The 144,179-nt window shown below is 35.1% G+C and overlaps 1 long non-coding RNA gene across 1 annotated transcript; it reads right to left on the bottom strand.

The window, feature by feature from the left end:
- Positions 1–38,798: 38,798 nt before the first annotated feature.
- Positions 38,799–92,885, bottom strand: LOC131170435 (uncharacterized). Its single transcript, XR_009141184.1, has 3 exons — positions 92,810–92,885; positions 46,212–46,275; positions 38,799–38,987 (listed from the first exon to the last, which is right to left on the bottom strand). It is a non-coding gene; the product is annotated as an uncharacterized LOC131170435 (long non-coding RNA).
- Positions 92,886–144,179: the final 51,294 nt, after the last annotated feature.

The following is a 144,179-nucleotide window of genomic DNA, read 5'->3' as shown; positions in this document are numbered from 1 at the left end:
GAAGAAGAAAGGGAATTCTGGTTTTTCTCTCATTTTTCAGCCCATTTGTCTCTTTTAAATATATTTATGCCATGTGTCAACATTGGGTTGGGTGAAGGCACACTAATGACATCATGTGATGTCATAAATTCCCATTTAATTCATTTTTTTTCTTTTCTTTTCTACTCATTTTCAATTCAATTTTTAGTAATATTTATTCACATTTATGTCATAATAATTATTTACTTAACTGGACAAGTCGGCCAAAAATCACCTCTGAAGGCGAAATGACCAAAATGCCCTCCGTTGGCTTAACGGGCCAAAATTGTTTGTACCGATTGAAAAATTTTTCTAAGTATTTTCTTGGCATTCTAATGCCATAAGTACCTCAATATCCCTTCTCTGGAGTCCCAAAAATTATTTTATAATTTTTCTCCCGGGTCAAGGGCTCCTAGTTGCGAGAACCGCAACTTCTCACTAGGTTACCCATCGCTAGGGCACCAGCTCATTTAACTTGGTTGTATTTTATTTTTAAAATTTTTCCTAAATTTTTCTTATTAATATTTGAGTTAATTTTGGTTCCTCACTTTATTTTAAATATTTTTCCGGATGTTTTAGCTTTCCGGACCGATACTGGTCACCGGAACAGTAGAATGTACGGAGTTGCTACAGGGAGGGTGTTACAAGCACTAAGGGATGTTTAAACTTATTAAGGGACATGTGTATGTCCACTAAATGATTCATTTTCTGGTTCATCTTCTTCATGCCAAATTGAGATCCCAAAGAAACCTCCATTGCTGTCCCACATTCAAGCTTCATTCTCCCATGATTCAAGCCATTTTTCCACTTGATTCCTTCACTAAAGTTGTTCTACACAACTTGGGCAGTAGATGGCGGCAAGAAGATCAAGTTTTGGTGAGGTTTTGAAGAGTTTCAAAAGTGGTAGGTATGTGTTTTTTATTATTGTTTCATTAAACTTTGAAGGGATGTTATGGGTAGTTGAATTGTGGAAGGATTTTTGAAGTTTGATGAGTTAAGGGAGAGGTATATTTTTGGCAGCCATGGAACTGTAATCAGAGCAGTTTATCTTTGCATGTAAATGGTAGATTAAAGTGTTGATGTAAGTATTTATGTGTGTAGGAATAAATTAGATAATGTATACTAGATGTATGTGATAGTACACTTGGTTTTGGAAGCTTGTAAACTAATGGAAGGAAATGTACAATTCAGCAAGCTTGAAGTGTTGACCAAAATATGTTATTTCATGGTTTGGTTTATGGAATTATATTATTGAATTATAGTGTTTGTTATGGCAGCTTGTATATGTTTATAAAGGTTTGAGTTTGGACATGTAAATGAGCTTGTCATGTGGTTAAATAGTTTGTAATTTGGACTTGGTAAATTATGTACTATAATGTGCATATTGAGTGTGATTAAAAGTTGCCAAAATGACCAACAATGTGAAGTAAAATGTGTTTATGTTATGGTACAAAACATAATTGGCATGGATGTGTAACCTGGTAAGTGTTAAATGTGTAATTAATGAGTGATGAACAATGTACAATTGGGTAGTGTAGGTTTTGGCTTAGAACCTTAAGTGTGTGACTCCAATTGGTATAAGACTAATTGGAGGTGAAACTAGGCACAAAATGTGCTAACTATCATGAAGGAAGCTTACCAAAATTTTGCTTGGAAGGTGACTTGAAAAGTGACCAAATCCGGATTAGTACATTTAAAACTTGAAAATTGACCATTTGGGCAGTAGTGGATATTTTGGCCATAACTCAATCAAAACAGGTCCAATTGACCTGAAATTTTTACCATGAATAGTTAAGACATATATCTACAATTCTTATGAAGACACCAAAGCCCAGAAATGGCCAGAACCAAGCCAAATAGCTTGCACAATTTCGGGTCTAAAAACTGGCCGAACCAAAAGTGACCTAAAAATGACCTAAAGTGACCATTTTGATACATTCTGTCTAGCATTGGTAGATTGACCATAACTTGGTCTACATAACTCAGAATGACCTAAAAATTTTCCCCGCGTGCAATAAGACATAGACCTACAAGTTTGTAGTTTTGACCAAAACCCGAAAACTGAGGGAACTAGGTCATCCGGCTAGGTCAAATTGGTATACCGGAATCCGACAAATTACAATAAAATGCAATATACATGGAAATGAATTTGGTAACATGTACCAATACTAAAAGGCTACAAATGTGACATATTGGTGACATTAGAATCTAATTCACCTAGAATGCATCGAGGGTCAACATCTTAGGTTGACTAAGGAAATAAGAGTATTTAATAAATTAATTATTAAGCATTATCGTTAGAGACAGTTTAAATGAGTACTAACATACTTCAAATTGTGTGTTTCAGTTAGCAAAGACTCAGGAAAGGGGAAAGAAACACTGAGTCAGAGCTAAGAGACAATTATCAGAGGTTTGTGCACAACTAGTTTTTAATTGATTTTGTTCTGAATATTTCATATGATTAAATGACATATTTTTCTTATTTATTATGTTTAACAAGCATTGGATTTAATTCAATGATTATTGAAATTGTTATAGTATATATGAATTTAGCTTTGTGAAATGGTATTTCTACAAGCATTAAGCATTGTTGTGAATTGAATAAATTATGTTTTGGAAAAATGTGATAGAACATGTTTTGAATTGAGATGGGCAATTTGCATGGAAAAATGCAAATTTATGATTTGAATTGTGATGAGCATAAAAATTATTGGGTATTGAAATTGACTTTGAATTGAATTGTATTGTGATTTATGCTCACTAAAAGGATTGTAATATTGTTTTATATCTCACTATAGATGCTTGACTAGGTTATTACCCATCTCTCTCATTTGTTGAGAAGACAATGGAGTTAGTTGTGTTTTGATTATCATGGTACGTGCAAAGGCTTAGATTCTCCTTTTATTAGAGGTTAGATCTAAGTTTTTTATGTTATGGCCCTTTCAGAAGATTCATTATTATGATGTGTACTTTGCACGATGATTCGACCTCCCTGACCATAGGGAGTTAGAATTCGATTCGACCTCCCTGACTATAGGGAGTTAGAATCACCCCGAAGATGGCCCTTGCGGATTATTTTTGCATAGTTAATGAGATACATAATGGTTTTTGAGATACAGAATAGTTTTTGAGATACATAATAGTTTTTGAGATATAGAATGGTTTTTGAGATACAAAATGATTTTTGAATAGTAAAGAATTGTGAGTTCAATTATGATTTATGTATAATTGAATTTATTGGAATTAATCTTTATTTCTAATAAATTGTTGGAATTACCTTAAATGGTTAGTTATGATTTGATAAATTGAACTTCGTGATCAAAGTCATTTTATACAAATGATTCATATTATTGGCAATGAATATTTTGAGTTTTGGAATTTGATGAATATCCAGATTTTAAAATTATTTGCTGTAATTTTTGTTAAGGTATATTATACTATGTTTTAAATTATAGTTGTGCACCACTGAGTTCACCACTCAGTGATAGCTTTGTATGCTGTCACAGGTGAAAAGAGCATAGAGCAATTGAGTAAGCTTCTTTGAAGAGACATTCAGATAAGCTCCAGGTATACCCATGTAAACAGGTTTTGATGTAAGCATGTAATAATATGTATGTAAATTATTTGAGCAGTTGTATAAAAACTCTTGTAAAATATTTTGGTATGTAATTAAATGTAAAATATTGTAAATGTAAATTTGAGATTTCATTTACCTGAATAGTTTTGTAATATTAATTTTTGAGTCTTATAATCAATGAAATGTTTCTTTTATGATGAAGTTGGTTTGAAAATGAAATGATTGATTATTGAGATTGAATTGTGAGAAGAAATGAAGTTTATTTGAGTTGTATTTGAGAAAACATATTGGGAGTGTTTTCTTTTTCAGGTTTGAAGAACTGTTTTCTCAAAATACAGACGGTACTCTACCAAAATTTTTATAGAAATTACTAATAATTCAAATGTGTTAGCTGTTTCACTTCAGTTCAAGAAACAAATTTTAACACCTATAAATAGTGCTCACCACTGTAAAAAGAAGTAAGAAAAGTTTTAAAATCCCTTGTAGTGTATTTAATGGGTTATCAGAAGACGAAGTTGGTAATTCATTAGGTATACTACGGGATCATGTTACGCCTTACAGAGGGGTAGGGTGTGACACATTACCTATCAACAGAATATTATCCACATATAAGACAAGGAAAGTGATAGCACTATCACTAACCTTCTTATATACACATGGCTCATCCTAATTTTATCAAAAACCAAAGGACTTAATGGCTTCATGACAATGAATGTTCCAACTCCTCGAAGTATGTTTTAACCCATAAATGGATCACTTTAGCTTGTGCACTTTGGAACCATCTTGATTTTCAAAACCCCTAGGTTGTTCCATGAAAATGTTTTCTTCAATGTATCCATTGAGAAATACTGTTTTGACATCCATCTACCAAATCTCATAATCATAGTATGTAGCAATTACTAATAGAATCCTAATTGATTTAAGCATGGTAACAGGCAAGAAAGTCTCCTCATAGTCGATTCCTTGCCTTTGGCAAAACCCTTTCGCTGCTAGCCTTGCTTTATTAGTCTCTACCTTTCCCTCAGAACCAATTTTCTTCTTGAAAACCCATTTGTTCCCTATAGGTACAATACCTTCAGGTGGGTCAACAAGATCCCAAACTTGATTCTTATACATGGAATCAATCTCAGATCTCATAGCATCAATCATTTGAAGAGTCTATATCTGATATAGCTTCTTCATAGGTAAGTGGGCCATCTCCATGATCTACTTCTTCATGAGTAGACAACCCTTATTCTTCTTCATGAAGAAAACCATATCTCACTGGTGGGTGAGATACCCTGGTTGATCTACGAGGAACAGCTATAGATGTTTCATCAATAGGTGTATGTTGACTAGATGGATCTATATCCATTTGATCTATTGGTTGGTCAGAATTCTCTAATTCTAACTCTATTTACCTTCCTTTGCCTCCTTCTCATACAAACTGTTGTTCAAGAATTATGGCATCTTTACTTACCATAACCTTTTGTGATGTGGGCAAATAAAAATAATATCCAAAACTCTCTTTTGGATATCTAACAAATCAACCTTTTTCTGATCTAGTTTCCAATTTAACAGTGTTAGCTTTTTGATATAAGCTGGACAACCCCAAATCTTAACATGCTTAATACTTGGTTTTCTTCCATGCCATATCTCATAAGGTATGGAAGATACTGATTTTGATGGAATCCTATTCAGAATATGCAAAGCTGATTCTAATGCAAATCCCCAAAAGGAGATTGACATATTAACATAGCTCATCATACTACGTACCATATCTAATAGGGTACGATTTCTCCTTTTAGATACACCATTCAGCTGTGGTGTTCTTGGAGGAGTCTGCTAGGAAACAATGCCATGCTCTTTCAAGTATTCATCAAATTCAGTACTCAAGTATTCACCTTGTAACACCCCTATGTTTGGTAGTGCGTTCTACTATTTCGGTGACCAGTGTTGTCCGGACAACTATGATGCCTAAAACTACATTTAAAAGTAGTGAGGAGACATAAAGTAATGAAATACAAGAAAGGAAAATACAAGAAAAACAAAGGAAAAATAATAGCAATGAAATGAAACTAAGTTAAATGAGCCAACACCGCAGCGATGGGTGACCGCATCGGAAAGTTACGGCGCAGGCAATAGCTAACCCTAGGACTGCAGAGAACCATCAGAATTTAGTTTTGAGACATAATTAAAGACTTATTGAGTATAAATGTCATTATAAATATAAAATAAAAAATTAATTAATTAGTATAAAGAAAAACGAGAAATCGAGAAAACAACAAAACTTGATGTTACCGAAAAATTGGGAATGCAACCCGAATAGGGGCATTGTGCTCATTTGACATCCTGAGTTACCTTTTGACCTAAATGTCCATTAAAAATAAATGATATTACACTTTGAAAATGTCATGAAAAATTAAAATGGTGGCACATAATCTAAATAGTAAAAGATATGAGAAAAATGTGGGAAATGAGAAACTTTGGATTAAACAAATCATAAACTCAACTTACTGCTCCACTAACATCACCTAAGTGGACTTGTAATCAGCCTTTGGACAGAAAATTCTGTCATCTTCAACCTTGGGACATCCAGCCGAAATCAACATTGAGAGAAAACTCCATAGTCGTCCATGGTGAGAGCTTCAAGTAAGCATGTTCTAGCCACTTTTTCCACTAGGTTCCTTCATTAACTTTACTCCTCACCTTGAAAGGAAGAGTTTGATAGAAATTTTAAGAAGTTTAATGAGGTTTTGATCAAGCTTCAAAAGTGGTAAGTGAGTGTTTTCAATTCTTGTTTCATTAAAAGTGTAACCAAGGTTTTGGGTAGTTGATTTATGGAAGAATTTTTTATGTTTGATGATTGAATGGTGATACACCATTTCGGCAGCCATGGAAATTCTGTATATTTAGCTTTTTTTCACTTGTAAATGATTGTTTAAGATGTTAATGTAAATGTTTATGTGTATAGGAATGATTTAGACAATGTATACTAAGTGTATGTGTGATAGTGCACTTGGTTTTGGAAGCTTGGAAGCTATTTGAGGGAGATATGCAAATCGGCAACTTTAAAGTGTAGTTTAAAATGTGTTGTTTCATGGTTTGGTTTATTGAATTATGTGGTTATTGATGACGGCATGTATATGTGTATAATGGTTTGGAATTGAGTATGTAAATGGGGTATGTTCATGTGGTTAAATGGTATAAATGGACTTTGGAAAATTTTGTGTTTAGTGTGCATATTGAGAATGGTTACAAGCTGTCCAAAATGACCAAAATGTGTTTGTTAAATGTATTAATGGTAAGGTACAAACTAGAATTGGCATGAAGGAAGTAATTTGGTGAGTGTTGAATATGTAATTGGTAAGTAATGAGAAGTATGTAGTAGGGCAATGTATGTTTTGGCTTAGAACCTTAAGTTTGTGATTCCAATTGGTATGAGACCAATTGGAGGTGAAACTAGACACAAAAAGTGCCAACTTTCATGAAGCAAGCTTACCTAAATTCTGCCTAGAAGGTGGCTTGAAAAATGACCAAATCCATATTAGTGACTTGAAAGCCTGAAAATTTACCATTTGGGCAGTAGTTAGTTTTTTGACCATAACATACTCAAAACAGGTCCAATTAACCTAAAATTTTTACTATGAATAGTTTAGACATAGATCTACAATTCTTATGAAGACAACAAAGCCCAGAAATGGCTAGAACCAAGCCAAATAGCTTGCACAAATTCAAGTACCAAAACTAGCCGAACCAAAAGTCACCTAAAAATGACCTAAGCCTACCATTTTGGTGCATTCTGTCCAGCATTGGTAAATTGATCATAACTTGGTCTAAACAACTCAGAATGACCTGAAATTTTGCCCCGCGTGCAATAAGACATAGACCTACAAGTTTGTAGTTTGGACCGAAACTTGAAAACCAAGGAAACTAGGTCATCCTAGTAGGTCAAATTAGTATACCGAAATCCGGCAAATTGCAATAAAATGCAACATGCTTGAAAGTGAATTTGGTAACATGTACCAACACTAAAAGGCTATAAAATGTAACATATTGGTAACATTAAAACTTATTACCCTAGAGTGCATTAAAGGTCGATATTAAAGGCTGACTACTAAAGATAATAGAATTAAATAAATTAATTATTAAATCCTATTGTTAGAGACAATTTAAATGAGTACTGAAACACTTCAAATTATGTGTTTCAGTTACCAAAGACTTAGAGAAGGGGAAGGAAACACTGAGTCAGGGCCAAGAGATATTTATCAGAGGTTTGTGCACAATAGTTATTTCTTTCGAATTTTTCAATTGAAATAAATTATGACTATTTGTACGTTATTGTTTTGAATTGTGAAAATTTGTTTGAATGGATATTTGATGGATACTTATTGCTTGAAAAACATTGCAAATGGTTTGAAACCAAAGCTATCATGTATATTGATTGAATTCCTCGCTAGCTTGTCTAGTGGGACGAATTGACTTTGAATGCCCTCTCTGGCTGAAGTGTTGAGGTGTGTACCTATTGAGGACGAATAGAATGAGTATTCATATTATTGCTAGCTAGCTATGTTATTCCTCATTAGCCATCGACTTTTGGGACGAATTGGACTTTGAAAAATGATTAAGCTGTGTGTGTGATTTATTGATATTTATTGTGATATTGTGAAATGGAGTTTAAATTCTTTATGACATTCACTGTCTTTGAATTTAACTATGGTTTTAAGTATCTACTATTTATATGACTTATGATTTATGATTTAAAGTTGTATTTTGTTAATGTTGCGCACCACTGAGACAATGGCTCAGCGATAGCTTTTCATTGCTGTCGTAGGTAGACAGACTGATAGGGCAGCAGACTAGGCTATTAGTGCTACATTGAAAGTTCATCAGGTATATTGAGTATAACATATTTTACATTTTGTATTGTAATGTATGTTCACTGTATGTATATATTATTCTTGGTTTTAAGCAGTTGTAAATTAAAATTATACATTAAAATTGTACATTAAAGCTGTAAACTAAATTTGTAAATTATTTTGGCTTGTAAATATTGTGACATATTTCTTTTATCTCAGCTTTTGAAAACACTGGAAAATTATTGTGGATTTGAGTTGGCAAATATTGAGAAACTTATTGTGTTGATTGGATATTGGACTTTGGGGATTGAACAAAATATTGGAAGTATTTTTTACAGGTTTTTGAAGAAATGTTTTATTCATAATACAGATAGCACTCTGCCAAAATTTTTACAAAAATTATTAATTCTTCAAATGTGTTATCTAGTTTCACTTCAGTTAAGAAAATTTTTAAAACCTATAAATAGTGCTCACCACTATTAAAAGAAGTAAGAAAAGGTTTAAAATCCCTTGTAATGTATTTAATGGGTTATCAGTAGGCGAAGTTTGGTAATTCATTAGGTATACTACGGGATCATGTTATGCCTTACAGACGGGTAGGGTGTGACACACCACCACGATCTGATCAAAGAGCTTTAATACTTTTTCTTGTTTGATTTTCTACTTCAGATTTAAATTCTCTGAACTTTTCAAAATATTCTTGTATTTCATCAAATACAAATACCCAAACCTTGATTTATCATCAGTACAGGTAATAAAATAATGAAAACTGCCTCTAGCCATTTCATTAAATGGACCACATACATCATTATGTATTAGCTCCAAAATATTTTTTTCTTTTAGCCCTTATCCAACAAAGGGTGATCTGGTCATTTTGCCTTAAAGGCAATATTCACAAGTTGGAGTAGGGTCAGAGCCCAATGAGGATAAAATCCCCATTTTCTCCAGTTTTGCAATCCTATCTGCTGCAACATGGCCTAATCTTAAGTACCAAATATATTTTGAACTTGAGTTGATTTTCTTCATAGCATTGCATTCTTTTAGATTGCTATACTCTGGGCATTTCCTATTCCTGTGCCCATCCTTCTGGCAGTGAAAACACTTTCCTTTGCCTCCATTAGGTTTGGTCTTCCCTTTCTGTTTAGCTATCTTCTTGGAAGGACTAGGAATTTGAGGTTTCTTTTCCTTATTTCCCTTTTTCTTATTGGACTTTCCAGCAGAAGAAAATGCAATCAAAGCTACCTTTTTTCCTTTGTTACTCGGCATATTTTTTTGGGCAATAACCAGCATGTTGAGTAAACTAGCCAAGGTGCATTCCTGTTTAGTCATATGGAAATTTGTCACAAATTCCCAAATGACTCAAGAAGGGATTGAAGGATCAAATCTGTTTGTAGTTGAAAATCCATGTTAAAGTCAAGATGTTCCAACTGCTCAATCAGCCGAATCATCTTGTGGACATGATCCCCAATATTCTGTCCCTCAGACATCCTCATGCAGAATAGCTGTCTAGATATCTCATACCTAGCATTCCTACTGTGCTCACCATACAACTCTTGTAGGTGAAGAAGGATGTCACTCGCACTCTGCATGTTCTCGTGCTGCTTCTGTAACTCATTACTCATAGAAGCAAGCATGTAACACTTAGCTCTCATATAATACTCCTTCCACTTGTGCAAAGTTTTATGTTCCTCTTGAGTGGCCTCTGGAGGTAAGGGACCAGGAACATTTGAGTCTAGAACATATTCTATATATTCAAGGTTCATGACAAGTTTCAAATTTCTTAGCCAATCAGAGAGATTAGGTCCTGTCAACCTATTGCGATCAAGTATGCTTGTAAGGATATTGGACGGTGGTGGTTGTGGTGTGCTCATTATTATTAAAAAATTAACTACAAAAAATGATCAAATTAATTGGTAAATTTATCATGTATTTAACTAAAATGATTATGGTCTTTTAATCAAATTAGTTCTCCCACTAACTTAGCGAATCCTACACTTCCAATGTAGAAAACAGAAATCTTAGTTGGATGGATTTCTAGTGGGTGATTGAATTCTTATAATCTTATTGATCATCCTCAAGTACATCCATTATTGGAATTACAATAAACTATAAGTCAGTAACTCCTTGCCCATCACATCTCATGTGAGGTTCAATCCTTTACCTAGCCCTTAATGCTCAAAATCTCAGGTACATCCATTATTGACTTATCTTGCGTTAGTTAAGTTAATCTCATTGAGCCAGTAAACATGCAAATAATTTTAATGTCCTCAGGTACATCCAATATTGGCCACCAAACCATTTACATATTTACAACATCTCATGCTTAACAATTCTTCTTAAGAAAATATATTAAATTAATAGCATCATATGCAACTATTTAAAATTTCTTAAAATAATTGCCTCAATGGAGGGCCTATGTTATAATTACTTTAATTATACCATTTCCAACTTAATTATTTCTTTGGAAGATTTTGTGGTCGGCTTAATTACTATTATGGTTTCACTTTGCACACTATCCAATTAGCATGCATATATCGTATACTTGCATACATTCCCATACATCTCATGCATACATGGATAAATAATAAATATGGTATGATCATGGACTTTCTAAGGGATTCAATTTTGAGCCACCAAGAATTGAATCAGGGCATTCCTAAGTGCATTTCATTCATTCATATTACAAGAGTTGTTGAAGGAGTATATAATCAACACTTGATCTTAAATTTCTCCCACTGGTCCCCACTAGTGCTCCTGACCTCCTTGTTCTTCTTGCAATCCAATTACATAGTAATCCTTGGCATACCAAGGCGAATTTACAAGAACCAAATAAATGAAATTACAACCCAAAAAATATTACAACCTTAATAATACATGCCATCAAAATAAATTAAAATAAATTAATTACTTTACAACCCAAAGAAACATAAAAGAAATAAATCTAATCACATTGGTCTTTTATTGTCTATGATCATCCATCATGCATATCACTATTTAATAATTAAATAAAACATACATACTTAAATTAAATTGAATATCTCATTTTCAACTTAAAAATCCCTATTTGAATATGATTCAAACAAATTTAAAAATTCAAATTTGAATCACATTCAAATAAATTTAAAAATTCAGTTTTGAATCACATTCAAACAAATTTAAAAATTTATATTTGAATCACATTCAAACAAATTTAAAAATTCATATTTGAATCACATTCAAACAAATTTAAAAATTCATATTTGAATCTGATTCAACCAAATTTAAAAATTCAGATTTGAATCTCATTCAAACAAATGAATTAAAATTTAATTGTGTGATTAAAACTCATAATTAAACATTATAATTAGTCATGGGCCTAATTATGGGCTTTATAATATACAACAATTGCAAAACTTGGCCCATAACCATGCACACAAACATCAAACACTTACATGGGGTGTTCATCTTCTTCATGGCGCAACCTTGGTGAGCACCCACACACTTGCCGCCACATTGATGAATGCAACCATCTTTGAATCAATAATCTCATGATCAAATTACACAATTAAATCATATATTTAACAATCTAAATGGCAAATATAGTGGCTCTGATACCATTTGAAGGAGCGGAAGCATGAAAAACAAAAGTTTAGATCACTGAATTCAAAATTTTTCTTCTAGGTCTCATGCATCATACAAGATTTGTTATTTATCTATTTGATTTCAATGTTAAACAGTATATTAAAACACTTTTAATTTGTTTTTGGATCTATATTTTCCATTTAAGATTTTAGAATTAACAGATTAATTCATTAGAACCCTATATTAAATCAAGAACAAGTGCACTAACTTTTTGATGCACTGTAGTTGTATTTGGTACCTTTGGGATGCACGTAGGACACTAGATGTTATCCCTCTAACTTTTCCACACCAAGATCACCAATGGCAACCCCTTGAACATCTTCTCAAGCCTTTCCAAACAATTAGAAATTAAGGTTTTGCCTTTAGAGATGTTATAGATGTATACAGGACACTAGAAATATTCTAGCAATTTTAATTCAAGAGAATGTTGGCAATTCTCTTTGAATTGATGAGAGATGAAGAAGAAGAGAGGGGAGAGTTTCAAAGGTGGCGGCACCAAAAAGAGAATAGCAGCTTGCATTTTGTTCTTTCATCCTTTCCCTTATATAGTTAGGTCATCACTTAAAACCCTTGCCACATGTCATCTTTTGATTGGCTCTTAGTTTAATTGACCCAATCACATTATGGCAAGTGTCAAACTTAGATTTAATCTTAACTTTGATCATCTTACATGATTAAAAGACAAATGGCAAGCTTATGTATAGTGCCATGTGTCACCATCTCATGGTGCAACATGTCATCCTGTGAAATGACCAAAATACCCTTGTATCTTAATTTTGAGTTCTCAACCCAAAATAATTATTTCTCTACTTCTAATCAATTTATATCAAATATGAATTAATTAATTAATCTCTATTAATTAATTTCTCATAATTAAATTCATATTTAAACACTTTAACTATAAATTTAACTTATAAGATACATCCAATAACATAGATTTGGTTTCAAGCCATTATAAGGACTTTGCAATCTAATTGCAAACCAAACCTATTTAATTAATTAATTAAACTCTTTAATTAATTAATTAAATCCCATTTAACTTGGTGATTACTTGTGTATATGTGTGACTCACTAGGTTCATCACTAATTGGCAATGAGATATGATATCAACTCTTAATATCATCAGAACTCTTTCTTATCATAAATAATTTCTCTAAATCATTTTATGTACCTTATAGACCATGGTTAACGCCTAGCATAGCATGCTATAGCCACCCAACTAGTAATAAGGTTTACCTTAAATGAACCTATAATCATATGTTACCATGCACTAGAATCTCTCTATTATAAAATCCCAATTCGAGCTGGAGTCATGGTTTATGTCAAACCCCATTTGCTATGAATATTATGTTCTCTTTTAATTTCAGTTCTTGATAAAAAGATTTTCTCATCAGAAACTCTTTTCTGATTAAATCTATCAATCTTGGCTAGGAACTTGAAACATCAAGAACAATTAAATGAACATAGGATTTTATCCCTATTTACTTAGGGTAACAGATTCCATCTTGATCAACACCTATCTTCATATATAACTGGTAGGAGCCAAGACATGCCCATATACCCATACACAGTACAAGAATGAAAGCAATATCAAACTCAAACCACCTACATACAAGATAACTGTGTTATCTCATGTCTAAAGATTACATGCACTGATATGATTTATGACAATGCATTGACAAGAGTAAACTCCACGTGCTTGTCATAAGTGTTACTAGTTCGACCTGCTTATCATGTATAAGTGTCTATCATGTTTGTTATATGGCATGAGACTCACTAGTCTATCTTATATATATCTCATATAAATAACTTGGGAACAAACATGATTACAATCTTTATGGATAAGTCATGTCCTTATTATGAAGTATCCTCAATTGTGAACCAATTTATGATACTTTGTGCTAGAAATACTGTCACTCATATTCTTAACAACTTAAAAATATAATTTCTAACAAAATATCAATGGACCGTTTCTATTACACATAAATATATTATGTAAACGGAAAAGTGAAATTGCCTTTTTATTAATAAAACATGTATAATATACATACTAAATGATATGCTATAGGGCATACTACTAACAAAGATTACATCTATAATAAGGTTAAAGTGTGAAATCTTAATTCTATAATTATTTCAAAATAGGTTATTCCCTTTTAAGTTCATTACCCTTTTTATTCCCAGTATTCAAAATAGATAAATTTCACTCTCCATTTTATTCGATAGTCTAGATAGCCGATATCACTGTGTAGTCTAGTACTTACTAGTTAAATTCCTTGTGGGATGATACTGCACTCACTACTTTATTACTTGTTCTCGATCCGTGCACTTGCGAGGTTGAGAAAGCAACAAACAATTATGTGAACTTCCCTCTCTGGCTTGCCAGTTGAGGTTGAGATCAGATGAGTACTCATATTACTAGCTAGCCTTTGTCCCCTAGTAGTAATAGCTATTGGGGTGAGATAGCTTTGTTGTGGTGTGTACAACGCGGTATTGATTGTGAAAGTTTGTGTCATGGCCTAAACTGTCTGATTGTTGGCAACACTAATGATTTGTGAATGTTTTGATAAATATGTTTTTAAAAACAAATGATTGGTTGATGATTGGAAAATTTATATTGATTTCATGATTCATAGAAATTTGAATCTCTCAAATACTTTGGTATGATTTTTGATAAATTTTCTTTTATATTGAGTTTCAAAATTTATAGTTGTGCACAATTGAGTATTGTTACTCAGCGAGAGCTATTCCTATGCTATAGCAGGTAAAGGAAAGAGAAAGTAGTTGAGTGAGTGTACTAGAAGTTGGATTCCATTGACACGAGAGTATATTTTAGGTATACCCTTGTAAATTATATTTTGATGTAAATTATGGCTATATGTATGTAAGAATAGTTGAGCAGCTATACAAAAAGCATTGTAATATTATTTTTGTGACTTTAAACAAACCTAAATTTGTAATATTTTATTCTTTGGTTGTGAATGAGAAATTTTATTTAATGAAATGTTGGTTTGATGATTTATTTACTTGATGAAAGTTATGATCAATATATTTATTACTACAGGTTTTTCATAGGTTTAAATTTTGAATTATTGAACTTTCAGCCGACACCAGTCCAGTTTTTCGCAAAATTTTCTTTAAAAAAAATGCTTATCTTTCCTTGATTAATTTTCATAGCATTTTCTTAAACCTTCTTATGGATTTGAATTCGTTTAAAACCCTTGTAGTATGTTTAATGGATTATCGGTAGATGAAGTTCAGTAATTCATTAGGTATAGTATGGGATCATGTCATATCTAATGGAAGGATAAGGTGTGACAATGAAGGAGGTGATGAGACTAGTCAGAGGCCTACCAACACCTCCATCTCCATAAAATTGTGGGTTTTAAATTTTATATTAGACTTTAGTATGCTTTATTTTACAGATATAAATTTTATATTTAATTTTATATATTTAGTAATTATTTTTATTTTTGGATTTTATTATTATTATTATTATTAGTTTTCAAATTAATTATAAAATATTTTAAAATTTAAAATTTTAAAAAATATATATATAAAAAATAATAGGTAATTAATTAAACAAAAAACATACCGATCAAAATATTTTATGTGTATTAATTTTCAAATTATATGTAATTTTAAAAAATAATGTACAAAATTTAGCTATTATCCTTTGTGTAGATAAATAAATTTTAAATAATTGAAAATATTACCAACTAATATGTTTAGTTGGTAATATTTTCTGAAATTATAAAACAATTGGTAAGTTACCGACTAAACAAATTATAGTAGACAATATTAAATATTTAGTAAGGAATTACTGACTGAATTTAAGTTAGTAAAAATTGTAGGTAACACCCTTTTCTTGCCGACTACATTTTTCATATTATTGACTATATAATTCGTAGGTAATTACCGACTAACTTTCGGTCAGTAAAGAGTAGCCAATTACTAAGGTTTGCCGACAAAGGTACCGACTAAATTTTGCGTATTACTGGCTATATAGTTAGTAGGTAATTACAGACTAATGTCTAGTTGGTAAATAGTAGTTAAAATCCATTCTACCATAAAGTTTGGTAACAAAATTACAGACTAAAATTTGCATATTGCTAACGGTATCTTTAGTAGATAATTACCGACTAACGTCTAATTGGTAAATAGTAGCTAACTTTTATTCTACTATGAAGTTTTACGACAAAATTACTGAGTAAACTTTTCATATTACTAACTATAGTTATAGTAGGTAATTGACAACTAAATATCTGTGAGCAAAAAGTAGCTAACTCCCTTCCTACACAAAGGTTTGGCAACAAAATTATAGACTATCATTTGCATATTACCGTCTATGTGTTCAGTAGGCAATTACTGACTAAATTGCTGTAGGCAAAAGTAGCTAACTTCCTTCCTGCCTTAAGGTTTAGTGACAAAATTGCTGACTAACTTTGCATATTACCAACTATATTTTAGTAGATAATTACTGATAAAAAATTAATTGGTAATTAATAGTGACAATAAATTACTGGTTAACTCATAGTTAGTCGGTAACTAAAATTACATACTAGATATCATTATATTTAGTTGGTAAATTTGGTAGCTATATTTTTAATTTCTTGTAGTGAACTCATCACTAAAAGAATTTGACTATTTACTTTAACAGAGAAAGAAACATATAACTTGTATTTCATATCCACTCTTTAAATGTCTAAACTCAAATTGAAGAATTTTACATAAAACAATCAATTAAAGACTCCTATAAAGCAATTTAATTTGGCATGCAATGTAATACCCCTATATTAAATAGCCTATGCATTCGACTGGTCCAGTAACTGGTGTTTGTCCGGATAGCTAGGATATCTGGAACAGTTTGCTTCAATAGCACATTTTTCTTTTCAATCAAAATTTTCAATACAAACAAAGTCACAATTTAATTTTCACAATTCATACAATACAAGTTGCAAAAGAAAATTCAAAGAAAGTTTATATTTTGTGCACAAACCTCTTATGAGTCACCTCTTAGCCTTGACTCACTTTCTCTTTGTTCTTCCCAGTGTCTTTTTCTACTGAAACACACAATTCAAAGTGTTTCAGTACTTGGTTAAATGATTTTGAATAAGAAATTCTAACAATTTAATTTCTATTGGTTAATATTTTTTTTTTCATTAGTCAACCTACAATGTTGACTTTTCATACACACTAGGTGACTTGGTTTTAATGTCACCAATATGTCATATTTTACATTCCTCAAATGTTGGTATATATATTGCCAATTTCATTTCAAAGCGTATTGTATTTTATTGAAAATTTTCAGATTTGGTATACTACCTTGATCTAGCTAATTGACCTATTTTCCTTTATTTCTGGGTCCTGGTCAAAAGAGCAATATTGTAGGTTTATGTCTTATTGAAATTTTGGCACTAACTTCATGTCATTTGGGGTTTTCTGGACTAAGTTATGCTCATTTTACTAATGCTTGACAGATTGTTTTCTTATTGCAAGTTTTAGGTCATTTTTAGGTCAATTCAATTCTGGCAGATTTGGTACCATAGCTTGGGCAAGAAAATTGACTTGGTTCTGGTCATTTTTGAGCTTTGGTGTCTTCATAAAAGTTGTAGCTCTATGTCAAGCTTTCCATTGATATAAATTTTAGGTCACTTAGACTTGTTTTGAGAGAGTTATAGTTATTTTAGTGACTACTGTTCATATGGTAAAAAATCTGGGTTACACATTACCAATTTTAGATTAGGTCAATTTTAAGGTCAGTTTCTAGATAGAATTTTGGCAACATTTCTGCATAAAATTTGGCCTATTTTATGTCTAGTTTTTCCTCCAATTGGCCTCATACCAATTGGAGTCATAATTTTTCACTTATAGCTCAATTTAACTACTGCCATCAACACACACAACCTGCATATAAAAAATGCACTGCCAATTGGCAATTCTCCTCCTCCCAAAACTATAATTTTGCATTCATTACACTTCTATACCATTCATCACAACTCAATTATGTCAATTTGGGTAGAATACATAAGTACTCAATGTACATTATACAACCCTAATTCACAATGCTTAATTCAACATACACATACACATTAAATCACTTAATTTATTATATACAATTCCAACCATTACTGTCACACCCTACCCCTCTATAAGGCATAATATGATCCCGTAGTATACCTAATAAATTACCAACTTTGTCTACTGATAACCCATTAAATGCACTACAAGGGATTTTAAAACTTTTCTTACTTCTTTTTATAGTGGTGAGCACTATTTACAGGTGTTAAAAACATTTTTTGAATTGAAGTGAAACAACTAACACATTTGAATTATTAGTAATTTCTATAAAAAATTTGGCAGAATGCCATCTGTATTTTGAATAAAATAGTTCTTCAAAACCCTATAAAAAGCACTTCAAATATATTTCTCAATCCCAAACTCCAACATTCAATCAATACAATATGTTTCTCAACTCAAATCCACAACAATTTTTCGGTATTTTCAAAGGCTGAGATAAAAGAAATATAGTACAAATTTTACAAGCCAAAATAATTCAAAATTTATTTTACAACTTCAATGTACAATTTGATTTTACAACTGCTCAAAACCAAGAACACTATATACGTACAGTGAACATACATTACAATACAAAATACAAAATATGGTATACTCAATATACCCGATGATCTCTCAGTGTAGTACTAGCTGATTTAGTCACCATCTGTCACCACCCGCAATAAAGAATGAAAAGCTATCACTGAGCCATTGTCTAAGTGGTGCACAACATTAACCAAATACAACTTTAAATCACAAATCATAAGTCATATACATAATGGATACTTAAAACTATAGTTAAATCCAAAGACAATGAATATCAACAAGAATTTAAACTCCATTTCACAATATCACAATGAATATCAATATATCACAATGAATATCAATAAATCACACACACAGCTTAATCATGTTCCAAAGTTCAATTCATCCCAAAAGCCGATGGCTAGTGAGGAATTCAATTCATCCCAAAAGCCGATGGCTAGTGAGGAATAACATAGCTAGCTAGCAATAATATGAGTACTCATTCTATCCGTCCTCAACAGGCACACACCTCAACACTTCAGCCAGAGAGGGAATTCAATTCATCCCACTAGACAAGCTAGCGAGGAATTCAATCAATATACATGATAGCTATGGTTTCAAACCATTTACAATGCTTTTCAATCAATAAGTATCCATCAAATATCATTTAAACAAATTTTCACAATTTAAAACAATGGTTTACAAATAGTCATAATTTATTTTAATTGAAAATTCAAAAGAAATAACTGTTGTGCACAAACCTCTGATAACTGTCTCTTGGCCCTAACTCAGAGTTTCCTTCCCCTTCCCTGAGTCTTTGCTAACTGAAACACACAATTTGAAGTGTTTCAGTACTCATTTAAACCGTCTCTAACAATAAGCTTTATATTTAATTTATTGAATTCTATTATTTCCTTAGTCAACCTAAGATGTTGACCCTCGATGCACTCTAGGTGAATTAGGTTTTAATGTTACCAATGTGTCATATTTAATAGCCTTTTAGTGTTGGTACATGTTATCCAATTCATTTTCATGTATAGCGCATTTTATTGCAATTTGTCGGATTCTGGTATACTAATTTGACCTCACCGGATGACCTGGTTCCCTCGGTTTTCATGTAACACCCTCCCAGTAACCACTCCGTACATTCTACTATTTCGGTGACCGGTATCGGTCCGGACAGTTAGAATGTCCGAAAAAATATTTAAACTAAAGTCAGGAACCATAATTAACTCAAATATTAATAAGAAAAATTTAGTAAAAATTTTAGAAATAAAATACAACCAAGTTAAACGAGCCGGTGCCCAAGCGATGGGTAACCGGAGGGAAGTTGCGGTTCTCGCAACGAGGAGCCCTAGACCCGGAGAAAAAATTATAAAATAATTTTTGGGACTCCAGAGAAGGGTAATTGAGGTTCCCATGGCATTAGAATGCCAAGAAAATACCTAGAAAAAATTTTCAATCGGTACAGACGATTTTGACCCGTTAAGCCAAACGGAGGGCATTTTGGTCATTTCGCCTTCCGAGGTGATTTTTGGCCGACTTGTCCAGTTGAGTAAATAATTAATATAACATTAAATATGAATAAACATTACTAGAAATGAAATTTGAAATGAGTAGTGAAAGAAAAGAAAAGAAAATGCAAAATAATGCAAAAATGACATCATATGAGGTCACTCACTTACTCACCAACCAATCAAAATTAAGCTATCAATTGACTAACAAATAAAAAGACAAAATGAAGACCAAAATAAGAAAGAAAGTGCAGCAGCCACCCTCCCCAAGAGACCGGCCGAAATTCACCTCCATAGCCACCTCCATTCAAGTTTTTTTTTTTTCAAGCTTTAGATCTCCATCATTCCACCATATTTCCCTAACCCCTCTTCATTAAAACTTTACCCCACACCTTAAACAAGCTCTTGGCAGCCAACAAGAGGAAGGAAATTGGAGTTTAGGGCTTTGGAAATTCTGCCCAAACAAGGTTAGTGCATATATACATCTAAAGCTTTTTAAATTCTATGTTAGAGACTTGGAATAAGTAGGAATTTGTAACTAAAATGAATGAAATCTATGTCTATCTATGCCCTAAGTTTTGGCAGCCCTATTGAATAAAAAGGAATGAGTGTTTTGATGGACTTAAAGTGGACTAGAGATCAAGATTAAACCATGTATGCATGTGATTATGGAATGAGATAGTTAATTAAAGCATGTTGTAAAAATTCATATGGAAATTAGGGTTTGGAAAGGTGAAAGTGTGACTTGGCTTAGGAAATTGTTAGGGCACATTGTAATGGTCAATTAGTGACCATTTTAGATGTGTTGACCATAAATGGGACAGAAAAATGAGATTGCAAAGTGAGGATTGCAGGCTGCCTAGGACAAGACATAGGACTGAAAATTCAGTCCCTTTGCACTGCCATAACTTGGGCAGTGGTAGTCCAATTGGTGTTTGGAAAATTAGACATGAAACTAGGCTTATAATGGCACATTTTTGCTGAAGAAACCATGCCCAAAAGACCAAAGCAAAAGGGTCAAAACTCAGCCACAATCCGGATGCCTCAGACCGATTCTGCAGAATTTGCCAAATGAACAGTAACTGTTCATTTGGCCATAACTCACTGCAGATTTGGTCAATTGGCCTGAAATTTTTACAGCAACAAGTTAAGACATAGACAAAAAATTTCATGAAGGAACCTACCCCAAATTATGGCCAGAACCCATTCAACCAAGTGACTCAAGTTACTGTTCATGCACTGTAGATATGGTAAATTTCTGCAGAATGCATATCCGGACAGCTTGGGTTTTTGAGCCATATCTAGAGCTACAAAACTCCAAATGGAGTGATTCAAAAAAGGAAATTCAACTAGACAAAATAAGGAACAACTTTCATGTTTTACATTTCCTCAAATTCTAACAGTAACAGTGTCCAATGGAACAGTGAAGTTGACTCACCAAAATTGAAAAATTTGTTTGTGTTGAGTTACACTTTGGAATGGCAAAAACACTTAATGCCAACAAGTTTTAAACACCAAATGTGGTATGTTGGGAGTGCCAAAGTTGATGTACACATTTTTATTCTAAAAGTCAACATTTTTGTTGACCAATGATGAATAGTGACACCAAAAAAGTTGAAATTCACAAATTGACAACTTTAAGAGTTTCAAATGCCCTAGTGTACCTAACAAGATTGGTTTGGATAGTTTAGCATCCCAATAGGGTTCAGTTAGCAGTACTGCACATGGCAAAAATGCCATTTTGTGATTTCATGGCTTTTGGCCATTCTGACTTTGCATTGAGACTTGGCCTTGTGCCTGATATTATTTACAGCTTGTTAGCTGTTCTGTTGCACACCGGGAGATGCATATGTGACCGATGGTGTGACGGCCCGAGGTACTAGGTACCCAGTGCCAGTTTACCCATTATCCAGTCCAGTCGTCTAGTGTAGGTTACTTGGGGCAACCAAATGAATAAAAGTGAACAACGTTAATGAAACAATGAATATATCAATACCAAACAAAGAAAAGCATACACATTCTCTACACATTTATTTTCTTGCTATTTTCTTTTATTATATTATTGCACCACTAAGCATTATTGCTTAGCGCGTTGCTTTTGCCACGCGTAGGTATTGGAGATCCCGATCGCGAGCCCAGTAGACTACAGACTGGGTGAGTCCATCCGGCAGTTCTGCTCAGTGTCTGTGTCACCTCGTCACCTGCAGTGCATTGGTAGGACACTATATGTCATTTTGTCATTTTGTAATTAAATTTTTATTTCTCATGTGTATTTGGGATTTATGTAATGTATTTTGAGCTTATTGTAAATAATAAAGATTTATGGTCATGTATGGTATTAATTTGAGTATTTAATGGTTGTTTATATATGAGAACCCTGAGAAAGGGATGTTTTGAGAAATGAAAAGGTTGTTGAGACCTGAAATTGACAAATTATTGAGATATTGATATTGAGTTTGGTGTTGATATTGGAGTTTGAGACAATGGAATAAAAATATTGGAAGTGTTTTTAACAGGTTCCGAAGAACGGTTTTCTCCATTTTTAGCCGGTACTCCACCGGATTTTCTTAAAAATTTTCGGAACCTTAAATGAATGATACTTTTGATAAATGGTTTAAATAAATTGTATTTCATAAATTATATGCAAAAGCATTGTCTAAATTAATTGAGGAATATTAGAGTGTGCCGGTACACCAGGTGGCATTACTTACTTGGGTATACTGTACACGGGTAAGGGGTGTCACATTTAGTGGTATCAGAGCACGGTTTAGGCGTTTCTGGGCCTAGATTGAGTCCATACCATGCATTGCATTTGTAAGAGTCGAGGTGACACTAACGCAGATCTGTTTATCTTTCTTATTTTGAATAGGATATGGACCCTTCATCTCAGAGAGCCATTGAGGAGGAAGTGGAGAGTCATGCTCCACCTGCAGCAGTTGAGACTGGGGCCATGAGAGAATCTGCTCCACCAGCTCAAGCAGAGCCTGCTCAGCCTCCACAGGCCATGTTCCAACAAATGGCCGACTTCTTCAGACAAATGGCCGGGGTAATGCCAGCACCACCACCACCACCAGCTCCACAGCAGAAATCACACCTGGAAAGGCTAAGGAAGTTTGGAGCTGTGGACTTCTATGGCAAGAGAGAAGATGACTCTGTTGCAGCCGAGAATTGGTTGAACAGAACGGGCAGAGTCTTAAAACAACTCCACTGCACCCCAGAGCAGAACTTATAAGCTACTATATCCTTGTTACAAGACGATGCCTACGGATGGTGGGACACTGTGTCCAGTGAAGTGCAGCCAAGTCAGTAATTGGGACTTCTTCCTCTCGAGTTCAAGAAGAAATATGTGGGTACTGTATACCGGAAGAGAGAAGAAGGGAATTCATTAACCCGAGGCAGAGAGCTTGTCGTGGTCGAGTATGAGAAGGAGTTTGTCTGGTTAAGCCGCTATGGAAGGGAAATAGTCCCTAACGGCCGAAAGGTGCAAGAGATTTGAAGAGGGACTGAATGACAATATCAAGATACACTCACCGCCTTTGGGAATCACAGAATTTAGCAAGCTAGTGGAAGCCGCAATAAGGGTTGAAAAAGTGAGAATCAATGAGCGCACTGTATGGGAGAGACAAGAAGAGGGGACCAGTCGCCTAGTTCCACCCCGGATTTGGGAAGAAGTTTAAGGGTCCTCCCGCATGCAGTTCGGTCACCCACAGGTCGTGGTCGGGCCTCGTGGGCCCAGCCACGATTCACCCCTAGGAGAGGTCACCCACACCATCTGGGCAGCTCTCCAGTGGATGGGGTTCAGGGACCACCCAAAGATTTTCTGCGTGTCCACACCGCCGAAATGGCATAAGGGGGAGTGTTGAGAGTGACTGGTGCTCGCTTGAGGTGTGGGTCAACAGAGCATCGCTAAGGAATTGTCCACACGTAACTATTACATACCGCTCCAACACAAGCGTAAAGACTCGCTCCCGCACTACAGAGGTAGAAAATCTAGCAGATCGACCGCTGGGACCATCACAGAGGCCTACATCCGAGCCAGAGAGGCGGATAATGCACCACCCGCCGTAAATTATGCCTTGAGAGCTCAGAGGAGCAAGATGCCCTGACATCATCAGGTACGTTCTCCTCTACACTACTCCTGTGCATGCATTGGTGGATCCAGGATCCACTCACTCATACATTTGCATCAATCTACCCGTAAAGGGGATATTGGTAGGGAAAGTGACCAAGACATTCGGTCACTAATCCATTGGGCCACGCAGTAGTGGTGAACAAGGTATACAAAGGTTGCCCGTCAAGGATTCAAGGGTATGAATTCTTGGCACTTGATTGAGTTGCCTTTCCATGAGTTTGACGTGATTTTGGGAATGGATGGTTGTCACGTCATCGTGCAATAGTTGATTGCAAATTGAAGAGAATTTCTTTGAAAACCCCGAGGGTAATGAGATCACGATTGTGGGGAAAGGATGATTTCTTGTCCAATGTCATCTCAACCACGATTGCAAGAAGAATGATGAGAAAAGTGTGAAGCCTACCTAGCACATGTGGTGGATACTAGGCGAGCTAAGCCAAACTTGAGTGACATACCCACGGTGAGAGACTTCCCAAGTATTTCTGAAGAGTTGCCTGGTTTGCCACGAGAAGGAAGTCGAATTTGCTATTGATACACTGCCGGGTAAAGCACCCATTTCCATTGGTCCTTATAGGATGGCACCCTCTGAATTGAGGAGTTGAAAACTTCGGTTGCAAGAGTTGCTTGATAAGGGGTTTATACGCCCAATGTGTCACCATGGGGAGCTCCAGGTCTGTTTGTAAAGAAGAAGGATGGGACTTTGAGGCTATGTATTGATTCTGCGGTTGAATAAAGTGATCGTGAAGAACAAGTATCCGTTGCCTAGAATTGATGATCTGTTTGATCGGTTGAAGGGAAGCAGGAGTATTTTCTAAGATTGATCTCGGATCGAGGTATCATCACCGAGGGTGAAAGATGTAGATGTGCCCAAGATCGCATTCAGGACCGGTATGGGCATTATGAGTTTCGTGATGCCCTTTGGCCTAACAAATGCACCAATGCATTCATGGACCTTATGAACCGTATCTTTCATCCACACTTAGATCGGTTCGTAGTGGTCTTTATTGATGATATTTTGGTGTATTCCAAGACCAGTGAAGAACATGATGAGCATTTGAGGATTGTTCTGCAAACTCTGAGAGAAAAGAAGCTGTATGCTAAGTTGTCCAAGTGTGACTTTTGGTTGAATGAGATTGCATTCCTTGGACACATAGTGTCAGCTGATGGGATTAGGGTGGATCCCAAGAAAATAGAAGCAGTGATGGAATGGAAGCCTCCCAGAAATACAACTGAGGTCAGAAGTTTCTTAGGGCTAGCTGGGTATTCTGAGATTTGTGAAGGATTTTCCTAATAGCTGCTCCAATGACCAAGTTGTTACACAAGAATGTCAGATTTGACTGGAATGACAAGTGTCAGACCAGTTTTGAGAAATTGAAGGCTATGTTGACAGAGGCACCAGTGTTAACACAGCCAGTGTCAGGAAAGGACTTCGTGGTCTACAATGATGCCTCACATAATGGGTTAGGGTGTGTATTGATGCAAGAGGGAAAGGTGGTCGCCTATGCTTCCAGGCAGCTAAGGCCACATGAACAGAACTACCCTACCCATGATCTAGAGCTTGTAGCAATTATCTTCGCACTGAAGATATGGAGTCATTACTTGTATGGGGAAAAGTGCTACATTTACACAGACCACAAAAGCCTGAAATACTTGCCAACCCAGAAGGAGCTCAACCTTAGACAGAGGCGATGGATTGAGTTCCTAAAGGATTATGATTGTGTAATTGACTACCATCCTGGGAAGGCAAATGTAGTTGCGGATGCTTTGAGCAGAAAATCCATGACAGCTTTGAGATCATTGAATACCCGTCTAACTTTGATTCGAGATGGAGCTATCTTGGCTGAGTTGCAAGTGAGGCCAAACCTGCTACAGCAGATTTTAGATGGGCAGAAGGTAGATGAGAAGTTAATGGCTATTATGAGCAAGGTCTCAGAGGGAAAAGCAACTGATTATGTGATGAAAGCAGATGGGTATCTGTATTACAAAGGAAGACTTTGTGTACCAGATGATGGGGAATTGAAAGCTAGTATTCTAAAAGAGGCACACACTAGTGTATATGCTATGCACCCAGGAAGTACAAAGATGTATCATGACCTGAAGCTTCAATATTGGTGTCCTGGTATGAAGAAGGACATAGCTGACTATGTGACTAAATGCTTGACATGTCAGCAAGTCAAGGCAGAACATCAAGTTCCATCAGGTTTGCTACAGCCTATACGCATACCTGAATGGAAATGGGATCGGGTCACCATGGATTTTGTAAGTGGTCTACCTCTCACCCGGAAGAAACATGATGCAGCATGGGTGATAGTTGATAGATTGACAAAGTCAGCACACTTTCTGCCAGTTAGGACTGACTACTTACTAGAGAGATTAGCAGAATTGTATATCAGTGAGATAGTTAGACTGCATGGAATTCCTCTTTCCATCATATCTGATCGAGACCCAAGGTTTACATCGAGATTTTGGAAGAAGTTGCATGAATCCTTGGGTACATAACTCCATTTCAGCACAGCTTTCCATCCTCAGACGGATGGGCAATCTGAAAGAGTAATCCAGGTAAACAATTGAAACCAATGAAATTGATACAGATATTGAATTGAAATGATAACAATAACGTGAAATACTTGTCAGGTCCTTGAGGATATCTTTGAGGAGTTGTGTCATTGAGTTTGAGGAAGTCTGGGATAGATACCTCCCATCGCGAATTTGCATACAACAATAGCTACCAAGCTAGTATTCAAATGGCCCCGTATGAAGCAATTGTATGGGAGAAAATGTAGAACTCCGGTGTGCTAGACTGAATTGGCGAAGACAAGCGGTAGGGCTGGACACTGTGAAACAGTGAGGAGAAGGTGAAATCAATCAAAGCCAACTTAAAGATTGCCTCGCATGCATGTAAATATTATGCCGACCTGAAGAGAAAAGAAATAGAATATGTGGTTGGCGACAAAGTGTTCCTCAAGGTGTCACCATGGAAGAAAGTGTTGAGGTTTGGAAGAAAAGGTAAGTTGAGCCCTAGGTTCATTGGCCCCGATGAAGTCATTGAACGTGTGGGTCCAGTGGCCTATAGGCTAGCTTTACCACCAGAGCTGGACAAGATCCATAATGTGTTCCACGTGTCCATGCTCAGAAGATACCGCTCAGATCCTTCACATGTCATCTCCAGAGAAGAAATTGAAATACAGCCGGATTTGACATACGAAGAAGAACCTCTACGGATAATGGCTCGGGAAGTGAGAGAGTTGAGAAACAAGCAAATTCCATTGGTGAAAGTGCTTTGGAGGCACCACAACACCGAGGAGGCAACTTGGGAAAGTGAAGAGTCGATGAGGCAACAGTTCCCTCAACTGTTTGCATCAGGTAAATTTCGAGGACGAAATTTAAATTAGAGGGGAAGAGTTGTAACACCCTCCCGGTAAACACTCCGTACATTCTACTATTCCGGTGACCGGTGTCGGTCCGGACAGTTAGAATGTCCGGAAAAATATTTAAACTAAAGTCAGGAACCATAATTAACTCAAATATTAATAAGAAAAATTTAGTAAAAATTTTAGAAATAAAATACAACCAAGTTAAGCAGTAGGTGCCCAAGCGATGGGTAGCAGGAGGGAAGTTGCGGTTCTGAACGAGGAGCCCTAGACAGGGAAAAATTATAAAATAATTTTTGGGACTCCAGAGAAGGGTAATTGAGGTTCCCATGGCATTAGAATGCCAAGAAAATACCTAGAAAAATTTTTCAATCGGTACAGACGATTTTGACCCGTTAAGCTAAACGGAGGGCATTTTGGTCATTTCGCCTTCCGAGGTGATTTTTGGCCGACTTGTCCAGTTGAGTAAATAATTAATATAACATTAAATATGAATAAACATTACTAGAAATGAAATTTGAAATGAGTAGTGAAAGAAAAGAAAAGAAAATGCAAAATAATGCAAAAATGACATCATATGAGGTCACTCACTTACTCACCAACCAATCAAAATTAAGCTATCAATTGACTAACAAATAAAAAGACAAAATGAAGACCAAAATAAGAAAGAAAGTGCAGCAGCCACCCTCCCCAAGAGACCAGCCGAAATTCACCTCCATAGCCACCTCCATTCAAGTTTTTTTTTTCAAGCTTTAGATCTCCATCATTCCACCATATTTCCCTAACCCCTCTTCATTAAAACTTTACCCCACACCTTAAACAAGCTCTTGGCAGCCAACAAGAGGAAGGAAATTAGAGTTTAGGGCTTTGGAAATTCTGCCCAAACAAGGTTAGTGCATATATACATCTAAAGCTTTTTAAATTCTATGTTAGAGACTTGGAATAAGTAGGAATTTGTAACTAAAATGAATGAAATCTATGTCTATCTATGCCCTAAGTTTCGGCAGCCCTATTGAATAAAAAGGAATGAGTTTTTTGATGGACTTAAAGTGGACTAGAGATCAAGATTAAACCATGTATGCATGTGATTATGGAATGAGATAGTTAATTAAAGCATGTTGTAAAAATTCATATGGAAATTAGGGTTTGGAAAGGTGAAAGTGTGACTTGGCTTAGGAAATTGTTAGGGCACATTGTAATGGTCAATTAGTGACCATTTTAGATGTGTTGACCATAAATGGGACAGAAAAATGAGATTGCAAAGTGAGGATTGCAGGCTGCCTAGGACAGCAGCATAGGGACTGAAAATTCAGTCCCTTTGCACTGCCATAACTTGGGCAGTGGTAGTCCAATTGGTGTTTGGAAAATTAGACATGAAACTAGGCTTATAATGGCACATTTTTGCTGAAGAAACCATGCCCAAAAGACCAAAGCAAAAGGGTCAAAACTCAGCCACAATCCGGATGCCCTGCACTGAATTCTGCAGAATTTGCCAAATGAACAGTAACTGTTCATTTGGCAATAACTCACTGTAGATTTGGTCAATTGGCCTGAAATTTTTACAGCAACAAGTTAAGACATAGAAAAACAACTTTCATGAAGGAACCTACCCCAAATTATGGCCAGAACCCATTCAACCAAGTGACTCAAGTTACTGTTCATGCACTGTAGATATGGTAAATTTCTGCAGAATGCATATCCGGATAGCTTGGGTTTTTGAGCCATATCTGGAGCTACAAAACTCCAAATGGAGTGATTCAAAAAAGGAAATTCAACTAGACAAAATAAGGAACAACTTTCATGTTTTACATTTCCTCAAATTCTAACAGTAACAGTGTCCAATGGAACAGTGAAGTTGACTCACCAAAATTGAAAAATCTGTTTGTGTTGAGTTACACTTTGGAATGGCAAAAACACTTAATGCCAACAAGTTTTAAACACCAAATGTGGTATGTTGGGAGTGCCAAAGTTGATGTACACATTTTTATTCTAAAAGTCAATATTTTTGTTGACGAATGATGAATAGTGACCCCAAAAAAGTTGAAATTCACAAATTGACAACTTTAAGAGTTTCAAATGCCCTAGTATACCAAACAAGATTGGTTTGGATAGTTTGGCATGCCAATAGGGTTCAGTTAGCAGTACTGCACATGGCAAAAATGCCATTCTGTGATTTCATGGCTTTTGGCCATTCTGACTTTGCATTGAGACTTGGCCTTGTGCCTGATTTTATTTACAGCTTGTTAGCTGTTCTGTTGCACACCGGGAGATGCATATGTGACCGATGGTGTGATGGCCCGAGGTACTAGGTACCCAGTGCCAGTTTACCCGTTATCCAGTCCAGTCGTCTAGTGTAGGTTACTTGGGGCAACCAAATGAATAAAAGTGAACAACGTTAATGAAACAATGAATATATCAATACCAAACAAAGAAAAGCATACACATTCTCTACACATTTATTTTCTTGCTATTTTCTTTTACTATATTATTGCACCACTACGCATTATTGCTTAGCGCGTTGCTTTTGCCACGCGTAGGTACTGGAGATCCCGATCGCGAGCCCAGTAGACCACAGGTAGGTGAGTCCATCCGCGATTCTGCTTTCGATTCTGCGTGTCACCTCGTCACCTGCAGTGCATTGGTAGGACACTAGATATCATTTTGTCATTTTGTAATTAAATTTTTATTTCTCATGTGTATTTGGGATTTATGTAATGTATTTTGAGCTTATTGTAAATAATAAAGATTTATGGTCATGTATGGTATTAATTTGAGTATTTAATGGTTGTTTATATATGAGAACCCTGAGAAAGGGATGTTTTGAGAAATGAAAAGGTTGTTGAGACCTGAAATTGACAAATTATTGAGATATTGATATTGAGTTTGGTGTTGATATTGGAGTTTGAGACGATGGAATAAAAATATTGGAAGTGTTTTTAACAGGTTCCGAAGAACGGTTTTCTCCATTTTTAGCCGGTACTCCGCCGGATTTTCTTAAAAATTTTCAGAACCTTAAATGAATGATACTTTTGATAAATGGTTTAAATAAATTGTATTTCATAAATTATATGCAAAAGCATTGTCTAAATTAATTGAGGAATATTAGAGTGTGCCGGTACACCAGGTGGCATTACTTACTCGGGTATACTGTACACGGGTAAGGGGTGTCACATTTCAGGTTTTGGTCAAAACTACAAACTTGTAGGTCTATGTCTTATTGCATGCGGAGAAAATTTCAGGTCATTCTGAGTCATGTAGACCAAGTTATGGTCAATTTACCAATGCTGGATAGAATGCACCAAAATGGTAGGTTTAGGTCATTTTTAGGTCACTTTTGGTTCGGCCAGTTTTTGGACCTGAACTTGTGCAAGCTATTTGGCTTCGTTCTGGCCATTTCTGGGCTTTGGTGTCTTCATAAGAATTGTAGATATATGTCTCAACTATTCATGGTAAAAATTTCAGGTCAATTGGACCTGTTTTGAGTGAGTTATGGCCAAAACATCAAATGCTAGCCAAATGGTCAATTTTCAGGTTTTCAAAGCACTAATCCGGATTTGGTCATTTTTAAAGTCACCTTCCAAGCAGAATTTTGGTAAGCTTCCTTCATGAAAGTTGGCACATTTTGTGCCTAGTTTCACCTCCAATTGGTCTCATACAAATTGGAGCCACACACTTAAGTTTCTAAGCTAAAACACACACTACCTTATTATATATTATTCACCCTTTACCAATTACACATCCTATACCTATCAAGTGAACTCTTCCATGCTATTTCTGTTTTGTACCTTACCATAAACACATTTAGCAACTCATTTTTGGTCATTTTGGCAGCTTACAACCATTCTCAATATGCACATTATAGTACAGAATTTTCCAAGTCCAAATTATAAACAATTTAACCACATGACATAGCTCATTTACATGTCCATATTCAAGCCTCTATACACATATACATGCTGCCATAACAAGCCCCATAATTCAACAATATAATTCCATAAACTAAACCATGAAACAAAACATTTTGGTCTACAATTCAAAGTTATCGATTGTACTTCTTCAATTAACTTCCAAGCTTCCAAAATCAAGTGTACTATCACATACATCTAGTATACATTATCCAATTTATTCCTACACACATAAACACTTACATCAACACTTTAATCTACCATTTACATGCAAGGATAAACTGCTCTTATTGAAGTTCCATGGCTGCTAAAAATGTACCTCTCCCTTAACTCATCAAACTTCAAAAATCCTTTTACAATTCAACTACCCATAACATCCATTCAAGGTTTAATGAAACAATAATAAAAAATACATACTTACCACTTTTGAAACTCTTCAAAACGTCACTAAAACTTGATTTTCTTGCTGCCTATCTACTGCCCAAGTTGTGTAGAACAACTTTAGTGAAGGAAGGTGTAAGGAAATTGGCTTGGAGATGAAGGATTGAAGCTTGCATGGAGCTTGTGAAGTGCGGCCATGGAGGTTTTCCTTCGAAAGCTGTAACATCCCCCTTGTAGCAACTCTGTACATTCTACTGTTCTGGTGACCAGTGTCGGTCCGAACAGCTAGAACGTCAGGAAAAATATTTAAACTAAATTGAGGAACCATCATTAACTCAAATATTAATAAGAAAAATTTAAGAAATATTTTTGAAATAAAATACAACGAAGTTAAATGAGCCGGTGCCCTAGCGATGGGTAACCCAGTGAGAAGTTGCGGTTCTCGCAACTAGGAGCCCTAGACCTGGGGGAAAAATTATAAAATAATTATTGGGACTCCAGAGAATGGTTATTGAGGTTCTTATGGCATTAGAATGCCAAGGAAATGCTTAGAAAAAATTTTCAATCGGTACAAACAATTTTGGCTCGTTAAGCCAAACGGAGGGCATTTTGGTCATTTCGTCTTCAGAGATGATTTTTGGCAAACTTGTCCAGTTAAATAAATAATTTATATAACATAAAATATGACTAAATGTTGCTAAAAAATTAATTAAAATTAATTAGACAAGAAATGGAGAAGAAATGAAAGAAAATAGCATTATGACATCATTGACACATGGCATCAACTTATTTTAAAGAGACAAAATGGGCTAAAAATGAAATAAAAAATCAGATTTCTCTTCCTCATCTCTTCCTTGCCGTGAACCTCCACCATAGTTACCCATTTCCAAGTTTTTCAAAGCTTGATTTTCCCTAGCTTCCACACCACAAAACCCTAACCTAGCAACACAAAAAGGTGTTCTTATACCTTGGAGATTCTTTTGGGAGCAAAAAGAAAAGGAAAGAAAGAAATCTAGTAAGTGGAGAAACTTCACTCCCTAAAGGTTAGTGACCTAACCTTAATTTTTACTTTGAATAAATGTTTAAGGACTTGAATGAGTGTAAATTACAAAGGAAATTTGTTAAATACCACTTGTATGCCATCCCTTATTTTCGGTAGCCATGGTTAGGGTTTGATTGTGATGAGTTTAATGAAGTTAAAAGGTTATTATGGCTACCCTTAATGTGCATCTCATAAGTGAATTGATAAATGCAATGATAATGCATGATTTTGTAATGTCGAGTTAGGGTTTGGGGTGGAAAAATGAGACTTTGACCATGTGATGATGGAAGTAGGTTTTAATGGTCAATTAATGACCATTTGGTATTATTTGAATAAAAAATGAAGTGCATTATGTAGTGGGATTGGAGCTTGGTGTGGCTGCCCTTGGTGACCTGCAGAATTGGACATGAGTCTAGCAGGTTTGGGCAGCAATAACTGGAATTGTAGAGGTTCAATTGGTACAAGGCCAATTGGACATGAAACTAGACACATAATGGCACAACTTTGGTGAAGAAACTATGCCCAAAAAACCAAACTAAGTTGACCAAAAGTTTTCTCTAATCCGGGTGACCTGCAGTCTGCTTGGGCAAAATGACCAAATGAATAGTATTTGGTTATTTGGCCATAACTCAGTGTAGAATGGTCCAATTGACCTGAAATTTTACCATCAATAAGGTGAGATATAGACCAACAATTGTCATGAAGAAACCTAACCCATATTATGACTAGAACATATTCAAAGAGTGAGTTTCAATCACTGTTTCTAACACTGTAGATTTGGTCAGTCTGGAAATTCTGGACAAATTTTTAATCCGGCCAATTGTGGTTTTTGGGCCATAACTTGAGCTACAAAACTCCAAATGGAGTGATTCAAAAAAGGAAATGCAACTAGACAAATTAAGGAACAACTTTCATGTTGATCAGTTTACAAAATTCTAGCTTCAAAAATGACTAATGGAACAGTAAAATACAAAGCATGAAAACTGAAAATTTTGTCTAATTAACATTAAGTTTAGAAATGGTATTGGCAACCAATACCAACAAGTTTAAAATGCAAAATGTGGTATGTTGAGAGTATTAGAACCAATGTACGTATTGCCTATGCAAAAGTTAATATTTTTGTTGACTAATGAATGAAATAGCAACACTACAACTTGAATTTCAAAAATTGTGAAACTTAAAAGTGTAATATGTCCTAGTATACCTAACAAGATTGGTTTGGATAGCTTGGCATGCCAATAGGGTTATGTTAGCAGTACTGCATATGGCTTCATGCCATTCTGTGTTTTATGGCTTCCCATGTCATTCTGTGAAATAATATCCTTTGGCTATGTTATTTGAGTTGTTATACTCGGGTTGTAACCCTGGTGATTATTACAGCTTATTAGCTATTCTGTTGCACACCGGGAGACACAATGTGACCGATGGTGTGATGGTTCGTGATACTTAGTACCTAGTGCTAGTTTACCCGTTTATCCAGTCCAGTCGACTAGTATGGGTTATTCGAGCAATAATAATAAACCTTACCAAATTTTAATCTAATAATACTGCTATAAATATCAGAAATCAAGTCTACCCGAAAATATAAACATACATTCTACATACTTATTTTTAATTAATATATTTTATTTTATATTGTCACCACTATGCAGAATTGCTTAGCGCGTCGCTTTTGCCAGGTACTGGTACTGGAGACCTAGCTGGGGAGCCCTGCAGACATCAGACAGGGTGAGCCTTCAGAGCTGCATCTGGGGTCCAGAGTCACCTCACATCTGCAGTGCACATGGTAGGACATTAGGACTGTGGGGTAGCATTTTGTATTTAGTATTTTGTATTAGTTGGATTGTCACTATAAACTCTTGAAATTATGTAATAATGTAAATATATGAAATTTCATGTTATTGAAATTTTCTGTATAATGTATGTTGATAAATAAAATGTTGAGAAATATTTCTGAATATGCTTTAAGTGGTGATATGAACAGAAATATTTTGAGAATAGTATTGAGATTTTGAGATTAATTTGAAATGTGTGTAATGGAGTTTCGATTTGGGAAATTACATTGGAAGTGTTTTTAAATAGGTTCAGAAGAACTGTTTTTCCAATTTACAGCCGGCACTCTGTCGAATTTTCTATAAAATTTGCTGAAGAAAAATTCAGATTTATCAAAAATTAAAAATAAATGAATAAAAAGGGATAAATTGTGATTGAAACATGAATTGGTGCTCCGGCACACTGAGTGGCATATCTTGCTCGGCTACACTATAGACGGGTAAGGGGTGTCACATTTAGTGGTATTAGAGCATCAGTTTAGGCGTTTCTGGGCCTAGATAGAGTGCATACCATTGCATTGCATTTGTAAGTGTTGAGGTGACACTGATGCAGATCTGCTTGTTTTCTTATTTTGAATAGGTTATGGATCTTGCTTCGCAAAGAGCAGTTGATGAAGAGGTGGAGAGTCGTGCTCCACCAAGAGCTAAATCTGAGGGTAGGGGAGAATCTGCTCCACCAGCAGCTGAGGCACCTGCCCAAGCTCAGTTTGCTCTATTCCAGCAAATGATTGAATTCTACCGGCAAATGATGGGGGCAATTCCACCACCACAACCACAGCCACAACCTCCACCAGCACCACAGAAGTCCCATCTAGAGAAATTGAGGAAGCATGGGGCTGTAGACTTCTTTGGGAAGTGGGAGGATGATCCCATGACTGTAGAAAACTGGTTGGATAGAACCATCAGAGTGCTGAAACAGCTAAACTGCACCCCCGAGCAGAACCTAGTGGGTGCTGTGTCCCTACTTCAGGATGATGCATATCAGTGGTGGGACACAGTAACCAGTGAGGTGCAACCTGAACGGATCACTTGGGAATTCTTCCTCACAGAGTTTAGGAATAAATATGTGAGCAAAGTGTATTTAGAAGAGCGAAGAAGAGAATTTATCAGTCTGAGACAGAGGCAATTGTCAGTGGTGGAATATGAGCGTGAGTTTATCAGACTGAGTCGATATGGGAGGGAGATAGTCCCTATAGAGGCAGATAGGTGCAAAAGGTTTGAAGAAGGGCTTAATGACAACATCAAAGTCATTATCACAGCGTTGGAGATCACGAATTTTGCTAAACTAGTAGATGCTGCATCAAAAGTGGAAAGAGTCCGAATAAATGAACAAAATAGAAGGGAAAGACAACAGAAGAGGGGTCTGGGTCAGTCCTGTACATTTTTTGCTCCCAGTAAGAAGAGTAAGGGTCCTCCTACTCAGAGTTCAGGACCACCACAGGGTCAGGGTCAGTCTCAGGGGCCCAGACCACAGTTCACACCTAGGAGAGGCCAGTCCACACCATCAGTGGGCAGCTCTCCAGGGACAGTGTTTAGGGGACCAGCCCCAGCATCTTCTGCCTGTCAGTACTGCCAGAAGTGGCATAAGGGGGAATGTTGGCGAATCACCGATGCATGCTTATGGTGTGGATCTACAGAACACCATATCAAGAATTGTCCAAAGAGGACTACTACAGTTGCTCCAACACAAATTGACAGACCTGCTCCAGCACAATAAAGGGGTAGGAAGCTCGATAAACCTGAGGCAGCTGGTCCATCACTGAGGCCTGCATCTGAGTCAGCTGAGAGGCCAGACACTAGAATACCAGCTAGGGCCTATGCCATCAGAGCTCAGGAGGAGCAAGATGCTCTGGATGTTATCAAGGGTACGTTTTCCCTCTACAACACTTCTGTGCATGCATTGGTGGATCTAGGATCCACTCATTCTTACATTTGCATCAAACTACCCATTGAGAGGGGAGTTCCAATAGAGAAGAGTGATCAAGACATTCTGGTTACAAATCCACTGGGCTACAGTGTGGTAGTGAATAAAGTATATAAAGGTTGCCCATTGAGGATTCAGGGATAAGAATTCTCGGCAGACCTAATTGAGTTGCCCTTCCATGAGTTTGATGTGATTTTGGGAATGGATTGGTTGTCACGTCATCAGGCAATAGTTGATTACAAATTGAAGAGGATTTCTCTATTAACTTCTGAGGGTAATGAGATCACTGTTGTGGGTGAAAGGACAGATTTCCTGTCCAATGTTATCTCAGCCACAGTTGTAAGAAGATTGATGAGAAAAGGCTGTGAAGCTTACCTAGCACACGTGGTTGATACTAGGCAAGCTAAGCCAAACCTGTGTGATAAACCCACAGTAAGAGACTTCCCAAATCTATTTCCTAAAGAATTGCCTAGTTTATCACCAGAAAGGGAAGTCGAGTTTGCTATTGAGGTAATGTCGGGTACAGCACCCATTTCTATTGCTCCTTATAGGATGGCACCCATTGAACTGAGGGAGTTGAAAATTCAATTGCAAGAGTTGCTTGATAAGGGGTTCATACGCCCTAGTGTGTCATCATGGGGAGCTTCAGTGCTGTTTGTTAAGAAGAAGGATGGAACCTTGAGATTGTGTATTGATTACCAGCAGTTGAACAAGGTAACTGTGAAGAATAAATATCCGTTGCCTAGAATTGATGATCTGTTTGATCAGTTGAAGGGAGCCAGTGTATTTTCAAAAATTGATCTCAGATCAGGGTATCATCAGTTGAGGGTAAAGGATGCAGATGTGTCAAAAACTATATTCAGAACCCGGTATGGGCACTATGAATTTTTAGTGATGCCGTTTGGGTTAACAAATGCACCAGCAGCATTTATGGACCTTATGAACCGTATCTTCCATCCATATCTAGATCGGTTTATAGTGGTCTTTATTGATGATATTCTGGTGTATTCCAAGACCAGAGAAGAACATGATGAACATTTGAGGATTGTTCTGCAAACCCTGAGAGAAAAGAAGCTGTATGCTAAACTGTTCAAGTGTGACTTCTGGATGAGTGAAATCTCTTTCCTTGGACACATAGTATCAGCAGAGGGGATTAGAGTGGATCCCAAAAAGATAGAAGTAGTGATGGAATGGAATCCTCCTAGAAATACAACTGAGGTCAGAAGTTTCTAAGGGCTAGCTGGGTATTATAGAAAATTTGTGAAGGGGTTTTCTCTTATAGCTGCTCTATTGACCAAGTTGTTACACAAGAATGTGAAATTTGGCTGGAATGACAAGTGCCAAGCCAGTTTTGAGAGGCTAAAGGCTATGTTGATAGAAGCACCAGTGTTAACATAGCAAGTGTCGGGAAATGACTTTGTGGTCTACAGTGATGCCTCGCATAATGGGCTAGGGTGTGTATTGATGCAAGAGGGGAAAGTGGTCGCTTATGCTTCCAGGCAGTTAAGGCCACATGAACAGAACTACCCTACTCATGACTTGGAGTTAGCAACAATTATCTTCGCATTGAAGATATGGAGGCATTATTTATATGGTGAAAAATACTATATCTATACAAACCATAAGAGTTTAAAATATTTGCCAAGCCAGAAGGTGTCACACCCTACCCCTCTGTAAGGCATAACATGATCCCGTAGTATACCTAATGAATTACCAACTCCGTCTACTGATAATCCATTAAATACACTACAAGGGATTTTAAAAACTTTTCTTACTTCTTTTACAGTGGTGAGCACTATTTACAGGTGTGAAAGACTTTGGTGAACTGAAGTGAAACAACTAACTCATTTGATTTATTTGGAATATCTGCAAAAATTTTGGCAAGGTGCCATTTGTATTTTGGACAAAACAGTTCTTCAGAAAACCTGTAAAAAGCACTTCAATATATTTTCAAATCTCAACTCCAACATTTTTATCAACACAACACATTTCTCAAGTCAAATCTACAGTGATTTTCAAAGACTAAGATACAAAGATATAACACAATTTTTACAAGCCAAATAACTCATAATTATTTTACAACTTTACTGTACAACTTAAATTTACAACTGCTCAAAACCAAGAACAAAATATACATACAGTGAATATACATTACAGTACAAAATGCCACATGTGGTATACTCACTATACCCAAAAATCTCTCGCTGGCGATACTAGCAGCCTAGCCTGCTGCCCTGTCTGTCTCTCTACCTGCGACAGCAATAAAAAGCTATCGCTGAGACAATGTCTCAGTGGTGCACAACATTTACCAAATACAAATTTTAAATCACAATTCATAAATCATATCAATAGTGGATACTTAAAACCATAGTTAAATTCAAGACAATAAATGTCAACAAGAATTTAAACTCCATTTGTTAATATCACAATAATTTTCAATAAGTCAGATCATGGTTGAATTCAATAGATAGTATATGTCAATAAGAGTTTAAATCAATTTCACAATCTCACAATACATAATAACACAATTCGATCAAATAACTGAAGAATACAGTGTTGCCAATCTATAACACAATTTAGGCCATGACACAAATTTTCCATATATGCCGTGTTGTACACCACGACAAGACATGCTCACCCCAATAATCGAAATCAATGAGGGAGGAAGCTAGCTATATAATGAGAACTCATCCATACTCACCTCAGACTGGGAAGTCAAAGAGGGAGGAACATAATCATACTCACCCCAGACTAATAAGTCAAAGAGGGAGGAATAATCACACTCACCCCATTAATGGAGGAGGAACATATTATCAGTGTCATGCCAATTGTGAGTCAAAACAATTCCAAACATTTTATTCAAATGATCCGTAATAATCCAATAAATTTCCAAAGTTATAATTTCATTCACAAAATGGCAACACAATTCGTAATTCACTTCAATTTCCACAAAAACCATTTCTGATGCTTTTCAATCAATAAGTATCCATCAAATACCATTCAAACAATTTTTCACAGTTTCAAACCATTCATAATGTTTTTCAATCAATAAGTGTCCACCAAACACATTTTCACAATTTAAAACAATGATATGCAAATAGTCAATATTTATTTCCATTGAAAATAATTCAAAAGAAACAGTTGTTGTGCACAAACCTCTGATTACTGTACACATGATATGGAATCAGTGTTTCCTTCCCTTTTCCTGAGTCTTTGGTGGCGAAACACAATTTGAAGTGTTTGATTACTAATTTAAACTGTCTCTATCGATGGTGTTTGGTAAATAATGCACTGAACTCAATTATTCACTTAATCACCTAATATACCGACCCTCATTGCGTTTTAGGTAAATTAGGTTTTAGTGTCGTTAATATGTCACATTTGATAGGGTTTTAGGTTTGGTATGTTTTACCAAAGTCATTTCCTTGCTTAGTGCATTTTAATGCAAATTCTTTGGATCGGAACCTGGTTTGACCTAACCGGACGATCTAGTTCCCTCGGTTTTCGGGTCTCGGTCGAAACTACAAACTTGTAGATCTAGGTCTTATTGCACGCGGTGCAAAATTTCAGGTCAATCCGAGTTAAGTAGACCAAGTTATGGTCATTACACTATTGCTGGTCAAGTGGTACCATTTTAGGTCATTTTTTTGGTCAATTTGGTCAACTTTGGTTCGGCCAGTTTTTGGACCCGAACTTGTGCAAGCTTTTTGACTTGCTTCTGGTCATTTCTGGGTTTTGGTGTCTTCATAAGACTTGTAGGTATGGGTCTTAACTATTCATGGTTAAAATTTCAGGTCAATTGGACCTGTTTTGAGTGAGTTATGGCCTAAATACTCACTGCTGCCCAAATGGTCAGTTTTTTGGTCTCAATTGTACCTAATCCGAATTGGTCATTTTTCACATCAACTTGCAAGCAGAATTTTGGTATGGTTTCTCAATGAAAGTTGGCACATTTTGTGCCTAGTTTCACCTCAAATTGGTCTCATACCAATTGAGGTTACACATTTCAGGTTATGGGCTAAAATGTACACTGCCCTCAATATGCATTTCACACCCCACTTCAAACACACATATACCTTGCAATTTGGTTCACTTCCCTACCAATCTGTTTTGGTACATTAACCACAGTATAATCTACTTTACATTAACATTATTTTGGGCAGATTACCATTACCCTCAACACACCAAATATAATTCACATTTACAATATCTCAATACCATTACATACACACCTAAACACCACTAAATCTCACATACACTTTACACAATAATTTCATACACATATCCTTCATTCCTTAATGCCACAATTCTGCCAACACTCCCATGAATATACACATTTATTCAAGTGTCCCCAAGGCTGCCCAAATTTGTCCTTCAACATCAAAGTGCTGTCCAAGTTACCAATTCCCATCCAAGTGCATAAATCACCATATAAACATGAAATAATTCACTAGGTTATTAATTTACCATGATCAACATTATTTCTCATCAATTATATGCATAATAAATCATCAAATGTGTGACCCCATGGCTGTCCAAAAATGGCTATCTCAATAACTATTTAAACTTCAAAATTTCCTTCACAAAACCAACACCCATAACATGCACACAAAACTTAACAAAGCTATCTTCAAAATTATGAACTTACCTTATGCTTGGAGTTTGTTAAACCTTGCTTAAACTTCTCAAATTTAGTATCAAACTCTTCCTTGTGATGAGTAGAAAAAGTTTCATGAAGTAACTTAAGAGATTGGAGTTGAAAATGGAGAGTTAAGAGAGCTTGCATGAGAAATGGCCATGGTTTTTCCTCTCACCTTCATTCACGGCAATGTTGAGATCACTTTGAGGAAGATGAAGTTCAGCTGATTTAGTGGAGTTACAGCTGCCCTATTATATGTTTATCTTATGCATTAGTGGTCCACTCACAATTTTAATCATATTTTAAGCTAAACTTTCATTTAATCCCACATTAAACCCTTGATTTTAGCTATTTACTTTAGGTACCACCAAATTAATTTTTTATTTTATTTTCTAAGTGTAATATTATTTATTTTTAATGGACATTTAGGTCAAAAGACACTTCGGGATGTCAAATGACTATAATGCCCCTGTTAGATTCACGTTCGATTTTTAGTATTCTGGGTTTTATGCATTTTCGATTTCTAACTTTTCTTTGTACTAATTATTTAATTTTTCTTTGATCTTTCTAATGATATTTATTCTTCAACAAGGGTCTATTTAAGTCCTAAAAATGTTTTCCGGGGTTCCCATGATCCGAGGCTAGTCAACGGTCCACGCCGTGACTTCCGGTCTGATCACCATCGCTAGGTTTCGGCTCGCTTAACTTGATCACATTTCTTTGCTATTATTTTTCCTTTGTTTTTCTTGTATTTTCTTTTCTTGTATTTCATTATTTTATGTCTCCTCCCTCATGTCAAAGTGTAGTTCTAGGCATCCTAGCTGTCCGGACAACACAGGTCACCGAGCGATGAGAACGCACTACCGAACTTAGGGTGTTACAATTCTCCCCCCCTTAAATAAATTTCGTCCACGAAATTTTACCCAGTAGTCATCTTACAATAGTCATACGTTTATTTTCTCCTTTCTATATGATCGTAAGACTTTTAACAATCTAATGCAATGTTTACTTTGTTTGGATAACACCAATCTCCTCTTACTATTATGTTGTCTAATATTTCAGCTCACGTTCCTTCTTGAATGACCCTTGAGGTCATATTAGAATCATTCATCAGGCATTGGTCCTCTGACCATTCTAGTCCATAGTCTTCCTCACATTCGAATATTTCTTTGTTACATATGAATCAACTGCTCAAGTCTCTACTTCCATAACTCTTTTTATCTCAATGTTCTATAACTTACTTCCTTTTATCTGAACTATAACCTTCGATATTTTAACTTTTGAGTTTTAGATCCTAAGTAGGATTTTCAAACTTATTTCTAACAATTAAATTACGTCACGGCATAACTATGCCAAAGCAGATCGTTGGCAACTATTCTCATCTAGGTGTACTATCGGTTAGTACGTAGCTCTACACAATAATCTCAAGTTAGTCTTGTGTCTGCGACTTACGATATAAACATCAAGAACATTGCATAGTTACTACGATACATCCCAATAGATCAAACTTTGTTATCTTTTATTCTTTTTGAATTCACTGATATTCGAATCTTATTCTGATTACAATATCCATTAGCAATTTCTAACAGTAACCTCCTTACCCTCATCTAGAGCAATTCCATTACTGCATCTTACTTTTACGTCCTCTTGCCTTACATTAAGTAGGCTCGCCAATTGGCTTTATAATTTATGGTGTGTTAGAAAATACTTTTCGCCGATAAACTCTTTCAAAACTAATTTCACTTATTATCACAATCCTTATCTTAAGGGCTAATCACTAATGCGTCAAAATTTATTCCTCTGTAAACGAATAACAACAGAACATATAGTTCTAACACTAATGTAAAAATATGAAAATTCAAGGTCAAACAATACATATATATATCTCAGTTGCTAATTGAGAAAGTACCAGCAATGATGTCAAAAGTCTCAGTCTCTTTTCTGTCGTATAGCGTATACTCTCGTTGAAGCATCACCCTGTTTTTGATGATTCACGATGAGTCGACTTCTAGGTGTACTACCCTACCTCTAACTTTGCCTCTACTAACTGATGGTGAACTCTTTGGGGTAGAAACTTGGGTTGATCCCTTTGGTGTAGTAAATGATCCAGAACGACCTGGATTTACACAATCCTTAGCAAAATGACCAGTCTCTCCACAATTAAAGCATGCTCCTACGGCTCTATAACATACCCCACTATGTGGTTTACCACAAGTTTCACAAAGTCGATCTGACAGCGCATTTCTGGGTTTCTGTTGAGTTGGCTGATCGGATCGAGGTGGTTTCTGTCCAAAAGATCTATCTCTCTGGGACTTCTTACTATCTCTGTCATATCCCCAAAGTTTTCCTCTTTCCGGTGGGACCACTAGAACTCTATTCTGCTGACTTTCCCTCTTTTTCTGCCTTCTCTGATTTCTTTTTCTCAAGAGCCGCTTCAGATTCAATTCTTTCTAATTCTAGTGCTTGAGAAATAAGTTCAGAGAAGTTGTTATGTTTGAATCCGACCACTTGTAATTTGATACTAGGCTTCAAGCCGGTTTCAAACCTCTTACATCTCTCCCTGCTGGTAGAAAGTAGACTTACTGCATAATGGCTTAGGCGGGAGAATTCCCTTTCATACTCGACCGATGCCCCCTTTGTTTGGACTTAGGAATTCTTGCGACACGGTCTACATAAGCATCAGGGACATATTTTTGCCTGAATTCCCTAAGGAAGTCATTCCATGTTAGCACTGTAGGTTCTACCAGACTGTGGGGAATGGTTTTCCACCAATCATAAGCATCCCCCTGTAGCAAAGATACTGAGTACTCAAATCTAAGCTCCTCTGTGCAATGCAGTTTCTTGAATACCCTATCCATCCTCTCTAACCATTGTTCTGCCTCTAGAGGATCTACTGTCCCCTTGAACTCTGTAGCCCCATACTTCATCAATTTGTCATATTGTCTAGCAGAAGACTGTGGTTGTACCACCGGTGTGCATTGGGACTTGAGTAGGCACATTACCATCCATTTGTTGGAACATTGCAGCCGTCTCTTGGCGAGCGAAGCTGCGATGCTGCGGTGGTGCTCTTGAACCACCGACATTATGTAGGCATGGGGCATCTCCTTGCACCTCGGCCTCAATAGATTGATCGTGAGCGATCACCCTCTTCCATAGTCAATGAGAGGATTTTAGATCTCTAAACCAATAACACAAGGAGATTTCCTCCCGTTAGTGCATATTTATAATGTAATGTCTTGTATGTATCAAACAATGATATTGGCGGTTATGCTTGTGAAGAAAGAATATTCAAATGACAGGTGAAAACAGAATTTAAAAACTTTGCTCTGATACCACTAAAACATGTCACACCCTACCCCTCTGTAAGGCATAACATGATCCCGTAGTATACCTAATGAATTACCAACTCCGTCTCGATAATCCATTAAATACACTACAAGGGATTTTAAAAACTTTTCTTACTTCTTTTACGATGGTGAGCACTATTTACAGTGTGAAAGACTTTGGTGGTCAAGTGAAACAACTAACTCATTTGATTTATTTGGAATATCTGCAAAAATTTTGGCAAGGTGCCATTTGTATTTTGGACAAAGCAGTTCTTGAGAAAACTGTAAAAAGCACTTCAATATATTTTCAAATCTCAACTCCAACATTTTTATCAACACAACACATTTCTCAAGTCAAATCTCTGATGATTTTCAAAGACTAAGATACAAAGATATAACACAATTTTACAAGCCAAATAACTCATAATTATTTTACAACTTTCTTGTACAACTTAAATTTACAACTGCTCAAAACCAAGAACAAAATATACATACAGTGAATATACATTCTGATTACAAAATGCCACATGTGGTATACTCACTATACCCAAAATCTCTCATTGGCGATACTAGCGACCTAACTGCTTGCCTGCATCTGTCTCTACTGCGGCGACAATAAAAGCTATCATTTGAGACAATGTCTCGATGGTGCACAACATTTACCAAATACAAATTTTAAATCACAATTCATAAATCATATCAATAGTGGATACTTAAAACCATAGTTAAATTCAAGACAATAAATGTCAACAAGAATTTAAACTCCATTTGTTAATATCACAATAATTTTCAATAAGTCAGATCATGGTTGAATTCAATAGATAGTATATGTCAATAAGAGTTTAAATCAATTTCACAATCTCACAATACATAATAACACAATTCGATCAAATAATCAAGAATACGATGTTGCCAATCTATAACACAATTTAGGCCATGACACAAATTTTCCATATATGCCGTGTTGTACACCACGACAAGACATGCTCACCCCAATAATCGAAATCAATGAGGGAGGAAGCTAGCTATATAATGAGAACTCATCCATACTCACCTCAGACTGGGAAGTCAAAGAGGGAGGAACATAATCATACTCACCCCAGACTAATAAGTCAAAGAGGGAGGAATAATCACACTCACCCCATTAATGGAGGAGGAACATATTATCAGTGTCATGCCAATTGTGAGTCAAAACAATTCCAAACATTTTATTCAAATGATCCGTAATAATCCAATAAATTTCCAAAGTTATAATTTCATTCACAAAATGGCAACACAATTCGTAATTCACTTCAATTTCCACAAAAACCATTTACAGTGCTTTTCAATCAATAAGTATCCATCAAATACCATTCAAACAATTTTTCACAGTTTCAAACCATTCATAATGTTTTTCAATCAATAAGTGTCCACCAAACACATTTCCACAATTTAAAACAATGATATGCAAATAGTCAATATTTATTTCCATTGAAAATAATTCAAAAGAAACAGTTGTTGTGCACAAACCTCTGATGACTGTCCCCCTGATCTGGACTCAGTGTTTCCTTCCCTTTTCCTGAGTCTTTGGTAACTGAGAAACACAATTTGAAGTGTTTCAGTACTAATTTAAACTGTCTCTATCGATGGTGTTTGGTAAATAATGCACTGAACTCAATTATTCACTTAATCACCTAATATATCGACCCTCGTTGCGTTTTAGGTAAATTAGGTTTTAGTGTCGTTAATATGTCACATTTGATAGGGTTTTAGGTTTGGTATGTTTTACCAAAGTCATTTCCTTGCTTAGTGCATTTTAATGCAAATTGCTGGATTCCGGAACACTGGTTTGACCTGACCGGACGATCTAGTTCCCTCGGTTTTCGGGTCTCGGTCGAAACTACAAACTTGTAGATCTAGGTCTTATTGCACGCGGTGCAAAATTTCAGGTCAATCCGAGTTAAGTAGACCAAGTTATGGTCATTACACTATTGCTGGTCAAGTGGTACCATTTTAGGTCATTTTTTTGGTCAATTTGGTCAACTTTGGTTCGGCCAGTTTTTGGACCCGAACTTGTGCAAGCTTTTTGACTTGCTTCTGGTCATTTCTGGGTTTTGGTGTCTTCATAAGACTTGTAGGTATGGGTCTTAACTATTCATGGTTAAAATTGCAGGTCAATTGGACCTGTTTTGAGTGAGTTATGGCCTAAATACTCACTGCTGCCCAAATGGTCAGTTTTTAGGTCTCAAGTGTACCTAATCCGAATTGGTCATTTTTCACATCAACTTGCAAGCAGAATTTTGGTATGGTTTCTCAATGAAAGTTGGCACATTTTGTGCCTAGTTTCACCTCAAATTGGTCTCATACCAATTGAGGTTACACATTTCAGGTTATGGGCTAAAATGTACACTGCCCTCAATATGCATTTCACACCCCACTTCAAACACACATATACCTTGCAATTTGGTTCACTTCCCTACCAATCTGTTTTGGTACATTAACCACAGTATAATCTACTTTACATTAACATTATTTTGGGCAGATTACCATTACCCTCAACACACCAAATATAATTCACATTTACAATATCTCAATACCATTACATACACACCTAAACACCACTAAATCTCACATACACTTTACACAATAATTTCATACACATATCCTTCATTCCTTAATGCCACAATTCTGCCAACACTCCCATGAATATACACATTTATTCAAGTGTCCCCAAGGCTGCCCAAATTTGTCCTTCAACATCAAAGTGCTGTCCAAGTTACCAATTCCCATCCAAGTGCATAAATCACCATATAAACATGAAATAATTCACTAGGTTATTAATTTACCATGATCAACATTATTTCTCATCAATTATATGCATAATAAATCATCAAATGTGTGACCCCATGGCTGTCCAAAAATGGCTATCTCAATAACTATTTAAACTTCAAAATTTCCTTCACAAAACCAACACCCATAACATGCACACAAAACTTAACAAAGCTATCTTCAAAATTATGAACTTACCTTATGCTTGGAGTTTGTTAAACCTTGCTTAAACTTCTCAAATTTAGTATCAAACTCTTCCTTGTGATGAGTAGAAAAAGTTTCATGAAGTAACTTAAGAGATTGGAGTTGAAAATGGAGAGTTAAGAGAGCTTGCATGAGAAATGGCCATGGTTTTTCCTCTCACCTTCATTCACGGCAATGTTGAGATCACTTTGAGGAAGATGAAGTTCAGCTGATTTAGTGGAGTTACAGCTGCCCTATTATATGTTTATCTTATGCATTAGTGGTCCACTCACAATTTTAATCATATTTTAAGCTAAACTTTCATTTAATCCCACATTAAACCCTTGATTTTAGCTATTTACTTTAGGTACCACCAAATTAATTTTTTATTTTATTTTCTAAGTGTAATATTATTTATTTTTAATGGACATTTAGGTCAAAAGACAGTTCGACGTCAAATGACCATAATGCCCCTGTTCGGATTCGTTCGATTTTTAGGTATTCTGGGTTTTATGCATTTTTCGATTTCTAACTTTTCTTTGTACTAATTATTTAATTTTTCTTTGATCTTTCTAATGATATTTATTCTTCAACAAGGGTCTATTTAAGACCTAAAAATGTTTTCCAGGGTTCCCATGATCCAGGAGCTAGTCAACGGTCCACGCCGTGACTTCAGTCTGATCACCATCGCTAGGTTTCCCGGCTCGCTTAACTTGATCACATTTCTTTGCTATTATTTTTCCTTTGTTTTTCTTGTATTTTCTTTTCTTGTATTTCATTATTTTATGTCTCCTCCCTCATGTCAAAGTGTAGTTCTAGGCATCCTAGCTGTCCGGACAACACTGGTCACCGGAGCAGTAGAACGCACTACCGAACTTAGGGGTGTTACAGAAGGAGCTCAATCTTAGACAGAAACGATGGATTGAGTTCCTCAAGGACTATGATTGTGTGATAGATTATCATCCTAGGAAGGCAAATGTAGTTGCTGATGCTTTGAGTAGAAAGTCCATCACTGCTTTAAGATCACTAAATGCCTGTCTGTCCTTGGCTCAAGATGGAGCTATTTTGGCTGAGTTGCAAGTGAGGCCAACCCTGCTGCAGTAGATACAAGATGGGCAGAAGGCAGATGAAAAATTAATAGCCATTGTGGGTAAAATTCCAGAGGGAAAGGAAACTAATTATGAGGTGAAAGCAGATGGGTGTCTGTACTACAGAGGAAGAGTGTGTGTACCAGATGATGGGGAATTGAAGACTAGTATTCTGAAAGAAGCACACACTAGTGTTTATACTATGCATCCGGGATGCACAAAAATTTATAATGATTTGAAGCCTCATTATTGGTGGCCTGGTAGGAAGAGGGATATAGCTAACTATGTGACTAAGCGTTTGACATGTCAGCAAGTTAAAGCAGAACATCAAGTTCCATCAGGATTGCTACAACCTATAAGCATACCTGAATGGAAATGGGACCAGGTCACTATGGATTTTGTTAGTGGTCTACCTCTCACCCAGAAGGAACATGATGCAGTATGGGTGATAATGGATAGATTGACAAAGTCAGTACATTTTCTGCCAGTTAGGACTGACTATTCACTGGAGAAGCTAGCTGAATTGTATATCAATGATATAGTTAGACTGCATGGAATCCCACTTTCCATCATATCTGACCGAGACGCAAGGTTTACCTCGAGATTTTGGAAAAAGTTACAAGAAGCTGTGGGCACACAACTCCGTTTTAGCACGACTTTTCATCCTCAGATGGATGGACAGTCAGAACGAGTAATCAAGGTAAACTTAAGAACTAATTGAATTTTCAAAATTAATAAATTGAAATGATAGTAACAATGTGAATTATGTGATAGATCTTGGAGGATATGCTAAGGAGTTGTGTCATTGAGTTTGAGGGAAGTTGGGAAAGATACCTCCCACTGGCAAAATTCGCATATAACAATAGCTACCAAGCTAGCATTCAAATGGGTCCGTATGAAGCACTATATGGGAGGAAATGTAGAACCCCAGTGTGTTGGACTGAATTGGGTGAAGATAAGCTGGTACGACCAGACCTGGTAAAACGGACTGAGGAAAAAGTGAAGATAATCAAAGCTAACTTGAAGGTTGCCTCTGATAGACAGAAATCATATGCCGACTTGAAGAGAAAAGAGATAGAATATGCAGTTAGCGATAAAGTGTTTCTTAAAGTCTCACCGTGGAAGAAAGTACTGAGGTTTGGGAGGAAGGGTAAGTTAAGCCCTAGGTTCATTGGCCCATATGAAGTCATTGAACGTGTGGGACCAATGGCCTATCGGCTAGCTTTACCATCAGAACTAGATAAAATACACAATGTATTCCATGTTTCTATGCTGAGGAGATATCGCTCAAACCCTTCACATGTCATTTCCATGGAAGAGATGGAAATCCAACCGGACTTGACATATACAGAAGAACCTATACAGATCCTAGCTCGGGAAGTGAAGGAACCGAGAACAAATTCCACTGGTGAAAGTGCCTTAGAGGCACCACAACACTGAAGACGCGACTTGGGAAAGTGAAGAGATGATGAGGCAACAGTTTCCTCAACTATTTGCATTAGGTAAATTTCGAGGACGAAATTTTTATTAGAGGGGAAGAGTTGTAACACCCTCCTTGTAGCAACCCCGTACATTCTACTGTTCCGGTGACCAGTGTTGGTCTGGACAGCTAGAACGTTTGAAAAAATATTTAAACTAAAGTAAGGAACCATAATTTACTCAAATATTAATAAGAAAAATTTAGAAAAAATTTTTGAAATAAAATACAACCAAGTTAAATGAGCCGGTGCCCTAGCGATGGGTAGCCTAATGAGAAGTTGCGGTTCTCGCAACTAGGAGCCCTAGACCCGAGGGAAAAATTATAAAATAATTATTGGGACTCCAGAGAAAGGTTATTGAGGTTCTTATGGCATTAGAATGCCAAGGAAATGCTTAGAAAAATTTTTCAATTGGTATAGACAATTTTGGCTTGTTAAGCTAAACGGAGGACATTTTGGCCATTTCATCTTTAGAGATGATTTTTGGCCAACTTGTATAGTTAAATAAATTATTTATATAACATAAAACATGACTAAATGTTGTTTAAAATTTAATTGAAATTAATTAGACAAGAAATGGAGAAGAAATGAAAGAAAATAGCATTATGACATCATAGTGATGTCATTAAAGTTTTCCCAACCTATCCAATATGGACACATGGCATCAACTTATTTTAAAGAGACAAAATGGGTTGAAAATGAAACAAAAAATCAGATTTCTCTTCCTCATCTCTTCCTTGCCGTGAACCTCCACCATAGTTACCCATTTGCAAGCTTTTCAAAGCTTGATTTTCCCTAGCTTCCACACCACAAAACCCTAACCTAGCAACACAAAAAGTTGTTCTTATACCTTGAAGATTCTTTTGGGAGCAAAAAAAAAAAGGAAAGAAAGAAATCTAGCAAGTGGAGAAACTTCACTCCCTAAAGGTTAGTGACCTAACCTTAATTTTTACTTTGAATAGACGTTTAAGGACTTGAATGAGTGTAAATTACAAAGGAAATTTGTTAAATACCACTTGTACGCCATCCCTTAATTTTAACAGCCATGGTTAGGGTTTGATTGTGATGATTTTAATGAAGTTAAAAAGGTTATTATGGCTGCCCTTAATGTGTATCTCATAAGTGAATTGATAAATGTAATGATAATGCATGGTTTTGTAATGTTGAGTTAGGGTTTGGGGGTGGAAAAATGAGACTTTGACCATGTGATGATGGAAGTAGGTTTTAATGGTCAATTAGTGACCATTTGGTATTGTTTGAATCAAAAATGAAGTGCATTGTGTAGTGGGATTGGAGCTTGGTGTGGCTGCCCTTGGTGACCTGCAGAATTGGACATGAGTCTAGCAAGTTTGGGCAGCAATAACTTGAATTGTAGAGGTTCAATTGGTGCAAGGCCAATTGGACATGAAACTAGATGCATAATGGCACAACTTTGGTGAAGAAACCATGCCTAGAAAACCAAACTAAGTTTACCAAAAGTTTTCCCTAATCTGGGTGACCTACAGTCTGCCTGGGCAAAATGACCAAATAAACAGTGTTTGGTCATTTGGCCATAACTCAGTGTAGAAAGGTCCAATTAACCTGAAAGTTTACCAGCAACAAGCTGAGATATAGACCAACAACTTTCATGAAGAAACCTAACCCAAATTATGACCAGAACATATTCAAAGAGTGAGTTGCAGTCACTGTTCCTAACACTGTAGATTTGGTCAGTCCAGGAATTCTGGACAAATTTTCAATCCAGCCAGTTGTGGTTTTTGGGCCATAACTTGAGCTACAAAACTCTAAATGGAGTGATTAAAAAAAAAAAGAAATGCAACTAGACAAATTAAAGAACAACTTTCATGTTGATCAGTTTGCCAAATTCCTACTGCAAAAATGACTAATGAAACAGTAAAGACAAAGCATGAAAACTGAAAATTCTATCCAATTAACATTAAGTTTCGAAATGGTATTGGCAACCAATACCAACAAGTTTAAAATGCAAAATGTAGTATGTTGGGAGTATTAGAACCAATGTACCTATTGCCTATGCAAAAGTGAACATTTTTGTTGACTGATGAATGAAATAGTAACACTATAACTTGAATTTCAAAAATTGTGAAACTTAAAAGTGTAATATGCCCTAGTATACCTAACAAGATTGGTTTGAATAGCTTCGCATGCCAATAGGGTTCTGTTAGCAGTACTGCATATGGCTTCATGCCATTCGATGTTTCATGGCTTCCCATGCCATTCTGTGACATAATAGCCTTTGCCTATGTTATTTGAGTTGTTATACTCGGGTTGTAACCCTGATGATTATTACAGCTTATTAGCTGTTCTGTTGCACACCGGGAGACACAATGTGACCGATGGTGTGATGGTCCGAGGTACTTAGTACCCAGTGTCAGTTTACCCATTTATCCAGTCCAGTCGACTAGTATGGGTTACTCGGGCAATGATAATAAACCTTACCAAATTTTAATTGAATAATACTGCTATAAATATCAGAAATTAAGTCTACCAAAAAATGTAAACATACATTCTACATACTTATTTTTAATTTATGTATTTTATTTTATATTGTCACCACTAAGCAGAATTGCTTAGCGTGTCACTTTTGCCACGCGCAGGTACTGGAGACCTAGCTGGGAAGCCCAGCAGATATCAGACAGGGTGAGCCTTCAGAGCTGCATTCGGGGTCCAGAGTCACCTCACATCTGCAGTGCACATGGTAGGACATTAGGACTGTGGGGTAGCATTTTGTATTTTGTATTAGTTGGATTGTAACTATAAACTCTTGAAATTATGTAATAATGTAAATATATGAAATTTCATATTATTGAAATTTTCTATATAATGTATGTTGATAAATGAAATGTTGAGAAATATTTCTGAATATGCTTTAAGTGGTGATATGAACAGAAATATTTTGAGAATAGTATTGAGATTTTGAGATTGATTTGAAATGTGTATAATGGAGTTTGGATTTGGGAAATTATATTGGAAGTATTTTTAAACAGGTTTAGAAGAACTGTTTTTCCAATTTACAGCCGGCACTCTGCCGGATTTTCTATAAAATTTATGAAAAAAAATTTAGATTTATCAAAAATTGAAAATAAATGAATAAAAAGGGATAAATTGTGATTGAAACATGAATTGGTGCTCCGGCACACTGAATGGCATATCTTGCTCGGCTACACTGTAGACGGGTAAGGGGTGTCACAAAAGCATTTCGGCTGGTTTTGGGAGGTTGAAGAAGATAGATTATTTCTTTCCAAAATATGTTTAGTGTTCCACTTAAGTGGAGTGAGTGGAGCACTAAGTGAAGACTTAATGTTTATTTATTCTTAGGTTTCCAAATTCCCACATTTAACTTCTAACTTTTGTTATTTGAATTAGGTACCACCAATTTAATTTTTCATGAAATTTTCCAAGTGTAACATCATTTATTTTTAATGGACATTTAGGTCAAAAGACAACTTGGGGTGTCAAATGACCACAATGCTCTTATTCGGGTTGCATTCCCGATTTTTCGGTAACACCGAGTTTTGTTATTTTCTCGATTTCTCATTTTTCTTTGTACTAATAATTTAATTTTTTTTTTATATTTCTAATGATATTTATACTTCAATAGATGTCTATTTAAGTCTTAAAAATATTTTCTAGGGTTTCCCATGGTCCAGGGCTAGTCAACGGTCAACGCCGCAACTTCCTAGTGTGGTCACCCATCGCTAGGGTTCTCGGGTCGTTTAACTTGGTTACATTTTATTGCTATTATTTTTCCTTTATTTTTCTTGTATTTTCTTTTCTTGTATTTCATTATTTTATGTCACCTCACTCATATCCAAGTGTGGTTATAGGCATCCTAGCTGTCCGGACAACACTGGTCACCGGAACAGTAGAACGCACTACCGAACATAGGGGTGTTACAATTCTCTCCCCCTTAAAATAAATTTCGTTTTGAAATTTTACCTGGCATTAGTCTCTGAACAGCTGTGGGTGCTGTCTCCTCATATCCTCTTCACGTTCCCAAGTAGCTTCCTGGCCTGAATGATGGTTCCACAACACTTTAACCAAGTGTATCTATTTATTCCTCAGCTGCTTCACCTCATAAGCCAGAATTTCTATGGGTTTTTCCTTATATGAGAGGTCTAGATTTACCTCAATCTATTCAACTTATAGTACATGAGATGGGTCAGATTTGTACCTCCTTAACATGGACACATGAAAGACACTGTGTATCCTTTCTAGCTCTGGAGGTAATGCTAGCCGATATGCCAAAGAACCTACTCTTTCCAAAACCTCATATGGTCCGATGAAATGAGGACTCAGTTTCCCCTTTCTGCCAAATCTCATAATCCTCTTCCAAGGAGAAACTTTGAGGAATACCTTATCACGCACGACATATTCAATGTCTCTTCTCTTCTGATCAACATAAGACTTCCGACGGTCTGATGCAGCCTTGAGTCTATCTTTGATCAATCTGATCTCTTCCTCTGTCTGCTGAACAATTTCTAGCCCAATCATCTTTCTTTCACCTACTTCATCCCAACATAGGGGAGTTCTACAATTCCTGCTATACAAAGCTTCATATGGAGGCATCGCAATGCTTGATTGGTAGCTGTTGTTAAAAGCAAACTCAATCAAAGGCAAGTGTATGTTCCAACTACCTTCAAACTCAATCACACAAGCCCGTAGCATATCCTCCAATATCTGAATTACCCTTTTAAACTGGCCATCCATGCATGGGTGGAATCTTGTCTTTGAAGTTCAATCTAGTTCCTAGGGCTCTCTGAAGACTACCCCAGAATCTAGAAGTGAACCTAGGATCTCTGTCAGATACAATCGATACTGGCACTCCATGCAGTCTTATAATCTCGTTTATGTATAATCTGGCCAATCTCTCCAGGCTATAATCCATTCGGATTGGCAAAAAGTGAGCAGACTTAGTTAGTTTATCAACTATAACCCATATTGTATCATGACTATTCTGTCTCATCGGAAGTCCCATCCCAAAAACCATGGTTATCGGTTCCCATTTCCACTCTAGTACTGGCAATGGATGTAACAAACCAGCTGAAACTTGATATTCTGCCCTTACTTGCTAACAAGTTAGGCATTTGGAAACAAATTCAGCTATATCCCTCTTCATACCCATCCACCAATAATGCTTTTTCAGCCCTCTGTACATTTTAGTTCCACCAACGTGCATAGCGAAAGGAGACTCATGTGCTTCCTTCATAATGATCTGTCTCAATTCCACATCATTAGAAACGCACATTCTGCCTTGATATAGTAGTAAACCATCATCTCTCACAGAGAATTCAGGTTTCTTGCCCTGTTGGACTTCTTTCAGTAGCTTTCGATATTTATCATCACTCTGAACAGCCATTCTAATATGATCAATCAACACTGGCTGCACATGCCATGCAACTACTATCTGTCCCTCATCATCAATCTCTAAACTAGCATGCTGTGCTTTCAACTCATGTACCATGGATAAAGGAGAAACTCTGAGACTTGCCATAGTCTTGTGACTTAAGGCGTCAACCACCACATTTGCTTTCCCTGGCTGATAGTTTATTAAGCAATCATAGTCTTTAATCAGTTCTAACCATCTCCACTGCCTCAAATTCAATTTCTTTTGGGTGCCCAAAAACTTCAAGCTCTTGTGATCTATGTAAATGTGGCATTTCTCCCCATACAAATAGTATCTCCAGATCTTCAGAGCAAAAACAATAGCTGCTAGCTCTAAATCATGTGTTAGGTAGTTCCTCTCATGCGGTTTCAGCTAGCGTGATGCATAAGCAATGATATTTTGATCTTGCATCAGTACACAGCCTAACCCATTGTGAGAAGCATCACTATAAACTGTATATTCTTTACTCGGAGTAGGTAAAGTAAGGATTGGAGCTTCAGTCAAACACCTCTTTAATTCATCAAAACTCTACTAGCATTTATCTCTCCACTGAAATTTTACATCTTTCCGAAGTAGCTTGGTTAGTGGAGAAGCTAACATAGAAAACCTTTTCACAAATCGACGGTAATATCTAGCTAAACCCAGAAAACTGTAAATTTCTGTGATATTCCTGGGCGGCTTCCAATTAAGGATAGCTTTTACCTTGCTAGAATCTACCTTGATCCCTTCAGTTGACACATGTCCCAAGAAGGAGATTTCTTTCAGCCAAAATTCACATTTTGACAATTTGGCGTATAGTTGTTTCTCCCTTAAAGTCTGCAACACAATCCGCAAATGTCTGTCATGCTCCTCTGCATTCCTCGAATATATCAAAATATCATCAATAAACACCACAACAAATTGGTCAAGATATGATCTGAAGATAGTGTTCATCAGATCCATAAAAGCAACTGGAGCATTAGTTAACCCGAATGGCATTACCAGAAACTCATAGTGGCCATATCGAGTTCTGAAAGCAGTTTTTGGAATACTTTGCTCTTACACTTTCAACTGATAATAACCCGATTGCAAATCAATTTTGGAGAATACAGCTGCACCCTTCAACTGATTAAATAGATCATCAATGTAAGGCAATGGATATCTGTTCTTTATTGTCACCTTATTCAATTGCCGGTAGTCAATACATAAGTAGAGAGTACCATCTTTCTTCTTAACAAACAACATTGGTGCTCCCCAATGTAACACACTAGGGCAGATGAAGCCCTTTTCAAGTAGTTCTTGCAATTGTACCTTCAACTCCTTCAACTCTGCTGGTGCCATTCTGTATGGTGTTATGGAGATTGGATCCATACCAGGCAGAACATTAATTTCAAGCTGCACTTCTATTTCTGGTGGTAATCCTGGCAATTCATCAGGAAACACATCTGGACAGTCATATACAGTAGGGATGTCCCTCAATGCTGGACTCCCCACTTGGGTGTCTACCACATGTGCCAAGTATGCTTCACACCCCTTTCTGATCATTTTTCTGGCTAGTACAGCCAAAATGATGTTTGATGGCAATAGTTGCCTCTCACCATGTATTACCACATCACTGTACTGAGGGAGACCAAAAGTGACTGTCTTCAATCTACAATCAATCATGGTGTGATGTCTGGCTAACCAAGCCATGCCCAAGATGATATCATAATCTCTAAAGGGCATTTCAATGAGATCAGATAGAAAAGTGTGTCCTTGGATCACAAAAGGACAATCCTTATACATTCTATTAACCCTAACCTCTTGTCCTAGCGGACTTATTACTAGCACCTCACAGTCTATTTTTGTACATGGAATAGCAATGCAATCAATGAAGCTAGCACTCACATAAGAATGGGTAGAACCCGGATCAAATAACACAAACACATCTTGATTAAAAGTTGAGAAGGTACCAGCCACAACATCAGATGTCTCGGCCTCTTCTCTCTGTCTCATTGCATAGACTCTGACTGGAGCACTGCCTTGCTCTGATTGATTCACTGTGCCTTAGCTGCTGGCTGGGTTACCTCTACCCCTGCCTCTACCTCTACTAGGTGGTTGTGAACCTCTGGTGACAGGGCTCTGAACTGACCCTTCAGCAGTAGTAGGAGGTGGTCCAACTCTGTGAGTATTGGTGCAGCTTTGGCAAAGTGTCCTATGCCTCCACAGTTATAACAGGCTCCAATAGCCTTGTAGCATACCCCACCATGATTTCTTCCACAAGTTTCACATTGGCGGGGAGGGTAGGAACTTCTGGTACTCTGCTGACCAGATAGAGGAGGTTTTTATCCTAAATATCTTTCCCTACCAGACTTCTTACCACCTCTGCTGTGTCCCCCATGGTTCTTCCTCTTTCCAGTAGGACCACTAGAACTCTGTTCTATTGACTTTCCCTCTTTTTCTGTCTTCTCTAATTTCTTTTTCTCTTGAGCCGCTTCAGATTCAATTCTTTCTAACTCTAGTGCTTGAGAAATAAGTTCAGAGAAGTTAGTATGTTTGAATCCAACCACTTGTAATCTAATACTGAGCTTCAAGCCGGTTTCAAACCTTTTACATCTCTCCCTGCAGGTAGCAAGTAGACTTACTGCATAATGGCTTAGGCGGAAAAATTCCCTTTCATATTTAGCCACTAATCTACTCCCCTGTTTCAGACTTAGGAACTCTTGCAGCTTCTAGTCCACATAAGCATTAGGGACATATTTTTGTCTGAACTCCCGTAGAAAATCATTCCATGTTAGCACTGAAGGTTCTACCAGACTATGGAGAATGGTTTTCCACTAGTCATATGCATCCCCCTGTAGCAGAGACACTGAATATTCAAACTTGAGCTCCTCTGTACAATGTAGCTTCTTGAACACCCTATCCATTCACTATAACCACTGTTCTGCTTCTAGAGGATCTACTATCCCCTTGAACTCAGTAGCTCCATATTTCATTAGTTTATCATACTGCCTAGCAGAAGACTGTGGTTGTACCACTGGTGTCTGTAGTGGGACTTGAGTAGGCACATTACCAGCCATCTGTTGGAACATTGCAACCATCTGCTGAGCGAACTGAGCAGGAAACTATGCTACTAAGGGGGTTGGTGCAGTTGATCCACTGACATTGTGTAGGGCTGGGGCATCCCCTTGTACCTCAGCCTCTATAGATTGATCGACTGAACGATCACCCTCTTCCATAGTCAATTCGAGGATCTTAGACCTCCTGAACAATAACACAAGGAGATTTCCTCCCGTTAGTGCATATTTATAATGTAATGTACTATATGTATCAAACAATGATATTGAGCAGTTGTATTATGAAGAAAGAATATTCAAATTACAGGTGAAAATAAAATTTAAAAACTTGCTCTGATACGACTTAAACATGTCACACCCTACCCCTCTGTAAGGCATAACATGATCCCGTTGTATACCTAATGAATTACCAACTTCGTCTACTGATAACCCATTAAATACACTACAAGGGATTTTAAAACTTTTCTCACTTCTTTTTACAGTGGTGAGCACTATTTATAGGTGTTAAAAACTTTTTTTGAATTAAAGTGAAACAGCTAACACATTTTAATTATTAGTAATTTCTATAAAAATTTTGGCAGAATGCCATCTGTATTTTGAATAAAACAGTTCTTCAAAAACCTGTAAAAAGCACTTCAAATATATTTCTCAATCTCAAACTCCAACATTCAATTAACACAATATGTTTCTCAACTCAAATCCACAACAATTTTTCAGTATTTTCAAATGCTGAGATAAAAGAAATATAGTACAAATTTTACAAGCCAAAATGATTCACAATTTATTTTACAACTTCAATGTACAATTTTAATTTGCAACTGCTCAAAACCAAGAACACTATATACATACAGTGAACATACATTACAATACAAAATGCAAAATACGGTATACTCAATATACTCGATGATCTCTCAGTGTAGTACTAGCAGCCTAGTCTGCTGCCCTGTCAGTCTATCTACCTGCGAAAGCAATGAAAAGCTATCGCTGAGCCATTGTCTCAGTGGTGCACAACATTAACCAAATACAACTTTAAATCACAAATCATAAGTCATATACATAGTGGATACATAGTGGATACTTAAAACCATAGTTAAATCCAAAGACAATGAATGTCAACAAGAATTTAAACTCTATTTCACAATATCACAATGAATATCAATAAATCACACACACAGCTTAATCATGTTCCAAAGTTCAATTCGTCTCAAAAGCCGATGGCTAGTGAGAAATTCAATTCATCCCAAAAGCCGATGGCTAGTGAGGAATAACATAGCTAGCTAGCAATAATATGAGTACTCATTCTATTCGTCCTCAGTAGGCACACACCTCAACACTTCAGCCAGAGAGGGAATTCAATTCATCTCACTAGATAAGCTATCGAGGAATTCAATCAATATACATGATAGCTATGGTTTCAAACAATTTACAATGCTTTTCAATCAATAAGTATCTATCAAATATCATTCAAACAAATTTTCACAATTTAAAATAATGGTATACAAATAGTCATAATTTATTTTAATTGAAAATTTAAAAGAAATAACTATTATGCACAAACCTCTAATAACTGTCTCTTGGCCGTGACTCAGTGTTTCCTTCCCTTCCCTGAGTCTTTGCTAACTGAAACACACAATTTGAAATGTTTCAGTACTCATTTAAACCGTCTTTAACAATAAGGCTTAATACTTAATTTATTGAATTCTATTATTTCCTTAGTCAACCTAAGATGTTGACCCTCAATGCACTCTAGGTGAATTAGGTTTTAATGTTACCAATGTGTCATATTTAATAGCCTTTTAGTGTTGGTACATGTTACCCAATTCATTTTCATGTATAGTGCATTTTATTGCAATTTGTCAGATTCCGATATACTAATTTAACCTAACCGGATGACCTAGTTCCCTCGGTTTTCGGTCAAAACTACAAACTTGTAGGTCTATGTCTTATTGCACGCAGGGCAAAATTTTAAGTCATTATGAGTTATGTAGGCCAAGTTATGTTCAATTTCCCAATGCTGGACAGAATGTACCAAAATGGTAGGTTTAGGTCATTTTTAGGTCACTTGTGGTTCGACCAGTTTTTGGACCTAAACTTGTGCAAGCTATTTGGCTTGGTTCTGGCTATTTCTGGGCTTTGGTGTCTTCATAAGAATTGTAGATATATGTCTCAAATATTCATAGTAAAAATATCAAGTCAATTAGCCTGTTTTGAGTGAGTTATTGCCAAAATATCAACTGCTGTCCAAATGATCAATTTTCAGGTTTTCAAAGCACTAATCCGGATTTGGTCATTTTTCAAGTCACCTTCCAAGCAGAAATTTGGTAAGTTTCCTTCATGAAAGTTGGCACATTTTGTGCCTAGTTTCACCTCCAATTGGTCTCATACCAATTGGAGCCACACACTTAAGGTTCTATGCCAAAACACACACTGCCCTATTATACATTGTTCACCATTTACCAATTACACATTCTATGCCTATCAAGTGAACTGTTCCATGCCATTTCTATTTTGTCCCTTACCATAAAGACATTTAGCAACTCATTTTTGGTCATTTTGGTAGCTTACAACTATTCTCAATATGCACATTATAGTACAGAATTTTCCAAGTCCCAATTACAAACAATTCAGCCACATGACATAGCTCATTTACATGTCCATATTTAAACCTCTATACACATATACATGCTGCCATAACAAGCACCATAATTCAACAATATAATTCCATAAACCAAACCATGAAACAACACATTTCGGTCTACACTTCAAAGTTGCCTATTGTACATCTTCTTCAATTAACTTCCAAGCTTCCCAAATCAAGTGTACTATCACATACATCTAGTATACATTATCCAATTTATTCCTACACACATAAATACTTACATCAACACTTTAATCTACCATTTACATGCAAGGATAAACTGCTCTTATTGAAGTTCCATGGCTGCCAAAAATGTACCTCTCCCTTAACTCATCAAATTTCAAAAATCCTTTCACAATTCAACTACCCATAACATCCATTTAAAGTTTAATGAAACAATAATAAAAAATACATGCTTACCACTTTTGAAACTCTTCAAAACCTCACTAAAACTTGATTTTCTTGCTGCCTATCTACTGCCCAAGTTGTGTAGAACAACTTTAGTGAAGGAAGGTGTAAGGAAATTGGCTTGGAGATGAAGGATTGAAGCTTGCATGGAGCTTGTGAAGTGCGGCCATAGAGGTTTTCCTTCAAAAGCATTTCGGCTGGTTTTGGGAGGTTGAAGAAGATGGATTATTTCTGTCCAAAATATGCTTAGTGGTCCACTTGGAGTGAGTGGAGCACTAAGTGAAGATTTAATGTTTATTTATTCTTAGGTTTCCAAATTTCCACATTTAACTCCTATCTTCTACTATTTGAATTAGGTACCACCAATTTAATTTTTCATGACATTTTCCAAGCGTAACATCATTTTTTTTAGTGGACATTTAGGTCAAAAGACAACTCAGGGTGTCAAATGACCACAATGCCCCTGTTCAGGTTGCATTCCCGATTTTTCGGTAACACCGAGCTTTGTCATTTTCTTGATTTCTCATTTTTCTTTGTACTAATTATTTAATTTTTCTTTGATATTTCTAATGATATTTATACTTCAATAGATATCTATTTAAGTCTTAAAGATATTTTCTTGGATTCCCCGTGATCCAGGGCTAGTCAACGGTCCACGCCGCAACTTCCCAGTGCGGTCACCCATCGCTAGGGTTCTCAGCTCGTTTAACTTGGTTATATTTCATTGCTATTATTTTTCCTTTATTTTTCTTGTATTTTCTTTTCTTGTATTTCATTATTTTATGTCTCCTCACTCATATCCAAGTGTAGTTCTAGGCATCCTAGCTGTCCGGACAGCACTGGTCACCTGAACAGTAGAACGCACTACCGAACATAGGGGTGTTACAATTACTTTACATATACTGCCCTTACTACATCAATACCATAATTCATCAATTGAATTCATGAAATCAATCACTAATCCATGGACTTAAAGGCTGCCGAAAATGGCAGTTTGCAAAGGTCTCTAAGTTTCTTTTCAAAACCCCTAAATTCAATGCTTATTTACACATATATAAGAATTAATTTGCTAGCACTTCAATTTAACTCAATCAAAATTAATTCCCATCAATTTAATGTAAGAAAAATTCAAACAACATAAGCTCCCATGGCTGCCAAAAATAGTACAAGTCAATAACTCAACAATTCCTTCAAATTTCTTCACCAATCAACTCACCTCTACCTAATAACCAAGTTTACTAAAGAAAGGCAGGAAAATTGGACACTTACCTCTTGAGAGCTTTCCCAAAACTCTACCAAATCTTCTTTTTCTTACTCCCAATGTCTTCCTCAAGTTGAGTAGGCAAGCTTTAATGAAGGAACTTAGTGTGAATGTTGGCTAAAAATGATGTGCATGTAGGTTATAGGAGGTTCAGCCATGGTGTTTCAATAAAGGTTCCATTCGGCTGGTATTTTGAGAGGTTGAAGATGAGTGTAAAATTCTGTCTAAGGGACTTATATATGTCTCATAATATTTAGTTAGTGGAGCACTAAGATTATTTTAATGAATTAATTAATTAAAGTTCCTTAATTTATAATCATGCCACAATTCTTCCACTATTTACATTATGTACCACATTTCTTATTTTCATGATATTTTCAAAGTTTAATACTACTTATTTTTAATGAAAATTTAGGTCAACAGTCAACTTTAGGTGTCAAATGACCAAAATGCCCCTATTCAGTTTGTATTCCTGATTTGTCAATAACATTTAATCATGTTCTGAAAATATTTCCTAGGATTCCCTGTGGTCCAGGAGTCAGCAATTATATCTGCCTTAACTTTCCGGTGCGGTACCCCATCGCTATGATTTCTGGCTCACTTAACCTAATTACATTTCATCTCTTTTTATTTTTCTTGTATTTTCTTATCATGTATTTTATATTTCATGTCTCTTCACTATCATTTAAGTGTAGTTCCAGACATCCTAGTTATCTGGATAGACACCGGTCAATGGAACAGTAGAATGCATAGGCTACTTAATATAGGGGTATTACATGCAAGATCTCACTAGCATTAAAACGTTTAAATTCTTAGCTCAAAATATCATTGTCCAACCCAAACCCTTTTACAAAACAAGGAGAAAAGAAGAAATAACTCACCTTTGGAACTTGATATTTCCTTGATAATAAAGATTTGAAACCCCTTTCTTAGAAAGTTTTCAAAACCCACAATATTCCTTTGTCTTCCATGGTTTAAGCCTCCTAATTAACTTCTATCCTCAACTTATTTCTAATAAATTTCAAAGAAAAGACATACAACTTGACTTTTGATAAATCAAGAATTCCTTGGGGTGTTTGTTTGGAAGGAAGACAAAGGAAAAGAAAAAAAAAACTTTCTAGAGTGGAAAACAAAAGGAGATAACTTATCTCTCTCCTCCAGCTAAGTTCTTTATATATAATCGATCATCACTATGGTTGTCATTTTCAATAGTTGAAAGTTTCACCTTTGGCAACCAAAAGTACTTTTGCCTACATTTTCTCAAAAATGTTAGCCACTTCGCAAACCCTCCCTTTTTGGGTTCCATTAAACTATTCTAAACACACCAAGAAACTTTAGCAAGAAAACCCATTAAAGGATACAACAAACCTCCCATCATAATTAAAACATTACAAAATCTTAACAATCATAACAACATGGAGGGGTTTCCCCAACACTAATTGCTTCTGAATCCTTGCCAAGGTTTCCAAGATTTGCCTTAAAACTCCATTAACCATTGATTAAAGTCATCAGGGTTCAAGGTTGTTATAGTAAATTTCATAACAAGGTACATATTAAAAAATGACATTTTAATTATCATTGAAAGCCACTAAATTTTTAAAATTTTTATTTGCAGCCTTCCATTGTTAATAAGAAAACAATCAATGAATTGCTTTTGCTAGACATTCACATAGACAAAGTATATATAAATTAACCATTGCTTATATTTCTTTATAATATTTTTATATAACTTATTTATTCATTGAAAATAGGATACCAAATTCACATGTAAAGCAACAATATAAAACATAAATACAACAATTGGTTGGTGCTACAAAGCTTGATCTAATTGCAAAAGCAACACACATAATTATAATGAGAACAATTAGGTGCACAACAGATGAGGCATACTAAAATGACCTGTAATACCTTGGGATTTTATTCATAATTCAATGTTTATTTCTAACCATTTATGCTGCTAAATACCATGGAATGATATATGCATATAACCATTATTGGTATAAATTGAGTACCATTATCGAGGACCAAACAGGAATTACTACATTTGCTATTTTTGGTTGATTGGCTTTAGATCTCATTGGACTTTCTACATCAACCTTAGTTCATAGCTCTAATGACAAGAGTTTAGTTCCACCAATTCTAATAAGAATATTGAACACTAAACAAATTTTCTTGGTGGTTTTAAGCTTAAGAAATGAACATGCATCTAACATATCTTTCAGAGTAACTCAAATTGTCAAAGATGAAAATGGTCCCTCACAATCTCAATTGCCAATTACACCATTTTTGTCTCAAAGTTCGACATTAGTCCAAATCCCATTTTTAAAAAAGAAATTAAAAGAAAAGGTTTGCAAAAAGCTTGATCTGTCACATGTTGAATAATCCTTTCATCACAATATTAAGCATGGCTTCTTCCCAATCAGATCCATCTTCAGATCTAGAAATGTGGACACTCTAACTTTGAGTCAGATTGAACCAGCTATAAAAAAAAGCACGATTGGAGTTCTTATTAAAGCAATTTTTCCCCATACATTGATTACATCAAATTATATAGACATTTAAGGTTAACATTCATTGCATTTTGTTAGCATCTAGTCTCCTTTTATATTTATTTTTATGTGTCTTCATTATTATTTTAGAAAACATGTTAATACAACTTAATTCATATATTTTTATATTTTATCAAGTGTTTTTATGTCATTCTAGAATCAAGGATGACTTTGGAAGAGATTTAGAGGTCAAAACGTGAAGAATACAGGTCCAGAAGCAGTACACGGGCTGTGTAACTTGCCCCGTGTAAGTTCTTGGACCCCGTGTAACCTTCTAGACAAAGGGAACTTGAAAAAAAAAAGTGTTAGAAAGTTACACAGGGCGTGTATCACTACATGGCTAGTGTAAAGTCCCCTGACAACAATTTTGATACGATTTTTCTTACTTCCAACTTGACTCGGATCGACTCCTAATGCTTCTAGGACTTTGAAATTAGGGTTTTTACACCAGATATAAATATTACAAGTCAAGAATTGAAAGGAAAGAGAATTTACATTGAGCCAATTTTTACATTTAAGGAGGCATATCAACCTCAAGTGAGGCAACGGAGAAACAAGATCTACAAGATTGCTAGAAGGGATTTTCAGCTGAAGTTCCAAAAGTCCAAGGTTCCAATTCTCCTTCTGGGTTCTTTCACTCTATTTTGTTCTCATGTCTTCTCTTTATCTTTTTATAATCTTGATTATAAAACTCATCATGGGTAAATAGGCTCTTTATTCTAGGGTTAGGGTGCAGCACTCTCAATTTCATTATGGATATGGTTTTATTTTATTTAATACATTAGGTATTTTATTCTTTGATTCAATCTCTTGTGATCTTAATGCATGCTATGTGTTGGTACCCACTTAGTATTGATTACAAATATTAATTAAAGGACTGAAACATGAAGGTTAATATTAGAAAATCAGGATTTTGAACCTAGAAAATCTGACCTAGAGATAAGCTGATGACCTTTGTGGAGTTCCAAAATTACTCAAAGATCTTAAAGGGTTTTAATTAATTTAATCACTATCAAAGTATGGTTTAGGTTACTTAAAATACACCTTGAGTACCTTGAGAGAGGACTTAAGATAAATTAGGTTTAATTTCCATCAAAGTAATAATCTCCTAATTATTGAATGAATTAGATTGATTTTATAATTGATTGAAGTGTGAACCCCTAACTCTAAAATGTTCTCATCTATTGGTAATTTTAGTTTAGATAATTGTTTTAGACTTTATCTCTTTTAGCTTAGATTTAATTATTATTTCTCTATAACTTTATCATCTAGATAATTAAAATCACTATAATTTGGTACTCAACACGGTCCTCGTGGAAACGATACTCTACTCATCACTTTATTACTTATTAGCGATCCGTCCACTTGCGGTGGTTGTAAAACCAGCAAAAAAGTTTTTGGCGCCATTGCCGGAGATTGGTGCTTGATATCAAACGATTAGTGATTTGATTAATCTAGACATTCTCATTTCTTTTACAGTTTGTTTCTTATCTAATTTTTTTTTTACTTGTTTTTCTTGTGAGGTACATTGAGATGTTTCATCAATAAGTCTTTACAAGTTTTATTCAACAACACAATGAACCATTTTATGATGCTTGGAGGAGGTTTAATGAATTGGTAGAGCAATTTGCCAATCACAGTCTTTCAAATTATTAACTCACTCTCAATTTCTATAATGGTTTGGATGAAGTGACAAGGAATTGGATAGATTATGGAGCTTGGGCTACCATGTTAGTAGTATGCCCTTGAACATATTATTTTGTATGTATCTTGTACACATTTTATTAATAAAAGGCCATTTTACTTTTCCATTTACATAATCTATTTATGTGTAATTGAAAAGATCCATTGATATTTTGTTAGAAATTCTATTCTTAAGTTATTAAGAATATGAGTGACAGTATTTCTAGAATAATGTATCCTAAATTAGTTCACAATCAAGAATACTTCACAAAGGACATGACTTATCCAAAAAGATTGTAATTATGTTGGTTCCCAAGATATTTATATGAGATATAAATAAGATGGAGGGGTGAGTCTCTTGCCACATAACAAACATGATAGGCACTTATACATGATAAGTAGGCCAAACCAGTGACGCTTATGACAGGCACATAAAGTTTACTCTTGTCAATGCATTGTCATGTATCATATCAGTGCATATAATCTTTAGACCTGAGATAACACAGCCATCTTGTATATAGGTGGTGTAATGCCCTCACCGTAGGTAGTCTGTACATTTTACTATTCTGACGACTAATGTCTATTCGGACAGCTAGAATGCCTGGAACTACACTTAAATTATAGTGAGGAGGCATAAATTGATGGAATAAATGTTAAGAAAATATAGAAAAAATTTAGAGAAAATAAAATAAATTTTAGAGAATTTATTAATTGGTATAAAATAATAAAAATAACCCGATGAGCACCATGAAGGGTATTTTAGTTATTTTACCCCCAGAGGTGAATTTTGACCTAAGTGTCAAGAATTTAAAATTTAGAGAACAAAATAATTAATATGAAATAAAACTTATGAATTGAATTAGAAAAGAAAAGAAGAAGAAAAAGAAAAAGAAAAGGAAAAAGAAAAATAAGCTTATGACATTTTAAAAAAATAAAGTATAAAAATTAGAATATATATATATATAAACATAAGACAAAAGCCACCAACCTCCATCTTCTTCTGCACTTCTTCTCTCTCTCTCTTTCTCTCCCATGGCGGCCGACACACTTCCTCCATTTTTCCTCCATTGATGTCTTGCTTTAAAGCTTGATTTCCCAACCTTCTTCCACACAAAACCCATAGTTCCATTCAAAATTTAGCTCACTCCATAAGGAAACTATTGATAGCAGTAAGAAGCAAGAAATTTGAAGTTTGGGAAGTTCAAGTAAGGTTAGTGCACTAATCCGCACTAATCCATTTCTTTCTCTTCATTAAACATGAAAAGCATGTTTAGCCAAGTATAAATTTCATGAAATTAAAAAGATAACTTGAGGGAAAGAGACACTTGAGTTTTCGGCAGCCATGAAACCTTAAGGTTTGTTGCTTTCAAGTGATGAAAAATGGTTCCATGGGAATGTTTGATAAGTTGATATGTTTGGGAATTTGAATGTGTAGTGTTTGTGCAAATTTAAAACTTGAAACTAGGATTTATGTAAATGATTGAGGACTTTTATGTAAATGCTTGAAATTGACCTATTGAGTTGAGATTGTTGCTTATAAAAGTGTTATGCATGCAAATTGAAGTAAGGAAGTTGGAGGACATTGAACTTTGGGAGTGTCATTTTTCTGTAGGTTGAGACTCAATGTGTCCAGTGTGTTTGTGGAACCATAACTGAAAATGTGTGACTCCAATTGGTATGAGGCCAATTGGAGGTGAAAATAGACCCAAAATAGCCCATTTTCTATGAAGAAACCATGCACAAATTCTGTCCAAATCTTGACCTAAACACTGCTCAAATCTGGATGACCCTACACAAAACCCAAAAAATAACCAAATGAATAGTACATATTCATTTGGTCATAACTCCCTCTATACTGGTCCAAATGACCTGAATTTGGTACCATTGGAAAGCTTAGATATAGGGCTAATATTTTCATGAAGACCACTGAACCTAGAAATGTCAAAAAACAAACCAAACTACTGGCCTAATTTGGGTTACAAAACTGCCCAAAATTAGGTTGCCTAGAAACTGCTGGACATAAGCTCACCCGACTAGTTTTGGAAAAATGGCCATAACTTGGTCTACAGGAATTCAAATGTAATGAAACCAGTGGCAAAATGTCCACAAGGCACAGACCTACAAAATTAGTGTTTTGACCAAAACCTAGAATCAAGAGAACTAGGTCAAATAGTTAGAATAAGTTGCTACATCAAAACTTGCAATTTGACCAAACTTTACTTGACCCCAGAACAGTCTTTTAGTCATAACTTCCACTAGAAAAATCCAATTGAGATGAGCCATGCCATTCCAGAAACATGAGAAATAGGGATACAACTTTTTTTTAGAAATATACCTCAAACTATGAATTTAAGAACCTCAAAAAGTGACCTGCAGTCACTGTCCTAAACTGAACCCCTGTTGGCACAGCGTACATGAGCCTAGGTTAGTTATTTAGCCATAAATAACTCCAAAAAACTTGAAAATTTGTGATTAAAAATTCTAAGTGACCACAAGACATAGGGAAATAGTTTTTGTGAAGATCACCATGCCTAAAAGTGACTGCAACTTGTTCCATTAATTATGTAAATTTTAAGTCCAAAAGTTGCCTAGTTAAGGAACTAGAATCTGGAAATGAGTCAGTTATGGTTACTAGACCATAACTTGAGTTCTAAAAATCAAATTGACATGATTTAAAAGGGAAAATAAAGATAAGACATAGAGAAACAACTTCCATGAGGGAAGTGTGGCCAAACAGTGGCTACAAACTGATTATATGGATAGGCAAAAGTAAGACACAAAAACTGAAACCAAAGAAGGGTCCATGAGATAATTTATCATATGGTAGGGAATTTAACCCTAACAAGCTATTAAATACTAAACCACATGAAAGAGGTATGTGGGACCTATTTCCCACTATAAAGTGATAAGAACATTCAAATAAATATGTAATAATGTGTAATTGTCCATAGTATACCTAAACTTATTTATTTAGTTTGGATTGATTGGTATACCAATTAGGGACTACAGATAATAGTACTGCCTACTGAGAAAATCATGAACTAACAATATATGTCTGGTATGATTGTTCTACAGGTTATATGCCTACTTATTGGCCATTGTGCCAGACTTTGTTCTGGCTTTACAAGCCTAACAGCTGGCCTTGTGCCTGACAGCTGGCCTCATGCCTGACAGATGTATGCAGGGTAGACATATGGCTGTCTAACCCATATATTCCAGTATATGCAGCTTTTATAGTCTGTTATAGGTTTCTTGAGCACTAATAATAATTAATTAAGACTGAATATACAATAAGTATACAAAAAAGATCCTGATAAATTAAATTATTTCCAAAGTGAAATGAAAATGTAAAATACCTAGAAATTATGAAATTTGCCATATATAGAATTGTTATTTAAATTGTTTAGTTATTGTTATTATGAATTATGCACCACTAAGCGTTATGCTTTATGCGTTGATTTTCCATCGCGTAGGTACTGGAGATCAGCAATAGCCACAATAGTGTTCGGACAGAGCTCCGACCAGATCTGCCACCGTCCAGAGTCACCTCACCAGTCTTTTATATTTTGGTAGGGCTCATGTATAGACTAGTATTTTTGTTTATTATGTCTAATCATGATGTAATTACTAATTTATGATGTATTTCATTTTGGACTTGTAATTAAACTTTGACATTGTAATGAAAACTTATAATTTATTATCTATGAATTTCTATATAAATACAATAGATGATATTTTTGAGATCTCATAAATAGTTTGAATGATATGATAAAAGAAAATATGATATGGAAATGTGTGAAATGAATATGAACATGTTAACAGGTAACTAGTGGAACCCGTCAGATGCTAACAAAACATAAGAGGCTCTGTTCGGGTCTCCACAAAAATGAGTTATATTAAAAAAAAAAAAATTCTACACATGGAATACCTATTTTTAAATGATATTAAAATTTCCAATGGATATGATAAGACAAGATAGGGTGCTCCGGCATCGAATGTGGCACTTTTTGCTCGGCTATACAGTAGACGGGTAAGAAGCATCACATATTAGTGGTATCAGAGCATAGGTTTAGGCGGTCCTTGACCTAGATAGTTAGAAATAGATAGAGTGCATCACATGCATGGGCCTTTAAATAGAGTCGAGGTGACACTAATGCAGATATGTTCTTTATCTATTTTATAGGATCGATGGCATCTGATCCTTCAGAGCATGGACCTCCAGGACCGATAGAGGAGGAGGTAGAGAGTCATGCACCTACACCTACTCCTAGTAGGGAATAAAGTAGTAGAGTTGAGTCATCCCATGGTATAACACCCCTCACCCGCCTATAGTGTAGCCAAGCGAGGTGTGCGACATTCGGTGTCGAAGCACCCTATCTTGTCTTACTTTATTATTTTAATAATTTAATCTCTTTATATTTTAATATCAATTATTTTTTTCTAGAGAGAAATCAATGGAGTTTCCCCTATTTTATTATCAGTTGACGTATTTCATTATTCACCTGCTTGAAATTTTCAATAATATTTTACAATAAAAATATCATTCATGTTCATCAAATTCATGTAACATTCAATTCTTGTAATTCACATACTCATTCATATATTTCAATTTTATAATCATTTCCATACTCAATTTATATGTAAAAATGTTCAAATTATATAAATTTACATGATTTATAAACTAATTACACAAGTTCATAATTTACATAATGTACAAAATACATAAAATAAGTTATATGGGCCCTATCTATATGCATTGCTAAGGAGGTGACAACCTTGAATACTTTGTAGATCAAAACTCCAAAATCTCTGTTTGGTATTCGCTGGGCTTTAACTTCAGTACCTGCGCGAGGAAGCAAATCCATCTCGCTAAGCATTGCTGCTTAGTAGCGCAATAATATAACAAGGAAATAATTTAACAAGTAAAAATAATTGGAGCATATTTTCTATATTTAAGAATTTTACTGGGTTCATATGAAATTTTCCATATAATATATCTTTCGTCATTTATTTTGTTCTCTAGAATCACTTCTTTCACAAGTTTACAATAATCATTTATATAATGTACAAATAAAAATAAAATTTATACTTATACTTATATTCTTATGAAAGTCACATTTGTAATATTATTTAAGTTATAATTCTTATACTAGTCTTTTTATCACTTCCTTAATACTTTCCAAGTTATTTACAATCATTTGTAATATTTAAAATTTTTTGGAACTAATTTAATTTACTTCACATCATTATAAGAAATAAATTTTTAGAGCTAATCTAATTTATTTCAAAACTTCTTACTCATTTATTTGCTTTCTAGCATTTTTAATTGCTAATATTTGTAACTTATTTTAATAAATTAGACTGCCCAAGTAACCTATGACAGGCTGACTAAACTGGATAACGGGTCGTTGACACTAGACACTGCGGTGCCTCGGGCCGTCATACCATGGGACGCGAAACGTCAACCACGTATGCAGTCAGTATGGCTAAAAAGCCATGATAACACAATCGGGCATAAAAACCATGAATACGGGCATAAAGCCTTGAATACAGGCATAAAGCCTTTCGCAGTACTGCTAAAACAATACCCTATTAGCATGCCAATCTATCCAATCTGACACACTTGTCTAGGCAATACAAGGGCACATAATATCATTAAATATTAATATATTGTGTTTTATGACTTCATTATTTTATAATAAATTTTAATTATAATTTATACATTCATTTGATCATTTATATGATCACAATTCATATCAATTATCCTTTTATACCATTGTACTCTAAGTACTTTTCCTTTTTACAATAATGAGAACTAATATCTTATTCATACATTAATATGGTTCATTTATTCATTCATTATGTTATTCATATTGATCACAATTTTAAACAATGATTCACATATACCAATGTATTCAAAACATTTTTCCTTTCTCTCTTGATGGGAACTTAAATCCCAAATGGCACTTTTATCTCATTTATACATTCAACAATCCATTCATGTAAAGAACATTTCATACTTCAAGTTGTTTTGCTAATATATTATGAATTCCATTGGTGTTGGGAGCATAAATCTTAATTACCTATTCCATGTAATCCATGAACATTTCATGGATTCCAAATTTCATGCCTTAATTTCCTCTACCAATTTAGTTCTTACACTTTGTGTCTTTTTTTACTACTCACCTTACTATTCACTCAAATTGTTTACTTTTTAATACATAATGAATTTATTGAACCTAAGTTCACCAAGATTGTAACACCCCTATATTCGGTAGTGCGTTCTACTGCTCCGGTGACCAGTGTCGATCCGGACAGCTAGAATGTAACACTCCTATTTGCATAGCCTGGTATATTTCACTGTTCCGGTGACCGGTGTTGGTCTGGACAGTTAAGGGGATTAGAACCACACTTAAGACAACTAGAGAAGCCATAAACATAAATAATTAGTAATGTCCAACTAGTTAAGTATAAATAAGAAAAACAAAACAGAAGAAGTTAAACGAGCTGAGAGTCACAGCGATGGGTGACCTTCTCGGGAAGGACTGCAAAGTCTTTTTAAACTCAAATTTCAAACCGTAAAATGTGACGTCGCGGTCCTTAGGACCCTTATGAACACAGTGGAAAAGAGAAAATCACAAAAAAGAACTATTAAGCCAGTCAAATAATTTGGTCAATTGACCCCGAGAGCTAACTCCTGACCTAACTGTTAAATAAAATCGGAGAAAATAAAATTTCGGAATTGAGAATTAAATTAAAGAACTAATAGCAAAAAAAAAAAGAAAAAGAAAAGTTGAAAAGGTGATGACATCATCATGATGATGCAACTATGACTTCATAATTAATTTTAATTTAATTAACTAATTGACTAAGTCAAATTAAAAAATAAAAACAAAATTGAAAAGCCAAATTTTATCTTCTTCTTCTTCTTTTTTTTTTTTTCTCTTTCCCGTAGCTTCTCATCTCTCTCCCTTTTCTCACTAAATCCTCCATGGCTACTTAATTTCAAGCTTTTAAAGCTTGAATCAATCCCATAAACCCCACAATTTTCCTAAATAAAACTTGTTCTTGGATCTTGGCAAGCCTATTGAGAAAGAAATTTGAAGAAAAATAAAAAGGAAATTGAAGCTTTGGGAATACTTCCTTAAAGGTTAGTCAAGAATCCTCTCAATTCTCCTTATATTCATGAATTTGCACTTGAAGTGAATTAGTATTGATGAAAATAAAATAAAAACAACATATTTAGGAATATAGTGAAATTCAGCCAGCTTAGAGGTAACTTGAAATTGATGCATTTTGATACAATTAAAAAGGTAAGCAAGCTTGATTGAAGGTGTAGTTGAGGTTTATATAGTTTAATTGCATGAAATGAGCTAAACATGGAAGTTAGGGTTTTGGACATTAGGGTTTAGAGACTAAAAATGTGAGAAACTTGTAAATGGTGACTTTGACCTAATGTGAAGTGAGAAATGGTCATTTGTGACCTAATTAAGTGTGTTAGAAGTGTTGGAATTAAAGTCAAATTCGGATTGGGTATGCACCATGACCAAAACTCAACTTTGAGGGACAAAAAATAAAATTTTACAAGTCCAATTGGTATGAGACCAATTGGGAATGAAAATAGACACTAAATGACACAATTTTCATTTAGGTAGCATGCCCAAAAAGTGACTAAAACCTAGTGAACAAATTGACTAAAGTTGAAAAATTGCAAGCTGCCTTGCATAAACTGACCAAATGAACAGTGTTTGTTCATTTGGTCATAACTCGAGCTAGACAAGTCAAAATGACCTGAAATTTTACCAGTGGCTAGATGAGATATAGATCTAAAACTTTCATGAAGAATATAAACCCAAATTATGCTATTAACCAAATCAAATTACTGAGCAAATTTGGGTCACTGAATCGGCAGACTGCAGATTTGCCATTTGAATAGTAAAGTTTCAATGCCTATAACTCTCTCTAGAAAACTCCGATTTAGGCGATTCTTGAACCGATGGAAACCTAAGACATGGTAATATGAATAAAATTAGACCAAATTATGAACTTAACTTGATCAAATTACTGAATGAAGTTGGATCAACAAATCTGCAGAACCAAATTCTGCAGCATGAACAGTAAACGTAATTTGCTTATAACATGAGCTACAAAACTCCAATTAGAGTGATTCAAAAAGGAGAATAAACTTAAGACAATAGGAAACATTTTCTATGAAGAAAATTTTGCCAAATTCCAACAGTAAACTGACCAATAAAACAGTACAATTAGGGACACCAAAACTGAAAATTTGGCCATTTAGCCTAAAAGACCTAAGTTTTGAGAAAAATGACCAAAACCAACAAGTTTAGTGACCAAAATGTGGTGTGTGGGTGAAGTTGGAGTTCCCATACCTATTAAGCCTTAGAAAGTCAACAATTTGACTTGAATAGTGTAATGAATAGTAACCCGAAACACAAAATTTCGAGAACGTCGAGTTTAGAACGTTAGAGTTAGGTAAAAAAGAGGCTAAATTTATTTTGGATTTATGTTAAGTTTTAGTACTAAAACATTATAAAATTGTGTGTTTCATTTGAAAAGAATACCAGGAAGGAACCCTAGGAACCGAGTCAAGGCCAAGAGGTGACTCGCTTGAGGTTTGTGCACAACGTATACTTTTTATAATCATCTTTTGCATACTGTTTTGAATAATATGAAATATTGGATTATGACATTCTTATGATATTTGATTTAAATTGTTGAAAGTTATTATGTATATTGAAATGACAATGTTTAGCAAATTGTTAAGATAAGTTTTGAAACCACAGTGTCATGGCCATATATTTGAACACCTCACTAGCACGACTAGTGGGGCTAATTAGTTTCAAATTTTGATTCCTTCTCTAGAGAAGTGTTGAGGTGTGCCAGTAGAAGAGGATGTGAATGGATATCCATATATTTGAGCTAGCTAGCCTTGTGATGTGATTTCTCTTTAGCCTCTGGCTATTGAGATTCTATTTGTTTCGAATGGCATGATCTAACTGTGGTTTTATGAAATGTGTTTTGATACTTCGAAATGAACTTGGTTTGCATTAAAATTTCATAATTCATGTTTTGTGTTTATTGCTCATGTTTAGTCAAATTTTTGAATAAATGTGATTTATATTTTACATAAAGATTATTTTAGTATGTTATACACCACTGAGTCCTAGTACTTAGCGATAGCTTCTATTGCTATCGCAGATACAGAGACTAGAGGAGCAGCAGACTGAGCTGCTGAGGTGTGAGGAGCTATCAGCTTAAAGTCATCGGGTATAATTTATACCCTAATTGTAAATATTTCTTTTGATATATGTATTGCATATAAAAGTATGGACATGTAAATGGGTCTTGAGCAGCTGGTACAAAGTTTGTATGAAGTTTGTAATAAAAAAATTTAGTTTGAACTTCCTTTGATGTAAATTTTGTAATGATGTGTATATGAATTGTTTTGTCTCTAATGAAATATGAGTGGAACTATTTTATTTAATTTGAATGAAATGTATTACTAGTATTTTGAGGATTATTAAATTTTGAACTTGAGAAATTGATTGAAATGATTGTGGAATTGTTGAAATGGATTGAGTGTGATTGTGAAATTGAAGTAGTTGTTGGGGAAAAATTTTTAGAAGTGCTTTTTACAGGTATTTGAAGAACTCTTTTCTCAAAATGCAGAGGGAACTCTATCAAAATTTTTATAAAATTTGTGGAAAACTAAAATGGACCAAAAATATTAACTAGTTTTAATTTTAACTAAATGTTTTAAATACTTATTAGAAAATGCTCACCACTTATAAAAAATAAGAAAATTGTTTTAAAATCCCTTGTAGGGTACTTAATGAGTTATCGGTAGGTGAAGTTCGGTAGTTCATTAGGTATTCTACGGGATCATGTTATGCCTTACAGAGGGGTAAGGTGTGACATGTTTTAGTGGTATAAGAGCAAATTTTTGAAGTATGTTTTAACCTATGTATTTGTGCCTTTTTTTGTTAAGTACAACTGCTCAATGTCCATAATTGTTACATGCAGTGCATTACATCATAAATATGAACTAACGGAGGGAAATCTCCATGTGTTACTTGTTCAGGAGATACCCTAACTTCAGATTGAAATAGAAGAAGGAGATCGCTCAGTCGAGCAGTCTGTTGAAGCTGAGGCACAAGGGGAAGCCCCAGCTCTGCAGAATGTTAGTGGGTCATTAGCACTAGCCCCACAAATGCCGCAGTTCCTTGCACAGTTTGCACAGCAGATGGCGATAATGTTTCAACAAATGGCTGGGGGTATGCCTGTTCAAGCTCCACCCCAACCACCTGTGGCACAACCACTGCCTCCAGCCAGACAGTATGATAAATTATTAAAGTATGGGGCTGCAGAATTTAAGGGTACAGTGGACCCTTTAGAGGCAGAGCAATGGCTTGAAAGAATGGACAAAGTATTTAAGAAGCTGCACTGCCAAGATGAACTGAAGTTTGAATATTCTGTGTCGCTACTACAAGGAGATACATATAATTGGTGGAAGACCATCCCCCACAGCTTGGCTGAACCACCAGTGCTAATTTGGGATGACTTCATCAGAGAGTTCAGACAGAAATACATTCCAGATGCATATGTTGATCAGAAATTACAAGAATTTTTGAGTTTGAAATAAGGGAACCGATCAGTGGCGGAGTATGAGAAGGAGTTCTCCCGCTTAAGTCATTATACTGGGACTCTCCTTACTACTAGCAAGGCAAGGTGCACTAGATTTGAAATGGGTTTGAAGCCCAGTGTAAGGATGCAAGTTGTGGGATTTTTACATAGCAACTTCTCAGAGCTAATGTCTCAAGCACTTGAACTGGAGAGAATTGAATCAGAAGCAACCCCAGTGAAAGAAAAATCAGAAAAAGCTGAGAAATCAGAAAAAGACAAGGGGGAAAAATCAGTTGAACCGAGTTCTGGTGCTACCTCTAGAAAGAAAAAGAAGTTTAGTGGACCCAGCAGGGGTCTAGGTGGAAGATTTGGTAAAGGCAGATTCTCTGAACAGAGAACCCCTAGATCTGGTCAGCACTCGAGCAGGGGTTCACATTCTGCCCGCCCCTGTGAGACTTGTGGCAAGATTCATGGGGGGGAGTGTTATTGGGCCACTGGAGCTTGCTTTAACTGCGGAGGCAAGGGTCATTTAGCAAGAGACTGCACTAGTGCTCCGTCTTCGAGATATGGTCCAACTCCTATGCGCCAAGGATCTATTGCAGTCCTGCTCCCGAGGTTCACTGATCGGTTAGCGAGAGGAAGAGGCGAGAGGCTTTGCTTGAGCGATCGAACACGATTGGTCAATCAGTACAAGGAAGTGCTTCAGCCAGAGTTTACACAATGAGACAGCGAGAAGAGGCTGAGACTTCCGATGTGGTAGCTGGTAAATTCTCTATCTCTGATCAAGATGTATTTCTGTTGTTTGATCCGGGTTCAACCCATTCATATGTTAGTGCTAGCACAGTCAGTTCACTTGCTGTTCCATGTGTGCAAATGGGTTTTGAAGTGCTAGTAACTAGTCCGTTAGGACAAGAGGTCCTGGTCAACAGAATTTATAGAGATTGTCCTTTGGTGATCCAAGGACATGTTTTTCTGTCAGATATGATTGAAATGCCCTTCAGAGAGTATGATATCATCTTGGGCATGGATTGGTTAGCTAGGCATCATGCCATGATTGACTGTAGACTGAAGACAGTCACTTTTGGTCTCCCTTTGTACGGTGATGTGGTAATACATGGGGAGAGGTATTTACTGCCATCAAACATCATTTTGGCTGCACTAGCTAGAAAAATGATCAGGAAGGAGTGTGAAGTATACTTGGCACATGTGATAGACACCCAAGTGGGGAGCCCATAACTGAGGGACATCCCTACTGTATGTGACTTTCCGGATGTGTTTCCTGATGAATTACCAAGATTACCTCCAGAAAGAGAGGTGCAGTTTGAGATTGATGTTATGCCTGGTGTGGACCCAATCTCCATAACGCCATATAGAATGGCACCTACAGAATTCAAAGAGTTGAAAGTGCAGTTATAAGAATTGCTTGATGAGGGCTTTATCTGCCCTAGTGTGTCACCTTGGGGAGCGTCGGTGTTGTCTGTTAAGAAGAAGGATGGCACTCTCCGCTTGTGTATTGATTATCGATAATTGAATAAGGTAACTATAAAGAACAGATATCCATTACCCCGCATTGATGACTTGTTTGATCAGTTGAAGGGTGCAGCTGTGTTCTTCGAAATTGACATGAGATCAGGTTATTATCAGCTGAAAGTGCAAGAGCAGAGTATTCCTAAAACTGCCTTTAGAATCCACTATGGCCATTATGAGTTCTTGATTATGCCATTTGGGTTAACTAATGCTCCGACTGCTTTTATGGATCTGATGAACACTATCTTCAGACCATACCTCGACCAGTTTATTGTGGTATTTATAGATGATATATTGGTCTATTCGAGGAATGCAGAATATCATGATAGAAATCTGTAGATTGTACTGCAAATTTTGAGGGAGAAACAGCTATATGCCAAATTATCGAAGTGTGAGTTTTGGCTGAAAGAAATATCTTTCTTGGGGCATGTAGTATCAGAAGAGGGCATTAAGGTAGATCCAAGTAAGGTAGAAGCTATCCTTCATTCGAGGCCACCCAGAAATGTCACAGAGATTCACAGTTTTCTGGGTTTAGCTGGATACTACCGTAGATTTGTGAAGGGATTTTCCATGTTGGCATCTCCATTGACCAAGCTGCTTAGAAAAGATGTGAAATTTCAGTGGACGGACAAATGCCAACAGAGTTTTGATGAATTGAAGAAATGTTTGACTGAAGCTCCAGTCCTGACTTTACCTACTCCAGGTAAAGAATACACAGTATATAGTGATGCTTCTCACAATGGGTTAGGCTGTGTATTGATGCAAGATCGAAATGTCATTGCCTTTGCATCACGCCAGCTAAAACTGCATGAGAGGAATTATCCAACACATGATTTGGAGCTTGCAGCTATTGTGTTTGCTCTTAAGATCTGGAGACATTATTTGTATGGGAAAAGGTGTTACATCTGTGACACCCCTTACCCGTCTACAGTGTAGGCGAGCAAGCTATGCCACACGGTGTACCGGCACACTCTATTTTACCTTAATTAATTTTTGTCAAAGTTTTGAATATAGTTTGTGAAATATAGTTCCTTTATTGAAATTACAATTTATTTGAGGTTCCGAAAATTTTAAAGAAAATCCGGCGGAGTACCGGCTAAAAATGGAGAAAACAGTTCTTCGGAACCTGTTAAAAATACTTCCAATAAACAAATTCAATCATTCTCAATTCCAATATCAAGATCTCAACATTTCAATTTCAACTCTCATTCATCATTCACATGTGATGATCACATATAAATCACAAGTAAACATTTACTTTTCCATTAACAAATACAATTTTCATAATTTACATAAACATCAATATACATTACACAAGTTTAATTACATATCAAGAAAAATCAAAATTAAGTTACAAAATGTCAAAATGACACCTAGTGTCCTACCAAGGCACAGCAGAAGTTGAGGTGACACGGACACTGAGCAGAACTGTCGGATGGACTCACCCAGTCTGTGGTCTACTAGGCTCACGATCGGGATCTCCAGTACCTACGCGTGGCAAAAGCAACGCGCTAAGCAATAATGCTTAGTGGTGCAATAATATAATAGAAGAAAATAGCAAGAAAATGAATGTGTATAGAATGTGTATGCTTTCTTTGTTGGTATAGATATATTCATTGTTTCATTAACGTTGTTCACTTTTATTCATTTGGTTGCCCCAAGTAACCTACACTAGATGACTGGACTGGATAACGGGTAAACTGGCACTGGGTACCTAGTACCTCGGGCCGTCACACCATCGGTCACATATGCATCTCCCGGTGTGCATGAGCAGCTAACAAGTCGTAATAATATCGAGCACAAGGCCAAGTCTCAATATCTGATCGAATGGCTAAAAGCCATGAAATCACGAGAATGGCATATTGCCATGTGCGATCGCTAATCGAACCCTATTGGCATGCCAAACTATCCAAACCAATCATGTTAGGTATACTAGGGCATTTGAAACTTTTAAATTCTTCAATTTGTGAATTTCAAATTTTTAGTGTCACTATTCATCTTATTGGTCAACAAAAATGTTGACTTTTAGAATAAAAATATGTACATCGACTTTGGCACTCCCTACATACCACATTTGGCATTCCAAACTTGTTGGCATTAAGCATTTATACCATTTCAAAGTTTAAACCAACACAAGCAGAATTTTCAGTTTTGGTAAGTCAACTTCACTGTTCTATTGGACACTGTTACTGTGGAAATTTGAAGAAATGTAAAACATGAAAGTTGTTCCTTATTTTGTCTAGTTGAATTTCCTTTTTTGAATCACTCCATTTGGAGTTTTTTAGCTCTAGATATGGTCTAAAAACCACAGCTGGCCGGATGTGCATTCTGCAGAAATTACCATATCTACAGTAACATGAACAGTGACTGCCACTGCCATTTGGGTTAGGTTCTGGCCATAATTTGGGGTAGGTTCCTTCATGAAAGTTGTTTGTCTATGTCTTAACTTGTTGCTGTAAAACTTTCAGGTCAATTGACCAAATCTACAGTGAGTTATGGCCAAATGAACAGTTACTGTTCATTTGGTCAATTCTGCAGAGGCAGTTGCAGGGTGTCCGGATTGGGGCCAAGTTTTGGTCCTCTTGCTTTGGTCTTTTGGGCATGGTTTCTTCAGAAAAAATGTGCCATTATAAGCCTAGTTTCATGTCCAATTGTCCAAACACCAATTGGACTAACACAGCCAAAGTTATGGCTGTGTAAGTGGACTGAATTTTCAGTCCATTGCTGCTGTCCTAGGGCAGATTTCACCTTCACTTTACCATACTATTTTTCAGTTCTAATTATGGTCAACTTACCTAAAATGGTCACTAATTGACCATTAAAATGTTCTCTAACAATTTCCCAAGCCAAGCCAATTTTTCACTCTTCAAAACCCTAGTTCCATTATAGGTTTTCACAACACCTTAATTATTAGCTCCTTCAATAATCACATACACACATGGTTTAAACTTGATCTATAGCCCACTTTAAGTACATCAAAACAATCAAAATAATTCCTTCACAAGGGCTGCCAAAAATTCATAGTATGTGTACACAAAATTCTTGTTCATTTTAGTTACAATTCTTACTCAATTACAAGTTACAATTCATGAAAATAAGAAGTTTTAAGTGTCTAATGCACTAACCTTGATTAGGGCAGATTTTTCCCAAGCAATTCCTTCACTTTCTTGGCTTTTCTTGGCTGCCAAACACTCCAACAAGGTGTGGGGGTAATTTTTATTGAAGGGATCTAGGGTTTTTGGTGCAAGATAAGCAAGGTTTCAAAGCTTGGAAGCTTGAACTATGGTGGAAACCCTCTCTTTTCTCTCTCTACGTTTTTGGCTGGTTTTGGGGAAGGAGATGGCTGCTGGATCTTTGATGAATTTAGTCTTCAATTTGTCTCTTTATTAGTTAGTCAAATAAGGGCTTAATTGTGATTGGTTGGTAATTATAAATGACATCACCATGATGTCATAAATAGCCCTTTTTCCTCAATTTCTTTTCCTTCCTCCACTACTCAATTTCAATTTAATTTCTAGTACAGTTTATTCATATTTTATGTCATATTAATTATTTACTCAACTGGACAAATCGGCCAAAAATCACCTCTGAAGGCGAAATGACCAAAATGCCCTTCGTTTGGCTTAACGGGTCAAAATTGTCTGTACCGTTTGAAAAATTTTTCTAGGTATTTTCTTGGCATTCTAATGCCATGGGAACCTCAATAACCCTTCTCTGGAGTCCCAAAAATTATTTTATAATTTTTCTCCCGGGTCCAGGGCTCCTCGTTGCGAGAACCGCAACTTCCCTCTGGTTACCCATCGCTTGGGCACCGGCTCGTTTAACTCGGTTGTATTTTATTCCTAAAATTTTTACTAAATTTTTCTTATTAATATTTGAGTTAATTATGGTCCCTCACTTAAATTTAATTATTTTTCCGGACGTTCTAGCTGTCCGGACCGACACCGGTCACCGGAACAGTAGAATGTACGGAATGATTACCGGGAGGGTGTTACAACATCTACACAGATCATAAGAGTTTGAAGTATTTGGGTGCCCAGAAAGAGTTGAATTTGAGACAGAGGAGATGGTTAGAGTTGATAAAAGACTATGATTGTCTGATAGACTATCAGCCAGGGAAAGCTAATGTTGTGGCTGACGCCTTAAGTCGCAAGACTATGGCAAGTCTACGGGTTACTCCTTTATCCTTGGTATATGAGTTGAGATCATTACATGCCAGTTTAGAGATTATTGATGATGGGCAGACAGCAGTTACATGGCATATTCAGCCAGTGTTGATTGATCAATCAGAATGGCTGCTCAGAATGATCAGAAGTATCAGAAGCTGTTGGAAAAAGTCTGGCAGGGCAAGAAACCTGAGTTCTCAGTTAGAGATGATGGTTTACTGCTACACCAGGGCATAATGTGTGTTCCTAATGATGTTGAATTGAGGAAGATCATTTTAAAGGAAGCACATGATTCTTCTTTTGCCATGCACCCAAGTGGCACAAAAATGTATAGAGGGCTAAAGGAGCATTACTGGTGGATGGGTATGAAAAGAGATGTGGCAGAGTTGTTAGTAGTATGTCCTAGAGCATATCATTTAGTATGTATCTTGTACATATTTTTACTAATAAAAGGCATTTCCACTTTTTTGTTTACATAATATATTTATGTGTAATAGAAAAGGTCCATTGATATTTTATTAGAAATATTATTCTTAAGTTGTTAAGAATATGAGTGACAATATTTCTAGCACAAAGTATCATAAATAGGTTCACAATCGAGGATACTTCATAATAACGACATGACTAATCCATAAAGATTGTATTCACGTTTGTTACCAAGTTATTTATATGAGATATAACTAAGATGGAATGGTGAGTCTCATGCCATATGACAAACATGATAGGCACTTATAAATGATAAGTAGGCCAAACCAGTGACACTTATGACAAGCATATGGAGTTTACTCTTGTCAATGTTTTGTCATAAATCATATCAGTGCATATAATCTTTAGACCTAAGATAGCACAATTATCTTGTATATAGGTAGTTTGAGTTTGATACTGCTTTCATACTTGTACTATGTATGGGTAAATGGGCATGTGTTGGCTCCTACTAGTTATATATGGAGGTAGGTGTTGATCAAGATGGAATTTGTTCCTCTAAGTAAATAGGATAAAATCCTATGTTCATTTAATTGTTCTTGATGTTTCAAGTTCTTGGCCAGGACAGATAGATTTATTCAGAAAAGAGTTTCTGATGAGAAAATCTTTTTAATCAAAAACTGTAATTAAAAGAGAACATAATATTCATAGCAAATGGAGTTTGACATAAACCATGACTCCAGCTTGAGTTGGAATTTTGTAACAGAGAGATTCTAGTGCATGGTAACATATTATTATAGGTTCATTTAAGGTAAACCTTATTACTAATTGGGTGGCCATGGCATGCTATGCTAGGTGTTAACCATGGTCTATGAGGTTCATAAAATGATTTAGAGAAATCATTTATGGTAAGAAAGAGTTCTGATGATATTAAGAGTTGATATCATGTCTCATTGTCAATTAGTGATGAGCCTAGTAAGTCACACACATAAACAAGTTATCACCTATTTAAATATGATTTAATTAATTAATTAAAGAGTCTAATTGATTAATTAAATAGGTTTGGTTTGCAATTAAATTGCAAAGTCCCTAGCATGACTTGAAACCAAATCTAGATTATTGGATGTATAGTATAAGTTAAATTTATATTTAAGGTGTTTAAATATGAATTTAACTAATGAGAAATTAATTAATAGAGATTCATTAATTAATTTATATTTGATATAAATTAGAAGAAGAAAAATAATTATTTTGGGTTAAGAACTCAAAATTAAGACACAGGGACATTTTGGTCATTTCATAGTGTGACGCGTGGCACCATGAGATGGTGACACATGGGATTACACATAAGCTTGCCAAATGTTTTTTAATCATGTAAGATAATTAAAATCAAGATTAAATATAGGTTTGACACTTGGCACAATGTGATTGGGTCACTTAAACCTAGAGCTAATCAAAGGGTGACATGTGGCAAGGGTTTAATGTGTTAACCAAACTATATAAGTGTTGTTATGAAAAGAAAAAACAACCAGCAGCCACTTCTCTCCTTTTTCACACCATTTTGAAGTTCTCCATCTATTCTTTTTCATCTCTCATCAATTCAAAGAGATTAGCCATCAATCTCTTTAATTAAGAACACTATAAATTGTTTCTAGTGTCTTGTTCACATCTCTAATATCTTAAAAGGCAGAACTTGAATTTCTAATTAATAGAAAAGCTTTAGAAGCTGTTCAAGGGCTGCCATAGGTGTTCTTGGTGCGGACAAGCTAGGGGGACAACATTTGGTGTCCTGAAGATAAATCTCAAAGGCGCAGACACGCTGCAGTGCATCAAGAGGTTAGTGTAATCGTTCTTGATTTTATCTAGGGTTCTAAAATTAATCTGATTAATTTTAAAATCTTAAATGACAAATACAGATCCAAAAACATATTAAAAGAGTTTTAATATGTTGTTTATCATTGAAATCAAATAGATAAAAATAAATCTTGCATGATGCATGTGACCCTAGGTGAAAATTTTTGAATTCAATGGTATAAACTTGTGTTTTTCACACTTTTGTTCCTTCAATTGGTATCAGAGCCACTATATTTGCCATTTAGATTCATGTTTATATGATTTAATTGTGTGATTGATCGTGAGATCAAAAGTTCATTGCTGGTTGCAAAGCCAAGGTGGCGGCACAAATGATGAACACCATGGTGCGCATGGTTGATGCACTACAATGGTGTGCAAAGGTAAATGGATGGTGAATGTGCAATTGTTAAATGATCTAAGATCCATTTTGTGTCTACTTAAATTGTTTAATTAGAATTTTTATCACACAATTAAATTATGATTCAAATCAGAATTTTAAAAATTGTTTGAATGTGATTCAAATATGAATTTTAAAAGTTGTTTGAATGTGATTCAAATCTAAATTTTTAAAGTTGTTTGAATCATATTTAAATTTGAATTTTTAAATTTATTTGAATCATATTCAAATCTGGATTTTTAAGTTGAATATGAGATATTCGATTTAATTTAAGTATATATGTTTTATTTATTTGTTAAATAGTGATATGCATGATGGATGATCATGGACTATAAAGGACCAATGTGATTGGATTTATTTCTTTTATGTTTCTTTGGGATTGTAAATTAATTAATTTATTTTAATTTATTTTGGGCATGTATTATTAGGTTTGTAATAATTTTTGGGTTGTAATTTCATTTATTTAAGTTCTTGTAAATTTGCCTTGGTATGCCAAGGATTACTATGTAATATTGGATTGCAAGATGTTCAAGGAGGTCAAGAGCATTGGTGGGACCAGTGGGAGGAATTCAAGATCAAGTGTTGATTATGTACTCCTTCAGTAACTCTTGTAAAATGAATGAATGAAATGCACCTAGGAATGCCCTGATTAAATTCTTGGTGGCTCAAAATTGAATCCCTTAGAAAGTCCATGATCATACCATATTTATTGCTTATCCATGAATGCATGAGATGTATGGGAATGTATGCTATTATATGATATATGCATGTTAATTGGATAAATTGCAAAGTGAGGCCTTAATAGTAATTAGAATGACTATAAAATCTTTCAAACAAATGATTAAGTTGGAAATATTATAATTAAAGTAATTATAACATGGGCCCTCCATTGGGGCAATTATTTTAAGAAATTTTAAATAGTTGTATAAGATGCAATTAATTTAAGAGATTTTCTTAAGAATAATTGTTAAGCATGAGATGTTGTAAATATGTAAATAGTTTGGTGGCCAATATTGGATGTACCTGAGGACATTAAAATTATTTGCATAATTACTGGCTCAATGGGATCAACTTAACTAATGCAAGATAAGTTAATAATGGATGTACCTGAGATTTTGAGCATTAGGGGCTAGGTAAAGGATTAAACCTCACATGAGATGTGATGGGCAAGGAGTTGCTCACTTATAGTTTATTGTAATTCCAATAATGGATGTACCTGAGAATGATCAATAGAATTATAAGAATTCAATCACCCACTAGAAATCCATCCAACTAGGATTTTCGTTTTCTACTTTGGAAGTGTAGGATTCGCTAAGTTAGTGGGAGGACCGATTTGATTAAAAGACCATAATCATTTTGGTTAATTACATGATACATTTATTAATTAATCTGGTTATTTTCTGCAGTTAATTTTCTGATAAAAATAAGCACAGAACAACCACCACCATCCAATATCTTTGCAAGCATACTTGATCGCAATAGGTTGACAGGACCTAATCTGTCTGATTGGCTAAGAAATTTGAAACTTGTCCTGAACCTTGAACATATAGGATATGTTCTAGATTCAAATTTTCCTGGTCCCTTACCTCTAGAGGCCACACAAGAGGAACATGAAACTTTGGATAAGTGGAAGGAGCATGATATGAGAGCTAAGTGTTACATGCTTGCTTCTATGAGTAATGAGTTACAAAAGCAACATGAGAACATGTTGAGTGCGAGTGAGATCCTCCTTCACCTACAAGAGTTATATGGAGAGCACAGTAGGAATGCTAGGTATGAGATATCTAGACAGCTATTCCGTATGAGGATGTCTGAGGGACAGAATGTTGGGGATCATGTCCACAAGATGATTCGGGTGATTGAGCAGTTGGAACATCTTGACTTCAACATGGATTTCCAACTACAGACGGATTTGATCCTTCAGTCCCTTCCTGAGTCTTTTGGGAATTTTGTGATAAATTTTCATATGACTCAACAGGAATGCACCTTAGCTGGTTCACTCAACATGCTAGTTATTGCCCAAAAGAATATGTCGGGCAATAAAGGAAAAAAGGTAGCTTTGATTGCATCTTCTTCTACTGAAAAGTCCAACAAGAAGAAGGGCAATAAGAAAAAAAAATCTCAGATTCCTGGTCCTTCCAAGAAGATAGCCAAACAGAAAAACAAAGATTTAAGTTGACAAAGGTAAATGAAAGTGTTTCCACTATCAGCAAGAAAGTGTTTCCACTGCCAGCAGGAAAGTGTTTCCACTATCCAGAGTATAGCAATCTAAAAGAATGCAATGCCATGATGAAAATCAACTCAAAATTCAAAATATATTTGGCACTTAAGATTAGGTCATATTGCAGAAGATAGGATTGCAAAATTAGAGAAAATGGGAATTTTATCCTCATTGGGCTCTGAGCCTACTCCAACTTGTGAATCTTGCCTTCAGGGTAAAATGACTAGATCACCCTTTGTTGGACAAGGGCTAAGAGCTAAAAATATTTTGGAGCTAATACATAGTGATGTATGTGGTCCATTTAAGGATATGGTTAAAGGCGATTTTCATTATTTTATTACCTTTACTGATGATAAATCAAGGTTTGGGTATTTGTATTTGATGAAATACAAACATGAATCCTTTGAAAAGTTCAAAGAATTTAAATCTGAAGTAGAAAATCAAACAGGAAAGAGTATTAAAGCTCTTCGATCAGATCATGGAGGAGAATATTTGAGTACTGAATTTGATGAATACTTGAGAGAGCATGGCATTATTTCCAACTGACTCCTACAGGAAAACCATAGTTGAATGGTGTATTTGAAAGGAGAAATCGTACCCTATTGGATATGGTACGTAGTATGATGAGCTATACTGATATGTTAATCTCCTTTTGGGGATTGCATTAGAATCAGCTTTGTATATTCTGAATAAGATTCCATCAAAATTAGTTTCTTCCACACCTTATGAGATATGGCATAGAAGAAAACCAAGTCTTAAGCATGTTAAGATTTGGGGTTGTCCAGCTTATATCAAAAAGCTGAACACTGATAAATTGGAGACCAGATCAGAAAAAGGTCGATTTGTTGGATATCCAAAAGATAGTTTTGGATATTATTTTATTTGCCTACTTCACAAAAGGTTGTGATAAGTAGAGATGCCACATTTCTTGAACAACAGTTTGTTCACGAAGGAGGCAAAGGAAGGCAAATAGAGTTAGAATTGGAGAATTCTGACCAACCAACAGATCAGATGGATATAGATCCATCTAGTCAACCTATACCCGTTGGTGAAACATCTACAGCTGTTCCTCGTAGAACAACCAGGGTATCTCACCCACCAGTGAGATATGGTTTTCTTTATAACGAAGAACAAGATTTATCTATTCATGAAGAAGTAGATCATGGATGTCACACCATACCCCTCTGTAAGGCATAACATGATCCCGTAGTATACCTAATGAATTACCAACTCCGTCTACTGATAACCCATTAAATACACTACAAGGGATTTTCAAAACTTTTCTTACTTCTTTTACAGTGGTGAGCACTATTTACAGGTGTTAAAAACCTTTTTGAACTGAAGTGATAAAACTGACACATTTGACTTAATTGAAGTTTCTGTAAAAATTTTGGCAGAGTGCCATCTGTATTTTGGATAAAACAGTTCTTCAGAAAACCTGTAAAAAGCACTTCAATATGTATTTGCAAATCTCAACTCCAATATATTTCTCAACTCAAATCCATAGTGATTTTTCAAAGACTGAGATACAATAAATATAATACAAAACTATTTAAGTAAATGAAATCTCAGATTTACATTCACGATAATTTACATTTAATTACATACCAAAATATTTTACAAGAGTTTCTATACAACTGCTCAAATAATTTACATACATATTATTACATGCTTACATCAAAGCCTATGTACATGGGTATATCTATGATATACCTGGAGCTGATCTGAATGTATCCTCAAAGCAACTTAATCACTGCTCTATGCTCGCTTACTGCGACGACATACAAAGCTATCTGAGTGGTGAACTCTGGGTGCACAACTATAATTTAAAACATAGTACAATATACATTGACAAATTTTGATAAATAATTTGAGAATCGAATCTTGATCAAATTTCACAACTCAAAATATTCATTGCCAATAATGTAAATCATTTGTATAAATAACTTGGAGCACAAAATTCAATTTATCAAATCTTGACTATCCATTTAAGTGATTCCAACAAAATCAATTACACACAAACCATAATTGAAATCACAATTCCTTACCATTCAAAAGCCATTCAGATCTCAAAATCATTTTGTATCTCAAAAATCATACTGTATCTCAAAAGTCATTATGCATCTCAAAAATCATGTTGTATCTCAAAAATCAATCTTTATCTCACTAACTATGCAAGACTAATCCGAAAGGGCCATATTCAATGTGATTCTAACTCCCTATGGTCGGGGAGGTCGAATCTGATTCTAACTCCCTATGGTCGGGGAGGTCGAATCATCGTGCACAGTACCATCACAATAATGAATCTTCCGTAAGGGCCATAACGATAAAATAAACTTAGATCTAACCTCAAATCAGAGGAGAATCTAAGCCTGTGCACGTACCATGGTAATCAAAACACAACTAACTCCATTGTCTTCTCAACAAATGAGAGAGACGGGTAATAACCTAGTCAAGCATCTATAGTGAGATATAAAACAATATCACAATCCTTTCAGTGAGCATAAATCACAATATAATTCGATTCAAATTCAATTCCAATATCCAATAATTTTTATGCTCATCACAATTCAAATCATAAATTGGCATTTTTCCATGAAAATTACCATCACAATTCAAAACATGTTCTATCACAATTTTCCAAAACATAATTTATTCGATCCATAACAATGCTTAATACTTGTGAAAATATCATTTCACAAAGTTAAATTCATACATACTATAACAATTTCAATAATCATTGAATTAAATCCAATGCTTGGTAAACATAATTCATAAGAAAAATATATCATTTAATCATATGAAATATTCAAAACAAAATCAGTTGAAAACTAGTTGTGCACAAACCTCTGATGACTGTCTCCCTGATCTGGACTCAGTGTTTCCTTCCCTTTTGCTGAGTCCTTGTTAACTGAGAAACACAATTTGAAGTGTTTCAGTACTAAATTAAACTGTCTCTATCGATGGTGTTTGGTAAATAATGCACTGAACTCAATTATTCACTTAATCACCTAATATACCGACCCTCGTTGCGTTTTAGGTAAATTAGGTTTTAGTGTCGTTAATATGTCACATTTGATAGGGTTTTAGGTTTGGTATGTTTTACCAAAGTCATTTCCTTGCTTAGTGCATTTTAATGCAAATTCTTTGGATCAGGGACACTGGTTTGACCTAACCGGACGATCTAGTTCCTCGGTTTTCGGGTCTCGGTCGAAACTACAAACTTGTAGATCTAGGTCTTATTGCAGCGGAGCAAAATTTCAGGTCAATAAGAGTTAAGTAGACCAAGTAAATGTCATTACACTATTGCAGGTCAAGTGCTACCATTTTAGGTCAATTTTAGGTCAAATTGGTCAATTTTGGTTCGGCCAGTTTTGGACCCGAACTTGTGCAAGTTGTTTGACTTGCTTATGGTCATTTCTGGGCTTTGGTGTCTTCATAAGACTTGTAGGTATGGGTCTTAACTATTCTTGGTCAAAATTTCAGGTCAATTGGACCTGGTTTGAGTGAGTTATGGCCTAAACACTCACTGCTGCCCAATTGGTCATTTTTCAGGTCCTAATTGCACCTAATCCGAATTGGTCATTTTTTTAGGTCACCTTGCAAGCAGAATTTTGGCATGGTTTCTCAATGAAAGTTGGCACATTTTGTGCCTAGTTTCACCTCAAATTGGTCTCATACCAATTGAGGTTACACATTCAAGGTTATAGGCTAAAATATACACTGCCCTCAATATGCATTTCACACCCCAACTTCAAACACACACTTACCTTTGCCATTTGTTTACTTACCTATCAAACTGTTTTGGCACATTACCAAAAGCATTTTCTACATTACATTAGCATGATTTTGGGCAGATTCCAATCACCCTCAACACACCAAATATCATTCACAATTACAATTTCTAAGTACCATTGCAAACACACCTAAACATTACAAACTTTACATACACTTTACAATGTTAATTTACATACATATCATCAATCCTTCTAGGTCAATATTCTGCCCATACTTCCTTCAATATATACCATTCCTCAAGTGTCCACAAGCTGCCACAAACCATTCTTCAACATCACATTGCCGTACAATCCATCAATTCTCATTCAAATGCCAAAATCACCATGTATATGTGAAACAATTCATTAGGATATTAATTTACCATGATCAACATTATTTCTCATCAATTATATGCATAATAAATCATCAAATGTGTGACCCCATGGCTGCCCAAAAATGGCTATCTCAATAACTATTTAAACTTCAAAATTTCCTTCACAAAACTAACACCCATAACATAAACATAAAGTTTAACAAGGAAATTCTCAAAAATGCAAACTTACCTTTAATTGTAACTTGCTAAACCTTCACCAAACTTCTCAAAATTGGTATCAATATCTTCCTTGTGATGTGTAGACCATTTTTTGTGAAGGAACCTAAGAGCTTGGAGTTGAAAATGGAGGATGGATCAAGCTTTACCCAAAATGGCCATGGAGGTTTTTGTGTTCTTCAATTCGGCATTCTTGAGAGAATATGAGGAAGATGATATTTCAGCTGGTTAGTGGACTTACTTCAGCCATATTTATGTGTTTATTTTATGCATTAGTGGTCCACTCATAAATTTAATCATATTATAAACTTAACTCCCACTTATTCCACATTTAACCCATGATTTCCACTATTTATTTTAGGTACCACCAATTTAATTTTTCATTTCATTTTCTAAGTGTAATATTATTTATTTTTAATGGACATTTAGGTCAAAAGACAATTCGGGATGTCAAATGACCATAATGCCCCTGTTCGGGTTACGTTCCCGATTTTTCTGTAACACCGGGTTTTGTCTGTTTTTTTTTCGATTTCTCACTTTTCTTTGTACTAATTATTTAATTTTTATTTGATCTTTCTAATGATATTTATTCTTCAATAAATATTTATTGGAGTCCTAAAAATATTTTCGGGGTTCCATGATCCAGGACTAGTCAACGGTCCACGCCGTGACTTCCCGGTGCGGTCACCCATCGCTAGGTTTCCCGGCTCGCTTAACTTGATCACATTTCTTTGCTATTATTTTTCCTTTGTTTTTCTTGTATTTTCTTTTCTTGTATTTCATTATTTTATGTCTCCTCACTCATATTGAGGTATGGTTCTAGGCATCCTAGCTGTCCGGACAACACTGGTCACCGGAGGCGTGACGCACTCCGAACTTTGGGGTGTTACAATTCTCCCCCTTAAATAAATTTCGTCTCGAAATTTTACACCGCATTAGTCTCTGAACAGTTGTGGGTGTTGTCTCCTCATATCCTCTTCACGTTCCCAAGTAGCTTCCTGGCCTGAATGATGGTTCCACAGCACTTTAACCAGGTGTATCTGTTTGTTCCTCAGCTGCTTCACCTCATAAGCCAGAATTTTTATGGGTTGTTCCTCATATGAGAGGTCTGGGTTTACTTCAATCTCTTCAACTGATAGTACATGAGATGGGTCTGATCTGTACCTCCTTAATATGGACACATGGAAGACATTGTGTATCCTTGCTAACTCTGGAGGTAATGCCAACCGATATGCCAAAGGACCCACTCTTTCCAAAACCTCATATGATCCGATGAGACAAGGACTCGGTTCCCTTCTCGCCAAATCTCATAATCCTCTTCCAAGGAGAAACTTTGAGGAATACTTTATCACCCACTGCATATCCAATATCTCTTCTCTTCAGATCAACATAAGACTTCTAACGGTCTGATGTAGCCTTGAGTCTATCTCTGATCAATTTGATCTTTTCCTCTGTCTGCTGGACAATTTCTGGCCCAATCATCTTTCTTTCACCAACTTCATCCCAACATAGGGGAGTTCTGCACTTTCTGCCATACAAAGCTTCATATGGAGGCATCCCAATGCTTGATTGGTAGCTGTTGTTATAAGCAAACTCAATCAAAGGCAAGTGTGTATCCCAACTACCTTCAAATTCAATCACACAAGCCCGTAGCATATCCTCCAATATCTGAATAACTCTTTCAGGTTGGCCATCTGTCTGTGGGTGGAATGCTATGCTGAAGTTCAATCTAGTTCCTAGGGCTCTCTGAAGACTACCCCAGAATCTAGAAGTGAACAAAGGATCTCTATAAGATATAATCGATACTGGCACTCCATGCAATTTTACAATTTCATATATGTAAAAATCTGGCCAATCTCTCCAACTATAGTCCATTTAGAATGGCAAAAAGTGAGTAGACTTGGTTAGTCTATCAATTATAACCCATACTGCATCATGACTATTCTGTGTCCTCGGAAGTCTCATCACAAAATCCATAGTTATCTATTCCCTTATAATGTTTTCATAGGGTGCCACTTGTATGCTAGCTTGACACTTATTAATGTATACAAATTCTATTAGTGGGATTTATCTGTCCCATCTCCCCTCGGATTCAACGACACAAGTTCTCAGTATATTCTTGAGGGCTTATCATATTTTACAAGTTATTTTTATCATTTCATTTCATTATTTATAGGAACTCAATGAGTTTCTAAATTTACCTGAATTACTTGTTTCAATTGTCCATCTGTCTGAGGATGATACGTTGTACTGATATCTCTAAGCTTATAGCAATTCTTGGGTGCAGGGTAATTCACATTAATGTAACCGAGTCACTGACTCTAGCTACCTTACAAGTGTAGTCGTTTGATAGGCTAGTTCTGAAGTCTTAAATTTCTGACTAAAATTTTCACATTTATTTCCAGTACTAGTACTCTATTCAGGTGCAACTATATCAATTTATAGATTACTTACAAATATTCTTAATTTATTGTACCACGAGGAAGCACGTAGCTCTACACAATAATCCCGTGTCGGTACTGTAATCTGCAGCTTACAATACAAACATTGAGAGCATTATATAGTCACTACGTTATAACCTCATGGACTAGGTTTCCTAACATCTTATCTTTCTCGAATCCACTAATATCCTAAACCGATTCTGATTACAATATCCCAATTCTTTTAGTTAACAATTCTTCCAAAATTAGTGTCAATCATACTTGTTATTGTAGTTTTGATCCTAAAAGACTAGTCACTAACGCATCAAATTTATTCTCCTGTAAGGGAATAGCAACAGAACATATAGTTCTGACACTAACACACAATTAAGTAGTGCTGGGATCAAATAATAACTAATTGTTTCTTTCAAAAATTAAGAACTTACCAGCAGCTACATCTGAAGTTTCTGCTCTTTCTCCTTGGCGCATAGTGGACGCTCTGACTGGTGTGCTACCATATTCGGGTTGATTCACTGTGTTATAGTGGTGAGGAGTACCAACTCTATTTCTATCTTGACTCTGACTGACGGTCTGTGAAATCCAGAGAGCAGATCGAGGTGGTTTAGTACAATCTTTAGCAAAGTGTCCAAGTTTTCCACAATTGTAGCAGGCTCCAGACGCCTTATAGCATATCCCACCATGATATCTTCTACAAGTTTCACATTGGCGGGAAGGGTAGGAACTTCTAGTTGTTCGACGACTGGACCTTGATGGTCTCTGTCTTACTGATCCACCTCTATCATATCCTTGAGCTCGGGGTTCCTCAAATTCTTTTCTCTTTCTCAAATTACTGCTTGAGCTCTGACCCATAGGTTTCTCCCTCTTTTCCATTTCACACTGCCCTTGTGGGGGTTGGGTCTGTACTTGGGCTTGGGCTGACAGATTATCAGCCATTTGTTGGAAGAAAGTGGCCATTTGCTGGGCCATTTGTGCAGTAATTTGTACCGGTAAAACTGGTACAGTCAGGCCTTCGACATTTTGTGGAGCTGGGGCCTCAACTTGTTCTCCTGCCATCACAGACTGTTCTATTGTCTCATTCTTCTCTTCCATATCTTTTCTCACAGAATTTTCTATCCTGTACAACCAACACAAGGAGATTCCTCTCCATTAGTTCACATTTATGATGTAAATGTACTATATGTATCAAACATTTGAGCGATTGTAATTACTGACAAAAGATTTCAAATTCACGATTAAATTTACTTTAAAACCATTGCTCTGATACCACTAAAACATGTCACACCCTACCCCTCTGTAAGGCATAACATGATCCCGTAGTATACCTAATGAATTACCAACTCCGTCTACTGATAACCCATTAAATACACTACAAGGGATTTTCAAAACTTTTCTTACTTCTTTTACAGTGGTGAGCACTATTTACAGGTGTTAAAAACCTTTTTGAACTGAAGTGATAAAACTGACACATTTGACTTAATTGGAGTTTCTGTAAAAATTTTGGCAGAGTGCCATCTGTATTTTGGATAAAACAGTTCTTCAGAAAACCTGTAAAAAGCACTTCAATATGTATTTGCAAATCTCAACTCCAATATATTTCTCAACTCAAATCCATAGTGATTTTTCAAAGACTGAGATACAATAAATATAATACAAAACTATTTAAGTAAATGAAATCTCAGATTTACATTCACGATAATTTACATTTAATTACATACCAAAATATTTTACAAGAGTTTCTATACAACTGCTCAAATAATTTACATACATATTATTACATGCTTACATCAAAGCCTATGTACATGGGTATATCTATGATATACCTGGAGCTGATCTGAATGTATCCTCAAAGCAACTTAATCACTGCTCTATGCTCTGCTTACCTGCGACAGCATACAAAGCTATCGCTGAGTGGTGAACTCAGTGGTGCACAACTATAATTTAAAACATAGTACAATATACATTGACAAATTTTCTGATAAATAATTTGAGAATCTGAATACTGATCAAATTTCACAACTCAAAATATTCATTGCCAATAATGTAAATCATTTGTATAAATAACTTGGAGCACAAAATTCAATTTATCAAATCTTGACTATCCATTTAAGTGATTCCAACAAAATCAATTACACACAAACCATAATTGAAATCACAATTCCTTACCATTCAAAAGCCATTCTGTATCTCAAAATCATTTTGTATCTCAAAAATCATACTGTATCTCAAAAGTCATTATGCATCTCAAAAACCATGTTGTATCTCAAAAATCAATCTTTATCTCACTAACTATGCAAGACTAATCCGAAAGGGCCATATTCCATGTGATTCTAACTCCCTATGGTCGGGGAGGTCGAATCTGATTCTAACTCCCTATGGTCGAGGAGGTCGAATCATCGTGCACAGTACCATCACAATAATGAATCTTCCGTAAGGGCCATAACGATAAAATAAACTTAGATCTAACCTCAAATCAGAGGAGAATCTAAGCCTGTGCACGTACCATGGTAATCAAAACACAACTAACTCCATTGTCTTCTCAACAAATGAGAGAGACGGGTAATAACCTAGTCAAGCATCTATAGTGAGATATAAAACAATATCACAATCCTTTCAGTGAGCATAAATCACAATATAATTCGATTCAAATTCAATTCCAATATCCAATAATTTTTATGCTCATCACAATTCAAATCATAAATTGGCATTTTTCCATGAAAATTACCATCACAATTCAAAACATGTTCTATCACAATTTTCTAAAACATAATTTATTCGATCCATAACAATGCTTAATACTTGTGAAAATATCATTTCACAAAGTTAAATTCATACATACTATAACAATTTCAATAATCATTGAATTAAATCCAATGCTTGGTAAACATAATTCATAAGAAAAATATATCATTTAATCATATGAAATATTCAAAACAAAATCAGTTAAAAACTAGTTGTGCACAAACCTCTGATGACTGTCTCCCTGATCTGGACTCAGTGTTTCCTTCCCTTTTGCTGAGTCCTTGTTAACTGAGAAACACAATTTGAAGTTTTTGATTAAATTAAATCGTTCTCTATCGATGGTGTTTGGTAAATAATGCATCGAACTCAATTATTCACTTAATCACCTAATATACCGACCCTCGCTATGCGTTTTAGGTAAATTAGGTTTTAGTGTCGTTAATATGTCACATTTGATAGGGTTTTAGGTTTGGTATGTTTTACCAAAGTCATTTCCTTGCTTAGTGCATTTTAATGCAAATTGCTGGATTCCGGGACACTGGTTTGACCTAACCGGACGATCTAGTTCCCTCGGTTTTCGGGTCTTGGTCGAAACTACAAACTTGTAGATCTAGGTCTTATTGCACACGGTGCAAAATTTCAGGTCAATCCGAGTTAAGTAGACCAAGTTATGGTCATTACACTATTGCTGGTCAAGTGGTACCATTTTAGGTCAATTTTAGGTCAAATTGGTCAATTTTGGTTCGGCCAGTTTTTGGACCCGAACTTGTGCAAGTTGTTTGACTTGCTTATGGTCATTTCTGGGCTTTGGTGTCTTCATAAGACTTGTAGGTATGGGTCTTAACTATTCTTGGTCAAAATTTCAGGTCAATTGGACCTGGTTTGAGTGAGTTATGGCCTAAACACTCACTGCTGCCCAATTGGTCATTTTTCAGGTCCTAATTGCACCTAATCCGAATTGGTCATTTTTTTAGGTCACCTTGCAAGCAGAATTTTGGCATGGTTTCTCAATGAAAGTTGGCACATTTTGTGCCTAGTTTCACCTCAAATTGGTCTCATACCAATTGAGGTTACACATTCAAGGTTATAGGCTAAAATATACACTGCCCTCAATATGCATTTCACACCCCAACTTCAAACACACACTTACCTTTGCCATTTGTTTACTTACCTATCAAACTGTTTTGGCACATTACCAAAAGCATTTTCTACATTGCATTAGCATGATTTTGGGCAGATTCCAATCACCCTCAACACACCAAATATCATTCACAATTACAATTTCTAAGTACCATTACAAACACACCTAAACATTACAAACTTTACATACACTTTACAATGTTAATTTACATACATATCATCAATCCTTCTAGGTCAATATTCTGCCCATACTTCCTTCAATATATACCATTCCTCAAGTGTCCACAAGCTGCCACAAACCATTCTTCAACATCACATTGCCGTACAATCCATCAATTCTCATTCAAATGCCAAAATCACCATGTATATGTGAAACAATTCATTAGGATATTAATTTACCATGATCAACATTATTTCTCATCAATTATATGCATAATAAATCATCAAATGTGTGACCCCATGGCTGCCCAAAAATGGCTATCTCAATAACTATTTAAACTTCAAAATTTCCTTCACAAAACTAACACCCATAACATAAACATAAAGTTTAACAAGGAAATTCTCAAAAATGCAAACTTACCTTTAATTGTAACTTGCTAAACCTTCACCAAACTTCTCAAAATTGGTATCAATATCTTCCTTGTGATGTGTAGACCATTTTTTGTGAAGGAACCTAAGAGCTTGGAGTTGAAAATGGAGGATGGATCAAGCTTTACCCAAAATGGCCATGGAGGTTTTTGTGTTCTTCAATTCGGCATTCTTGAGAGAATATGAGGAAGATGATATTTCAGCTGGTTAGTGGACTTACTTCAGCCATATTTATGTGTTTATTTTATGCATTAGTGGTCCACTCATAAATTTAATCATATTATAAACTTAACTCCCACTTATTCCACATTTAACCCATGATTTCCACTATTTATTTTAGGTACCACCAATTTAATTTTTCATTTCATTTTCTAAGTGTAATATTATTTATTTTTAATGGACATTTAGGTCAAAAGACAATTCGGGATGTCAAATGACCATAATGCCCTGCTCGTTAATGCGTTCGATTTTTCTGTAACACCGGGTTTTGTCTGTTTTTTTTTCGATTTCTCACTTTTCTTTGTACTAATTATTTAATTTTTATTTGATCTTTCTAATGATATTTATTCTTCAATAAATATTTATTGGAGTCCTAAAAATATTTTCCAGGGTTCCCATGATCGTAGCTAGTCAACGGTCCACGCCATGACTTCCTAAGTGTCCACCCATCGCTAGGTTACCCGGCTCGCTTAACTTGATCACATTTCTTTGCTATTATTTTTCCTTTGTTTTTCTTGTATTTTCTTTTCTTGTATTTCATTATTTTATGTCTTCTCACTCATATTGAGGTATGGTTCTAGGCATCCTAGCTGTCCGGACAACACTGGTCACCGGAGCAGCAGAACGCACTACCGAACTTTGGGGTGTTACAATGGAGATGATCCACTTACCTATGAAGAAGCTATATCAGATATAGACTCTTCAAAATGGATTGATGCTATGAAATCCGAGATTGATTCCATGTATAAGAATCAAGTTTGTGATCTTGTTGACCCACTTGAAGGTATTGTACCTATAGGGAACAAATGCGTTTTCAAGAAGAAAATTGGTTCTGATGGAAAGGTAGAGACCTATAAGGCAAGGCTAGTAGTGAAAGGGTTTCCCCAAAGGCAAGGAGTCGACTATGAGGAGACTTTCTCGCCTGTTGCCATGCTTAAATCAATTAGGATTTTATTAGCAATAGCTACATATTATGATTATGAAATTTGGCAGATGGATGTCAAAACAGCTTTTCTCAATGGATACATTGAGGAAAACATTTTCATGGAATAACCTAGGGGTTTTGAATCCTAAGATGGTTCCAAGGTATGCAAGCTAAAGCGATCCATTTATGGGTTGAAACAAGCTTCGAGGAGTTGGAACATCCGTTTTAATGAAGCCATCAAATCCTTTGGTTTTATCAAAAATGAGGATGAGCCATGTGTATATAAGAAGGTTAGTGACAGTGCTATCACTTTCCTTGCCTTATATGTGGATGACATACTGTTGATGGGTAATGACACAGGTATGTTAACAACTATAAAGGTATGGTTGTCAAATACATTCTCCATGAAAGACTTAGGGGAGGCAACTTATATTCTTGGGATTTGCATCTATAGAGATAGAGCGAAAAGAATAATTGGTTTATCCCAAAGTCTATACTTGGAAAAGGTGTTAAAGAGGTTTAACATGCTTGATTCCAAGAGAGGATTGTTACCAGTGAGACATGGTATCCACCTTTCTAAAGAGATTTCTCTAAAGACACCTGAAGAAAGAGATAAGATGGCCAGGATTCTATATGCTTCGGCTATTGGAAGTTTAATGTATGCAATGTTGTGTACTAGGCCGGATATCGCATATGCTATTAGTTTGACTAGCAGGTATCAATCCAATCCAGGATTGGAACACTGGATAGCTGTCAAGAATATCCTTAAGTACTTGAGAAGAATTAAGGATTTATTCTTGATTTATGGAGGTGGAGACTTGCAATTGGATGGTTATACTGATTCTGATTTCCAATTAGATATCGATTATCGAAATTCTACCTTTGGATATGTGTTCATTTATAATGGAGGTGCAATCAGTTGGAAGATTCCAAACATAGCACGACTGCAGATTCCACTATAGAGGCTGAGTATATTGCTACATCAGATGCTGCAAAGGAAGCTATTTGGATAAAGAAGTTCGTGACAGAACTTACAGTAGTTCCTTCTATTGAGTCAGCAGTTCCACTACACTGTGACAACAATGGAGCAGTCATACAGGCTAAGGAACCAAGGTCTCACTAGAAATCCAAACACACAGAAAGGCGCTATCACATTATCAGAGAAACAGTTAGGCGAGGCGATGTAGCCATGCAGAAAATAGCATTAGCTGAAAATCCAGCTGATCCATTCACTAAGCCTACGTCACAGACTCAGTTAGACCGACATCTTGAGAAGATAGGTCTAAGATATTGTAATGAATGGCTCTAGTGCAAGTGGGAGATTGTTAGTAGTATGCCCTATAGCATATCATTTAGTATGTATCTTGTACATATTTTTATTAATAAAAGGCATTTCCACTTTTCCTCTTACATAATATATTTATGTGTAATAGAAAAGGTCCTTTGATATTTTGTTAGAAATATTATTCTTAAGTTGTTAAGAATATGAGTGACAATATTTCTAGCACAAAGTATCATAAATAGGTTCACAATCGAGGATACTTCATAATAAGGACATGACTTATCCAGAAAGATTGTATTCATGTTTGTTACCAAGTTATTTATATGAGATATAAATAAGATAGAATGGTGAGTCTCATGCCATATGACAAACATGATAGGCACTTATAAATGATAAGTAGGCCGAATCAGTGACACTTATGACAAGCACATGGAGTTTACTCTTGTCAATGTTTTGTCATAAATCATATCAGTGCATATAATCTTTAGACCTAAGATAGCACAGTTATCTTGTATATAGGTAGTTTGAGTTTGATACTACTTTCATACTTGTACTATGTATGGGTATATGGGCATGTGTTAGCTCCTACTAGTTATAGATGGAGGTAGGTGTTGATCAAGATGGAATCTGTTCCTCTAAGTAAATAGAGATAAAATCCTATGTTTATTTAATTGTTCTTGACATTTTAAGTTCCTGGCTAGGACAGATAGATTTATTCAGAAAGGAGTTTCTGATGAGAAAATCTTTTTAATCAAGAACTAGAATTAAAAGAGAACATAATATTCATAGCAAATGGAGTTTGACATAAACCATGACTCTAGCTTTAGTTGGGATTTTGTAACAGAGAGATTCTAGTGCATGGTAACATATGATTATAGGTTCATTTAAGGTAAACCTTATTACTAATTGGGTGGCCATGGCATGCTATGCTAGGTGTTAACCATGGTCTATGAGGTTTATAAAATGATTTAGAGAAATCATTTATGGCAAGAAAGAGTTCTGATGATATTAAGAGTTGATATCATGTCTGATTGCCAATTAGTGATGAGCCTAGTAAGTCACACACATACACAAGTTATCACCTATTTAAATATGATTTAATTGATTAATTAAAGAGTTTAATTGATTAATTAAAGAGTTTAATTGATTAATTAAATAGGTTTGGTTTGCAATTAAATTGCAAAGTCCCTAGCATGACTTGAAACCAAATCTAGATTATTGGATGTATAGTATAAGTTAAATTTATATTTAAGGTGTTTAAGTATGAATTTAATTAATGAGAAATTAATTAATAGAGATTAATTAATTAATTTATATTTGATATAAATTAGAAGAAGAAAAATAATTATTTTGGGTTAAGAACTCAAAATTAAGACATAAGGGTATTTTGGTCATTTCACAGTGTGACATGTGGCACCATGAGATGGTGACACATGGGATTACACATAAGCTTGCCAAATCTTTTTTAATCATGTAAGATGATTCAAATCAAGATTAAATATAGGTTTGACACTTGGCACAATCTGATTGGGTCACTTAAACCTAGAACTAATCAAAGGGTGACATGTGGCAAGGGTTTAATGTGTTAACCTAGCTATATAAGTGTTGTTATGAAAAGAAAAAACAACCAGCAGCCACTTCTCTCCTTTGTCACGCCAATTTGAAGTTCTCCATCTATTCTTTTTCATCTCTTATCAATTCAAAGAGATTAGCCATGAATCTCTTGAATTAAGAACACTAGAAATTGTTTCTATTGTCCTGTTTACATCTCTAATCTCTTAAAAGGCAGAACTTGAATTTCTAATTAATAGAAAAAGCTTTAGAAGCTGTTCAAGGGCTGCCATAGGTGTTTTTGGTGTGGACATGCTAGAGGGACAACATTTGATATCCTAAAGACAAATCTCAAAGGCGCAGACACGCTGCAGTGCATCAAGAGGTTTGTATAATCGTTCTTGATTTTATCTAGGGTTTTAAAATTAATCTGATTAATTTTAAAATCTTAAATGGCAAATACAGATCCAAAAACATATTAAAAGAGTTTTAATATGTTGTTTATCATTGAAATCAAATAGATAAAAATAAATCTTGCATGATGCATGTGACCATAGGTGAAAATTTTTGAATTCAATGGTATAAACTTGTGTTTTTCACGCTTCTGTTCCTTCAAGAGTTTATTTCTAAATGTCTAACTTGTCAACAAGTAAAGGCAGAGCATCAAGTACCCGCTGGGTTCTTACATCCACTAGCAGTACCAGAGTGGAAATGGGAGAGAATAACAATGGATTTTGTGATGGGACTTCCGAGGACACAGAAGAGTCATGATGCAGTTTGGGTCATTATTGACAGACTGACTAAATCTGCTCATTTTCTGCCAGTTCGGATGGACTACAGTTTAGAAAGATTGGCCAAGTTGTACATTGATGAGGTTGTGAGACTGCATGGAGTGCCAGTATCTATTATATCAGACAGAGATCCTAGGTTCACTTCTAGATTCTGGGGTAATTCAGATCTTGAATGACATGCTACGGGCTTGTGTGATTGAATTTGAGGGCAGTTGTGATACACACTTGCCTTTGATTGAGTTTGCTTACGATAATAGCTATCAATCAAGCATTGGGATGCCTCCATATGAAGCTTTCTATGAAAGAAAATGTAGAACCCCGTTGTGTTGGGATGAAGTGGGAGAAAGAAAGATGATTAGACCTAAAATTGTTCAACAAACTGAAGAGAAAATCAGGATGATCTGAGATTGACTTAAGACTGCATCAGACCGTCAAAAGTCCTACATTGATTTGAAAAGAAGGGATATTGACTATGCTGTGGGTGAGAAAGTTTTCCTCAAAGTTTCTCCTTGGAAGAGAATTATGAGATTCGGCAAAAAGGGGAAACTAAGTCCTCGTTTCATTGGGCTATATGAGGTTCTGGAAAGAGTGAGTCCTTTGGCATATCGATTGGCACTACCTCCAGAGTTGGAGAAGATACATAATGTTTTCCATGTGTCTATGTTGAGGAGGTACCGATCAGACCCATCTCATGTACTACCAGTTGAGGAAATTGAAGTGAATCCAGACCTCACATATGAAGAAGAACCCATAGAGATTCTGGCTTATGAGGTGAAGCAGCTACGGAACAAACAGATACCGTTGGTAAAAGTGCTATGGAACCTTCATTCAGGCTAGGAGGCTACTTGGGAACGAGAGGAGGACATGAGGAGATAACACCCACAGCTGTTCAAAGATTAATACCAGGCAAAATTTCGAGATGAAATTTATTTAAGGGGGGGAGAATTGTAACACTCCTATTTGCATAGCCTGGTATATTTCACTGTTCCGGTGACCGGTGTCGGTCTGGACAGTTAAGGGGATTACAACCACACTTAAGATAACTAGAGAAGCCATAAACACAAATAATTAGTAATGTCCAATTAGTTAAGTATAAATAAGAAAAACATAACAGAAGAAGTTAAACGAGCCGAGAGTCACAGCGATGGGTGACCTTCTCGGGAAGGACTGCGAAGTCTTTTTAAACTCAAATTTCGAACCATAAAATGTGACGCCGCGGTCCTTAGGACCCTTATGAACATAGTGAAAAAGAGAAAATCATGAAAAAGAACTATTAAGCCAGTCAAATAATTAGGTCAGGGAGCCAGAAGAAATATGGAATTAATTACAAACCGGGATGAACCGGCGAGGGGCAATTTGGTCAATTGACCCCGAGAGCTAACTCCTGACCTAACTGTTAAATAAAATAGGAGAAAAGAAAATTTTAGAATCGAGAATTAAATTAAATAACTAAAAGAAAAAAAAAAGAAAAAGAAAAGTTGAAACGGTGATGACATCATCATGATGATGCAACTATGACTTCATAATTAATTTTAATTTAATTAACTAATTGACTAAGTCAATTTAAAGAATAAAAACAAAATTGAAAAGCCAAATTTTATCTTCTTCTTCTTCTTTTTTTTTTCTCTTTCCCGTAGCTTCTCATCTCTCTCCCTTTTCTCACTAAATCCTCCATGGCTACTTAATTTCAAGCTTTTAAAGCTTGAATCAACCCCATAAACCCCACAATTTTCCTAAATAAAACTTGTTCTTGGATCTTGGTAAGCCTATTGAGAAAGAAATTTGAAGAAAAATAAAAGGAAATTGAAGCTTTGGGAATACTTCCTTAAAGGTTAGTCAAGAATCCTCTCAATTCTCCTTATATTCATGAATTTGCACTTGAAGTGAATTAGTATTGATGAAAATAAAATAAAAACAACATATTTAGGAATATAGTGAAATTCAGCCAGCTTAGAGGTAACTTGAAATTGATGGATTTTGATACAATTAAAAAGGTAGGCAAGCTTGATTGAAGGTGTAGTTGAGGTTTATATATTTTAATTGCATAAAATGAGCTAAACATGGAAGTTAGGGTTTTGGACATTAGGGTTTAGAGACAAAAAATGTGAGAAACTTGTAAATGGTGTCTTTGACCTAATGTGAAGTGAGAAATGGTCATTTGTGACCTAATTAACTGTGTTAGAAGTGTTGGAATTAAAGTCAAATTCGGATTGGGTATGCACCATGACCAAAAGTCAATTTTGAGGGATCAAAAATGAAATTTTACAAGTCTAATTGGTATGAGACCAATTGGGAATGAAAATAGGCACTAAATGACACAATTTTCATTTAGGTAGCATGCCCAAAAAGTGACTAAAACCTAGTGAACAAATTGACTAAAGTTGAAAAATTGTAGGCTGCCCTGCACAAACTGACCAAATAAACAGTGTTTGTTCATTTGATCATAACTCGAGCTAGGCAGGTCAAAATGACCTGAAATTTTTCCAGTGGTTAGATGAGATATAGATCTAAAACTTTCATGAAGAACACAAACTCAAATTATGCCATTAACCAAACCAAATTACTGAGCAAAGTTGGGTCACTGAATCTACAGACTACAGATTTGCCATTTGAACAGTAAAGTTTCAATAGCTATAACTCTCTCTAGAAAACTCCGATTTAGGCGATTCTTGAACCGATGAAAACCTAAGATATGGTAGAACATTTCATATGGAGAAAATTATACAAATTATGAACTTAACTTGATCAAATTACTGAATGAAGTTGGATCAACAAATATGCAGAACCAAATTCTGCAGCATGAACAGTAAATGTAATTTGCTTATAGCTTGAGCTACAAAACTCCAATTGGGGCGATTCAAAAAGGAGAATAAACTTAAGACAATAGGGAACATTTTCTATGAAGAAAGTTTTTCCAGATTCTAACAGTAAACTGACCAATAAAATAGTACAATTAGGGACACCAAAATTGAAAATTTGGCCATTTTGCCTAAAAGACCTAAGTTTTGAGAAAATGACCAAAACCAACAAGTTTAGTGACCAAAATGTGGTATGTGAGTGAAGTTGGAGTTCCCATACCTATTAAGCCTTAGAAAGTCAATAATTTGACTTGAATAGTGTAATGAATAGTAACCCAAAACGCAAAATTTCGAGAACCTCGAGTTTAGCACATTAGAGCTAGGTAAAAATGAGGCTAAATTTATTTTGGATTTATGTTAAGTTCTAGTACTGAAACATTGTAAAATTGTGTGTTTCAGTTGAAAAGAATACTGGGAAGGAACCCAAGGAACCGAGTCAAGGCCAAGAGGCGAGTCGCTTGAGGTTTGTGCACAGCGTATACTTTTTATAATAATCTTTTGTATACTGTTTTGAATAATATGAAATATTGGATTATGACATTCTTATGATATTTGATTTAAATTGTTGAAAGTTATTATGTATATTAAAATGACAATGTTTAGCAAATTGTTAAGATAAGTTTTGAAACCACAGTGTCATGGCCATATATTTTATACCTCACTAGCACGACTAGTGGGGGTAATTAGTTTCGAATTTTGATTCCTTCTCTGGAGAAGTGTTGAGGTGTGCCAGTAGAAGAGGATGTGAATGGATATCCATATATTTGAGTTAGCTAGCCTTGTGATGTGATTTCTCTTTAGCCTCTAGCTATTGAGATTCTATTTGTTTTGAATGGCATGATCTAACTGTGGGTTTTATGAAATGTGTTTTGATACTTCGAAATGAACTTGGTTTGCATTAGAATTTCATAATTCATGTTTTGTGTTTAATGCTCATGCTTAGTCAAATTTTTTAACAAATGTGATTTAGATTCTGCATAAAGATTATTTTAGTATGTTGTGCACCACTGAGTCCTAGTACTCAGTGATAGCTTCTATTCTTTATCAGATCTGAGAGACTAGAGGAGCAAAGACACCTTTCTTGAGGTGTGAGGAGCTATCAGCTTGAAGTCATTGGCTATAATTTATACCCTAATTGTAAATATTTCTTTTGATGTATGTATTGCATATAAAAGTATGGACATGTAAATGGGTCTTGAGCAGCTTGTACAAAGTTTGTACGAAGTTTGTAATAAAAAAATTTAGTTTGAACTTCCTTTGTTGTAAATTTTGTAATGATGTGTATATAAATTGTTTTGTCTCTAATGAAATATGAATGGAACTATTTTATTTAATTTGAATGAAATGTATTGCTAGTATTTTGAGGATTATTAAATTTTGAACTTGAGAAATTGATTGAAATAATTGTGGAGTTGTTGAAATGGATTGAGTGTGATTGTGAAATTGAAGTAGTTGTTGGAGAAAAATTTTTAGAAGTGCTTTTTACAGGTATTTGAAGAACTATTTTCTCAAAATGCAGAGGGAACTCTATCAAAATTTTTATAAAATTTGTGGAAAACTAAAATGGACCAAAAATATTAACTAGTTTTAATTTTAACTAAATGTTTAAAATACTTATTAGAAAATGCTCACCACTTATCAAAAATAAGAAAATTGTTTTAAAATCCCTTGTAGGGTACTTAATGAGTTATCGGTAGGTGAAGTTCGGTAGTTCATTAGGTATTCTACGGGATCATATTATGCCTTACAGAGGGGTAAGGTGTGACATAGAATGCCTAGAACTACACTTAGATATGAGTGAGGAGACATAGAATAATGATATATAAGAAAAGAAAATGCAAGAAAAACAAAGAAAAAATAATAGCAATGAAATGTAATCAAGTTAAACGAGCCGAGAAACCTAGCGATGGGTGACCGCACCGGGAAGTCGCGGCGTGGACCGTTGACTAGCCCTAGACTACGAGGAACCCTGGAAAGTATTTTTAGTACTTAAATAAAGGTATATTGAAGTATAAATATCATTAGAAATATCAAAGAAAAATTAATTAATTAGTACAAAGAAAAGTGAGAAATCGAGAAAACGACAAAACTCGGTGTTACCGAAAAATTGGGAATGCAACCCGAACAGGGGCATTGTGGCCATTTGACACCCCTAGTTGTTTTTAAACCTAAATTTCCATTAAAAATAAATGATATTACACTTGGAAAATGTCATGAAAAATTAAATTGGTGGTACCTAAAGTAAATAGCAAAAATTGGGAGTTAAATGTGGGAAAATAAAACTTTATATTAAACTAACATTTAATTTTAACATAGTGCTCCACTAACTCACCTAAGTGGGCCACTAAATCTTCATTTTGGACAGATTTCATCTTCTTCTTCACCTCTCAAAGAACCAGCCGAAATTGCTCCCAAGGAAGAACTCCATTGCCGTCCACCTTGGAGCTTCATGCAAGCTTTATCCAAGCTTCTTTTCTTGCACTTTCCTTCATTAAAAGTTGTCCATACACCTTGGGCAGTAGATAGGCAACAAGAAGACCAAGTTTTGGAGAGGTTTTGAAGAGTTTCCAAAGTGGTAAGTAGGTATTTTTGATGCTTGCTTCATTAAAGATTGTGTGGATGTTATGGGCACTTGGATTGTGAAAAGATTTTTGGAGTTTAATGTTTTAAGGGAGATGTATATTTTTGGCAGCCATGGAAACTCTTTAAGAACAGTTTATCCTTGTATGTAAATGTTAGATTAAAGTGTTGATGAACTTTTTATGTGTGTAGGAATAAATTGGGTGATGTATACTAAGTATATGTTAATGTACACTTGATTTTGGAAGCTTGGAAATTTATTCAAGGAGAGGTATGAATCAGCAGCTTGAATTGTGAACAAAAAAATGTTATTTCATAGTTTGGTTTATGGAATTGTATGGTTGAATTATGGTACTTGTTGTGGCAGCTTGTGTATGTGTATTTGTGGCAGCTTGTGTATGTGTATAAGGGTTTGAATGTGCACATGAAAATGAGCCATATTATGTAGTTAAATTATGTGTAAATTGGACTTGGTAAATTCTGCACTATAAGGTGCATATTGAGTGTGGTTATAAGCTGCCAAAATGACCAACAATGTGAAGTAAAGTGTGGTTATGTTATGGTACAAAACAAAAATGGCATGAATGTGTAACTTGGTAAGAGTTAAAAGTGTATTTAGTATGTGATGAAGAGTATTGCAATAGGGCAGTGTGTATTTTGGCCTAGAACCATAAGTGTGTCACTCCAATTGGTATGAGACCAATTGGATGTGAAACTAGGCATAAAAAGTGCCAACTTTCATAAAGGAAGCTTACCAAAATTCTGCTTGGAAGTTAACTTGAAAAATGACCAAATCCGGATTAGTGCATTTAAGGCCTGAAAATTGACCATTTGGGCAGCTGTTAGTGTTTTGGCCGTAACTCACTCAAAACAGGTCCAATTGACCTGAAATTTTTACCATGAATAGTTTAGACATATGTCTACAAGTCTTATGAAGACACCAAATCCCAAAAATGACCATAAGCAAGTCAAATAGCTTGCAGAAGTTCGGGTCCAAAAACTGGCCGAACCTAAAATGACCTAAAATGACCTAAAGCGACCAATTTTGGTACATTCTGACCAACAATAGTAAAATGACCATAACTTGGTCTAGTAAACTCAAAATGACCTGAAATTTTGCCCTGCGTGCAATAAGACATAGATCTACAAGTTTGTAGTTTTGACCGAAACCCAAAAACCGAGGGAACTAGGTCATCTAGTTAGGTCGATTTAGTACACCGGGATCCGACAAATTGCAATAAAACACAATATGCATAGAAATGAATTGGGTAACATGTAACAACCCTAAAAGGCTACAAATGTGACATATTGGTGATATTAAAACCTAATTCACCTAGACTGCATCGAGGGTCAACATCTTAGGTTGACAAAGGAAATAATAAAATTCAATAAACTAAATGTTAAGCCTTATTCTTAGAGACAGTTTAAATGAGTACTAAAACACTTCAAATTGTGTTTCTCAGTTAGCAAAGACTCAGAGAAGGGGAAGGAAACACTGAGTCAGAGCCAAGAGACAGTTATAAGAGGTTTGTGCACAATATTTATTTCTTTTGAATTTTTCAATTGAAATAAATTATGATTATTTGTATGTTATTATTTTAAATTGTGTTTGTGCACAATAATTTTGATTTCTTATTTTCTACTTAAAAATTTATTTGAACATTATAGTTTTAAATTGTGTCTGTGCACAATACTTTTTATATTCACTGCTTTTACTAGAAAATTTATTTGGAGAAATGAGTTATGAATAATTTTTTATTGTTTTTGCTTTGAGAATCTTATTTGGAAATTATTGTGTTGCCTACTTTACAAATGAAAATTTTGAGATAAAATGTGATTTAGAATTGTTTTGATTCACAATTGGCATGACACTGTTACTATGTTCCTCTTCCATTTATGGGGTGAGTGTGATTATGTTCCTCCCTCTTTGACTTTCCAGTCTGAGGTGAGTGTGGATGAACGCTCATTATTCAGCTAGCTGCCTCCCTCATTGATTTCGAATATTGGGTTGAGTGTGTCTTGTCGTGGTGTACAACACGGCATGTGTGGAAAAATTGTGTCATGGCCTAAATTGTTTTATTGATTGGCAAAACTGTATTATTCAGTTATTTGATCAAATGGTATTATTGATTGGCAAAACTGCATTATTCAGTTATTTGATTAAATGGTATTATTGATTGGCAAAACTGTGTTATGCAGTTATTTGGTCAAATTGGTGTTATATGAACTTTGTAAATTATGAAATGGAATTGTGAATTATTTGATTTGTGAATTATCAATAAAAGAATTATATATCGCATTTCAAATCGTTATTGTGTACCACTGAGTAAATTTTACTCAGCGATAGCTTTTCATTGCTGTCGCAAGTAGACAGACTGACAGGGCAGCAGACTAGGCTGCTAGTGATTCAGTGAGAGATCATTGGGTATATTGAGTATACCATATTTTGCATTTTGTATTGTAATGTGTGTTCACTGTATGTATATAGTGTTCTCGGTTTTAAGCAATTGTAAATTAAAATTGTACATTGAAGTTGTAAAATAAATTGTGAGTTATTTTGGCTTGTAAAATTTGTACTATATTTCTTTTATGTCAACCTTTGAAATTACTGAAAAATTATTGTGGATTTGAGTTGACTAAATGTTGGAGTTTGAGATTGAGAAATATATTTGAAGTGCTTTTTACAGGTTTTTGAAGAACTGTTTTATTCAAAATACATATGGCACTCTGCCAAAATTTTTATACAAATTTACTAATAATTCAAATGTGTTAGCTGTTTCCCTTCAGTTAAAAAAAAAAAAAATTTAATACCTGTAAATAGTGCTCACCACTGTTAAAAGAAGTAAGAAAAGTTTTAAAATCCCTTGTAGTGTATTTAATGGGTTATCAGTAGATGAAGTTAGTAATTCATTAGGTATACTATGGGATCATGTTATGCCTTACAGAGGGGTAGGATGTGACATGTTTTAGTGGTATCAGAGCAAAGTTTTTAAATTTTGTTTTTACTTATAATTTGAATATTCTTTCTTCATAGTACAACTGCTCAATGTCATTATTTGATACATACAGTACATTACACTATAAATATGCATTAACGGGAGGAAATCTCCTTATATTATCTGTTCAGAAGGTCTAAGATCCTCAAATTAACTATGGAAGAGGGTGATTGTTCAGTCGATCAATCTATGGAGGCTGAGGTACAAGTGGATGCCCCAACCCTACAAAATGTCAGTGGATCAGCAGCACCAGCCCCTTTAGTACAACAGTTTTCTGCTCAGTTCGCTCAGCAGATAGCTGCAATATTCCAACAAATGGCTGATAACTTGCCTACTCAAGTCCCACTACAGACACCAGTGGTACAACCACAGTCTTCTGCTAGGCAATATGATAAATAGATGAAATATGGGGCTATTGAGTTCAAGGAGACAGTAGATCCTCTAGAGGTAGAAGAGTGGTTAGAGAGAATGGATAGGGTATTCAATAAGCTACATTGTACAGAGGAGCTCAGATTTGAATATTCAGTATCTCTGCTACAGGGGGAATGCATATGACTAGTGGAAAACCATTCCCCATAGTCTGGTAGAACCTTCAGTGCTAACATGGAATGATTTTCTATGGGAGTTTAGACAAAAATATGTCCCTGATGCTTATGTGGACCAGAAGTTGCAAGAGTTCCTAAGTCTAAAACAGGGGAGTAGATCAGTGGCTGAATATGAAAGGGAATTTTCCCGCCTGAGCCATTATGCAGTAAGTCCACTTTCTACCAGTAGGGAGACATGTAAGAGGTTTGAAACCAGCTTGAAGCCTAGTATCAGATTACAAGTGGTCGGATTCAAATATAACAACTTCTCTGAGCTTATTTCTCAAGCACTAGAATTAGAAAGAATTGAATCTGAAGCGGCCCCTAAGAAAAAGAAATCAGAGAAGACAGAAAAAGAGGGAAAGTCAGTAGAATAGAGTTCCAGTGGTCCTACTGGAAAGAGGAAAAACTTTGGGAGACACAACAGAGGTGGTAAGAAGTCCGGTAGAGATAGATCTTCTAGACAGAAATCACCTCGATCTGATCAGCAAACTCAGCAGAAACCTAGAAATGTGCTGTCAGATCGACTTTGTGAAACTTGTGGTGAACCACATAGTGGGGTATGTTATAGAGCCGTATGAGCATGTTTTAATTGTGGAGAGACTAGTCATTTTGCTAGGGATTGTGTAAATCCATGTCGTTCTGGATCATTTACTATACCAAAGGGATCAACCCAAGTTTCTACCCCAAAGAATTCACCATTAGTTAGTAGAGGCAGGGGTAGAGGTAGGGGTAGTACACCTAGAAGTCACAGTATAGTGAATCAATCAGGGCAAGGTAGTGCTCCAGTCAGAGTCTATGCAATGAGATAGAGAGAAGAAGCCAAGACATCTTATGTTGTGGCTGGTACCTTCTCAACCTTTAATCAAGATGTGTTTGTATTATTTGATCTGTGTTGTACCCATTCTTATATGAGTGCTAGCATCATTGATTGCATTGCTATTCCATGTACAAAAATGGACTTTGAGGTGCTAGTAACAAGTCCACTAGGACAAGAGGTCAGGGTTAATAAAATGTGTAGAGAATGTCCTTTGGTGATCCAAGGACACACTTTTCTATTTGATTTCATTGAAATGCCCTTCAGAGATTATGATATCACCTTGGGCATGGATTGGTTAGCCAGGCATCACACCATAATTGGTATGGCGAAGATAGTCACTTTTGGTCTCCTCGATCTGATGATGTGGTAATACATGGGGAGAGGCAACTATTGCAATCAAACATCATTTCGGCTACACTAGCTAGAAAAATGATCAGAAAGGGGTGTGATGCATACTTGGCACATGTGGTAGACACCCAAGTGGGGAGTCTAGCACTGAGGGACATCCCTACAGTATACGACTTTCTAGATGTGTTTCCTGATGAATTGCCAGGATTACCTCCAGAAAGAGAAGTGCAGTTTGAAATTAACATTCTGCCTGGTGTGGATCCAATCTCCATAACACCATACAGAATGACACCAGTAGAGTTGAAGGAGTTGAAGGTACAGTTGCAAGAACTACTTGAAAAGGGCTTCATCCACCCTAGTGTGTCACCATGGGGAGCGCCAGTATTATTTGTTAAGAAGAAGGATGGCACTCTTCGTTTATGTATTGTTTTACCTAGGGTCTGCATACTTTTATGTTAGTGTTAGAACTATATGTTCTATTGTTATTCCTTTACAGGGGAATAAATTTTGATGCATTAGTGATTAGTCCTTTAAGATAAGGATTGTGATAATAAGAGAAATTAGTTTTGAAAGAATTTATCGGCGAAAAGTATTTTCTAACACACCATAAATTATAAAGCTAAATAGCAAGCCTACTTAATGTAAGGCAAGAGGATGTAAAAGTAAGTTACAGTAATAGAATTGCTCTAGATGAGGGCAAAGATGTTACTGTTAGTAATTGTTAATGGATATTGTAATCAGAATAAGATTCGAATATCAGTAAATTCGAAAAGGATAAAATATAGGAAAATTTGATCTATTGGGATGTATTGTAGTAACTATGCAATGTTCTTGATATTTATACTGTAAGCTGCAGATTACAGTATTGACTTTAGATTATTGTGTAGAGCTACGTACTACTTGATAGTACACTAAGATGAGAATAGTTGCCAACGGCATCTGTTTTGGTATAGTTATGCCAGGATAGAATTTAATTGTTAGAAATAAGTTTAAAAATCCTACTTTGGGATTTAAAACTCAAAAGTTGGAAAATCAAAAGGTTATAGTTTAGTACAAAAGGAAGTAAGTTATAGAATACTAATAGATAAAAAGAGTTGTGGAAGTAGAAATTTGAACAGTTGGTTCAGATATAACAAAGAAATGTTACGAATGTGAGGAAGACTATTGACTAGAATGGTCAGAGGACCAATGACTAGATAAATCATTCTAACATGACCTCAAGGGTCATTCAAGAGGGAACATGAACTGAAATATTAGACAGCACAATAGTAAGAGAAGATTGGTGTTATACAAACAAATTAAATGTTGTATTAGATTGTTAAAAGTCTTATACAAATTCAAAGGAAAGAAGATTATACGATCATATAGAAAGGAGAAAATAAATGTATGACTATTGTAAAATGGCTATTCAGTAAAATTTCACAGACGAAATTTATTTTAAGGGGGTGAGAATTGTAACACCCCTATGTTCGGTAATGCGTTCTACTACTCCGATTACCAGTGTCAGTCTGGACAGCTAGAATGCCTAGAACTACACTTAGATATGAGTGAGGAGACATAGAATAATGAAATACAAGAAAAGAAAATACAACAAAAACAATGAAAAAATAATAGCAATGAAATGTAACCAAGTTAAACGAGCCGAGAACCCTAGCGATGGGTGACCGCACCGGGAAGTCACGGCGTGGACCATTGACTAGCCCTGGACCGCGGGGAACCTTGGAAAGCATTTTTAGGACTTAAATAAAGGTCTATCGAAGTATAAATATCATTAGAAATATCAAAGAAAAATTAATTAATTAGTATAAAGAAAAGTGAGAAAATGACAAAACTCGGTGTTACCGAAAAATTGGGAATGCAACACGAACAGGGGCATTGTGGTCATTTGCCACCCCTAGTTGTCTTTTGACCTAAATGTCCATTAAAAATAAATGTTATTACACTTGGAAAATGTCATGAAAAATTAAATTGGTGGTACCTAATATAAATAGCAAAAATTGAGAGTTAAATGTGGGAAAATAAAACTTTAGATTAAACTAACATTTAATTTTAACATAGTGCTCCACTAACTCACCTAAGTAGACCACTAAAGCTTCATTTTGGACAGATTTCATCTTCTTCCTCACTTCTCAAAGAACCAGCCGAAATTGCTCCCAAGGAAGAACTCCATTGCCGTCCACCTTGGAGCTTCATGCAAGCTTGATCCAAGCTTCTTTCCTTGCACTTTCCTTCATTAAAAGTTATCCATACACCTTGGGCAGTAGATAGGAAACAAGAAGACCAAGTTTTGGAGAGGTTTTGAAGAGTTTCCAAATTGGTAAGTAGGTATTTTTGATGCTTGCTTCATTAAAGATTGCGTGGATGTTATGGGCACTTGGATTGTGAAAAGATTTTTGGAGTTTGATGTTTTAAGGGAGATATATATTTTTGGCAACCATGGAAACTCCTTAAGAACAGTTTATCCTTGTATGTAAATGGTAGATTAAAGTGTTTATGTGTGTAGGAATAAATTGGGTGATGTATACTAAGTATATGTTAATGTACACTTGATTTTGGAAGCTTGGAAATTTATTCAAGGAGAGGTATGAATCAGCAGCTTGAATTGTGAACAAAAAAATGTTATTTCATAGTTTGGTTTATGGAATTGTATGGTTGAATTATAGTACTTGTTGTGGCAGCTTGTGTATATGTATAAGGGTTTGAATGTGGACATGTAAATGAGCCATATTATGTAGTTAAATTGTGTGTAAATTGGACATGGTAAATTTTGTACTATAAGGTGCATATTGAGTGTGGTTATAAGCTGCCAAAATGACTAACAATATGAAGTAAAATGTGGTTATGTTATGGTACAAAACAGAAATGGCAAGAATGTGTAACTTGGTAAGTGTTAAAAGTGTATCTGGTATGTGATGAAGAGTGTTGCAACAGGGCAGTGTGTATTTTGGCCTAGAACCTTAAGTGTGTGGCTCTAATTGGTATGAGACCAATTGGAGGTGAAACTAGGCACAAAAAGTGCCAACTTTCATGAAGGAAGCTTACCAAAATTCTGCTTGGAAGGTAACTTGAAAAATGACCAAATCCGAATTAGTGCATTTAAGGCCTGAAAATTGACCATTTGGGCAGCAGTTAGTGTTTTGGCCATAACTCACACAAAACAGTTCCAATCGGCTTGAAACTTTTACCATGAATAGCTTTGACATATATATACAAGTCTTATGAAGACACCAAATCCCAGAAATGACCATAAATAAGTCAAATAGCTTGCAAAAGTTCGGGTACAAAAACTGGCCGAACCTAAAATGACCTAAAATGACCTAAAGTGACCAATTTTGGTACATTCTGACCAGCAATAGTAAAATGACCATAACTTGGTCTAGTAAACTCAGAATGACCTGAAACTTTGCCCCACATGCAATAAGACATAGATCTACAAGTTTGTAGTTCTGACCGAAATCCAAAAACAGAGGGAACTAGGTCATCCGGCTAGGTCAAATTAGTATATCGGGATTCGACAAATTGCAATAAAACGCAATATACATAGAAATGAATTGGGTAACATGTAATAACCCTAAAAGGCTACAAATGTGACATATTGGTGACATTAAAACCTAATTCACCTAGATAGCATTGAGGGTCAACATCTTAGGTTGACAAAGGAAATAATAGAATTCAATAAACTAAGTGTTAAGCCTTATTTTTAGAGACGGTTTAAATGAGTACTGAAACACTTCAAATTGTGTTTCTCAGTTAGCAAAGACTCAGAGAAGGGGAAGGAAACACTGAGTCAGAGCCAAGAGACAGTTATCAGAGGTTTGTGCACAATATTTATTTCTTTTGAATTTTTCAACTGAAATAAATTATGATTATTTATATGTTATTATTTTAAATTGTGTTTGTGCACAATAATTTTGATTTCTTATTTTCTACTTAAAAATTTATTTGAACATTAAAGTTTTAAATTGTGTTTATGCACAATACTTTTTATATTCACTGCTTTTACTATAAAATTTATTTGGAGAAATGAGTTATGAATAATTTTTTTTATTGTTTTGGCTTTGAGAATCTTATTTGGAAATTATTGTGTTCCCTACTTTGCAAATGGAAATTTTGAGATAAAATATGATTTGGAATTGTTTTGATTCACAATTGGCATGACACTATTACTATGTTCCTCCTCCATTTATGGGGTGAGTGTGATTATGTTCCTCCCTCTTTGACTTGCCAGTCTGAGGTGAGTATGGATGAGCACTCATTATTCAGCTAGCTTCCTCCCTCATTGATTTCGAATATTGGGGTGAGTGTGTCTTGTCGTGGTGTACAACACGGCATGTGTGGAAAAATTGTGTCATGGCCTAAATTGTGTTATTGATTAGCAAAAATGTATTATTTAGTTATTTGATCAAATGGTATTATTGATTGGCAAAACTGTATTATTCTGTTATTTGATCAAATGGTATTATTGATTTGCAAAACTGTGTTATGCAGTTATTTGGTCAAATTGGTGTTATATGAACTTTGTAAATTGTGAAATGGAATTGTGAATTATTTGATTTGTGAATTGTCAATAAAAGAATTATATATCGCATTTCAAATCATTATTGTGCACCACTAAGTAAATTTTACTCAGCGATAGCTTTTCATTCTTTATCATGAGTAGACAGATCGACAGCGGGCCAGACTAGGCTGCTAGTGCTTCAGTGAGAGATCATCGGGTATATTGAGTATACCATATTTTGCATTTTGTATTGTAATGTATGTTCACTATATGTATATAGTGTTCTTGGTTTTGAGCAGTTGTAAATTAAAATTGTACATTGAAGTTGTAAAATAAATTATGAGTTATTTTGGCTTGTAAAATTTGTACTATATTTCTTTTATCTCAGCCTTTGAAATTACTGAAAAAATATTGTGGATTTGAGTTGACTAAATGTTTGAGTTTGAGATTAAGAAATATATTTGAAGTGTTTTTTATAGGTTTTTGAAGAACTATTTTATTCAAAATACAAATGGCACTCCGTCAAAATTTTTATAGAAATTTACTAATAATTCAAATGTGTTAGCTGTTTCCCTTCTGTTTAAAAAAAAAAAATTTAACACCTGTAAATAGTGCTCACCACTGTAAATAGAAATAAGAAAAGTTTTAAAATCCCTTGTAGTGTATGTAATGGGTTATTAGTAGACGAAGTTGGTAATTCATTAGGTATACTATGGGATCATGTTATGCCTTACAGAGGGGTAGGGTGTGACAAAGATACCACATTTTGCATTCTAAAGTTGTTGGTATTGATTGCCAATACCATTTCAAAGCTTATCTTATGTTATTCAAAATTTTCATATTTCATACCCTAGGTTTACTATTCCATTGGTAATTTGTACAGTAGGAATTTGATAAAATTGCCTTCATGAAAGTTGTTCCTTATTGTGTCTATTTACATTTCTTTTTTTGAACCACTCTATTTGGAGTTTTGTAGCTCAAGTTATGGTCATTTTACCATAATTGGCCGGATTGACCTGTACCCAAAATTTCTGGGCAATTTGGTTCTGCCAGATTTGGTGATCTAAGTTTGGTTGGCAATTTGACTAGGTTATGGTCAGAATTTAGATTTGTATTCCTCATAAAAGTTGTAGGGCTATGTCTCAAATTTCTGCTAGTAAAATTTCAGATCAATTGAACTTTTCTACACTGAGTTATGACCATTTGAACAAACATTATTCATTTAGTCATTTTGGTCACCCGGATTAGGTTAATTTTTAGGTTAACTTGGTTTGGTTTTCTGAGCAGGGTTTCTTTATCAAAGTTGTGCCATTATGTGTCTAGTTTCATGTCCAATTAGCCATGCACCAATTAAACCTATACAACTCCATTTATGGCTGCCCAAACCTGCTAGACTCTCAACCTATCCTGCAGGTCACCAAGGGTAGCATGCCTAAACTCAACTCCATTATCCTTACTCGCTTCAATTCCTCCTCACACACATTCAAATGGTCACTAATTGACCATTACAATGTTAATATACCATTACATGAGCAAACCCTAACTTCATGCCTCAAACCCTAGTTTTCAATTGTCCACTCATGCACATACATCAATTAAACATACTAATTCATTATCACTCTACATATACACTTCAAATACCACCTCTAATCCACTTTAATCCATCAAAATAATCATAACTACTTCCCCCCATATAGCTGCCAATATTTGTAGAGGCCCAAACATGCACATATTTATTCAATTTTCTCAATTTCCTAGCATAAATAATGTTACTAGCACAAAGTCTAAAGAAAAAGAGAAGAAATAGGCACTAACCCTTGTGTGAGCAGAATTTTCCCTCATCCGATCTTAATTTTTCCTTCACTTTCTTGGGTTTTCTTGGCAGCCAAACACTTTTTCAAGAGGTGTAGACAAGTTTTAATGAAAGATGCTTAGGGTTTAGTAGTGAGAATTCATGGGAAATGGAAGAAAAAGATGAAACAACACTTATAGAGGTTGAGAGAAAAGTGTGCCGGTTGAATGGGAAAGATGAGTGCAGAATTATTGTTCATTTTGTCTCTTTTTTGTTTAGTTTTTATCCCTTTTAAGAGGCTTGTCAAGTTGTGATTGGGTGGAAAGTGCTTAATGACATCATATGATGTCATAATTCCTAATTTCTTTCATTTTTCTTTCCTTTTCTTTTCTGCTCATTTCCAATTCAATTTTTAAAAATATTTATTCATATTTTAGATTATAATAATTATTTACATAACTAGATAAGTCGGCCAAAAATCATCTATGAAGATGAAATGACCAAAATGCCATCTGTTTGGCTTAACAGACTAAAATTATCTGTACCGATTAAAAAACTTTTTTAAACATTTTCTTAGTATTATAATGCCATAGAAACCTCAATGACTCTTCTCTGGAGTCTCAAAAATTATTTCACGAATTTTCTCCCGAGTTTAGGGCTTCTAGTTTCGAAGACCGCAACTTTCCACTGGGTTACCCATCGCTAAGGCACCGGCTCATTTAACTTGGTTGTATTTTATTTTTAAAATTTTTCCTTAATTTTTCTTACACTTATTTGAGTTATTTATGACTCCTCACTCAAGTTTAAATATTTTTTTCTAGACGTTCTAGCTGTCTAGACTGACACTAGTCACTAGAATAGTAGAATGTGTGGAATTTCTATAGTGAGGGTGTTACAATTCTTTTCCTCTAACAAAAATTTCGTCCTCAAAATTTACCTGACATAAGCAATCGATGAACAGCTACCTCTTTACTTCTACACCTTTCCATGTTATTATACTTCACTTTCTCCTTAGTCTTAATCTTATCCTCAAACAGTTTTGTACTCATTCTTTTTCATCTTAAATACAGTCTCCTTCTCATCTCCATTCGCTATCTCATTGTCTCTTCACTCTTTTATTCTATATCTTAACCTAAAATAAACAGGAAATACAGATCTGCAATAGTGTCACCTCGACTCTTATGAATGCAATGCATGATATACAATCTATCTAGGTCTAGAAATGCCTAAACCGCTCTCTAATACTAATAAATGTAACAACCCTCACCCGACAACAGTGTACCCCGAGCAAGGTGTGCTACATTCAGCGCCGGAGCACCCTATCTTGTCTTACTTTATTATTTTAATAATTTGATCTCATTATATTTTAATATCAATTTTTTTTTCAGAGAGAAATTAGCAGAGTTTCCCCTATTTTATTATCAGTTGACGTATTTTACTATTCACCTGCTTGAAATTTTCAATAATATTTTACAATAAAAATATCATTCATGCTCATCATATTCATCTCACATTCAATTCTTGTAATTCACATACTCATTCATATATCTCAATTTCATAATCTTTTCCATACATTTCCATTCATGCTCAATTCATATGTAAAAATTTTCAAATTATATAAATTTACATGATTTATAAACTAATTACACAAGTTCATAATTTACATAATGTACAAAATACATAAAATAAGTTATATGGGCCCTATCTACATGCATTGCTGAGGAGATGACAACCTTGAATACTTTGCAGATCAAAACTCCAAAATATCTGTTTGGTATTCGCTGGGCTTTAACTTCAGTACCTGCGTGAGGAAACAAATCCATCGCGCTAAGCATTGCTGCTTAGTGGTGCAATAATATAACAAGGAAATAATATAACAAGTAAAAATAATTGGAGCACATTTTCTATTCTTGTAACACCCTCACTGTAGCAACTCCGTACATTCTACTGTTCCGGTGACCGGTGTCGGTCCGGACAGCTAGAACGTCCGGAAAAATATTTAAACTAAAGCGAGAAACCATAAATAACTCAAATATTGACAAGAAAAATTTAGTAAAAATTTTAGAAATAAAATGCAACTAAGTCAAACGAGCCGGTGCCCTAGCGAGGGGTAACCCAGAGGGAAGTTGCGGTTCTCGCAACTAGGAGCCCTAGACCCGGGGGAAAAATTATAAAATAATTTTTGGGACTCCAGAGAAGGGTTATTGAGGTCCCTATGGCATTAGAATGCCAAGAAAATATTTAGAAAAATTTTTCAATCGGTACAGACAATTTTGACCCGTTAAGCCAAACGGAGGGCATTTTGGTCATTTCGCCTTCAGAGGCGATTTTTGGCTGACTTGTCCAGTTGAGTAAATAATTATTATGACATAAAATATGAATTAATATTGATGAAAAATTAATTGAAAGTTAGTAGAAAAGAAAAGAAAAGAAAATGCAATAAAATGCCAAATATGACATATTGTGATGTCATTTAAAAAGCTTCCTCCAATCACAATTGAACAACCCTTTAATTAACTAATAAAAGAGACCAAAGGAGACCAAAAATTCTGGTCATCTTCTTCTTCTTCTTCAGCCAAAACGTGACCCCCCTTTTCCATAACCCTCCATGAAAGTTTCTTTTAATTTCTTCCATTTCCCATGAAATTCCACTACTAAACCCTAAGTCACCTTCACTAAAACTTGTCCCCACATCACAAGGCAACTCTAGGCAGCCACAAAGAGGAGAAATTCTAGAGTTTTCACAGGCTCAATAAGTTGAGCAAAGAGGTTAGTGCTTAATTATGCATGTATATCTCTTGTTCCATGTTAAGGACTTAAAAATGAGTATGAAATTGTGGATTAAATGAATGAAAATTATGTGTATGCATGCCATGCATTTCGGCAGCCCTATTGAAGGAATAGAAATGGAGTGTTTGATGGACTTAGAGTGAACTAGAGCTTAGGTTTAAAGTGTATACATATATATATATATAGAGAATGAAAGAGTAAATTAGGGAAATTGTGAAAACTTTGAAATTTAGCTAGGGTTTAGGAATGAAAATTTGACTTGGCTTATGAAATGGTTAAAGAACATTCTAATGGTAAATTAGTGACCATTTGAGGTATGTTGACCATAAATTGGACTGAAAAATGGCATGGCAAAGTGGAATGGTAGGCTGCCTAAGGATAGCAGCAGAGTGACTGAAATTTCAGTCCACTTGGACTGCCATATCTTGGGCTGTGTTGGTCCAATTGGTGTTTGGCCAATTGGACATGAAACTAGGCTTATAATGTCACATTTTTACTGAAGAAACCATGCCCAAAAGACCAAAGCAAGAGGACCAAAAGGTGGCCCCAATCCGGATACCCTGCAACCAGCACCTACAGAAATGACCAAATGAACAGTAACTGTTCATTTGGCCATAATTCACTATAGATATGGTCAATTGACCTAAAATTTTTACAGAAACAAGATAAGACATAGACAAACAACTTTCATGAAGAAACCTACCCCAAATTATGACCAGAACCTAATCAAATCATTGAGCAAAGTGAAGTTTACTGTACTGAGATTTCCAGAATTTTCATTTGAGCAGCAATGTTTGGAGGACTATAACTCTCCCTAGAAAACTCGGATTTAGGCGATTCTTGAACCGATGGAAACCTAAGGTATGGTAGAACATTTTATAAGAAGAAATTTAGACCAAATTATGAACTTAACTTGATCAAATTACTGACCAAAGTTGGACCAAAAATCTGCGGACCAAAATCTCAAGATGAACAAATGCGTGAACAGTAAACTTATTTTGGCCATAACTTGAGCTACAAAACTCCAAATGGAGTGATTCAAAAAAAGAAATTCAACTAGACAAAATAAGGAACATTTTTTATGAAGGAAGTTTTATCAAATTCCAACAGTAAATCAACCAATGAAACAGTGCAACTTCGGAGCACCAAAACCGAAAATTGGCAATTTTGCCAAAATGACCTAAGCTTTGAGAAAGTGACCAAAACCAACAAGTTTTAAATGAAAAAAAGTAGTATGTTTGAAGTGCCAAAGTCAATGTACATATTTTCTATGCAAAAGTCAACATTTTAGTTGACTAATGAAGTGAATAGTGACATGAAAACTTGAAATAAGCTTGGAAATGGATTTGGTAATTGATTCCAACAAGTTTTAAATGCAAAATGTGGTACATCGGGAGTGTTAAAACCAATGTACCTATTGTCTATTCAAAAGTCAACATTTTTGTTGACCAATGAGGTGGATAGTAACACCAAAACTTGAAATTCAAAATTTGAAATTAGAAATGCATCTAGGGAACTTTAAATTGCAATTGGCAATTAATACTAGTAAATGTAAAACTCAAAATGTGGGATCTTGGTGTAATTAGAATTAATATATCTATTAAGTATAAAAAGGTCAACATTTTGGTTGACTAGTATGGTGAATAGTAATCAAAATGATTAGTGAATTAAGATGAAGACCTAGAACCAATTCTAAGCCAATTCTAAGCTTAAATGCTTAGAATTGTATGACAAATATGGACTATGCATCCTAGTCAAAATTGTTAAAAAGAAATTAGGCCATAAATTTGAAATCCATGAAATATTCATGGATTACTTGAAACATGAAAAATAAGTCACCTAATTGATGTGAATAGATAGTTAGGGCATATATGCCCATCACAAATGGAATTCATAAAATATTAGTAACTCAACTTGAAATATAAAATTTGTAATTACATAAGTAGACTCTTGAATGTATAAATGAGAAAGGAAAAATGTTTTGAATACAATGGTACATGTGAACCATTGTTTAGAATTGGGATCAATATGAATAACATAATGAATGGATAAATAAACCATATAAATGTATGAATGAGACATTAGTTCTCATTATTGTAAAGAGGAGAAGTATTTTGAGTACAATGGTATAAAAGGATAATTGATGTGAATTGTGATCATATAAATGATCAAATGAATGTATGAATTATGATTGAAATTTATCATGAAATAATGAAGTCATAAAGCACAATATATTAATATTTTAAAGTATCAAATGCCCTAGTATACCTAACAAGATTGGTTTGGATAGTTTGGCATGCCAATAGGGTATTGTTTTAGCAGTACTGCGAAAGGAAAGGCTTTATGCCTGTATTCATGGCTTTTATGCTCGTATTCATGGCTTTTATGCCGATTATGTGATATCATGGCTCTTTAGCCATACTGACTGCATACGTGGTTGACGTTCTGCGTCCCATGGTATGACGGCCCGAGGCACCGCGGTGTCTAGTGCCAACGACCCGTTATCCAGTCCAGTCGTCTAGTATAGGTTACTTGGGCAGTCAATTAAAGTATTATTCAATTCAGGCAGCTAAGTTAAGTTAAGTATAATGAAAATCTAGTACAATTAAATTAAGTATTGAATGAATAAGCAAAAGAGATTAGCAAAAGAAACATAACAAAAATATAAATTGCAGAACCGTACAGATTTGAAATACAATACAGATAGAATAAATTATATGCCTGCTAGTATTACTGAAAAGTTATAAACTAAGCACTTCCAAAGAGGAACAAACTAGTATATAAGATCATTGATACTAGAAATACCATACCAAATTAAATTGATTCTTGAGTATCTGAATTATCATTTATTTCTTTCTTTACTTGTATATATTATTTCTTGTTATATTATTGCACCACTAAGCAGAAATGCTTAGCGCGATGGAATTGCTTCCTCGCAGTAATCAAGGTAAAACCAGAGACAATGATCGAGATTTTTGGAGTCCAGATCTGCGAAGTGTCGAAGAGTTCAAGATTGTCACCTCCTCAAAGAATGCATGTAGATAGGGCTCATTTTATACATGTTATGTATATTGTTCATTCCTAGCACATTGTAAATTATTTGTATATCTTGTACAAAATAAACTCATGTAATTAACCTATGAATTATGGAAGCTATTCAAAGTAAGTATTTTAGTATGTGAATTGAATTTGAGTTATAATGAGATTATACTTGTGAATATTGAGATATTGAAAATCTAATGAGATTTCTGAGAAATCTGGAATCGCATTGAGATACATTATGTTTGAAAATTTTTGAGACTATTAAGTTTGAGAAATTGAGTATATATTGAAATTGTCTTTGGCAGGTTCAGAAGAACTGTTAGTCCAAATTACAGCTGACACTTTGTCGGATTATCATTAAAATTTTTGAAATTTCCAACTTAGTTAGATTTTGATAAAAGTAAAAATAGCCTAAATCTTCAATAAAGTTTTTGAATAAATAAATCAAGGACTGTAATGAAATCAGATAAAATAGAGTGCTCCGGCACACTGAGTGGCATAACTTGCTCGGCTACACTGTAGTCGGGTAAGGGGTGTCACAATTCTTAAGAATTTTAGAGGGTTCATATGAAATTTTCTATACAATATATCTTTCGTCATTTATGTTATTCTCTAGAATCACTTCTTTCATATGTTTACAATAATCATTTATATAATGTACAAATAAAACTAAAATTTATACTTATACTTATATTCTTATGAAAGTCACATTTGTAATATTATTTAAGTTATAATTCTTATACTAGTCTTTTTATTACTTCCTTGATACTTTTTAAGTTGTTTGCAATCATTTCGTAATATTTAAAATTTTTTGGAACTAATTTAATTTACTTCAGACCATTATAAAAAACAAATTTTTGGAGCTAATCTAATTTATTTCAGAACTTCTTACTCATTTATTTGCTTTATAGTATTTTTAATTGCTAATATTCGTAACTTATTTTAATAAATTAGACTGCCCAAGTAACCTATGACAGGCTAACTAAACTGGATAACGGGTCGTTGGCACCAGACACCGCGGTGCCTCAGGCCGTCATACCATAGGACGCGAAACATCAACCACGTATGTAGTCAGTATGGCTAAAAAGCCATGATAACACATAATCGGGCATAAAAGCCATGAATACGGGTATAAAAGCCATGAATACGGGCATAAAGTCTTGAATACAGGCATAAAGCCTTTCGTAGTACTGCTAAAACAATACCCTATTGGCATGCCAATCTATCCAATCTGACACACTTGTCTAGGCAATACAAGGGCACATAATATCATTAAATATTAATATATTGTGTTTTATGACTTCATTATTCCATAATAAATTTCAATTATAATTTATACATTCATTTGATCATTTATATGATCACTATTCATATCAATTATCCTTTTATACCATTGTACTCAAAGTACTTTTACTTTCTACAATAATAAGAACTAATGTCTTATTCATATATTAATATGGTTCATTTATTCATTCATTATGTTATTCATTATGATCACAATTTTAAACAATGGTTCACATGTGCCAATGTATTTAAAACATTTTTCCTTTCTCTCTTGATAGGAACTTAAATCCCAAATGGCACTTTTATCTCATTTATACATTCAACAATCCATTCATGTAAAGAACATTTCATACTTCAAGTTGTTTTGCTAATATATTACGGATTCCACAGGTGTTGGGAGCATAAATCTTAATTACCTATTCCAAGTAATCCATGAACATTTCATGGATTCCAAATTTCATGCCTTAATTTCCTCTACCAATTTAGTTCTTACAATTTGTGTCTTTGTATTACTATTCACTCAAATTGTTGACTTTTTAATACATAATGAATTTATTGAACCTAAGTTCACCAAGATACCACATTTTGCATTCCAAAGTTGTCGGTATTCGTTGCCAATACCATTTCAAAGCTTATCTTATGTTATTCAAAATTTTCAGATTTCATACCCTAGGTTTACTGTTCCATTGGTCATTTGTACAGTGGGAATTTGATAAAATTGTCTTCATGAAAGTTGTTCCTTATTGTATCTAGTTACATTTCTTTTTTTAAATCACTCCATTTGGAGTTTTGTAGCTCAAGTTATGGTCATTTTACCATAACTGGCCGGATTGACCTGTACCCAGAATTTCTGGGCAATTTGGTTCTGCCAGATTTGGTGACCTAAGTTTGGTTGGCAATTTGACTAGGTTATAGTAAGAATTTAGATTTGTGTTCTACATGAAAGTTTTAGGACTATGTCTCATATTTCTGCTGGTGAAATTTCAGATCAATTGAACTTTTCTACACTGAGTTATGACCATTTGAACAAACACTATTCATTTAGTCATTTTCCAGGGACAACATGTTGGTTACCCGGATTAAGGTAATTTTCAGGTCAACTTGGTTTGATTTTCTGGGTAGGGTTTCTTCACCAAAGTTGTGTCATTATGTGTCTATTTTCATGTCCAATTGGCCATGCACCAATTAAACCTATACAACTCCATTTATGGCTACCCAAACCTACTGAACTCACAACCAGTCCTGTAGGTTACCAAGGGTAGCATGCCTAAACTCAACTCCATTATCTTTACTCACTTCAATTCCTCCTCACAAACATTCAAATGGTCACTAATTAACCATTACAATGTTAATATACCATTACATAAGCAAACCCTAACTTCATGCCTCAAACCCTAGTTTTCAAATGTCCACTCATGCACATACATCAATTAAACATACTAATTCATTATCACTCTACATATACACTTCAAACACCACCTCTAATCCACTTTAATCCATCAAAATAATCATAACTACTTCCCCCCATACAGCTGTCAAAATTTGTAGAGGCCCAAACATGCACATATTTATTCAATTTTCTCAAATTCCTAGCATAAATAATGTTACTAGCACAAAATCTAAATAAAAAGAGAAGAAATAGGCACTAACCCTTGTGTGAGCAGAATTTTCCCTCATCCAATCTTAAATTTTCCTTCACTTTCTTGGCTTTTCTTAGCATCCAAACACTTTTTCAAGAGGTGTAGACAAGTTTAATGAAAGATGCATAGGGCTTAGTAGTGAGAATTCGTGGGAAATGGAAGAAAGAGATGAAACAACACTTATAGAGGTTGAGAGAAAAGTGTGCCGGTTGAATGGGGAAGATGAGTGCATAATTATTTTTCATTTTGTCTCATTTTTATTTAGTTTTTATCCCTTTTAAGAGGCTTTCAAGCTGTGATTGGGTGGAGAGTGTTTAATGACATCATATGATGTCATAATTCCTAATTTCTTTCATTTTTTTTCCTTTTCTTTTCTACTCATGTCCAATTCAATTTTTAGTAATATTTATGCATATTTTAGATCATAATAATTATTTACTTAACTGGATAAGTCGGCCAAAAATTACCTCTTAAGACGAAATGATCAAAATGCCCTCCGTTTGGCTTATCAGACTAAAATTGTCTGTACCGATTGAAAAACTTTTTTAAACATTTTCTTGGCATTCTAATGCCATGGAAACCTCAATGACTCTTCTTTAGAGTCTCAAAGATTATTTCATAAATTTTCTCCTGGGTTTAGGCCTTTTAGTTGCGAAGACCGCAACTTCCCACTGGGTTACCCATCGCTAGGGCACTCGCTCATTTAACTTGGTTGTATTTTATTTCTAAAATTTTTCCTTAATTTTTATTATGCTTATTTGAGTTATTTATGAAGTCTAAAAATTTTTTCTAGATGTTCTAGCTGTCCAGACCGACACTGGTCACCGAAACAGTAGAATGTGCAGAATTGCTGCAGTGAGGGTATTACACTCGGTACTGCAAGGAGAGCACAGCAGGCCTTCCTGGAATAGATGACTCAGCTACTCCATCAGGCCACCGGAGCCTTCCTACAGCCACAGCCACCTCCACTTCCATAGCCATAGCCATAGCCATCACCACCTATATAACTACCACCGCCCCCACAGCCACAATGTCACACCCTACCCCTCTGTAAGGCATAACATGATCCCGTAGTATACCTAATGAATTACCAACTTCGTCTACTGATAACCCATTAAATACACTACAAGGGATTTTAAAACTTTTCTTACTTCTTTTTACAGTGGTGAGCATTATTTACAGGTGTTAAAAAAATTTTTTGAACTTAAGTGAAAGAGCTAACACATTTGAATTATTAGGAATTTCTATAAAAATTTTGGCAGAGTGCCCTCTGTATTTCAAATAAAACAGTTCTTCAGAAAACCTATAAAAAGCACTTCAAATATATTTCTCAATCTCAACTCCAATAGTTAAACAACACAATATACTTCTCAACTCAAATCCACAATAATAAATTTTTTTCAATATTTTCAAAGGATGAGATAAAAGAAATATAGTACAAATTTTACAAGTCAAAATAATTCACAATTTACTTTACAACTTCAATGTACAATTTTAATTTACAACTGCTCAAAACCAAGAACAATATATACATACAGTGAGCATACATTACAGTACAAAATGCAAAACGTGGTATACTCAATATACCTGATGATCTCTCGCTAAATGCACTAGCAAATTTAATCACGCCTGTCTGCATCTATCTACTGCGATAAGAATGAAAAGCTATCGCTGAGACAATGTCTCAGTGGTGCACAACATTAACCAAATACAACTTTAAATCACAAATCATAAGTCATATAAATAGTGGATACTTAAACCATAGTTAACTTCAAGACAATGAATGTCATAAAGAATTTGAACTCCATTTCACAAATTATCAAAACTCATAATAACACAATTTAGTCAAATGTTTTAAGAACACAGTGTTGCCAATTCATACACAACTTAAGCCATGACATAAATTTCCGATCAATGCCGCGTTGTACACCACTACAAAGCAATCTACAACCCCACTAATAGAAATCAATGAGGGAGGAAGCTAACTATATAATGAGTACTCATCCGATCTCAACCCCAACTAGCAAACCAGAGAGGGAGGAAAATAAACGATCTCAACCCCATAAATGGAGGAGGAATAATGTGATACTCTCATGCTAAGTGTGAACACAATTCAATTCCAAACATTTTATTCAAATGATTCGTGAGAAATCCAATAAATTTCCAAAGTCATAATTTCATTCACAAGATGGCAACACAATTCATAATTAACTTCACTTTTCACACATCACACTAAATAAATTTTTCCACAGTTTCAAACCATTTACAATGCTTTTCAAGCAATAAGTATCCATTCAAACACATTTCCATAATTGAAAATAATAACATACAAATAGTCATAATTTATTTCAATTGAAAAATTTAAAAGAAATAACTATTGTGTACAACCCTCTGATAACTGTCTCCTGGCCTTAACTCAGTGTTTCCTTCCCTTTCCCTGAGTCTTTGCTAACTGAGAAACACAATTTGAAGTGTTTTAGTACTCATTTAAACTGTCTCTAACGATAATGCTTGATAATTAATTCACTGAATTCTATTATTTGCTTAGTCAACTTAATATGTCGACCCTCGATGCATTCTAGGTACATTAGGTTTTAATGTTACTAATATGTCATATACAATAGTCTTTTAGGGTTAGTACATGTTACCAAATTCATTTCCATGTATTTTGCGTTTTATTGCAATTTGCTGGATTTCGGGATACTAGTTTGACCTAGCCGGATGACCTAGTTCTCTCGGTTTTCGGGTTTCGGTCAAAACTACAAACTTGTAGATCTATGTCTTATTGCATGCGGGGCAAAATTTCAGGTCATTCTGAATTATGTAGACCAAGTTATGGTCATTTTAATATTGCTAGTCAAAATGCATCACAATTGGTCACTTTAGGTCATTTTAGGTCATTTTAGGTTCGGCCAGTTTTTGGACCCGAACTTGTGTAAGCCGTTTGACTTGCTTATGGTCATTTCTGGGCTTTGGTGTCTTCACAAGACTTGTAGATATAGGTCTTAACTATTAATAGTCAAAAGTTTAGGTCAATTGGACCTGTTTTGAGTGAGTTATGGCCAAAATACTAACTGCTGCCCAAATGGTCAATTTTCAGTCCTTAATTGCGCTAATCTGGATTTGGTCATTTTTCAAGTTACCTTACAAGCAGAATTTTGGTAAGCTTCCTTCATGAAAGTTGGCAAATTTTGTGTCTAGTTTCACCTCCAATTGGTCTCATACCAATTGGAGCCACACACTTAAGGTTCTAGGCCCAAAATCTAAACTGCCCTATTGCATTTTGTTCATTACTCATCAAAGGACACTTTTAACACTTACCAAACTACACATTCATGCCAATTCTAGTTTGTAACATAACCTAAACACATTTCAAAACATATTTTTGGTCATTTTGGTAGCTTACAATCACACTCAATATGCACCATTGAGTACAGAATTTTTCAAGCTCAAATTACAACAATTCAATCACCTAACCTAGCTCATTTACATGTCCAACCTCACACCATCATACATATACCCAAGCTGCCATAACAACTACCACAATTCATCATTAATATTCCATAAACCAAACATGAAGTAACATTTTTATGGTTCACCAAATCAAGCTGCCGATTCATACATCACACTCCATTAATTTCCAAGTTTCCAAATTCAAGTACACATTTACATATACTTAATATACATCACCCAAATAAATTCCTACACACATAAACACTTAATCAACCCTTTAATCTACCATTTACAAGCAAGAATAAACTGTCCTCAAGGAGTTTCCATGGCTGCCAAAAGTACACATCTCCCTTTAAACATCAAACCTCAAAAATCTCTCCACAATTCAAGTACCCATAACAATCTTACAAACTTTAATGAAATAATAATCAAAAACACAAACTTAACACTATGGAAATTCTTTAAAACCTCTCCAAAACTTGATCTTCTTGTTGCCTATCTACTGCCCAAGTGGTGTAGAACAGCTTTTGTGAAGGAAGCTAGTGAAAATATGGCTAAATCATGGCTACATGGAGCTTGGTTAAGCTTTGGGCATGGAGTTTCCTCAATGGAGGCTTACGACTAGTTCTTTGGCAAGGTGAGGAAGAAGATGAAATCTGCCCAAATGGTGAGTTAGTGGTCCACTTTGATGGGTGAGTGGAGCACTAAGCTTAATTTAATATTAGTTTAACCTTAACTTTCCTTATTCCCACAATTAACTCCCCATTTTTTCTATTTACATTATGTAACACTAATTTAATTTCATTATATTTTCCAAGTGTAATATCATGTATTTTTAATGGACATTTAGGTCAAAATACAACTCGGGGTGTCAAATGACCACAATGCCCCTGTTCGGGTTGCATTCCCGATTTTTTGGTAGCACCGGGTTTTATCCGTTTTTCGATTTCTCACTTTTCTTTGTACTAAGTAATTAATTTTTCTTTGATATTTCTAATAGTATTTATACTTCAATAGGGGGTCTATTTAAGTCCTAAAAATATTTTTCAGGGTTCCCTCGGTCCAGGGCTAGTCAACGGTCCACGCCGTGACTTCTCGGTGCGGTTACCCATCGCTAGGGTTCTTGGCTCGCTTAACTTGGTTACATTTCTTTGCTATTATTTTTCCTTTGTTTTTCTTGTATTTTCTTTTCTTGTATTTCATTATTTTATATCTCCTCACTCATATTGAAGTGTAGTTCTAGGCATCCTAGCTGTCCGGACAACACTGGTCACCGGAACAGTAGAATGCACTACCGAACATAGGGGCGTTACAATTCTTGCCCCCTTAAAATAAATTTCGTCTCGAAATTTTACCTGGCATTAGTCTCTGAACAGCTGTGGGTGTTGTCTCCTTATATCCTCTTCACGTTCCCAAGTAGCTTCCTAGCCTGAATGATGGTTCCACAGCACTTTAACCAGGTGTATCTGTTTATTCCTTAGCTGCTTCACCTCATAAGCCAGAATTTCTATGGGTTCTTCCTCATATGAGAGGTCTGGATTTACCTCAATCTCTTCAACTGATAGTACATGAGATGGGTCTGATCTGTACCTCCTTAACATGGATACATAGATGACATTGTGTATCCTTACTAACTCCAGAGGTAATGCCAACCAATATGCCAAAGGACCCACTCTTTCCAAAACCTCATATGGTCCGATGAAATGAGGACTCAGTTTCCCCTTTCTGCCAAATCTCATAATTCTCTTCCAAGGAGAAACTTTGAGGAATACCTTATTACCTACTGCATATTCAATATCTCTTCTTTTCAGATCAATATAGGACTTCTGACGGTCTGATACAGCCTTGAGTCTACCTCTGATCAATATGATCTTTTCCTCTATCTGCTGAACAATTTCTGGCCCAATCATCTTCCTTTCACCTACTTCATCCCAACATAAGGGAGTTCTACACTTTCTGCCATACAAAGCTTCATATGGAGGCATCCCAATGCTTGATTGGTAGCTGTTGTTATAAGCAAACTCAATTAAAGGCAAGTTTATATCCCAACTGAAGGAACGGAAGCGTGAAAAACACAAGTTTATATCATTTAATTCAAAAATTTTCACCTAGGGTCACATGCATCATGCAAGATTTATTTTTATCTATTTTGATTTCAATGATAAACAACATATTAAAACTCTTTTAATATGTTTTTGGATCTGTATTTGCCATTTAAGATTTTAAAATTAATCAGATTAATTTTAGAACCCTAGATTAAATCAAGAACGATTACACTAACCTCTTGATGCACTGTAGCGTGTCTGCGCCTTTGAGATTTATCTTCAGGACACCAGATGTTGTCCCTCTAGCTTGTCCACACCAAGAACACCTATGGCAGCCCTTGAACAGCTTCTAAAGCCTTTTCTATTAATTAGAAATTCAAGTTCTGCCTTTTAAGAGATTAAAGATGTAAACAGGACATTAGAAACAATTTCTAGTATTCTTAATTCAAGAGATTGATGGTTAATCTCTTTGAATTGATGAGAGATGAAGAAGAATAGAGGGAGGGCTCAAAATGGCGTGACCAAGGAGTGTGGCTGCTGGTTGTATTTTATTTTCTCATAACAACACTTAAATAGCTAGGTTAACACATTAAACCCTTGCCACATGTCACCCTTTGATTAGCTCTAGGTTTAAGTGACCCAATCACATTGTGCCAAGTGTCAAACCTATATGTAATCTTGATTTTAATTATCTTACATGATTAAAAAACATTTGGCAAGCTTATGTATTATGCCATGTGTCACCATCTCATGGTGCCACGTGTCACACTGCAAAATGACCAAAATGCCCCTGTGTCTTAATTTTGAGTTCTCAACCCAAAATAATTATTTTTCTTCTTCTAATTAATTTATATCAAATGTAAATTAATTAATTAATCTCTATTAATTAATTTCTCATTAATTAAATTCATATTTAAACACTTTAAATATAAATTTAACTTATATTATACATCCAATAATCTAGATTTGGTTTCAAGTCATGCTAGGGACTTTGCAAACTAATTGTAAACCAAACCTATTTAATTAATCAATTAAACTCTTTAATTAATTAATTAATTAAATCATATTTAATTAGGTGATAACTTGTGTATGTGTGTGACTTACTAGGCTCATCACTAATTGGCAATGAGACATGATATCAACTCTTAATATCATCAGAACTCTTTCTTACCATAAATGATTTCTCTAAATCATTTTATGAACCTCATAGACCATGGTTAACACCTAGCATAGCATGCCATGGCCACCCAATTAGTAATAAGGTTTACCTTAAATGAACCTATAATCATATGTTACCATGCACTAGAATCTCTCTGTTACAAAATCCCAACTCAAGCTGGAGTCATGGTTTATGTCAAACTCCATTTGCTATGAATATTATGTTCTCTTTTAATTCCAGTTCTTGATTAAAAAGATTTTCTCATCAGAAACTCTTTTCTGAATAAATCTATCTGTCCTGGCCAGGAACTTGAAACATCAAGAACAATTAAATGAACATAGGATTTTATCTCTATTTACTTAGAGGAACAGATTCCATCTTGATCAACACCTACCTCCATATATAACTAGTAGGAGCCAACACATGCCCATATACCCATACACAGTACAAGTATGATAGCAGTATCAAACTCAAACTACCTATATACAAGATAACTGTGCTATCTCAGGTCTAAAGATTATATGCACTGATATGATTTATGACAAAACATTGATAAGAGTAAACTCCATGTGCTTGTCATAAGTGTCACTGGTTCGGCCTACTTATCATTTATAAGTGCCTATCATGTTTGTTATATAGCATGAGACTCACCATTCCATCTTATTTATATCTCATATAAATAACTTGGGAACAAACATGAATACAATCTTTCTGGATAAGTCATGTCCTTATTATGAAGTATCCTCGATTGTGAACCTATTTATGATACTTCGTGCTAGAAATATTGTCACTCATATTCTTAACAACTTAAGAATAATATTTCTAACAAAATATCAATGGACCTTTTCTATTACACATAAATATATTACGTAAACAGAAAAGTGGAAATGCCTTTTATTAATAAAAATATATACAAGATACATACTAAATGATATGCTCTAGGGCATACTACTAACAATCTCCCACTAGCACTAGAGCCATTCATTATAATATCTTAGACCTATCTTCTCAAGATGTCGGTCTAACTGAGTCTGTGACATAGGCTTAGTGAATGGATCAGCTGGATTTTTCAGCTGATGTTATTTTTCTGCATGGCTATATCGCCTTGCCCAACTACATATCTGATAATGTGCTAGTGCCTTTCTATGTGTTTGGATTTTGGGTGAGACCTTAGTTCCTTAGCCTGTATGACTGCTCCATTGTTGTCAACTATTGACTCAATGGAAGGAACTCTCGTAAGTTCATCACGAACTTCTTTATCCAAATACCGTTTGCGAGATTCGATGCAAAGAATAGACTTAGCCTCTGTAGTGGAATCTGCAGTCGTGCTCAGTTTGGAACTCTTCCAACTGACTGCACCTCCATTACAAATGAACACATATCCAGAGGTAGACTTTCTATCATCGATATCTAATTGGAAATCAGAATCAGTATAACCATCCAATTGCAAGTCTCCACCTCCATAAATTAAGAAAAAATCCTTAGTTCTTCTCAAGTACTTAAGAATATTCTTGACAGCTGTCCAGTGTTCCAAACCTGGATTGGATTGATACCTGCTAGTCAAACTAATAGCATATGCGATATCCGGCCTAGTACACAACATTGCATACATTAAACTTCTAATAGCCGAAGCATATGGAATCCTGGCCATCTTATCTCTTTCTTCAGGTATCTTTGGAGACATCTCTTTAGAAAGATGGATACCATGTCTCACTGGTAACAATCCTCTCTTGGAATCAAGCATGTTAAACCTCTTTAACACCTTTTCCAAGTATAGACTTTGGGATAAACCAATTATTCTTTTCGCTCTATCTCTATAGATGCGAATTCCAAGAATATTGGTTGCCTCCCCTAAGTCTTTCATGGAGAATGTATTTGACAACCATACCTTTATAGTCGTCAACATACTCGTGTCATTACCCATCAATAGTATGTCATCCACATATAAGACAAGGAAAGTGATAGCACTGTCACTAACCTTCTTATATACACATGGCTCATCCTCATTTTTGATAAAACCAAAGGATTTAATGGCTTCATCAAAACGGATGTTCCAACTCCTCGAAGCTTGTTTCAACCCATAAATGGATCGCTTTAGCTTGCATACCTTGGAACCATCTTGGGATTCAAAACCCCTAGGTTGTTCCATGAAAATGCTTTCTTCAATGTATCCATTGAGAAAAGTCATTGACATCCATCCGCCAAATCTCATAATCATAGTATGTATATTGCTAATAAAATCCTAATTGATTTAAGCATGGCAACAGTGCAAGAAAGTCTCCTCATAGTCGATTCCTTACCTTTGGCGAAACCTTTGCTACTAGCCTTGCCTTATAGGTCTCTACCTTTCTACTTTCCGTAACCAATTTTCTTTGAAACCCATTTGTTCCCTATAGGTACAATACCTATAGGTAGTCAACAAGATCCCAAACTTCATTCTTATACATGGAATCAATCTCTGATTTCATAGCATCAATCCATTTTGAAGAGTCTATATTTGATATAGCTTCTCATCTCCTACACATTATCAATCTATTAGTTCTAGCTCATATTTGATATAAAGAATGTGTATTTGACTATCATTCTTCATGATAATCTCATGATGTATCTTCTTCTATATGTTCCAAATCTCATTATGCTCAATCACTTTCTTTAGGGCCTCTACCATGCTTTTCGGAATGCAGAAAAAGGATGCAGTGCCTCGAGTAGATCATGTAAGTGAAGACTTGACTAGGCTTCCTTATATCCTAGTCGTTGGTTGGTTCATGGAAATTCTCTTTTCTACTCCTCACAAATCGAAATCTTTTTTGAACGAAATACAATATGTCATCTGCATCATTTGACATGTACTCAAATCAACCTTGATCTCAACAAATAAAAATAATATCCAAAACTATCTTATGGATAGACACAAAATCTTAACATGCTTAAGACTTTTGAATTCCTAGTTGTTCCTTTATGACAGTCAAATTAAAATTTAAAATCATCAACCACTTCCAGATCATAAGATTAACGATTTTTCTTCAAATATTCAAAGAATATAGTCCAGAATTCTTTGAACGAATACTAATCTCCATGGTAATAAAGTGATTCTGCTGTCCATCAAAGAAGAAGGATATGGCATATAAGTCAATCCTCTCCAATACACTGCATTATCTCCTCCGATTTTCTCATTTCATTACTCAGATTGACCTTTCTCCTCTGTCATTCAATGATAATAGCTCTCATGCCTTGACTTTCCATTATTTATCAAATTATTCACTCATTGATTCATGTTTGTCTCTGATTCTTTCTCATTTTCTTTAACTTTGATTTTTTAAAACATTTAATTTCTTTAAATTCAACTTTGTATTTCATCAAATACAAAATCAATCAAATCATTAACTAAATGATATACTAAAATAATTTTAACTAAAAAATAGCTAAATGACCACTTACATCTCATTTTCTAAAACAGTCATTGATCATAAATTAATGGCAAAACATTTTCAGCTCTTAGCCAATCAATTGAATTTGAATTAAGGTAATTCTTATAAGGTAGATAGTGACATATTTTCAGGGTTTAATAGCCTGCATTTTCTTTTTTTTTCAGTTTTTTTTCTCCTTCCATACATACACTACACTAACATTAGGTTTTAAATATATTTTGAACTTGAGTTTGTTTTCACCAATTTTATTTTTTCCTTTTAGCTTTAGTGATTTAACTGGTGACTTTCTTTCTTTTGCTGGAACGACTTTCTTTTGTATTGTTTTTTTTCTTATTAATTCTTGGGAAAACGGGTTTTACCCCTTTAGTCTTTTTTTTCTTCTTTTCTTAAGATTTTCTTGGAAGGACACACGAATTCTTATTTTCTTCTTTTTGTTGAAAACCTCTTACAAGTTGCGACTGAACACCTGATGTAAAATTTATAACTAGCCCTTTCTTTTAGTATTATCTTCTGGGCAAACAATTAGTGAAAAAGAGGCAAGGATCAAAATTAGTCAGTTTTTCTTGTCTGATTGGATCAAATCCCCAAGTTCGACTTATCTCCAGAAATGGATGCATCATCACATAGTTGGAATTTGTCCCTGAAGTCAAAATGATGTTCAGTGCTCCCAAGGAATGGAATCAACACAACTCTTCCCTGTGACAGATACCAGAATAATAACATTCACCTCTCATGGGTAGCTATCAATCTCATACCTACTCTTGCAGCATTCTCACAGGATCACTCTCACACTACTATGTTGCCATTTATTCTAACTCATACCTCAAGGATCTTAAAGCAACTCTTATTATGTAAATATCCCTCTCTATGCTGCTCTCAAATGTCTCTCTTCTGAACATCCAAGCTATGTATAAGTTTTCTATATATAGCTAGGTAGAACATATGAATATATAGATTTCAGAATTATAGAAGCTTATGTTCAAGACAAGCCAAATTTCAAAATCGAGAGGATTTGATTATGATCATCCCTAGAGGCATAAATAAGTATGCAAAAATAATTAACATAAAATTAGATTTTTTTTTAAAATTTTAAAATTAAACTGTAGAAAATAAACGATTAATTAGTAAATGTATCATGTAATTAACCAAAATGATTATGGTCTTTTAATCAAATTGGTCCTCCACTAACTTAGCGAATCCTACACTTCCAAAGTAGGAAACAATCCTAGTTGGATGGATTTCTAGTGGGTGATTGAATTCTTATAATTCTATTGATCATCCTCGTACATCCATTATTGGAATTACAATAAACTATAAGTGAGCAACTCCTTGCCCATTACATCTCATGTGAGGTTCAACCTTTACCCACCCCTAATGCTCAAAATCTCGGTACATCCATTATTGACTTATCTTGCATTAGTTAAGTTGATCCCATTGAGCCAGTAATTATGTAAATAATTTTAATGTCCTCAGGTACATCCAATATTGGCCACCAAACCATTTACATATTTACAACATCTCATGCTTAACAATTATTCTTAAGAAAAACTCTTAAATTAATTGCATCTCATGCAACTATTTAAAATTTCTTAAAATAATTGCCCCAATAGAGGGCCTATGTTATAATTACTTTAATTATAGCATATCCAACTTAATCATTTGTTTGGAAGATTTTATGGTCATTCTAATTACTATTAAGGTCTCACTTTGCACATTATCCATTTAGCATGTATATATCATATAATTGCATACATTTCCATACATCTCATGCATTCATGGATAAGCAGTAAATATGGTATGATCATGGACTTTCTAAGGGATTCGAGCCACCAAGAATTGAATCAGGCATTCCTAGGTGCATTTCATTCATTCATTTTATAAGAGTTGCTGAAGGAGTACATAATCAACACTTGATCTTGAATTCCTCCCACTGGTCCCACCAATGCTCTTGACCTCCTTGAACTTCTTGCAATCCAATATTACATAGTAATCCTTGGCATACCAAGGCGAATTTACAAGAACTTAAATAAATGAAATTACAACCCAAAAATTATTACAAACTTAATAATACATGCCCAAAATAAATTAAAATAAATTAATTAATTCACAATCCCAAAGAAACATAAAAGAAATAAATCCAATCACATTGGTCTTTTATAGTCCATGATCATCCATCATGCATATCACTATTTAACAATTAAATAAAACATACATACTTAAATTAAATTGAATATCTCATATTCAACTTAAAAATCCAGATTTGAATATGATTCAAATAAATTTAAAAATTCATATTTGAATCTCATTCAAACAAATTTAAAAATTCAGATTTGAATCACATTCAAACAACTTCAAAAATTCAGATTTGAATCACATTCAAACATTTTTTAAAAAATCAGATTTGAATCACATTCAAACATTTTTTAAAAAATCAGATCTGAATTTTATTCAATCAATTTTAAAAAATCTGATTTAAATATGATTCAAATGATTTAAATAATTTGAATCACATTCAAACAACTTTTAAAATTCAGATTTGAATCACATTCAAACAATTTTTAAAATTCTGATTTTAATCATAATTTAATTGTGTGATTAAAATTCCTAATTAAACATTTTAATTAGTCATATGATGAACCTTTCATCATGCAACAATTGCAGAATTTAATAACAACCATGCGCACCATGATCTTCCAAAGCCATGCGCACCATGTTGGAGTTCATCAAGCATGCCGCCACACCTCTTGATCCAACCAGCAATGGATCAATCATCTCATGATCAAATCACACAATTAAATCATATAATAAACAATCTAAATGGCAAATATAGTGGCTCTGATACTAATTGAAGGAACGGAAGCGTGAAAAACACAAGTTTATATCATTGAATTCAAAAATTTTCACCTAGGGTCACATGTATCATGCAAGATTTATTTTTATCTATTTTGATTTCAATGATAAACAACATATTAAAACTCTTTTAATATGTTTTTGGATATGTATTTGCCATTTAAGATTTTAAAATTAATCAGATTAATTTTAGAACCCTAGATTAAATCAAGAACGATTACACTAACCTCTTGATGCACTACAGATATACTGTGCCTTTGAGATTCGTCTTCAGGACACCAGATGTTGTCCCTCTAGCTTGTCCACACCAAGAACACCTATGGCAGTCCTTGAACAGCTTCTAAAGCCTTTTCTATTAATTAGAAATTCAAGTTCTGCCTTTTAAGAGATTAAACAATTTCTAGTGTTCTTAATTCAAGAGATTGATGGTTAATCTCTTTGAATTGAAGAGAGATGAAGAAGAATAGAGGGAGGGCTGCAAAATGGCGTGACCAAGGAGTGTGGCTGCTGGTTGTATTTTATTTTCTCATAACAACACTTAAATAGCTAGGTTAACACATTAAACCCTTGCCACATGTCACCCTTTGATTAGCTATAGGTTTAAGTGACCCAATCACATTGTGCCAAGTGTCAAACCTATATGTAATCTTGATTTTAATCATCTTATATGATTAAAAAACATTTGGCAAGCTTATGTATTATGCCACGTGTCACCATCTCTTGGTGCCACCTGTCACACTGCAAAATGACCAAAATGCCCCTGTGTCTTAATTTTGAGTTCTCAACCCAAAATAATTATTTTTCTTCTTCTAATTAATTTATATAAAATATAAATTAATTAATTAATCTCTATTAATTAATTTCTCATTAATTAAATTCATATTTAAACACTTTAAATATAAATTTAACTTATATTATACATCCAATAATCTAGATTTGGTTTCAAGTCATGCTAGGGACTTTGCAAACTAATTGCAAACCAAACCTATTTAATTAATCAATTAAACTCTTTAATTAATTAATTAAATCATATTTAATTAGGTGATAACTTGTGTATGTGTGTGACTTACTAGGCTCATCACTAATTGGCAATGAGACATGATATCAACTCTTAATATCATCAGAACTCTTTCTTACCATAAATGATTTCTCTAAATCATTTTATGAACCTCATAGACCATGGTTAACACCTAGCATAGCATGCTATGGCCACCCAATTAGTAATAAGGTTTACCTTAAATGAACCTATAATCATATGTTACCATGCACTAGAATCTCTCTTACAAAAATCCCAACTCAAGCCGAGTCATGGTTTATGTCAAACTCCATTTGCTATGAATATTATGTTCTCTTTTAATTCCAGTTCTTGATTAAAAGATTTTCTCATCGAAACTCTTTTCACGAATAAATCCATCTGTCCGCGCCAGGAACTTGAAACATCAAGAACAATTAAATGAACATAGGATTTTATCTCTATTTACTTAGAGGAACAGATTCCATCTTGATCAACACCTACCTCCATATATAACTAGTAGGAGCC

This window comes from Hevea brasiliensis, chromosome 11 (assembly GCF_030052815.1).
Source record: "Hevea brasiliensis isolate MT/VB/25A 57/8 chromosome 11, ASM3005281v1, whole genome shotgun sequence".
Taxonomy (NCBI): domain Eukaryota; kingdom Viridiplantae; phylum Streptophyta; class Magnoliopsida; order Malpighiales; family Euphorbiaceae; genus Hevea; species Hevea brasiliensis.
This window is presented reverse-complemented; position numbering and strand designations above follow the sequence as displayed.